The sequence below is a fragment of the Choloepus didactylus genome, chromosome 19 (assembly GCF_015220235.1).
Source record: "Choloepus didactylus isolate mChoDid1 chromosome 19, mChoDid1.pri, whole genome shotgun sequence".
In the NCBI taxonomy this organism is placed as follows: Eukaryota; Metazoa; Chordata; class Mammalia; order Pilosa; family Megalonychidae; genus Choloepus; species Choloepus didactylus.
Window position 1 is genome coordinate 61,135,662 of NC_051325.1, and position 142,529 is coordinate 61,278,190.

Sequence of the window (142,529 nt, forward strand, 5' to 3'; positions counted from 1 at the left end):
GAGAAAGAAATCATGCTACTAGCGACAGGGGATTTAAAAGGTTTGGGTGGTGGGATGTTCCCGTCGGGATCAGGAATGCTGTGCTGGGAATAAACGCCTCCAGGCCGTCCCTGCGGGGGGTCCCTTGTCGGGGGTGACCCGGCTCGCTCACTTTCCCCCGCCTAGTGTCCCTGACTGAGAACTCGGGTGACTCTCTCCTCCGCAGCCAAGGCCTGGCCTCTCAGGGGCCCAAGTGTGGGGTCTGATGTGAGCCCATGTTGCTTGGGCTGTAGAACGGCGTCCGGTCCCTCGCTTTTCCTTCTCACGGTCTTCTCGTCTCTCCTTCTTTGTCTGGGCCATCGCTTCCTCCTCTCCCGCGTCTTCTTCCTCTTCTTCATCTTTCTTTTAATCTTTCTCCTCCTTTGACCTTGTCTCTCTGCATCGGTGACTCCAAGGAACTCCAAGGAGAGAAGGGGAGTGAGCGTCCCGGGTCCTTGACTGAGGATTGGGCTCTTTCCGACATCCCCTCCTGGGTGGGGTGGGGGCTGTGGGAGACACACGGACGGCTGGAGGGCGGGGCGGGGCCCACCCAAGGGCGTGGACTCGCGCATTCCCGGAGTGACGATACCACACGTGTGGGTTGGGTGCCAACTCCCTGCCGGGTGCTACGTCCATGGGTGGAAGCCGGACACAGTCCCAGCAGGCCAGATGGAGGCCAGGAGGAGAGCTGAGGAGGGGAAATCAGAGCCATTTGGGGGAACCAAGATGGTGCTGGGGGCGGTGGCATTGGAGGAGGCCTGGACGAAAGAATGGGTAGGGTGCCCAGGGGGTGGCAGAGGTCTCTTGGGGGAGACAAGGGCATTTTAGTAGGAGACCAAAAAAAGTGCGGTGGGAGAGGGAAGACCTAGACCTGGGTTCATTCTTGGCTCCGTGGCTTACCCGCTGGGTGGCCTTGGGCCGGCTCCTCCCCTCTCCAATCCTCCTTCCTGACCAATATAAAGGGGGGCCCGAGGGGTGACCCCAGACGCCTGCCTGGCACATACTCAGCACGTGGCTCCCAACCTGTTTAAGGACCAGCCAGAGGAAGGAGTTGGGAGATGTTGATAACTGTGTAGAAAAGGCTAGAAAGTCACGTGGTGGGTTCAATTGTATCCCCCTAAAAGATATGCTGAAGTCCTAACTCCCAGTACTTCAGAATGTGACTTTTTGGAAACAGCCAAGGCCCTGGCTGGACCAAAAAAGCCCCACTGACATCTCAGGCCCTCCGCAGCCCCCCTTCCTGGTGCCTTCCGACTTCCAGGCCTCCGTCCTGCAGGGCAAGCAAATGCATTTCATGCCCTTCTCGAGCATCTGCCTGCTCCCTGACACGGGCCAGGGTGTTGGGATAAGGAAAACATGGCCCACACTTTGGAGAGTTTGGGCAGCACACCCGGGGGGATCCGGTCTAAGGATGAGAGGCCCCGGGAGGCAGGTGGGGGCCTTGCCCAGTGCTCCCCCCGCACCAGTGCCATGGCCGCCCCCACCGGCACCACCACCGGGTGCTTAGTGGGCATCGGTCAGTTCAATCCCACCACAAGCCCGTTTTCCCGGCGAGGAAGCTGAGACCCAGAGAGGCTGAGGAACTTTCCTGAAGCCGCAGGGCACAATCAAGACTTCACCCTGGTTCTGACCCCAGGGCCCGGTTTTAGCCCCCCATGGAACTGCTCCCACCATGACTCCACTGCGACCCCCTTTACATGCGTCCCTGCTGAAGCAGGGTGCTGGGGGGGCTCACTCACTCTGGTTACCTCACCTCCATGGCCAAGCGGGTTTTTGCAGGTGTCATTTTACTCGTGAGGGATTCAAGTCAGTTAGGGTTGGGGGTGGGGGGTGGGGGAGAGAGAGAGAGAGAGAGAGAGTTAGAGAAGTGGGGGGGCACTGCAGCTAACTCCGTGCCCACCACCCTCCTCTCTGGGCCTCTCCTGGCTCTGGAATTTCCGTCCCCTCACGCCACACCAGCCCTGCAATCCGTCATCCATCATCTACTTTGTCACTGCCACGGGCAGCCAGAGTGGGGCCCCTTGGGCTGGGGGCAGCCGCACCCTGACACAAAGCAGCCCCTGGCAGGGGGGCGGGTCTTCCCGGATTGTTTGCATTTTTGGAGAAGCTGGTCGTGTCACCCCGAGTCTGCAGATAGCAGCCTCTCACCCTCCAGGTCGGAGTTTCCAAACAGTCAGATAACCTCGCAGACAGAGAAATAGCCTGAACACATTTGCAGAGAGCAACACGATTTAATGAGATAAAGCCTTGGGCAATCTGTGAGCCAATTTATGGTCCTAGCTGTGATGAAATGGCTGCTTTCTTAATAGATGCCCCAACTGAACACAATCCAGATACCTGAGAGCTTCAAAGAAACTTCTCAGCTCAAGCCTTTTGAAATTTCGGGCAAAATCCAAACACTTGTCAGTCTTATCACTTCCCTGAAGGGGGTGTGTTTTCGTAAGCCTGCGTGGGACCCATTTGCCAAGGGAGAGAAGCCCCAGCTGCTTTCGGGGCTCAAAGCCAGCATCCTCACCCCTTTTCCAGCTCACACAAACACTGACTTCCAACACCATTTTTAAAGGGGTGATTTCAGGTGGGTGGCTTATCCTGGAGAAGTTTAAACGGTAGAAGGGGAATTTTGGAACCAGCTGGTTTCCGAAAGTCTCCAGCGTGAGTAGACTGGAGCAATGGGCAACTTGAAAAACTATCAGAACTGCTCCTTAAAAAAGAAAAATTAGACTGTCCCCTGATGCCCACTGTCGTGGGTCCCCCCAGACAGTAACCTCCTCAGACAGCAGCCCCCCAGGGCCCCCTTTTAAAGGACACGGTTGCCCCCATGGGGGCTGTCTGCTCTGCCCAGCCTGGAGAAATGACTCCCTCCTCTGAGTTCCTAAAACATTTATCATCTGATGAGTGGCTGGGCAATTAATCTCGGCTGCCCTGACTCTCTGTTCTATTGTTGTATCCAGCAGCTGTTTAACCCTTATCAGCGTTGACGTTTTCTGTATCTCGTTTTGCCCACAGCCTCACGGCGCAGCCCTGTCACCCTCTGGGAGGGCACCGACTCTCCCCCTTGAGCCTTGGCACAGAGCCGCCACCTGGTACATGCTCAGCAAAGGACAACTATGGTTATTGCCATTACTAGTAATAAGATTATTATTATTCTGTTTACTCAAGTATTTACTGAGCCCATCCTATATGCCTGGCAGTAAGCCAAGGGCCCCAGAAGCCTCTGGAAAGCAGTGTCCATGAATTTCCCAGAGGCCCTCTAGAATCTCGTTGGAAACCCCAGCCTCCAGTTCCTCCTGGGAAGACGCGTTTATCCCTTGGGTGAGGGGGCGTCTCTCTGCAAGGGCTCTCGGGCGGGTGCCAAGGGCCCTTCAGGTCTGCGGGAAGTTGCTTGTTTTGGTCTCAAGAGCTCTGTGTGACTTTTGAACAGTAGAGAGTTTGTAGGTGGGAGTCCTCGTCAGCTGCCCCCCCCCCAGGAAGAGCCCTGGGTCCTAGCCAGGAAATGGCCAGAAGGGAGGTCAGCTGGTCTGGGGGAGCCGAGAGAGGCACTGCCCACCGGGGCTGCTCCCTGGAAACTCTCCCTTGCTTCTTGGCAACTCGTCTCATTGGCCGAGGGACAGTGTGGAAAGCCCGGGAAGGGGACAGGGGCTGGGTAGATACAAGGCGCTGTACAGGTGCCATGTCACTGTCATTTCAAATGAAGTAAGTATCACTGGGTGCACTGGCCGCACTATTTATTCCAACTCTCTCACTTTGCTTTTCAAAGCTCCCTCTGGTCCCTGTGTGGGTGGGGGTGCAGGGAGGGCCCCGGGAGCCTGGTGGGGGCTGCTGCAGGCGTCCAGGGGAGGCGGGCAGAGGTCTAGACCAGGGAGGTGGGCGGTGGGAGGGGAGAATCAGGAGCATTCCGAGGCCTTCCTTCCAGGGCTCCCCAAGCCTGAGCTCCCTGCCCTTCCTGAGTGCTCCACACCTCCGCACATCGGCCTCACTGCCTGATCCCCTGTATCACGGACTTCCCGTTTGCCTGTCACCCCCGCCCCCCCGCCTCATGAGTGGGGGCTCCATGAGGGCAGAGTCCCCGGCTTCACTGTCTCTGCTGGCTGAGCCCCAGAAGGAAAGGAGCCCACGGGCCATCGTGCCCCTTTCTTGGCTCAGGTCAGAGGCTGGAGTTCTTCACAGGCGTTCCATCTGTGGCTTTAGTATAATAATCCGGAGCCTGGAGCAAGAGAAGACTCATCTCCCAGGCTGTCTGTTAGTCCATGCAAATCCCAGCATCTTAAACCATGTCTCATTCCTGCCTGGGGGTGACGACTCGCAGGGTCTGTTCTGCCTGTTTCCCAGCCACAGCCTGTTTCGGGGGCAGCTGAGAGCAGCCCCGGCTGGCAGCGGGGACCTGCCCCTTCCCAGGGGCTGCCGGCCCTTGGAAGATGGACCCTGGTTAGGATGTGCTAGAAATATTCAGACTCCTATCTGTCCCCATATTTCCGACACACAGGAACACTCCCTCACTGAAAAGGGCTGACATGCCTATAAGGGTACAAGGAAGCAGGACCATGAAGGCTTCTGGAAGCTTCCCTGCTGGTCCAGCTACCTTTCTGACCTTTCAGAGCATGCAACACTGGTGCCTGAAGTGTCACCTTCCTCCTGAACACACAGAGAGGCCTCCTGGGTGATAACGTGCCACATTGGCCACGAGGGACCACCTTGGACCCCGCACTTCAGGACAAAGTCTCTCATGAGTGAGGGTCTCTTGTGGGTCAGTGTTGGTGGGCTCCAGCCCCTGAGTCATCAAGAGCCTCTCTGGAGGACCACCAGGTGCAGGCAATTCCCAGCCCCCGGGATACCATCAGGGGCTTCTGGAAGTAGAGACCAAGGTTGGTTTGGTCCCCAGGGACATTGGCAATGTCTAGAGATGGTTTGGGTGGTCACAAGTTGGGGAAGGGGGGTTGCTACTGGCATCTAGTGAAGAGAGCCCTGGGATACAGCTAAACACCCCACAAGGCCCAGGACAGCTCCCCACAACAAAGAGTGACCCAACCTGGGACGTGGATAGGGCCGAGACTGGGAAACCCCAGGCTAGAGAGCATCCCCTCCTGCCCCCCTTCTTTAACCCCCCACAGCCACCACGGCTGTCATCTCGTTCCACTCTCGTGGCTCTCCTGGGAACAAAGCGCCAACACACACATCGGGGTGACGGCAAACCGAGGCACCTGGGTGGTTGAGAAACAGGCAAGGAAGCCCCCGATGGTTGGTGCTTGCCCACCCTTCTTTCCTTGCTCTTTCTTTTCTTTCCTGCTCCGTTCTTTGGCGAGCGGCCTGTTACACATTTCAAAATAAAAATGAGTGCGCGAGAGAATGCCAGAAACATTCTTGCAAACTTTTCCATCAGGGATAATAGAGTAAAGCCAATGGGGACCTGTCGTCATTGTTGAGAGGCAAAGAAATAACAATAAATTAAAAAGAGAGAGAGACAGAAAATTTTCTTGACAGTGGAAACTCTGGAGAAATGCTAGCTGGCCTCCGCACATGTCGTCTTTGGAAGTTTTGTAGAAATTTTAGGAAGGCCTTATGACAGCTCCTTCCAAGGAGGAGGGGGAGGGCAGGTGACACAGGGGTGTGGGCACAGGGCCACCCAGCTGGTGGGAACCCAGAGACCCGGCCTAAAAAGGAAAGGCCACACAGCTCTTCTCTTCGACTGTAGCTGGGAAACCTGAATGAATTCTTACAGCCTGGAGGAGCTTCTAGTTATACAAACCTCAGCCCTTAGGACGAGTTTGGCAAGAGCCCGATCAGACCACCATCAAATCCAAAAATTCCTTTCTGTGGCCCTGGAGGCTCTACGTTCTCCAGCCCCTGCCCCTGGCTCCAACCTCATTGACTCCTGCTCTCCTATGCTGTTCCTTGAATGCAGCTGGCTATTTCCTCTCCCTGGGACACTCTTCCCCAGAATGTTTCGTGGCTCACTCTCTGTTCCTTCCAGCCTCTGCTCAAACGCCACTTCCTCCGAGAAGCCTTCCCTGACCACACTTCACATGCGTCAACTGTCTGCTGCAAGGCAGGGGCCTGGTCTGTTTTGCTCATCACTGCGTCCCCAGCGGCCTGGAGTTGGGGCCTGGCACACGGGAGCTGTTCTGTCAACACCTGCTCACGAGTGAGCTCAGCCCCTGTTTCTGGGAGGACTTGGTCACAAGGTGTTCTTAGCTGAGGGGGCTCAACTAAAAGCAGGATGGCTGGCAGCAGATTTCCCCCAAATGACAGCCTGATTAAGGGGCTGGAATGTGGGCTCTGGAGCCAGCCAGACTTGATTTCCGTCTCCCTCTGCCTCTCCATGAACCCAGAGAAATCAGGTGAACTTTCCTTCACCTGTCAAGCGGGAGGGCCAAGCCCTCTCCCAGGACTGTTTGGAGAATTAAATGAGAGGATTCATTTTAGGATCTGAGCGCAGTCCAGTTCCAACAGACTTTGCCCACAAGGAGAAGACCGTAAGGCAGGGTTTCTGGAAGAACAGGGTGCTTCTCCAGCATGAGCTGAGAGCCTGGGGGTGTTTCTTTCCAAGTCAGTCCTTTGGGGGCCACCGAATTGTCCCATCCTCCATGGGCCTCTTATTCTGAAAGACCAGGGAGCTATGAAAAGGCCGTTCCCCGCACGTGGGAAACTTAGCCGTGGGATTTGCACCCAAAGCATCCCAGAGTACCCCAAAGCCTTGTTGAGCCTTTAAACATGCATGGCCCCCTCCCACTGCCTCTTTCCAAATGTTGAAGAGTAGACTGTTGGTGCCTCCTGAACTGAAAACAACAGAACTCTAAGTCCAGTTGCGATTAACACGTGCCCAAGCCCTGCTGGCAGGGCCTGGAGAGTCGGGCAAGATCAGAGCAGGAGATGCCCCGGGCCAGCTCCAAGGGAAGGGACACAGCCGTGCCATCCCCCCAGATGCTGTATGGGCCTCGGCAGCCCACCCACCCCCCGCTCAAGAGAAATGCCTGGAAATCTTCCATCGCTGGCTGCTGGTGACTCAGCCCCAAGGAGCGGAGGGTATCGTCATGCCCCGGGCTCCGTCCTATCACTCAGATCCACCTGTTTCTGATGAAGGTTCTCAGGGAACAGGACCAGCGGCCAAGCCTCGCCCGCTGGGGAAGAGCGGCCCTCACTTCATTTCACGCTGAGCTGCACCCTGAGCCCCACAGCCCTGCCCCAAGCATGCCGGTGCCCGCGACTGTTCCCCTTTCCCTTCAAGCCCAAGTGCCCTTGGCAGAGGTGCCCTCTTGCCCGCCACGACCGCGGCCACCCTCCAAACAGCCTGGTCTCCCGAGATTGTCTTGCAGGCCGGCCGCACCCAGGCACGGGAGCCTGCAGTCATTTCTTGCGACTCGCCTGGGGTCCTTGGTTTACTCCCACCGTGGGGACTACCTTTTGCTCTCAGATTCATTCATTCATCTGCTGTTCATGGATTCTTTCATTCGCTCAGCAAATCTTTACAAAGCACCGACTCTGCACGAGGAGGGAACCTAAATGAATTAGGTGCACTTGGCCCCACAAGGCATTCGTGGTTCTGAAAAGGAGATGAGAAAGTCCTCATTTGTGGTTTGTGGGGCTCACTGTTCTTTTTTGCCTCCCCAGCAACAATCTCTCCTTCTTCTGGTAAAGACATCCTGATCTCTCAAGGGAAAGCCTCCCTCCTCCAACCTCGGGAGGCTGGGGCTGCCCGGCCCAGCTCGGGCTCTCTCCTGTGCTCTTGAGCCAGGCAGAACCTCAGCTCCTGGTGACAGCAACCAATTAGTTCGGGGACGGCAGCACACAGCCCCATTCAGGCCAAACAGGCTGATCCACTGTGGGACGTTCTTGGAATGACCAATGAGTACAAAAACAGTGGAATTTGCCAACACAACTGGTGAAGGCCAAAGTATCCATTTGTTTTTCCATCATTCTAGGAAGTCTCCTGAAGGTGAAAATTCACATTTCTAAGTGATGGGAGAGAAGCACCCAGTCATCTGCCTATTGACCTTCCACCCATTAGTTGAAGACACACTAAGCACCAGGTGGTCTCTAGAAGAGCTGGGTGCCTTCTCATTGTCCCTGTGGCTTGGCTAAAGGCCAGGATTTAGTGGTCTCTGCATCTGCTCCCTCTGTCCGCACATCCCCAGCCCACCCCAGCTTGCAAACTAGGCCCTGAATGAGGTCGTCACTTCTCCTAAATGAGAGAGCAAACGACACCTGTTGTCCCCGCCATCCAACCACGAGAGGTTCTGGTCTTCGTTGGGAACTTCAGGAGGATGGTACCTCTTCTCTGGGGAGGCTGTGGCACTCTCAAGACCTGCTCTGGGAGGCAAAACAACTAGATTCAAGGTCAAGTTCTGCCATGGGGCAGCTGTGTGACCAGATGACTTCCCTTCTCTGGGCTACATGTTCTCCAGGCATCTGGTCAACACAGGTGCTGCGGCCAGGAAGCCTGGAATAGGGGCCCGAGAGCACGGTCTCACCGATGGCCCCTGGAAGGACTCCCCTGCCCGTCATGCTTTGAGAGGTTCTTCCCAAGCAGGGCCCCCGAGACCCCTCTCTGAAGTGGCGCCCACCACTCCCGGCCCAACTTCCCAACTCCAGTTCTCCCCTTTCATTTTTCTTCTGCTCCAGGCAGCACAGGGTAGGAAATTCTGTCGAATGAAGACAGAAATGCTTGATGTTGCTAATGGCATTCCAGGGAAATGAGGCATAAAACCCCATGAGTTATTCAGCTCCACACAAAGCTTTTATCAGGGGCTGGGGATAGAACTCTTTGGTAGGAGGACGTCTGATTTCCTGGGAAAGAGGGAATTCTGGTGACGGGGGTCCCAGCAGGGGGTTCTGAAGTCAACCCAAGCTAAAAGCAAGACATGAAATCTCCGTCTCTCATACACACACACAAACGCATTCACGCACATACACACAAGTTCACACACACACGATTTCACACATACACACAACAAGGCCACATTTTATCTCTGTTTTTCAAAGGAAAAACTTTCACATGGCTAACACTGAAAGGTGCCTTGAGTTTAGGAGGCGCTTGGAATAAAACCCAAACTCCCTTCCATGGCTTCCAAGGCCACCAGGCTGTGACCCAGCCTTGGATTCCGACCTTACCCAGCACACCCGCCCTCCTCTTCGACCCTCCAGCCTGCCTGGCTCCCGGTGTTCTTGAAGGATCTGGGCTCATCCCCGGATGAGCCTTTGGCCTTGCAGTTCCCGCTCCTGGCTGCCCCCTGCGTTCCTCTAGTGTGTGCACACATCGCTGGCTCTGAGAGCCTCCCTGAACCACCCCAAATCTAAAACAGGCTGCCCTTTTCAGTTTCTCCTGCACTTCTCACCCTTGGAGACTATGTCGTTTACTGTCTCTTTTCTGATTCCTCCTCCTTGTAAGTGAGCTCTGGGAAGGCAGGCATCACGCTGGCACCTGGTAGGTGTATCAGCCAGAACTCAACCAAACAAGCAGACATGAGTGATGTCTACATCTAAAGATATTCAGGGACATGCCGCAGGGAATTGGCTCGTAAGCATCTGTGGTTGCTGGATCAACCACCTCTGGTGGGCTGGCCTCCAGGTGCAATGCAGGTGCGTGGAGCCCGAGAGCAGGCAGTCGGGAGGGAAAGGCGGATGTCAAGTGGGGGGAGAACAGGAACAAGCCGCAACCCCACCAGCAAGGGCAGGAGCCCCAAGAGGGCACATGGACGCCTGTGACTGTTCCTGCTGCCTCTGACCTTGGTGAGGAGGGAGAAACTGAGCTTATCCATCCACAACTCTCCAGCACAATTTGTAGTACCTGACACCCAGCAGATGCTTAGTGAATGTTCGTGAATTGATTGAACATCAAGTTTAAACCCCTAGCTTTCAGGGGGCCCCAAATCTTGCTCCCCCCTAATTTTTTATCCCTCCTCACTTGCTTACTCAGTCGGGCTTTGTCCTTCACAGGCCTTATTCTGCATCCTGCTGCTTCAGCTTTGCTCAGGCTACCTGCCCCTTCTGAAACCCCTTCCCATCCTTTACGGCCTGGGTCCTTCTCTACGTCTGCCACGAAGGAAGCTTTCGCTGAAATATCAACCTCTCCCTTTTCCAAACTGCTGCTGCCCTTCTAATCACTTTGGCTTATTTTTCGTCAAGCTCCATTGCCCACTAATTGTTTCCCGTCTGTTGGTTTTGGGTCCCCAGCCAGGCTGTGAGTTCTTTGACAGCAGAATGTCTTCTATAACTCTTGCATCTCCCACAGTGCTGGGACTCCTGGCAGCTGTTCAATATTCCTATACTGGGAAATCGATCGGGCCATTCATTGATTGAGACAGATCCTGATAGTGATCGCTGGAAATTGTCCCCAGGGCACCACGGAGGTGTGCTAAAAGTCGTGGTCCTGATAATGGCTGCAGTGGGAAAGCATCCCTTAGAAAGAACCCTGGCGGCACCTGGCTCCTCTCTTGCCCTCTTGCCCCACCCTACGTAGATTAGCTCTCTGCAAAAACGACTCTCTGTTACATCAAGTCTTAAACTCTGACGTCCTCATCGGCCTGAAAAACATCTCTCCTTTGGAAGTCACTCAGCATGCGCCCTTCACCTCCTGCGCCTGAAACCAGCAGTCCCTCGGCGAAGCCAAGCACCCCGAGAGAAGTGAATGAGCTTCCCCCAGACCCTCTGTCCAGTCCTATTTCCAGAGATAATTTGACACAAGTCCAACTCAATCGGTTTTATCTCAATCAAAAAGACATGAAACACACTGTGGTTCTCACCAGGGTAGTTTCGTTAAGTCACGTCAAATAATGCCAAAGGAAACATGTAATTGGGTTTAGAACTGAACTTGGGAAGGGGGAGAAATAGAAAGAAGGAGCAAGAGACATGCGTGTATCACTGACAATCCAACCCTAAGGCCCAGATTGACTTCGACCGGCCGCTGAGGGTGAGTGGGCCTTTCAAAGGGAGGAGGAGATCTGCCAGTTAGAGGCTGCAAACTTGAGGAATTGAAAGCAGCCCTTGGCTTACAGAACCTTTTTCTTAGCCCAAATTAACTCCCTGGGGCAAATGGGCTTCTGGATGGCTCCGTTAGTGTCGAGGGAGTGGGCACGAAGGAAATCTCCCTGATTCTGCCAGGTCTGGCCACACCCAGGAGCCCCACCTGCCCAGCCTGGGCCTCGGTGTAAAGCAAGGACCCACCTTCCCGCCATGATGAAGTGCCCCCAGCCCTCGCAGCTCCCTCCCCATCCTCATTCATTTGCTCACTCACAAACATCAGCAAGCGCTTTCTCTGGGGCAGGCTCTGGACACCCCAGGCTAAGAGAGCCCAGTTCCTTCCCTCAAAGTGCGCCCATCTAGGGGAGGAGACAGACACACCTCTGCAGACAGGGGCATGGCCCAGAAGCACATTGGACACAGCACTGGTGACCTCTGAGCTTGATCTTGAAAGGTGAGTGGGAGTTTTCCAGAAGCCAGGTGGGAGTGGAGGAGAGAGGGGAGAGGATATAAAATGTAAAAAGGGACAGAAATGGCGAATGTGGAGTGTGCAGAGAATGTTCAGCAGGACAGGATTCGAGGTGGTGTGGCTGGAGAGGCAGTGGGGGCTTTAGGCTTTTTCAAACAAAGTTAAGGAATTCATTTTATTTCCTGTAGGCAGTAGGGAGGCAAAGCAGGTATCTAATCGGGAGAGGATCGTGAACAGATCAATCATTTCAGAAAGGGGATGCTTCTGGGAGAACCACCTGCCTGGGGAACTGGTATTGGAGGCATAGAGGCCAGTTGCAATTTTCCAGCAAAAGAGATGATCAGGGCAGTGGAGTGTTGGTATTTAGGAGGTAGAATCCTTACTGCCTGGTCATCAGTGGTGTACTGGCGGGCGACGGGGGCAGTGAGGAGCTAGGCTGGTGGATGACACCAGAGACTCTATCTCAGGGACTCGGGTGACTAGTGGTGCCGTTAAGAAAGACCAGAAACAGTGGAGAAGGAGGAGGAGCACGCTCAGATGGGAGGGCAATGGCTCACTGATGGACATGTAGACTCTGTGGCATCTGTGGGACCTCCAGGGAGCTGGAAATCCATGTGGCGGTCACAGAATGAAAGGCAAAGGCTGCTGATGGAAGTTGTGCAAATAGCTCATAGGGAGGTGGGAACTGAAACCACGGGAAGGTGAAGGGTAAGAGAAGAGAAACAAGGACAAAACATCGGGGAAAATCAACATTCGGAGGCAGAGCCATGGAGCGGTCGCAAAGTCAAGAGCCAGAGTTCCAGAAACCAGAGGAGTGCATTTCAAGGAGGGGCAGATGGCAACGAGTAAGGACACAGAGAACTGCCATAGAGTGAGGACTGAAAACAGGCCAGGGGCAGAAATCTGTTGCATTTGCACACCCAATATCCCTTTTCTTGGTCCCAGCACACTGATTTTCAAAAAGGTGAACATGTATCCCATGTTGTTCCAATGGATCTGCCCCTGCAGCGTTCACCATCCTGTGTCCACATTGGTCATGTGGTCCAGGCCCGGCCAATCAGCTGATCACTACTTTCTGGCCACACTGATTGGTTTAGGGATAAGGATGTGTTTCAAGACAGGCCAATGAGAGTCGATTCTGGGGTTTTTATGGAAATCATTGGGAAAGAGCAGTGTTCTTTCTATTGGGGTTGCTATGCCATGAGGTACCAGCCCACACTTCCAGATATCAGTTTGCCACCCCATGGGGAGAGCTGGCCTGGGAATGAAACCAACACAGAGGAAGGAAGAGCTGAGAGAGAATCCTGTTGATGTGGTTGACCCTCTGGACCCAGCCATGCCTAGACTTTTTAGTTATTTGGGGCAAACATTTGATTTTAAGCTTAAAGTCAACTTGAGTTGGGTTCTGTCAATTGCAGCCTAAACAGTCCTGACCCATAGAAGGCCATGCAGCTAATGAGAGGCTGCCGGCTGCAGGAGTCATGCCCGGAGAAGGCTGGAGTCCAGCTCTGCGCCTGCACAGAACACAAAATAGCAACAGGTCAGTGGTTATGGCCATGGGAAAAAACTAGAAACAGATGAGACACTGCTTCTCAATACCTGTGAGCATGAAAACACAATGATGTCCTTTATATTTTTCAAGGGACGAGTCAGGCAGGTCACCTCGGCCTGGCACGTCACCTTTATTGTTCCCGCCAAGGGAGATGGTTGAGATGGGAGGGTTGATTTATTTGAGTACACATGGGTCAACATCATCCTGAAAAAACAAACAAACAAAGGGAGTGCAGATATGCTTTGCTGGCATGTTACCAAAGAGGCATCTTACTTGGCCTCAGAGACCCAAAGCCGTCATCTTAGATATTGCTTGAGTCTTGATGTTGACCAAGGATGGGCACCTGGTGTGATGGGCCCAGGGTCTGAGTTTTCTCCCAATGCCATGGACAAGGAAGGGGAACGACTTTGCTACCACTGAGTGGACTGACTCCTGAGTCTCCAGGGGTCAGCAAAGAACAGAAAGCGCTCAGTTTGAGGAATTGAAGAAGGCTAGTGTGTCTGATGTATGGTGAGGGTGTAGAGAAGCCCCCCATGCTCTCTGTGCCATCCATCCCAGGTCTTGACTACTCTGTATCCCCTGCTGCTTAATATATTTAATCTCAACTTTGGTGCATCCGTTCATCCATTCATCCATTCCACAAATATTTATTGCAGCAGACACTAGGCGGCACTAAGTATGGAAGAAACAGTTCACCTGGCAGAAGTGGGGAGACTCGGGGTGGGGGGTGAGGGGAGCCTCTAGACAGAGGAAACCACATGTGCAGAGGCCTGGACCCAGAGCGGCTCCCCACTTGGGTGGGGTCTCTCAGGAAGGCCCTTGACTGCCAAGCCTTCATCCCAGTGGGCTCTCCACGTGTCGAGAGAGTGGAACACCGACATGAGAATACTGGGAAATACAGCTAAAAGAAAAAAAATTTTTTGTATCAGATATCATCTTCTACTATATTGTCATACAGACAACTGAAAGCAGTGACCACAGATTTAAGAGAAAGTGGGGGGAGAAACACTTAAAATGGAGGCTATTCCATCAATTAGTTTAATCTTTCCTGCCAGCCAAGAAGAGACCATCATTGGTTAACATGAGCAATGGCCTGGCTTGGTTCAGTGTGAGGATCCCCTGTTTCCTGCGAAGCGTGGTCTGAGAACTGCTGGTGTGGGCCAGAGGGAGCCGTTTCAGGGCCTCGGTCAGGTAGTGACGTGACCAGATTTGTGCTTTGGAAAGGCCACTGCAGCTCCGGGGTACAGGATGGGTGGAAGGGAATGGTGGCTGTCAGGAGGCTGTTGCCAAAACCCACATGATGAGAACCAGGACTTGTGCAGGGGTAGTGGAGACTGAATTCCTTGAAGGCGAGGGTTTTGCTCTGTTTCCTTGCTTTTACCAGTGCCCAGTCAGAGTGGGACACAGCTGCTACTAGACTTTTAGGAATGCCTACCGAATAGAATTGTCTGGAACAGAAAGATTATGGAGTCTGGAAAAAAACACAAAATGTTGCCTCTCTCCAGGGTCTTTCTGCTTGGGAGCAGCATCATGGCAGAAGACAGAGCTGGGGAGTTTCCTGAGCTTGGAAACACTCAAGATTTGGAAGAGCTGTTTGGGGAGACAGAATGCAAAGCTGCTGTTTCCTGACCCTGGCCAGAACTTGCCTGGCATGTCAGATCTGTGGAGATGAGACATTTTTTAGCCTTGGGAGCTTTTTCCACTCATCTTGATAAAAGAGTGACCCTTGGACCTTCTATAGGTCCTACAGGAGCTAGAAAGTCCAAAGTTGGAAGGCATCATTTGAGACTGTGAAGTCCTGGCTTCCACTCAGAGTATACTGTGGACTCCTCTGGATCTCTGAGCAACAGAACAAGAATCTTGACAGTGTCCTTGGATGGTGTCCAGTTCCCACCACCAAGCCCTCCACTTGGGAGTCTGATAAGGTATCTTCCAGAGAAAGCAGAGCCCGTGTGTGCTTTCTGTTGGCAAGTCCGCTGCTCAAATGAGGCACACGGCCCATTTATGGAGCCCTTACTACACGCTGGCCTGTAGAAGGCCTTCAGAAGCCCTGTCTTGGGAAAATTTCTTCACCAAAGAGTGGGAATCTCGCAATGCTGACCCATTTTGTCTAACCACTAACGTGCCAGCACTTGAAAGCCTTCTCCTGCCATTGTCTGGCTTCCGCCAGGAAAGTCCATGTTTATGGTTCCCTTCAGCACTGATTAAGATGACAAAAAGACAATGAAACGCTTGTCCCCAAAAGCAACTTCTTGGATCCATCGGCAAAATGTTAGAAAGTGGGTACAGAGCCCAGGAAATAGGACACTGAGGCTCTTTAAGCTCAGGGAGTATTACAGAATCCTATCCCAGGCCAAGAATGAGTCACAATGAAAGCTTTTAAAATCTAAAACCATCAACTCAGATTTCAATTCCAAGGAAACATATACTTGGCCAAGAGGGAATGCTTTAAAAAAAAAAAAGAAAAAAAAGTCAGGCTTAAGCCACTTGACAGGAAAATAAAACAGCCAAGGAACATTCAAATAAAATGATTTACATCCTTCCCTACCTCCCCTCCAGTGTGGGTTGGGGCACCCGTGGACACACTTGAGGCCAGCTGTACACACTCTCTGGGGCGCCCTTCTTTTCACTTAACACTATCTCATGTGTCAGTCCTGGCCTTGAACTGGGTTATAACTGCACAGTGCTGCCTTTGGGTTGCTAGGCCATTCTCATGGATTCTTCATGACTTCCCTGCTATTGGGTTCTTGGGTTGCTTGGAGCGGCTGTTTTGGGAATACAAGGATTTTTTCCTCCCATTATTTATGTGTGCAAGCACTGTTCATTCCTCTCAGAGAAACAGAAGCTTGATTGATTTTCTAAATGGAAGAATGAGATTGCCCCACAATAAATATTTAAGGCTGGCCAGGAAGAACCACCACCATCTGCTGAAACACAAGCCCAGGAATTACTCTGTTAAGCTTTCCAAGCGAGGGAATGAATGAATAACCGCCATCTACCATATTTGCTCAGCACCTGATAGTTTACAAAGCGATTTTCACTTATCTCTTTGATCTTCACAACAGCCCCAGAGAGGTAGGCAGAGCAGATTACAAGGATTATTAAAACCCCACATTTTTCCTTTTTCTTAACAGTTAAGGGCTCTACAGGCTCAAAGTCACTTGAGGAGGTCAGATAGTTGGGTACTAAATCTTGGGTGCCTCATCCATTCATGCACATATTTACCATTGATGCGGAGCCTGCTCCAAGCCCGATGATCTAGCAGTGGGTACAAAGATGAATAAAACACAGTCCCTGCGTTGGCAGAAGATTGGGTTCTAGCCTGGGGGAGAGAATCAGAAGTAAACAAGTCGCTGCTTTGTGGGATGATGAGTGCTCAGGAGAGAGGAGCAGCTTGTAGACCGTATTTCTCATCTCCTGTTCTTATTTACAAACACCGGTCCTCTGAGGCAGGGAAGTAGGGGACTTGCCACTGTAATAGAAATCAGATCTCACTGGGGGGATCCGATGCAATGTGGGAACAAAAGTCTCCCTCATTTTGCAAATAGTTCCTGGGGTGCTGGGCTAAGCCTAGAGGTCCACACACAAGCTCCCCGAATTTCCCTCCATGAGATAAAGTCAGGGTCTCTGCTTTTAGAGGGGCCCTTCCTTCTTCCTGCAGGTCCCCTGCAGTTACACGCAGCAGCAGTAACCTGGCTGCCAGGTTTGCAGAGCACCTTTCACCACCCAGGAAAAGTCTCCTCCGTAGCGCCCCCTTGTCTGCGTGTCCCTCCCCACTCCCCCAGCTCTGGAAGCCATTACCCCTTCCTGGAAATTAACTCTTCCGGCCAGCTCTCCGGCTCTCTCATTTCATTTTCTTTTCTTTTCCTTCCTTCTTTTTTTTTTTTTTTTAATGCATTTTGATATTTTCCCACAATATTTTTAAAAATTAATTTTTAGTGACATCACCAACGGACTGGAACATTCTCCCATAGAAAACGTTATTCTGTCATCAGCGATTTCGCCGAAGCCCCTCCGGGGACCTCCGCGCCGCACCGGGGTCTTTTGGCACTTCCCATCCGCGTGGAGCGAGCCGCTCTCGGTGTATCTGCCGCTCGCCCGCGCCAGCCCGGGAGCGGTTTGTGAGCCGCGGACATCGGCTATGTATTTCATTTTGCTTTGCTCCTCTTTGCAAGCCCAGCGCTTAGCATACGGGAAAGGCTTGGAAAACAGACATGTGTGTGTAAAGTTTAATTCTGAAACAAATGCATGAATAGGGACCTGATCCCAGATTCTTCTGTATTTTCCCTTTGTAAAATCTCCCTGCCGGACCCTGTCTCGCAGCCCTGCGGTGTTCCCGGCTCGGCCGGGCAAAAAACCATTCCCGCCCAGGTCCTCGACCCCGGAGAAGCGCGGCGGCCCCGCAACCCGACCCCGACCCCGACCCGGGCCGCTCTCGGCTCCGGCCCCGCAGCGACCGCCGGGTCGCTGGAAGCCGGCCGCTGGGGACGGACACGGGTCTCCTCCTCGCTCCTGCTCAGCGCGCTCGGGCCCGGGCGGCTGGGTCCCGAGGCGGCTCCGCGAAGCCCCCCCTTGAATCCCACTCGCCCTGCGCGACGGGCGGCGTCTCGGGGTGCCCCGGCCGCCCTGTGGTCGGGTCTGCAGGAAACTAGGGCCGGGGTCTCAACCTTAAGGGAGGGAAGACGCGTGCAGGGAGCCCAGCCATGCCGAAGCTAAGGTGGGCGCGGGAGCCAGGCGCAGCCCTGCAGCCGGCGCTAGGGCCCACTCGGGAGAGAAAAGTTTTGGGGTGTTTTGTGTTTTGGGGGTGTCAAAGTTTTCGGGGGAACTTTCCCACTTCAGATTCCACAACCCTGCAGTGCCCCCTACAGAAAGTGGCCGCTGGGGCGGGCGGGCGCCCCTGCCCCCCGACTGCTGCCGGCGGCGCGGGAGGCTGCGGCCCAAGTGGGCCTGGAGCTCGCGCTTCATTTTTTTTTTTTTTTTTTTTTTTCCCTTGTTGTTTTTCGGATAAATCTTTTTTTCAGAGCAGGGAAAAAAAAAAAAAAAGCCGCGCGAGCCCGCCGCCGCCTGCAGTGGAGCGTGCTCGGCCTCCAGAGGCAGTCGTCTCCAATTTTTCTCCTCCTCTCTCTCCCGGACGCCGCGTGCTCGGGAAACTTGGGCTCTACTGGAGCCCAAATTTGCCTGCCGTGCAACTTCCACTCTAATTGGAGGCGCCAAGGCCTCTGACCCGAGTTTGCGGCCTGGGGCCCACGCTTCCGAGGCTCGGGCCTCCCCACTCGCCCGCTTCTGGTCCCTGGGCCCACTTGGGGAAGGGCAAAATGGGGCGTCCCGGGAAAGGGCGGAGCGCTCCCGCGCCCAGGGGCAGAGGGGCAGGGAGCTCCCGCGTCCGGAACGTTGCGAGCAGGGCTCATGAGTGTCGCAGGGGGGCACTCGCGAGAGACGGACAGGAAGAGGGCCAGGGGGGACTCCAGAACCCGGGACCACAGTACGGAAACGGCCCGGGGCAGAGCTGCAGTCCGATCCCGGGATGGAGGGAGCCGGAGAAGAGGAGTGAGGAGGCGGCAGGCAGGCCCTGCTGCCCTCCCGGAGGCCGGCGGCCCGCTAGCAGTGGAGGAGCAGGCCGCCCAGGCCGGGGGAGGGGTCAGGGGGTCGAGCCCGGGCCGTCGCAGCCGCAGACACAGCCCAAGAAGGGGACACCAGGCGCCCCGGAGTTCAGGGCCCAGACCTGGCTTGGGTGGTCCAAGGGGGCCTAGGCCAGGCCCCTGGTGGGGAAACTGAGTCCAGGCCAGGCCTGGCCTGAGGGCACAGCCTAGACGCTCGAGAGCCACGTTAGGGTTAGGGGGCAGGGATCCTTCGGGGACTCAGGAACTAAGGGGAGTAGGGGGCTTCAGGGCCTCCCAGTCCAGAGCCGGATTGGCGAGTTAGACGCTTGTAGATCCAAGGCTGGATTGGGGTGGGGGCTCTGGGTCGTTGGCTCACAACGCAAGGATTGGGGGGATTTAAGTGCTTGGAGATCAAAGTCAGGTCTTGGGTAGGGGGAGTCAGACAATTGAAAAGCCGAGGTGGTTATTTGGGGAGGGGTCTTTGCGCTGCAAAGCACAAAGCTGCGCCTCTCTGGCTCCAGGCCTGAGAGGCCTTGTCAAGAGAGGCTTCCGTGCAGGCTAGGCCAGAGCAAGAGAAAGAAAGTGAATAAATCAGGATTATAAGTGGGCGGGGGGCCCCTGAGAAGGGGGTCACAAAGGGTGAGACATGGCCACCAGGCGTTTAACCGACGCTTTCTTGTTGTTGCGGAATAATTCCATCCAAAACCGGCAGCTGTTAGCCGAGCAAGTGAGTAGTCACACCACCTCCAGCCCTCTGCATTCACGTAGCATTGCTGCGGTGAGTCTCCCGGCGGCCTCTCCTACACACGCACCGTGTGCACTGCGGCTCTGTCTGTCTGTCTGTCTCTGTGTCTGTCTCTGTTTAAAGAAAGAAGATGAGAATGCTAGTAATGATATGGAAAGGCAGGGCCCCTGGGCTAGGGTCCGGGGGCATCTATAACCCTGGATGGGGGGAAGCCAGTATTGGGCCCCCGCTCCACCCCTGCCTTCCCTCTCGCCTCACTTCCGCAGCCCTCCCCGTCCCCCCTCCCGCCTCCCCGTCGTCACTGCACGACCGGCTGCCTGGGATTTACATATGTTGTAGCGCTGAGATTTGGAGGTGTGGGGCCTTTCTGAAGCCGCCTTTTTGTTTTGTTTTGTTTCCAGTCCTACCCCCACCCCCACCCCCACCCCTCCCTGGGTCTTAAGGGCTGGGTTGCAGGACCCGCAGACCCAAATCCTTGCAAATGAATGCCTCCCTCCCTCAAAGGAGGAAGGAGTTGTTTTTTCCGACCGTGTTCTTTTAATGGCCTCGCAGCCCTCTGTGTGGCCCTGTTCCCTATGAATAATTGCTTCACTGTTTTTCCTGGGGGCTCATGTTTGTGAATCAGTAAGGTGCTAGGCCCTTCAGTTTTCCATTTTCCAGACGGGAAATTCAGCTTTCCCCGCCATTCGAACTTTTTTTTTTTTTTTAATTTAAAAAGAAATCATGATGTGTATGTGAAAATTAATGCCCCAAGTAGCATGTTTTTTTATTTAATTAACCTGAGCCATTAGCCCAACAGGTAGTCTCCTAGGGAGGTCCTAGGCAGGATACTGATGACTTTGGTTTTGAGGGGGGCTTCTTTCCCTTTCTGAGGCCATTTCCTTCCCTGTTAAATGAGGGGTGGGTTTGAGTGATGTGTCCAAGGCAAGAATTCTTAGCTCTGTGATACCGTGAATTGAAGGGTGAAGTTGTAGAACTAGTAACAGTAAGGGGAAGACAATAGAAGCAGCATTGCAGAAAGAAGGAGTAAATTCGTCCCAAGGCCAGGTCCTTGGAGACGATACTTGATATGTACAGTTTTGGGATCTCACACTTATTTCACCTCTCAGGGACTGTATTGCCGTCATTTATTTTTCTTCATTATTTTATCAAAGTGCTTCAGAAAAAATTATGTCATGTGTCTTGATTATTGACAGAGGGTCTCTACAAAGACAGCCTTGCCTTTCATTTAGTCACATATGGAAAATGTCTTTGACCATATTACTCATATAGAAAAGCCGTTTTAAGCCACTGTGAGCTGTTTCAGGAATAAAATGAAGTAAACTCAGATCAAAAAACGGAGGAACAGAGTGTGTTTGGGTTTTTATTTAGTTAAGAATTTGAAGATTTTATGTATTTATAGACTAAAATTATATTATACCAAAAGAAGTATAAAGATATCTGTTAGCATGGAAACGGGCTAATTCCGCTGCCAATTTTGAGAATAGCCTGAAATAAGCCAGGAACTAGAGGGTAAAAAATTGAAGGAATAAAATTCCTCAATGGGACTTTAGTTTTGTTAAATAAGAACTATACGTTCCTTAAATGGCTTGATGTTTTTGGTACCTCCTGGGGGAAGAAAATAATTAAAACTCGCTTTAATGTTTCTGAGGACTATCAGTTTCAATTGCTTGAAATATATTGTTTGCTTTTAAATTTTTAATTACATAAGGTTCAACACTCTTTTTTTTTCTTTTTAAATCAACTCAGACCGTTCAAAAACCTGATGTCTGAGCCGGGCAGCTTTTTGAAAGTGCATTCCTAAGTCAGATCGCTTTTTACAATGGTTTTCTGTCAGACAACTTAAAATATATAAGCTAATTAAATAATTAAAAACGGATAGCTAAATCATACCATTTGGAAAAACTGATGTCAGAAAATTTACAAATACATTCAGCTAACAGTTTCTTGAAAACAGATTTCTAAATCAAACCATTCAAAAATAGATATGCTTAAGTCAGAACATTAAAAAATAGTTTCTATGTAAGACATACCATTTAAAATATTACAAGCTTATAGCAGTCTCACCATTTAAAATCTCACTTCATTAAAAGTAATCAGGTCATTTAAAATATCCTGGTAGTCAATTCAGACGATCTAAAAAGGATTTTGCCATCAAAGAAAAATAGTTTGCCTACATTAGAACTGAAAAAGTAAACATACATTTATATACCTTCATTGTATTCCTTAAAAAACACAAGATAAATCATAAAATTCGAAAACCACATCAGTGCTGAAGAATTTGGGGGTGAAGTATATCTTCAATTTATTTGCATGTGGCTCTCCAGAAATTCTCCAGGCACACACATGATCATATACCGCAGATGTTAATGTGGCTAAGTAGGGGGTATAATTTTTTCACCTTCCCTGAAGGTTGGGAAAGTTGTATAATAAACATTTTGGAAAGAAAGCCACGTCTAAGACGCAATTTTTAAAAACTGGAATATCTCTTGCAGTGTTTTTCATTACATATCTACCTCATAAAAATGTGCAGACTTCATCTTTGACTTGTAAATTTCAAAACCCATGTACAATATCAAACAAAATTGTATCTTCCAAATTTGAATATGGACTTAGTATTAGGTGATATTAAGAAACTATTAATTAAATTAACTGTAATATAATTAAAAGTGTTTATTTTGTTAGAGAGACCCACTGAAATGTTTAAGGATTAAATGTCATGATGTCTGTAATTTATTTTAAATACTTAGGCAACCACAACAAAAAATAGATGAAGCAAATAAGGCAGACCATTAGCAATTAAGTCTAGTGATGGATGTGTGAATAGACATACATTTTCTGTATGTTTGAAAAATTATAAATATGAATTTAGAAGTATATGTTATAATAAAAACATGAAATAATTAAAAAGATAATTTATAAATATATATATTTTTATATATGTATAATTCAGGTAACTGAAAAGGAAATAACTAAGCCTGAGATTTTAACACAATTAAACAAATCATAACCTGAAACTAATTAGAAGAAAAAGCTGTAGAACCTGACTTTGCTGTGAGTGTAAATTTCTTCTGTCTCTCCCAAATAAAAACAAATCACCCTAAAGTAATAGATTTTTAAAATTCCTACCTGAATTTTCACATCCTGATCTGAAGACAAGGCTTTGGAAGTTGATTACAGTGTGTATGTGGGGGTGGGGGGTGGGGTGTCATCTCACACACCTCAAAACAAGGCACGCCTAAAATCTCATCATTCAAAAATTTTAAACCTGCATTTTCTACATCTGATTTTGAAGAAAAAAACTAACGGTTAGGGGAGTGGGCTGTTGTGTGTGTCCATACGTTCGTGCTAAAATGGGTCTGCGGAGCAGTCAGGCAGAGATGTCACAACTAAGCAGGAGTTCAAGGGGGACGTGCAGTGCAAAGCACAGAAAACCTCTGGGGCTGGAGGCGCCTAAAGGTCATTTGGCTCAGCGTCCCCGTCTGTGAGAGCCCCTCCCTCTGTGGTCCTCATGCCTGCCTTGCCTGGCCACAGTTCTGGGCAGCAATAGAAAACTCCCCCCTTTCCTACCAAGAGCTCCTTGCCTGTATTAGTCCCCCTGTGCCCCCCAGATGTCTCTCTTTGCCGTCCTGTGGTCCTAGTCCTGCCTCAGGAAACCCGTTCCTTCTGCAGGATGACTTCACAGCTTTGTCCCCCAAGCCTTTTCTAGGTTCAGCAGCCCCCATTCAACAGTAGGGTTACGAGTTTTTTCCAATGAATGATGTCTAGCTTTTCTGTATCATTTTTAAATTTCATCACCCAGATCTGAGCACAATTCTACTTAATTGTTTCTGGTTGTGTTACTATTAGTAAAACTAATCGTGAAAAACAGACTGGGGGATGATTTTACAATGACATCCAGTTTCTTATTTCTCAGCAGTCTGGGTTTGCCTCCGTTTTGTTTGTCTACGACGGTGATGCCTCAAGGCTGTGTGAAATAAAGGAGGGAGTGCTGGACTCAGTCTGAGAATTTAAGTCTTAGTCCCACTCTGCTGCTGATTTAGACCAGCTTTTAATCTCTTCTGGTGTCTTTGCCTCATTTGTAAATTGAGGAGTTTGAATTATGTGCTTTCTAGTGGCTCTATCAATTCAACAATGTGTTCTCAAGTTCTGTTTTAATGCGTTGTTTCTCCTGACCATGGCTCATAGTTTGGAAAGAGTAACCCACAGACAACCACGTTGTTGTGGCTTTTGGCCCTGTGTTACTGTCTGAAATCCTTTAGACGTAGCCCAATTCTGGGCAAAAGTAACTTTTGACAGTGTATCAGCCAAGCACGGGTTTTAAGGCAGAAGTTCATCCAGGCAGTTGCATGCAGCTTGGGTTTTGAAAGCGGAACTGAATTTACAAATAGATAATCATTGGAACAAAATTTTCACCTCTTGAATGAATGAATGAAAAGTAGATGTCGAGTTGACATTAGAGTCTGATGAGTTGAGAGGTGACTTGTGTGATTCCCTTGGGTCTCCTGGGGTGGATTTAATGTAGGGATTGGAGCCACTTTGTTGGTGTTTACTGCCTGCTTTAAAATAATGCATCATCTATAAATGGAAGCTAGAGTTAATTGGTCTTGGATTAGTGTGGAACTAGCACATTATTTTTAATAAAACATGGTGTGTTTTAGGAAAAAAAGAAGCTAAGGAGTAACTGATTATAAGAAACCCAAGGTCCTTATTCAGTCCCGAGTATATTAGCTAAAGTTTATTGAGAGCTTACTGTGTGTTTGGCACTGGGCTAAGCCCTTTCCACATGTAACCTCATGCCGTTCTCACAGTGCTGTGTCACAGATGAGGAAACTGAGGCTTAGAGACATTGGTAAACTTGCCCAGCATCACCGTAGAGAGAAGTGTGTGGAGCTGGGAGTGGAACCCTGCCAGTCTGTCTCCAGAGCCCTGTGTGTTAACCTACCGGCCACACTGGTGCTGGCTGCATTTTCCAGGACTTATGCGGCAGGTTCTAGAAAATAGAAGGACCTATTGTTTAACATTTTTTTTTTCTGCAATAGGATAGCAGCGTTCTATATCTCACTTCACAACTGTACGATAGTCAGTTTTAACTTGCAGACTGGAAGTTCTAAGTTTTAGCACAGGCTGAGTCTGCTGGAAAATTAGTTCTCTCTCTTTAGAATCTAAGTATGAAATCATTGTATATTTCTCTTTAGATCTATTTGCTTTTCTGCTTCTAAAGATTCCATTTGAGTAGTGAGGCTTACTTGAGAATAAGGGTGCTTTGTTGGATAAAAGCGAAGCAAACTTTTATTTTGGCAGCTACGGAAATAAAGTAAACATCACTATAGCATAGACCTGTATTTCCAACTCATTTTGCTCAACTTTTCCAGACTTCCTGAGTAAACACAGATGGGTTTCCACTTATTTTTCAGTTTTATGTAGAAAGTTCTTTAGACTATAAATTCCACATGCTACTTGGAGTTTTCAGTATTTGCTTGATTGCATGCCATTGGCAGGTCAAAAACCTCCGTTTAGACGTTATAAAGATTTAGAAGGTGATGATGTGTGGTAACGTGTTTTCATTTGGCTGCGTGTTGGTCTTTACTGATGGTAATTCTAAATGTTTTAATTTGGGTCATGACTAAATTTTCTTGTAATCTGGTCGCAGGGGGAGTTTTGAAAGCCTTCTATTTTAAGTAGCAAAATGAGGGGTTCTTTGCAAAGATGACCTTCTGAGTTTAATTCCTGAAGGGGTGTGCTAGTAATGCCCATCACAAGTAATTCCCTGAAGTGTGAATAAGATGAGAGGTGGGAGGGCAAAGCGGGAGTCCCGGACACCTGGGTCTTCCCCAGCTCCCTTTAGTCCGCTCTGTGACTTCGGGCACGGCGTGTATTTACACATGCCGAAGCTGAGTTTCCTTGTTTGCGAAGAAGAGTTCTTTCTAGTTGTAGGATTTCACCTCTTAGCAATTAATACTCGTAGAAACCACAAGATGAGGATGCTTTGCTCAGTTAATAGTACAAGAGGACAGGCTCACGTGCAGCACAGATTTTAACCTCTGGTTTGCAGTAATACTTTCCTCTGAAATTAAATGCCAAGGAGCCACTGCAGAAAGGGGAGAAACTGCAGATTAAGATAGTGGGGTTAGGGTTTCTGCCTTGTGTCTGTTTTATGAGTAAAAGACTTGAGTACTCTCTTGCTAAAAGTGTTAAGCTCTTTAAAAATAAAGAAAAATTTCTTTTTAAAAATGAAAGATAATTAGACCAGATTTCCATTTGACACTGTCTTCCCCATTAATATTTTCTAGAACTATTATTATGGCAGTGGGTATCTATATAGTTCCCTTTTTCTCTAATAGCAAAGGGTAGAAAAAATGAAGAGGACTTCAGCTTTCTGTACTGTCATCTAATTTAATTTTTACATGGAGGAATGTTTGATTACATTTTTATTGCTGTCATTATTTAATAATATTTCAGCCTTGACAAACCAGTTTCATTTGCACTATTAATTTTTAAATAAGGAAGTTATGGGTTTTTTTTTTTTTAATTTTCTAAATTTGCTGCTAAGTGTAAAAAAAATCAACACGGTTGATTATTGAAATTCACCACTAATTATTTAACTGATCAATACCTTAAAAAAAAAAAAGGAGAAAGACATCGTTGTTGAGATCATCTGTCATTAGTAAATGTCTTCTCAGAAGATAGAGTTCCATGTTGTTCTAAAGAAGAATCTTTAGTTTTAAATTGAAACTTAACCCTCTGGTTGCCGGACTGCTGCTTCTCTATTCCCTTTTTAAAAAATCTCTTTCCCCTCGGTCTTGTTTTGTTTGCTTGCTTTTATAATAGCTTTATAAATAACTGTGTGCTTTCTAGGCTAATAATAATATATGCCAAGCAAATGGTAAGAGGTTTTTATTTTACCACCTGTGTCTCTCTCCCGGGAAGAGTGATTTTCAGCTATTACCAGGGATGAAGCCGTGTCTGCTGGATTTAATTTGCATAGATCTTGCATACATGGTCTCTTAAATATTACCTGAATACAGCCATAGAGGGTTTTTGTGAGTTGTCCCTTTTTTAATTTTGTTGGATTTGCAGGAGTGATTTACATGTTAAAATATACATTTCTTTCACACAAGAAAGTTACATTTCAGCTTTGCTCTCGTTTTATCTCCCTAAGGGAAATTTAGGAAATGGTTTTGTATGTGATATTTGATGTTTATGAAATAGATCAACAATATATTTTATTGAAACTCAAGCAAGTGTGTTTTATTTGTTCCTATTGTATTTTAATTTTTACAACTACTTATTGTTTGTCTCTTATCTCATTTGCTAAAACAACCACAGTAAATAAAAATGAAAAAAATTGTTGAAGTAGTTCTTTAAAAAAAAAAAGGAACCAGAAAGTGGGGAGGGGGGACATTTTTTTAAATGGCTTGGTTTATGGATCTTCATTTTTAGTCAACTTAAAGTTGTTTAAAATCCTATTGTTTTCTGAACTGACCATACCTTTCTGTCCATCTGTCCCCCTCCTTCCTTTTTGCTATCCCTAACTGGCTGGGACTGATGGGAGCAACATATCTCTTCAGGAGCTGGATGAGGTATTGTGTTTTGAATACTTTTGCATGTTAGGTAATTTTACTGTTTAAAATTATACCTGTCTTTAGTCATATATAAAATACTAACAGAGCTTATTCATATTTTAGCCTTTATTTTGATTATTTACTCTTGTAGTGTTTAATGCTTTGCTACATAGCATGTGTTTAATGATTTTTATACCATGTGAATTGATGATTTAGTTGGGTTTAGGAATATTTTTTCCAATTCTTGGGAGAGTGTCTCAACTTTGGAAGCAGAGAAGGGTAAATGTTTTCTCCCACTTGAAGTAAGCCAGATTGGTTTTAGGCTCGTGTCTGATGTCCCCGTCCCTGAGAAGCGAGCGGTGGGGTCCTGGGGTGGAGTGCAGAGGCCCTGGCACTTGGGGAGAGCCGAGGCTGGGGTGCTGTGCCTGGCCCTCGCGGTGCTGACAGTCGGCAGCACTGGTGGCCCCGTCCCGCCCCTGCTGGCTGGCCGCAGGCTCCTGGACTTGTCGTTGCTCAAGAGCATCTCGCCCAGAACGTGGGGGGAGGACACGTGCACAGCACTTTATTCCAGTCACTCTGCTACAAGGGCTAGGAGATGTTTGTGTGTTGTTTGTGTGTTTCTCTTACCTGTTTCAGAGATGAAGGGTTAAAAATACTTTTCGGAGGATAGACCGTTTAGAAAGAACAGTGTGTGCGTGTGTGTGCGCATGTGCGTATGTGTTATTTTGTTTGTTTTAATTCAGAAATATGAGCCTTGAGGTGGGATTAGGGTCAAACCAAGGGAGTTCCTAGCTAGTAGACTAAGAGCAACCTGTAACTTCTAAAAACCTTAATTAGTTGACAATAGTAATAGAGTGGACACAGCCTACATACTCTTCCTTAGGGCTGATTAAATAAACTCTGTAGCATCTCTGAAATGTTCCCGAGCTGCTGGGAAGAGTGAGTGTGTCTCGAGGGCTGTCTTAGAATGAGTTCCCAGAGGCATTTCTGTGTGGGAACCAAGCTGGATGCAAAAACTCGTGTGGATAATGTGATTCCCTCTTCCTTTATTATTTTTTTTCTTTCAGAAAAATAACTCACATAACTCACATTTAAGTTTGTGTCTGCTTAGAACATTTCTGAAAAGATATATAAGAAACTGGTAGTAGTGGATATCTCAAAAAAAAAAAAGGGATGGGGAGAAACTTATTGCAAAGCCTTTTCTTAGGTTGGATATATATATATATTTTAAACCATGTCTATGTATTACTTTTATTGTTTTTTTAAAAGTCATTTTTAAAAGTAAGCCCTTAGCTTGCAAAACCCTCACTGCCAGCACCCAGCCTGGGCACAGGTGCTCTGGAGAAGGAAAAAAATCACTGCAGGACACCACAGGGAAGTTAAGGGGCTCTCGGGGACAGTGGCCGCAGATGGATTTATTGACCAGTCTCCAAAGTGTTAAGACTTAGGGGCTTAAAGGGCAGGCACCTTTAGAATAGATACTTGCCTTACTGAACATTTTGAAAATATGGAACTCCAAATATGACTCCAAACAGGAAGTGTGTGGTGGGGGAAATACCCGACAATAGAACGACTTAGGTTGAAGAAGCATTTGAATACTTTTACGACAGTGGACACACAAGGGGTCAGAATTACTTGCTGCCATTCGAACCACTTTGCAGCCTTTTCTACTTCCTCTTCAGGCAGCCAGTTCCAGAAGCTGGCTGCCCACCGTGTGAACCAGCAGCCCCTTTGCTTTTCTCATACTTAACCTCAGTGTTTTTAAGAGGGGGTTTCGTATTCTGTTCTGTTATCAGAGACTGTGTAGATAGCCACGTTCCTTTCACATATGTCTCACAGGCTGTTAGAAATGTGAGTTTGAGCTCCCTGAATGCAAGGTCATAATTTTTTCATCTGGGCACTCATGGTTACCTTGTCCCCTGGAACATTTCTTGTACCCCTTTTTATCCGTTGTCCAGCACTATTCATTCTATTCTTCATGAAGTGCATCTTCCAGAATTGTACACGACATGTATTTTTTCCTTACCAGCTCCTCGGTCATTCATTCCACCCATTTATTGTTGACTTTGTCACTCAGCAAATAATAGTTTATTGATGACTACTGAGTGCTAGGTACTGAGCTGGGAGCTGGGGATGGAGTTGAGAGTGCACCCAGTGGGTTGCCACCCCAGGCTGTAGTAGGGCTTTGGTAGCAGGGTAAGTGTCTCCCAGCTCCCCACCCGGGCTGATGGCAAGGCTGCCCCCTTGGTAGTTGAGACCCAGACCATCTATCCTGACTGCCTCCCGTGGACCTCCCAGGGCAAAGTCATTGATGGCTTCCTGCCCACTCAGGGCTTCCTGCCATCTGTCTGTCATTCCCTACTCAGACCTGAGAGGTCCACTCTGCACCCTCTGAGGTACTGCTCTTCATTCTTCTCCAAAAATATTCTCTGAGGAGGAAGCCCACCTACCATTCATTCTCTCATCTCATTTATTTTCTGTCTAATTCACTTCCCCTCCTTTGACAAAGTGATCTCCCAAGTTGTTGGTTTTTTTTTAAATTCGAAATAGGAACTGTAAAAAATTATAAGATACAAACATCAAGAAATATATAAGCTACAAAACAATACAGAATGGGGAATGCAGGGTGACAGGGCAGGGTTTGGGGAGACCACAGGCCTGGGTTGGAATCCCAGCTCCACCACTTGTCCTAGTGACTTAGCTCCGAGAAAGCACCTCAGCCTGTCTGGGCTTCAGTGTCCGTGTTTGCAAAAAAGGAGGCTGTGCCCCTCCGAGGGGCTGCTGTTGGGATTAAAATAGATTGCCTCAGTATGTGTGCTTAGTGTTGTACTGATAGAAAACAGCCAGTTATTGCTCCTCCCCCCCCCCCTTTTTTTTTAAAGGGTTGTGTATATTAGTTGAAAAAAAAGGAAAATTGATAAAAGTAGCACCATTCATTTCTGGATGGTGTGATTCTCAGCTTTTTGATTTCTGTATTTCTTTACATTTCTATGTTTTAAAAATATATTTTGAACATTTCAAATCAAAGGGATTAAGCATTACTTTTAAGTGATCACAGGTTAAAGAAAATGTAGTACTGACATCCCTGCTTCTCTTTTACCCACAAGCTTATTTACTCCCTCAAAGAACTCTGAGCTTTCCCAAGCTGCTCGTCCATTAGAGAGGTTAGGCAGCATCCCAAGCCTAGGAAATTATGCTTGTTCTCTTACTCTGTGGCTCACTTGCCAGGCTGAAATTGTCAGTGTTCCGTCTGGACTTCTTAAATGTCCATTACCTCAGATAATCCAGAATTGTCAGTATTGTTTCTTATTAGGCACTATGGCCAAACTTACTTTATTTTTTTAGATATTGGGGGTTGGGGAGTGTATCTCAGTCTTCTGATCTCTACAGAGGCTTTGCTGTTTCCTTAATCTTAAAGTACACTAACTCAGCCTTCTCACAGCGGCAGGGTTTTATAATAGTAGGAAGGCCGTATACTTGAAACAGCAAGTTTTGTAGGTAAGAGAGAGAAAGAGAGTGTGTGAGAGCGAGAGAGCACAAATGTGAGCATATGTGTGGGTATGTGTGTGAGAGAGTACACAAGCATGTGTGCATGTGTGAGTGTGTGAGAGTGCATGAGTATGTGTGTGCTTATGAGTGAACGAGTATGTGTGCATGTGTGTGTGAGAGTGCATGAGTATGTGTATATGTGCATATGAGTGAACGAGCATGTGTGTATGTATGTATGTGAATGCATGAGCGTGTGTGAGTGCACGTGAGCATGCATGCATGTGTGTGAGAGCGTGAGCATATGAATGTGTGTGCGAGAGTACATGAGTATGTGTATGTGCGTATGAATGAACGAGCATGTGTGCATGTATATGTGTGAGAGTGCGTGTGAGCGTGCATGCATGTATGTGTGTGTGAGTGTATGTTCCTTCCATAGATGAAGAATTTGTCCATACTGCTTGGTATTCTTTAAAGAATACAAACGCCTAAATAATATCAATGTCTAAATTGGATCGGGATCAAAAAACTTTAGTGAGACCAGCAAGAAAGCTATTTGGTTGTGTAGCTTAAGCATTTGTTGAGATTTTCCTGCCTTTATTATGAGGTAGAGTTAGATGGCTGTGGGGTAGGACAGGCACACCCCTTAGTTGAGGGTGGGCAGAACTACAAATCAAAGAGAAGAATCCTTAAGATTTTTAATCCTCGTAACTACTGTTTTTGTAAGTTATTATCTTATTTACAAATCTGTAAAATTTTTTGATGTCAGAAGCACAAATTCATTTAAGAAAAGCTTTAATAGCCAACACCATTTATTTGGAGGGGGAGAGTTGAAATTCAGCAGGGATGAGTAATAAAAAATAAAGAGTTTTTGAAAGTCTGTACTGAATTGGGTGGCAATTTGAAAATTGATGCATACTGGATCTTAAAAAAAAATAAGAAAACATGTTTTCAAATGGCAAGTAAGTTTTCTGAATTTGAAAGTGTGATTATTTTGCACTTAAAATGTATTTTTATGTTCATATTTGTTCCGTTCCCATTTAAAGTAGTTGACATTTATCTTCCATTATGTTTTCCTTCCTAGAAGGGCCATCTTTGTTTTTTATAGTACACACTGTGATACATGTTACATATCCGCATCGTTAAAAGAAATGACACATTTGTTCTCAGTAGGGCCACATTCCTTTACCATAATGAGTTACTGCTTATTATCATGAAGGGGACAAATTATTCCCTATTTTAAGTTTTCAGTCCCAAAGGATCGGAGTTATTGGCAGAATCCTGATGCAGCCTGTGAGAAAACTGACACTAGATAGGTGGGCTGATACCTGCCTCTCATGTAGGATCTCCTACTGGCGAACTTCCTGTGTTTGCTTAAAAAGAGTGTGTTCTCCCCAATTTCAATTTGCCTGCAGTTTTTTTGGGAATACATATATTGTATGAAAACAAATACTCCTTAAAATAGTTGAATCCACTTCAGCTGACTTTCTAAGTGGTTTGTAATTTCACATTTGTTTCAGATAAATTGGTACTAATCACAATACAGATAAATTTAGATAGTCACAGAAAGATATCATCTCTGTATTTTGTTTTAGTTTAATTTGTATTTATAAACGTACAAAATAACTAGAAAGTAAGATGATGAGTATAAAAACTATAAAGTCACTACAGATAATACAAATGATTCCTCTATTAAAACACTGTATAATAATAAAATATAGTGTGTTAGGTAAGCTGGCATTGTTGAAATTCTATGACCCATGAAAAGGTGCCTTAAAAATTTTAGTTTTTGCATTGTATGAACAGGCTGGATGGAGTTAGAAGTTCAAGTTTTTCTCTAGGCCGGCCACAAATCCACACGAAGCACCTGCAGTGAGCAGGATGTGTGGCGTGTGCCCCTCTGTGAATCCCCCACGGAGCTGTACCCCCTTGGTAATTCTGGAGCAGGATTTCTGAGGAATAAATAGCGATGCCTTTGACTGTCTGCCAGCGGGCCCCTTTCTGTGCCTGCTCCATGCCCTGTCGTACATCACAGGTGGTCAGCAAGAAGGCCCGCTTTTGGTTCTCAACTGGAGCTCATCCTGTAGTGCCCGGAGCAGTTTATGGGAAATGGATCTCAGGGATGTCTTTTGTCCTTGTTGTTTTAGTCTGATGGCCTGTTGTTCTTATTTGTTTTCTTAGTAAATTGCAATTTTATTTCATGAACCTGCCAGAGTGATTGGCAGCTTGCGGAGTAGACGGGGCTTCCCGAGTCACCTAATAGCTTTGTGACCTTGGGAAAGCTACTTCACTCTTCTGAGTTCCAGTGTCCTCATTTATGCATTGGAATCTGAGTTCCTGGCTCACCTAGTTGTTGTGAGGAGTGTGGTCAAATCCCCTTAATTAACTCTTACACACAAACAAGCCAAAGGTGGCCGTGCCTGAACATGAGCCCTTCACGGACTCATAGTCCAGACAGGGCAGTACTAGATGGCAAACCGTTTGTGGAAGAACCGGAACTGTGCCAGGGCTGTAGGGACCCTGAGTGGTTTGACGTCGCGGCTGCTGGGGAGCACACAGGGCTTGGGGAGTAGGAGCAGGACCCAGGCCCAGGCTAATGAGGGTGGGGATGCCAGGCACTGGTTTGCTTTTAGGAATTTTGCTGTGAACTCTGTTACTTAAAGAATTCTGTTCATTTAGGCTTTTCCTTTTTCCTTATATGATATTTTTTACCCTTTGTGTGTGGAGTTTTAACCTCTGCCTTGTTGTTCCTCTATTGCCAGAAAAGAAAATGAGTATTTGCTGAATGAATGAAAAATAAAATTAGATAAATGCAGGGAGGGAAAAAAAGCAATACAAATTCTTCACCCATTTCTACAGTGTGATTTAGAAAATGTACAAAGTCTTACCTGTAAAGGACTTTTATAGACTGTTTTCCATTATTTTTTAATCATCAGTTGGATCTTTTGAAAAGGGCATTTATAAATTCTTAGCTCCGGAGGGCACCTCAAGATCCTTGCAACCAGTTCTGCTTTCTGGCAAGAGAACAGCTTAACCAAACCCTACCCCCGATTTCCTTCCCATTCTAAAAAGCTTCCTAAGGCAGTGTGTTATAGAGTTGTAATAAACAATAACTATTAATATCATTTCAAAATAAGTGAAAATGTTGCCAGTGGACATTTAACTGAAGAAAATAAATGATAGTGTAAGACTGCATCAAGATTTTAGGGATTGCTTTTGCCAAGTGATGGATAATTTGCTAACTGTTTTAGGCTGTTCTTTCACATGTTGTAACACATGGTTAATGGTCTTATGACTAGGATAACTGGATTAGCCCAATTTTCAAAATAAGCTAAGCATATGTAAGCAAACTTTAGTACTATTGGAAGTTTTATTTTCATTCTCTTTATAGCCCAGGATTTTTTTTAATTTGTGTCCGATCACAGTAACTGTTGGTTCATGCCTTTCTGCTATCATAGTGCTAGTAGTAAGAGGTCTTTCTTTCAAGGATCTTTTGTTGACTTTCTCATTACATTTCCATAGCCAGAACAAGTCAAATTCATGTTCACAAGTATGTCCAAGGAAGTTAAGAGCTGGTGCATGAAAAGATAGGAAAACAATTCCAAATGCTAGCAGTCCCCAAAGCAAGTTTATACTACAGGCAAGTGCATTTACTCCTGCGTTTTTCTGTCTTTTTAGGGAACAACATTTAAAAGGGAATGAGCGTGCTTATCTAAATTGAACTTGAATAACTGTGTTTATTGTCGCTTTGTTTCCCTCTAGCTTGCTGATGACCGTATGGCCTTGGTGTCGGGTATTAGCTTAGACCCCGAAGCAGCAATTGGCGTGACAAAGCGGTTACCTCCTAAGTGGGTGGATGGAGTGGATGAAGTAAGTTGAATGTTAGTTTCATGTTTTGTTTTGTTTTGTTTTGTTTTAAGTAATGGTAACATTAACAATATTTTAAGATCTCTTTCCTAAAAATTAATTTGCCTAAACTTGAATGTGTGTCTCTGGAAATAATTTAGCTTTAGGTTTATTCAGTTTACACACCACAAGAAAAGGCTGTGTGGGGATGTACGTGTGCTAATGATTTTGGCTTTAATCATTGGTAGTGACTGCCTGAGTTATAGGAGGAAACTGAAAAACCATATAACTGAGAGAGTGGTATTTGAATTTCTGGTAACTTGAATTAAAAGCTGCCCGCCAGGCAGCAAGCCTACAAGCTTGCCAAAGAACGCGCTGTCTCGTGAGTGCAGCTGGGTGTCCTGAGGCAGACAGAGACCTGCCAGGCCTCAGCAGAGCTCCGGTGATTTCATTTGTTCAGATACAGTATGATATTGGCCGGATTAAACAGAAGATGAAAGAATTAGCCAGCCTTCACGACAAGCATTTAAACAGACCCACCCTAGATGACAGCAGCGAGGAAGAGCATGCCATTGAAATTACCACGCAAGAGATCACACAGGTAAGGAGGGACAAGGGCAGCACTGGTAGAAACGAGCATTTCCCAGCCTCCAGCCCTCTCAAGGTCATCTCAGAGGTAGTTGTAAAGCTGTAATAAGTTATAAGGTGTCCCTGCACGAAATCTGATTGGCAGTCAGTTTCCTGGAGTTTCAGTTCCCACCCTGAGCTCTCAAAGTGATTTCAAGAGGCCGCAGACTCCTCCACATATCAGCATATCTGCATGATGTCTTGGAGGTAAATGGGCCATTTTTCAGTTGTTGGTAGATACTACTGTGGATTGATGAAATAAAAATTAATTTCAAAGCCTTATTAAGTTCAATCATTTGAGTTTTCAATACATGGTTTCTGTCATGTACCAGTACTTGAAAAGATTTTTATGTGAAAACATGGCCCCCCTTATTGGAAAGGTGGGGAGCTTTTGCTCTAGCCTGAGTATATTATCATCCTAGAAAAACTTAGTATTCTTGAAAACAAAATCTTATAAAATGTTAAGTTTGTCTTTTTTTTTTTTTTAAGGATGACTAGTGTTTACATTTTTCGTTTGTTTAAAGCCCTCGGATGCTAATTAACCGAGGAAGCTGTGTGGTTCTGAGTCGTGACTCAGAACAATGTAACGTTGACCTGATTCTCCTTTAGTCCCTGGCCTCTTGCGTTCCCCTCTGTGAAATGGGAATAATGGGGACCCCTGCCGTAGAGGGCCCCAGTGGGGTCTAAAGGAGAAGAGTAGTAACCCAGGGCTGGGTGGCGGTGCGGCCTGACAGCAGTGTGCAGTCCCTGGCCCGGGGCAGGCCTCACACAGCTTGGTCCGGAGCCCAGCCTTTCCTGAACCACACCTGGATTTCCGTGTGCAAGTGAAGCCTCCGCTTACTGTTCTCTGTCTGAGTTCTCTCTGCCGCCTTGGGTGAACAGACCGTGTTACTTCCCACTTCAGACTTGGGGCTGTTGGGAGCGTGAGCAGAGGGCTTTCCTCGCCCGGCCAGGTGAGAGCCACGGGCTTCTTCTCCCAGCTCTTCCACAGGGGCCAGCGCGCGGTGCGGGCGCTGCCCAGCCGGGCCCGCGGGGCCTGCTCCGAGCAGGAGGAGCGGCTCCTGCGCAACGTGGTGACCTCCCTGGCGCAGGCTCTGCAGGAGCTGTCCACCAGCTTCCGGCACGCCCAGTCGGGCTACCTCAAGCGTGAGTGTCCCGGGCCCATCGCAGGGATTTGGAATAAACGCAAGTTCCCAGTGCTGGACAAAGGAACATTTTTTTCCTTCTTCCTTTTTTTGCTATTCTTTCTCCATTTAGTCCTGACCCTTCCATCTTTAGCTGTTGAGTACATTCACACCTTGTACAACAGAAGGAAGCCCTGCCCGCCCCCCAGGTCGGCCCCACGCAAATCCTGCATCCAGATGCCCTGGGCTTGGGGTACATGTGAAAATGAGAGGCTGAGGGGTAAAAGGCAGCCTCGGTGCAGGTTGAGGCTGCGGGAAGGGGCACCAAAATAGTTCTTCTCTAAAAAAACAAAATTTATTTTGTCAGTCTTGAAGAATTTGAAAAATCAGTTTAGCACATTTTAAAAACCTGTTGTTTTCTAGGTATGTGTGTGTGTGGGGGGTGTTGCTGTTTATAAACAGGTAAAAACAATAATCACATTAAAGCTACATATTTGCATAACAACGAAGTCTTTGAGAGTGCCTGGAAACCTTTCCTAGGGGTAGCTTGAACACTTTCTCTGCTACCACAACTGATTTGCTCTTACCTTTCTTCCCAAATAGTTCAAAGCCAAGTTGCGGCTACATCTTCATTCGAATTACCCAGAAACGGAGTTTGCTTTTTGCCATTGGAGTCAGTAATACTTCTACATACTCCCCCAAATCCCAGTTCTCCCTCCCTCTGACAACTAGCATATTTGTGTTTTAGTTTTATTACTTCTAAAATTTGATCAGGGCCATTTGGAATTCTTACTAGATGCTTCTCTAGAGAAATGTTGATTTTTTTTTTGATGTTTTGTAGTAGCAGTTGGGTTAAATAGTACTGTTTCATTTACAGATTCTCAGATGGTTGTAAGTGTAATTTTTGTCTTGGCATCAAACGAAGAGGACACATTTGCAATGTTGGCTTTGTCTTGAATAACCCAAAGTGCTCACAAGTTGTTGCCTGTCTAAAATCCTCAACTCTTCCCTCGCCCCCACTGGAGAGAGGTTTCTTTTAAAGCTGCTGAGAATATATCCCTTTTGACTGTTGAGTTTTACTCTAGGTTTCCCCCTTTTTAATGGTGGAAGGAGTAACCAGGCTGGTTTACGTACTCGAGTAAAGTGAATTCCTCTCTGTGATAGGCATGAAGAATCGAGAGGAAAGAGCCCAGCATTTTTTTGATACATCAGTCCCACTAATGGATGATGGAGATGATAATACTCTTTATGATCGGGTACGTGAAGGGGCTGCAAAACTTATGCCTGTACATTTGCACTTATTTCTGTTTCTTTCTTTTCAGAGGCCTTTAACTTCTGTGCAGTGCAAATATGTCAGCACTGTTTCCCTGCATGTCCATCGGGTAGCTTCTGCGGCAGGCTGAAGAACAGTCGTGGTCACGCTCTTTGTTTCTTTTTGAAGGCTGCAGGGGGCCTTTGCACTCTGTTCTCCAAAGTCTTGGGAAAGCAGTCTGCGCATGTCTTTCTTGGGAAGAACCCAGAGAAGCACATGGCTACCCTGGATGGTTTTGCATCTTGGCCATTGGGTAGCTGCAGATGTGGGGTTCTCTCTGGGTCCCCCTCTTTGGGCTGGCCCAGGCCAGCAATGCTTTAGAGCTTGCTTGGTTTGGGAATTTGAATCTTTCCTGTTAGGGAAAAATCAGTGCCTATTTAGGACAAAATGTTGTTTCTATACTTTATGGAAATATTTTCAGAACTGATTTTATTTAAAGTTAACTTCAAAATGGTACACCATAGTGTCCCTGAAGAAAAAAAGTCTATCCTGTCCATTCTGCCCTTCTGTTGCTAGGGTTTTACAGCTGACCAGTTAGTGCTGGTGGAGCAGAACACACTGATGGTGGAGGAGCGGGAGCGGGAGCTCCGCCAGATCGTCCAGTCCATCTCTGACCTGAACGAGATCTTTAGGGACCTGGGAGCCATGATTGTAGAACAGGTGAGGGGTTCTGCCATCCACTGCAGGGGGTTTGCCTTCTGTGATGCCTGCTCCTTCTCCAAACTTCTTCAATCCTCCACTCCTGTCAGGAAAAAAAAAAAAAATTAAACCCACACCCCTGCAGTGTATGTGTTTACAAATTATATATACGCAAACAACTGCCGTTCCATAGAATGAAGGTTTATCAGTAAACCTTTTTTTAGATTAAAAAAATTATCGATAGAAATTCTAATATTCTCTACCTGGATCCTGAGGGTCCTCATCCAAGCACCCCTCTTTGGAGAACTGGCTGATTCTGACTGAGCTCAGCAGTGATTCTGGCAGTTTATTTTTGGCAGGTTATTGTATAATGGCAACTGGAGCCACCAGCTTTCAAGTAGAATTAAACTGTTTGTTCACTGTTAAAATCTGATTAGGGTATTTTATTATCTTGCCAGCAGGGATTTGGGTCCTGAATCCAACCCCCCACCCCGACCCCCACCCCGGAAACCCAACTGCAGAATGGAGCAGTTAGGCTGCGGAAGATCTAGTTACGCTAATTACTCCGGCAGTTCCCTATGAGCTGCTATCTCTTCTAATGCCACATGTTTCCATTAAGAGCCCTGGTCTGCCATATAGCCCAGCAGTCCCTTCCTGTTTGAATCAAGAGGTTATGCAATTTAAAAAAAAAAATTCTCCTTGAGGCAATTTTTTTTTTTTTTTTTTAGATGGTGGATTTGGAGCTTAAAGTTCTTTGCTCTGACCCATGCAGACCTGTGGTCACGTTTATAGAAGTGACAGTTTGCGGATCTAATCATAACCGGGTTTAGCTGAACTGGCATGCTTTGATTACTTGAATCCAAGTATTTAAGTAGCAAAACGGGTGCAGAAGCTAGCCCTTCACCACTAAGAGCCTATTTCCACTGAACCATATGTTTTTTAAAGCCCCTGTAAGTCTGAATGTGGCATATCTTAGAGTGGCCAAATCCCAGGAAGAAACCTCAATTTGTCAGTATTTCTTTCTCGTAAGCGAGACTTTATTGAGACTAGCACAGCAAACTGCCAAGCAGTGCCCAGCATTGCTTGGGGATGGGTTCCAGAGTTCTCATTGTGTGCCTTTGCCACACAGTTAAGTAAAATGAATAATCCTGTGGATAATGATGTCTGCAATTTGCATATCTCATTTTGGAAGTTCCATTTTCCTAGTTGCAGTTGTTGATCGCCTGTAACTCATTTATTACTCAGGGTACAGTCCTTGATAGGATTGACTATAACGTTGAACAGTCCTGTGTCAAAACTGAAGATGGCCTGAAACAGCTTCACAAGGTAATAACATATCATTTCAATAGTTGAGAATTTTAGGAATTATTACATATCAAGAATTCCTAAGAGGATTCTCTTCCATCTTGTTTATTTTCAACTCACATTATGGAAGTGAAAGAAAAATGTATGATATTGTTGTTTTCAAAGCCAACAGTGTGGGTTGTTGCCATTTTGTTGCAGTTAATGATTTCAGGTGTACCTTACACGCTGATCTGAGGTTGCCGAGTACATTCTGTGACAGAAAATTCCAAAGGGATTGGGGTTTTCTTCCCTCTAGAAAGTATCTCATCCTTTCTGAGTCTTCCTGTTTTAGGAAATCAATCGAATGGGCATTTGCTAAAATATGTGTTGAAAAATCTGTCTGCTTGTTACTGGCTGACTCAGGCTGCGCTTGTTGTGACATGTTTCTAATGAATTGCTGGTAGGAGAATCACTCAGAAGATAAAAATCTAATTTTCCCTTTTAATTACCTTGAGAATATAGAAGTTTGTTGAAGAGAGAGCATTAGCTCTCTGATTCTTTCTTGATAAGACGGCTATTTCGGGGATATTTCTCACAATATTTTTTAATTTCTTTTAAAAAATAAATGGAAAGCATCTTAAAAATCTTGAAATCAGTTATGGGAAGCATATGCTTAACCTGCTGAGGGGGGCTCATATATAATCGAGTGCCTGTTTTCTTTAAAAGGAACATCATAATGCTTCACAAACACAGTCAATCCTGTCTTTCCAGTGGCATTTTCCCAATTTTCACTAATGCACTGCTCTATCATTTTTCTGAAACCAGTTGCTTCCTATAGCAGTGATAACCCTGTCTGACTGTATCAGGTTTACAAAAAGTCAGACCTTGCAGAGATTTCTTGCTGTCTCTTCAGGGTGGAAGTGAGGCTCGGGGACCTCAGTGGAGAGAGGAGGCTTGTGGGGCCAATGCAGAGAGCTTGGGAAGCGTTCAGGTGGATTTGGTTGTCAAGCCCTGTATATTAAAAGAGCAAAGACTAACTTTAGCTTCTCACTCTGTCATAACTGGGTTTTGATATGCTGCTGAATTATCTATTAGTTTTGAAGTTTCTTAAAACTAGTGAAACATGTTTTAGAATATAGAAGATAAAGGGAAAAGCGTTCTCTCCAGGAGTGGGCAAATCTAGAGAGAACTAAAAATTTTGTTTTACATTCTACTTTATAAATCATTTTGAGTGGTTTAAAGCTTATTATTGAGTATTGGCTTTTCCCTCATAGTCTGGGTTACTTATTAGAAAAGCGAGCAGGCTCCGTCTTCTCGCCAGTTACACTGCTGTTGGCAGCACGGGGCTGTTGCCATGGCCGTGGGTTTGCCACCCAAGTTCGAGGCCTGGGTTCCTGCTGCTCACAGACCAGGCTCTCGGGGGAGTCTCCTGTGGGCTGGCGGGTCCACTTGGGAAACAAAACCACCAGTCACGGGGTTGGCTGGGAACGTGGATGCAGAGCAAGAGAGTTGAGTGTTCTTAGTAGATATTTCCACCAAACTGCTCCTCCTCCTTCACCATGAAACGCCAGTGTCTCTGAAAGGATGGGCCTTCCTCTCCCTCGGATGTGGTTAAGACACTCTCCACCTTTCTTTTCTTCCAGTTCTCTTTTTTCATGTCTTTTTTTTCATGTCTCTTTTTTCATGTCCAGTTCTCTTTTTCATGTCTGGACCCGTCACCAGGATGCAGGCGTTAGCACCTTCCTGCCCGGTGGCCACGGTGTAATCCATGAGGCTGCCCGTCAGCTTCCAGGGTGATGTTTTGGGGTGAAGAGATGTTTAGGCTAGGGAGCTTTTGGAGATTCCTCCTGGGTGCCACCAGTAGCATACGAAGAACTTGGCACAGGTGGGTTCTTCCTGCGTATGGCATCCACAGGCTACACCTGTCAGTTTTTATTTCCAAAGATGATTTTTTTTTTCATTCCCAAATTCAAGGGAGGTAGAAAACAACCCTCTTTGGGGCCATCAGTTCCATATATAATGGTTCTGGTACTTCAGCCAATTATTTCATTTCATAGTAGAGGAACAGGACATTCATCCGAAAAATTGTGTCCTAAAACAAAAGGCTTTTACTGAAAGCATTGATTGGTACATTTGGTGGAAGGAAAACCTGGGAGAAGCAGGTCCATCTGGATCTGAAGGTATATTGAGCCTTCATCTCAAAGGGAGATTTCAAACAAGTGTCTTAGTAAATCCAGGTTAAATAAGTAGCTCCAGGATCATGGGACTTTTTGCTTCATTGACTGAATTAGCTTGAATTGATGGATGGATTATAACCGTGTCGCCTGTAGCAGAGATGTCCCTTACTCTGCGTACAGCCTAATACTAGAAATAGTATTTTGGATTTTGGGAACAATTACCACCTTCCCCCCCGCCTTCTTTTTATAGGCAGAACAGTATCAAAAGAAGAATCAGAAGATGCTTGTGATTTTAATATTATTTGTCATCATCATTGTCCTCATCGTGGTCCTTGTCGGTGTGAAGTCTCGCTAAGTGGTGTTCTCGTGGGTGCTGCACACGGACTTCCTGGTGCGAGTGCTTGGCCTGCACCCCCCTGGCTGCCTGCGGAGGCCCAGCCCCGAGGGACCCGCGTCTGGACAGGGAACAGCTCCGTGGACTCCCTGTCTCAAGTAGTCCTCAAGTGAGGGGACCGGGCTTTCGTGTTCCTTCACTGGGAAGAATGTAAGGACCTGGACACTGCTGCAGAAGAGAGACTGAGTTCTAGGATCTGTTGTAATATGCATATATATATGTGTGTGTGTATATATATATACATATATATATATATATTTTTTTTTTTTTAAAGAAAATGAGTTGCAAGTTTACAGGCTCATGCAGAAGCTGTTAAATATTATATGTGTATATGCTATTTTTTTAGTAATTGTGTCTGAGCAGCATGTGAAAATAATTTTTGGAAAAAATTTTTTTTAACTGTCTGGTTTTTAAGAAATTTGGTACCAAAAATTTATGAGTAGAGGCAAGAATGCCTCTTCATTCTTCTCTACATATTTTCCAGTTGAAAACAAACTGAGAAGTCCTTTAAGAATTTATAATCCATTTGCCATTAACTTAATTTAGCTTTTCCATCACGTTAATGATCAGAGTAACAAAGTGTGAAAAATAAGAAACCATCATTGATGTTAATTAACACATTTAGATGGGCCAGTTAAAACAGCTTCATAAGTTTAAATCAATTGTAAATGGTGTATTTCTCATTTAGAATTTTTGCACTGCATTTTCTACTGTAAACCAAAAGGGGTTTCTAAGGAAAACCACCTAAATTTTTAAAGTTGGTGATCTGAACTGAGCTCACATTAAAAGCAAACTTGACAGTGCCATGAAAGACACCAGACTTAGGCCGTGTGTCCCATGGCCATTGCCCAGTGGTCCTGGCACAACCCGTTATTTATTGACTAACTACATAAAGACCTGTTCAAATCAGATTCCATTTAATGAACTGTGAATTTACACAGAGGCCATTTTAAATGGGTCACCCCATTTAGGATTATTGGATCTCAAATTATTAACCAAACATCACTCCATTTCAAAGTAAAATATTCCACCAGTGATTTGATTTATTGGCTCTTCCGTGGCCACTCAGCAGGGCCCAAAGAGTAGGCATATTTCTGATGGTTGTGAAAGGCTTGACTAAGAAATCTCTCATATGTGTGAGCACGGATCAGATCATCAGGGCAGGGTTTTGTTGTTTACTTACCTGTTATCAATATGGTGCTCAGATATATTCCTGGAACTATAGAGTAATGTGCAACGTGATGATAAATTTGAAAAATGAAGAATGAAGTTGCTCATGTTTTAATTGGTCCTGAGACAGTGGTAAAGTTATAATGGTCTTTGTGTAATTATTGGTGGCCTTCTATTGTTTATGCCTTTCTTAAAAAGCTTAAGAAGAGCATAACCTTATTAAATGTTTTAATGTTTTCTTTTGACCAGTCACATGAAATGTCTCTCTAGAATTGAATTTAAAGTTGTTTCCAGAATTGTAAACTCAAGTCCAAAACGTAGAGATATCTGCATTGTCCAGACAGAGCAAGGACTTCACACCGAAACCCCCACCACGGCCTTCCCTTCCCAAGTTGTTCAAACTGCCAGGCAGCCACCGATTTTCTTATTATTGACTTGGCCTTAGGATTATCTACAGGTGTCTCTGGCATTTCCGGAAATAGCATGGTGTTACCTGATCAACAATTATTTATTAGCAAAGAAAGTCAGAGGATAAGAATGCAGCCCCTCGATTGCCCCTAGAAGGTGGAGTCTCTGCAGAGCTGCAGAGTATCAGCAGGTGCTCTTTAGTCCCAGACTCCTGACCCAGTCAGTGGTGGAGACATTCAGAGTTAGAAAGGCTGCCTGTGAGTGGGGCTGTTCAAATTAGGGGTTTCCCTCAAAGTTGATCTACAGTGGCAATACTGGATTGCTGTTCAAACTTCTCAAAATGCTGAGTTTTAGTAACTCTTGAAGGAAACAGATCCTTTAAGAAAGGAGTACCATTTATTTATATTTATTTTCAGAGTGATTAGGGTTGGTTTCTGTCCCATTTGGGTAACATAATGGATCTGATTAGAAATTGTTTTAAGGATCTCATGTGGGGATGGGGGAACCCTTGTCCATTCTGCCTGAAGCCAGTGTGGTGCCCACGAGAACCCCAGTTGTCTGCTGCCATAGTCCTCGTGTCCGAAGGCATGGCCTGGAGTGGACCCCAACTCGCCAGCGTCCTCCAAACACCGTCTTTTTCTGTTGAGCCTTTATTTGTGGACAGATCAGTTGTACTTGAGGAAGCAAAAGAAAATGAATAACCAAGTCCTGGTACCTCAGGGTAGTTCTCTACCTGCGGATAGCTGTTGTCCATGGGCCTGTCAGGCCGGCCGCCTCTCCAGGTGGGTCCCGCGCTGGCCCGGGACAGAAGCGAGGCAGGGGTTTCCTTTGGGTCTCTGGCGCCTGCTGATTTTTCCTGAGATTGTAACTGAAAACTGTCTCTTTTTATTAATTGGGGGTGGGGGGGGTGGCTGGCTGCGCGGGGTCTGGGTGAGGAAGCAGTGTATGTCTAATTTAACAGATTTACCACTTTCTCTGCTAATTGAGAGAGCTTTATTTATTTGTTTTGACACAGTGCTTTCAGTGTTTTATCCTAGCTAATGGCTTCTTAAAGGTAATAAAACCCTTCCAACCTAATTGGTCAGATAAGACTTTTTTTTTCTCATATGCTTAAATAAAGCAATTAGTGAAGAGCGTCTATCCAAAATGACTTTTTTTTTCTGTCCTTTTTTAAAACTAATTTACCGTTGCTGGAAACTTTGTACAATAAAGCAATCATGCAGATTAAAGAAACTCCTGCCATCCTAGTGTTAATTGTGACAACGGGGTCCATGTTTTCTTCACAAACTTGCTTGTGTTAGGAGAGGGCCTGGCCTGTTTTGTGGTGGCTGGGGCTGAGGACAATTTGTTTTGTGCCTGAGGCCTTTTGCCTCAGTGCCTCAAAGTCCATCTGTCTCTCTAATGGATGCTTTCAAACGGACCAATCCATTTGCTATCTAACATAGAACAAGGAAAACTGCCTAAAAGCCAGATAATTATTTTTCTTATGAAAATGTATGCTTTATATACATACCAAGAACCATTTGGGAATCTTCAAATAAAATTGTAGCCTGTGTGTTTCTTGCTGAGAAGGGCCTCACATGCAAGGCTCTGGGGAGCTTGGATTCCTGTGTGTCTGAAGTTTGCTATCTTGTTAACACTGGAAACTTCAGGGATGGCGATTGCCAGATGAACTCCAAGCCAAGCCTGTGTTTCCCTTGAACGTGTCCATCCCCTGGTTGTCAGAGGCTGAGATGGCTCCTTGTCAAGAAACGATAACTTCTGCGCATTTGTGCGCCAGGTGAGTGACATAGCCTTATCGTCACGAGGGGGTATGTATTTTTTTAATTAGACACCAGAGTCTGTCCATACAAATACGAGTTGCCTTTCCAGGTAGTCACCTTGGCAAGCTCTGTCCTTAGTCCTGAGATGCCACTGCTGCTTATGGCAGTTAATTATCTTCAGAGCCTAGTGATGGACCACACAAAGGAAGCAACCTCTGTTTATTATGCTCTCGAACCTCGGTCTTTGACTAGAAATTACATCCCTCAACCTGTTTATCAGCCATGTATGACTCTGTCCAGAAATCAAGTCCGCCCTCAGAGGATCGATGTTTTGCCACAGGCTTCAGGAATGTTCTGGCCGGCAGTAATAACATAAAGGAACCTCCATCCTGCAGTGAGGCACACACGTGTGTGTAGGCTCTGTGAGGTAGCGTTTTTGAGACTTGTGTGTTATGTTCCTGAGATGTCTTCGGTGGCCCACTCTTTAAATGGTACTTCAGGTGTGTGTAGACACAACCAGGACACAGCCTGTTCAGCGGAAAGCCAGGAGACCTGGCAGTGGGGGACCATGTCAGTTGTCCTCTTGCATGCTCACCTTGATTAGGAGAGCAGGTTGATTGTCTGCGGTAGTTGTGTAGCCATAGTAAAGTGACTACCAGGCCTAGCAAAAATTTTATCCAAATTTAATAGAATAGCACATTATCCTACACGCTGTCTCATTTCTGGTCCTCAGGATCCTGTATTCTAGTCAAAACATAAGGAAGCCACCTGGAGAGACCTGGCTGAACTATCTTTCACAAAAGGGTACTCACTCGTTAGCTGGGTGTAGGGAGAACAAGACAGCACAAAGAATTCCTGCTCCTTGGCAGTGCGAATCTATCCATGAGTTATCGTAAGCTTTGTTTCTTCTAAGTTCAGGTTGGAGGATGCTAGCTACATTTTAGAACTTAGCACTGCATGTTTGTATAAATGCTGCCTTGGATTATATGTATCTGTGGGTGGTGTTGTATATTCAAACCCTTAAAAACTCCTCTAATTTTCTCTCTTCAAAAATTCTCGACTACCCAGATACCACCCGGAAACTTCTTGCCTGACTTTTTGTTTAATTTTATTTTGAAATTGAGCAAAAGCAACCCCATTCAAAGCGATGGTATTTGAACAAACTCAGGAGGAGCAGGGTTGGTGGCAGGGAGCGGGGTGGGGGGGGCGGGGGTGGGGCTGTCCGCAGAAGAGACCTTCAGCAATGAGGGGAGCCTTTCAGATGAAAGACTCGCATGGGCTTAGGCGGTGGGCGTCAGGCAGCCAAGTGACATTTGGAACATGTCCCCCGACTGCATGCCACCCTTGAGGAAGTCATTCTATGGGTCTGCAGCGGGGTTTTCTTACAAAGGGACATTCCAAAGAGTCAACCGACACAGCTACGCATGCAATTATCTGGTCAATTGAGGCCAAAGCAAATAATTGTTTGTTCAATTGTCCACATTAGCTCTGTGGACTGTCCTGAATGCTCAGGATAATTGTGTGGCCTTCAGCTCCATCATGGGCTAAAATGGACCATTTAAATGAGACACCATTCAACACAATGTTCATTTAAATCGGGCTTATTTAGAAGAGACCACTGGGTTTAGCATTTTGTTTGTCTACTGTTATTCTGTAATTGCTTTTAGCTAATCATCTAAATTCCACCATTAGCTAATCACTATTCCTCTCATTTTGTTGATGTCGAAATGGAGGACAAGAGCTCTGATTTGCATCATTTGGTCTCAGAAGAAGTGCTGAGGGAATCAGATAGTTTTTTAACTTTATGTTCTGACTCCAGACACCATAATACACCTCCATTTTCATCAGCTACTGGGGAGAAAGCGAGCCACCCCCAAACCCCCAGTGCAAAGCACCCCCTTTTCCAAATGGGGGAACCAAGACTGCATAAGGGCCGGCCAAGGCTACCCAACTAATCTCCAGACCAGTACTGCTTCTACTTCTGCCATTTTAATTGTTCATTTCTTTCCATAAAATTAAATAACCTTCTTCAAGAAAGATTTAATGGTCAAGATGTGATTGGTAAAAGCTTCCTCAAGGATTTTTTTCTTATTACAAAAATTAGACCAGACTGAGGCTACAAGAGATTTGCAAACAGTGGTATGTCATTATCCCCAGTTCAGTTTTTCATGTAATTGGTGTGAAGAGATTGCTGCTGATGAATCTGCTTGCTGCTGAACAGAAAATGATTCTTTTGTAACATGACTTGGTGTACGTACATGTATATTTGTGGTTGTTTATAAAACGTATATATGTACATAAAATGCTTACCAAGATGGATGATATCATTTTAAAGTTGTAAATAATAAAAAGACAGTCTTGAACAAACCTGATTTTACATTTGCCTGAGAATGCAGCACTTCATTTGAATACTATGCAATGACCAAAAATTGATTTTTTTTTAAATCCAATTAAGCCTCAAGGTTGGTTATCCATTTAAAAGGTCGGATGAGTTAAACAATGACAGTACCTTCAGTTCATGCTAATGATTAAATTTACACAGAACTTTAGCCGCACATCCCTGCCTTGTGGAGTCATGCTGCTTGTGTTTTTGTACAACAGTGAGCTACCAAAAGTCACCAGCAGTGGGGCAGGTAGACCGGCAGATGTGAACCCTTCCTTGGTGAGTCCCCAAGCTGGCTGCCATCCCTGCCACCCCTCCCCTCAGATTTCTAACAGACAATTGCTCCAAACAGACAACTGGTTACTACTCCACCACCCTTCCTTTCCTGTGGCCCCAAGAGAATCGGGAAATGGAAAGTAGCCTCTCATTTAAAGGAAAAGGAATTGGGCGGGGGGGGGGGGATTGCTGTGTAGAGACTATTCTTCCTATGCTTCTGAATTTATAAGTAATGAAGTCATGTTTTAAAAAAGATATTTTATAGTGCATGTTTACTATGTGTTCCTAATGTGTTAAGAAAAAGACTTCAAAATGTCTTTTTGTGGTTCTCGTAGGTAATGTTTAAGTATTGATGATTTTATGAAGATGTTAGGAAAGACCACGGACCTGAGTGGAATGCTTTTTACACTGGGTTATAATGTCACTCAGGTTTTAGAAATCACTGGGAAGGAATAGGTGATCTTAAAATGCTCAAGTCTAGCATTTTAACCTGTGTTGGAATAAAAGTGAGGTTGGTTCATTTTAGCACTTTCCATCCACAACTATGAACCAGTCTGAAATATGGAACCTTCCACATTCAGTTAGGAAAAAATACTGAATTTTCATTGCTCTTAAAACTAACAATCTCTGGTTATTTTTTCCTTCCCCCACCCTTCCTTACATAGTTTGTGCCAAAATCCTCAGTCACAGATTTATGATTCTTTTTTATTTTTGAAAAAATCCACATTTAGGTACTACAGATAGAAGTGTTGCTTTACACAAGGGTGTTTCTGGGAAAAAAAAAAAAAAAAAGAGCTACTCATTTTAACTGCACTGGTGGACATACTGTTTAGAAGGATCCTATAAGTGAAGGTTTTCCCAAAGAAAAGATTTTGTGATCAAAGTAAACATTTACCCCCTAATTTTGCTTTTCTATAAGTCTCCGTTTTCATATGTTGAGTTTGCTTAAAGGAGTGTGGAACCACGTTTGGTCCACTTGTTATTTCTCTTCTCCTTCCTGCAGCCACCCTCCCCACCTCCGGGCTCCAGGTCTTCAATATGCCCTTGAAAACTTCTGCAACTATAAAAATAATTTTGCTGGTGTTCAAAAGTAAATAGGAATTTCATTCCCGAGACCTGAGGGTTATTACCATCTTACATTGTGCCCTTCCTTGCAGAATAATTTAGCTGCTGGAACGGGAGGAACCTCAGAGAGCAACGAGTTCAGTCCCCTCATCTTATCAAAAAGTCCTAAAAACTGGTTTCCGAAGGAACACTTTGGGTTGTGAATAAATGGTTCTGCTAGCATGTTTGTATTAATACGTCCTCTCATTCCACTGATATCAGAAAGTAAAAACAGTACTTTTCATGAGGTGACAAAATGTGCTTTTCAAGCAAAGTGCAAAAGATCACAAACAGTATGCTACCTTACATGTAAGATCCATGAATATATATAGTCCTATTTTTCTCAAAAAGAAACGGGGAAGATAAACTGAAACCTAATCCAGGTGGTTACCTCGGGGGTGAGTGGGAAAGGGGTGGGAGGGACGGGTAGGGGATGGGAGGCTCCTTGGAGCATTCCTCTTTACATGGTTTTGACTTCTGAATCAGAGAAATCTTTTACATAATCAAAAAATAAATGTAAAAAGAATGAAGGAACGAATCCTAATATCAAATACAAACAGAAACAAATGTATATCAGAATTGATGAACCACACCCAAAAAGTCAAGTAAAGTTTTAATATAGCCAGTGGGATACATTCTAAGAACAAACAGAAAAAAGAAGTCCTGAGCTTTGCGTAGGTTTGTTATCAGGGGTGGTGTTAGTGTTGTGATTTGGGGGGCTCTTTGGTGAGTGAGTGTTGTAGGAAAGAACAAAGGAGTGTTCATGTTAGGGTGACCTGGAGCCAGAGGTCTCACCGTGGGAGAAGGAGACACAAAAATGGGATAGGGGCAGGCAAGAAAGAAGCCCGTAATGGGGGCTTGAGATGGAAGGAACCAGTTCATGCTGAAAAAAGCCAAATCCTACTCTGTCCTATAAAAGGATCTAGAAGCAATGCTGCCCAAATAGCAATGAGGACACCTACCACCCAGATCTGGGTTTCTAAATCCAGAGATCTTGGTTTCTAAACAACAATTCCCCCCAGCCAAAAGGAACCAGACTTCCTTGGAGAAATGGTGGACTCCAGATTGGGAGCAGGGAAAGGACAAAGTCAACCTGGAGATCATCTTGCTTCAGATAGCAGAGAAGTCCTCAAAAACAGAGAGGGTCATGTCAAAAGGACACAGGAGCCAGTCTGACGGGGCCCCCGCTGGCCCTCCTGGGACCCTCAGAGCAGGGATTCTGAAAATCACATACATACTTACATAATGGGGGTGGGGGTACAAGGCTGGCTTCACAGGCATGCAATCGTCGGTCCCCAGTCCTGGGGAGGAGAGCTCTTTCCTGAAGAATTCCAGGTGATGAACGCAGAGGAATGCTGGAGCTAGAAAATCACCGTTTTCCAACCAGTATTGATTCAGGCAGGGATCATCACTGGCTGCTAAAGCCCTTGGGACGGAGGTTGTTGGCAACAACATTCTAGCAGTTTCAAAGGGTCACTTTACGGGGGAATTGACGGTGATTCTACGGATGACACAGGAGGACGTGTGCCAACACTGTGGAGCAGTCCGGTAGACCCCACTTACCCGAGATGCCCAACGTCGCCAATATTGGGAGATATGGAGGTTATACGCCTCCTGACAAGGTGCAATGGGAAACAGACGACATGCCTTTTTGCCAAAAACATTTAACCAGAATCGGATCACAAGGAAACAATCAGATGCATCCAGAATGTGGGACCTCTGTGAGACGCGTCAACATTGCAAAAGACAAAGAAAGGCTAGGATTGTTCTGGAGTAAAGGAGACCAAAGACTTGACAACCCAATGCAAAGCCCTGTCCTAACTTGGAGCCTCGATTTAAAGGAGAAGGAAAAAACCATATAGGAGATTTTTAGGACAATCAAGGAAAATTTCAATGTTGACTGTGTATGTGATAATGTTTCATTGTTCAACCACCATGGGTGTGATCACGATATCGATATTGTGGTGATGTGGGTTAGGCTTCTAGGAGATAGACATCAAACGTCTATAGGGCTAAGTGTCTGCAACTTACTTTCAAGGTGCAGAAATACAGATGTGTATTTGCGTCCAGGTGAAGGGCCTACAAGTGTTTGTTGCACTATTCTTTCAACTTTTCCATAGATTAATGAATTTTTCAAAATACGAGTTTTGAGAGAAATGTGCTTCTCATGGCAGTTAGTTCTTTTTCATTCCTTCAGGGAGCATTTAGTGCAAACCTTCTAGGTGATATGCCTGGTGCAATATTTACTCAACGAAAGCGAGGCTCTCCCTGACGTCCAGGTGCGTGTGATGTGATGGGGCAAGGCACAAACACACGCAATGCAGGGCAACACTCAGGGAGGGCCAGGTAAGCGCCTGCATCCGGGTGTCGATTGGGGCTCACCTCCAGGCCAGCTGCTCCAGCTGGGCCCGTGAAGCCAGGAAGGAGCCTACCTTCCATGGTAGTCTTTGCTTTCAGTTGCCCACGAGGTCAAGTCCAAACTTCATGGCTCCATGTCCAACTTGTGTCCAGCCACAATGAACTTTTGACAGTAAAGGAACAAACCATGCCCTTGAACACTGTATCTTCTTGTGAACAATCCCCTTGTCAGGGATCAGTGTACCGGGCACACTTCTACCCTACCCCTCCTCAAGACCCAACTCGCATGCCCCATCCTAGTCTGAAGGAGCTCCCTAACTCAGTCTCCTCCCACTGACCGGATTTTATTGCTGTAGTTGCCACCCCACCCCCAAAACACACACAAACACACACACACACACACACACACACAGCGTTGTGTCCCCAAAGCCTGACCATAACTGGGGCTCTCAAAAAATGGTATTCAATTAAAATTTGTTGTATGAGTGAATGAAAATACCAGAAAGCATGAAGCAAGTGCTCCAAGGAAACGAGAGTTTCTTTCTCATCTCAGATATAATGGAATCTGGAAACATTATGGGGACCAGGTGAGTCCCTGAGGCATTAGGAGATTTTACACGGGTGAACTCTCGCACACAATTAACATAGAGCTGTATATTTCATGTACTTGGCAACATCTGACATGATGTGATCTCAAAATGTGTCTTAGAATTTGAGCTGTACCAAAAAAACAAAAACAAAAATAAAAACACTTCCTAATAAGTTCTGGGAACTTTACTCCGATTTTTTTCCAGAAGTGTTTAATCTTTTCCTCAACTCCTATGTCTTGTCTGAAGACCCGTTTGAGTGTGGAATTAGTTTCAACTCATCAAAAGCCTAAGTTAGTTCTTGAGTTTCCCTGAATATCTGGCGAGTTGTTTTAAACTTTAGTTTTTTTAAAAAATTAAATAGAGGTGGATTTTTCATTGACAGTGAATTATATACTAAGCTGTGGATTAATACCTCCATAAAAATTTGTCCAAACAAAGTGCTGCTCGTCTTATTTATGTTGAAGTCTGTAAAGTCTGCAGTGAGAAGGGGAGAGTACTTTCCTGGAATATACTTGTATCTGTCAGAAGCTCCATCTTGAGGAAATTGGCAGGCATTTGAACTGGAATAATTCTTAGTGTTCTGTTTTGTTTGGAATTCTTCAGTTCAAGGGTGGCTTGAAACTAGAATCACAAATACTTGCTTCTAACAAGCCTCTCTTCTTTGTATCTAATAAATGTTCAATAAATGTTGGTTGAATTCAATCAGCTTGTTCCTCCTTTCTTGGAGGCTGTTGTGGTTATCCAATCAATTCTTAAATAAAGAATTCGAAAGAGAAAGGATCTCCCCTGACAGTTTCTCTCCCCACCCCCTCGGTTCACAGAGCCACGGAGTGAATCTGAGACCCCCCCAGTCCTCCGCCATCCCTCTGCCCTGTCCTCCCAGCACGCTCTGTTCCAACCACACTGGTTTCGGAGCTCCCTGGTCATGCTCTAACTGTCTTTCCTTCCCCACCTTCTCCCCACCTAGATGCCTTCCCCTGTCCTCTTTGCCAGGGGATGTCCTCTGCTGGCGTGCCACGTGCCAGCACCCACCGGTTTGCGCCATTTGCAATGTATTTGCAAACAGAAGAAAGCGATAGATCTTCATACCCACTTGCTCTTAGTACCCTTTACAAATGTGTGAAAACATTCAGCTGCTGTACAATCTTTTGAAGAAAGTAAGATCCAATTAGCGTTGACTTTTGTGTCAGGAAAGCTGAGGGTTTAGAAGGAATTCCTTTCACTGGCTCAACAAGTATTTTTGGAGCGCCTGCCCTGTGCCAGGCACCAGAGAAAAGAGCAGGATGCTGGCGAGGATGCTCTGGTCTAGTGCAATGTTTCTGAGAGCCTGCCCTGTGCCAGGGACCATGGCTGCAGGTGACAGGGAGGCAGGCAGGGATGAAGGATGGCCTGTGGGTGGGCAGTGGGCCAGGGAGGGGGAGACAGTGGCGGAGGCCCTGAATGCCAGGCCAGGGAGTTGGCTTTGCCATTATTATTATGTTTTAAGGTTGATAACAAAGAGAAAATTCAAAATGAGAGGAGTGGTGTATGGAACTAGCTGGAGGTAACAGAGAGGAGTGCCAACTAGAGGCCCTTGCCCAGGCAGGATGTGGGCAGTTTGGGTAGCAGGTTTTTATTTTTAAATGACTCCTGGGTAGAGCTGCCCCAACTGGGATCATCATTCCCCAAATCCCTGTATCTTGGCAGAAGCCAGGACCCTCACCAGCAGCACTCCCACCCCCCACCGGCACCTCCTCTACCCTCTCTCATGGCTCCTCCACCCCTCTCCATGCCCACCTCCCCCTGCCAGGTGTCCCCCCACTCTCCAGGCATCCGTCTCCAAAAGGCCTTCCATCCCCTCTGAGATGCGCCTTGTGAATCACCCCACAGCTCTCTCATCTCCTCCTAGGTGGCGTGCGGGGCTCTTGGGGCAGCTTGCTCAGACTGTTGGCCAGATGACCCTTCATAAATGGGTGGGCTGGGAAGGACCCCACACAACAAGGTACTGCTTGGATTTGCAACTGGCTGTCTCAGAAGCAGCAACCTGGCAGAAAGCCACATTGCTGTGGCCTCTCGAATCCAGGGGCCTGGTCAAGGTCAAGGAACCCACCAAGGAAGGAGGACATGACTGCTGACACAGCTCACCATACCAGGCAAGCTCCCGACCTTGGTGGGATTCAGGAGCTGGAACCAAGTCAAGAACCAGCCATGACTCCAAAGCCTAATTCACCCCCGCCAGGCATGGGTGTGGTGAGGGCAGTCCCACTCCGGAGGTGCGGTCGCTAGGGGTCTGCTGGCGGCAGGCTGGGTTGGAGGCCCAGGCCCGTTCTGGGCCAGGAAGCCCCTTGGGTCTGCCAAGGAGGACGCTGCCGGCCAGGAGCAGGCGTGGGGTCTGCTCGGACCTGGGGCTGCGGCCGGTTTGAGGCTCGGGTCTGGAGTGGGGCCTAGTCAGGCAGGACGGCTCAGGTCTGGCGTGGGGCCTGCTCGGCCGGGGCCTCTTCGAGGCCGGATCGCGCCGCTCGGCTCTGGCGTGAGGCCTGCTCCGGCCGCGCCCGCTCGGGGCCGGGGCCTGCCCGGGGCCCTCCGGCCCTCCCGGCCCCGGCGCCCCCTCGCGCCCCGGGCGGGCCCTGCACGTCTCGCGAGCGGCCCGGAGCGGCGGGGGAGGCGGGGCCCGCGGGCGGGCGGCCGGGCAGGGCCGGGGCGGCGCCGAGCCCGGGCCGGAGCGGGAGCCGGAGCGGCAGCGGCGGGGGCCGGGGCGGGGGGCGAAGATGGCGAACGTGGGGCTGCAGTTCCAGGCGAGCGCCGGGGACTCGGACCCGCAGAGCCGGCCGCTCCTGCTGCTCGGGCAGCTGCACCATCTGCACCGCGTGCCCTGGAGCCACGTCCGCGGGAAGCTGCAGCCCCGGGTCACCGAGGAGGTGAGCGGGCCGCCCCGCCGCCGCCATGCGCCTCCCCGCGCCGGCGGAAGAGGAGGCCCCGGCGGCCGAGGCCCGGGCGCGGCGGCGGGGAGGCCCGGGCGGCCCGCGCAGGCCCCGCCTGCGGCCCCCGGGGTTGGCCTGGCAGGGCAGCCGGTCTCCCCGCGCCGCACACCCCGAGGGGCGGCCCGGGCGAGGCTGCTCGGGGTCAGGCCCAGCGCGCCCGGCCCCACCGCCGCCTCCGGGCCGCCCCGGCCGCCGGGAGGAGCCCCGTCCCTCCCCCGGCGCGGCCTCCGCCCGCCCTGCGCCGCCCGGGTGAGCAGAGGCCGCCGGCGGGGCCCGCGCCGCCCTCCTTTATGAGCACCGGAAAGGCGGGCGCCCGGCCAAGCGCAGCGTGCAGAGCCCCGGGGCCGGGCCCGTGTTCGCTTTCACGTCACCCAGAGCCCGCGCCCCTCCTCGCCCCGGCCCCAGTCCCCCCACACCCCGAGGAGGCTCCAAGGACCCGCGTCCCCAGGCGCTGCCACCCTCACCCTGCCCTCCGGGGACTCCTGCGGGGTCTGCTACCTGCCTTTCCTTAGGGGACGCCGGGTCCCTCCGTCCTCGCGGAAACGCCAAGCCCCGTCAGAGTTCAGTGTCCAAGTGTTCCAAGCAAGGCGGCCCCAAAGTGGCCTTCTAGGCCCCAACTGCACAACCCCGCGGGGCGGAGGCGGCCAGCAGCGGCCCCCACTCGTAGCTCTAGCGAGCCGCAGCCCACCTCCCTCCTTACAGCTGCTCTTGCGGCCCTGTAAGCCAGCGCTCGCCCGCTGTCTCTTGTCTCTCCGCCTCTGACCCCAGCTCTGGCAGGCCGCGCTGAACACACTCAACCCCAACCCCACGGACAGCTGTCCCCTCTACCTGAACTGTGCCACCGTGGCGGCCCTGCCCTCCCGGGTGAGCCGGCACAACAGCCCCTCGGCCGCGCCCTTCGTCACCCGGCTCGTGCGGACCTGCCTGCCGCCCGGGACCCACCGGTGCATCCTGGTGAGTGCGTCTGCCCGGCCGTCCGCCAGCAGTGGGACCGGTGAGCCCGGCCCCCCAGCACCAAGCCCTCCGCACCCCACAGCACGCTTCTGCCTGAGTTATCTCAGGTGCCCGGCACTGCCCCGGCCGCAGCATCGTTATCCATCCCTGCTTCACGGTCGGGGAAACAGGTGCAGAGAGACGAACAACAGTTTGGGTGCCACTCAGAGATTTCCTGAGCCCACGTGCAGCATTTGTCCCTCTGTGTCCGTCTTCCCTGCCCGTGAGGCAGGAAACGGCATGTGCCGGGCCACGGTTTCTTGCTCGGCTGCTGAGACGATGTCTTGGGCCATTGCGGGGCCCTGGGAGGCTCCTGAGGGAGGGGCTGGCCGCTTTGGCCGGGCACCCGTGTCAGGTGTCCACCGTGGGGGGAACGTGGGGCCTCCGACCCAGCCATGGGGCTCTCCAGGACTTCCGGGTGGGTGTGCCCCGTCCCTGCGTCCTGTGCCCCTTCCTCCCAGCGCTGCTTCTCCCTCCCTGTGCTACAGATGGTCTGCGAGCGGTCGGACATCTTTGCCTCAGCCTGCGCCCTGGCCCGGGCCTTCCCACTCTTCACCCACCGCTCCGGGACGTGGCGGAGCACGGAGAAGAAGACTGTCACCGTGGAGTTTTTCCTCATGGGGCAGGACAACGGGCCGGTGGAAGTGTCCACCTTGCAAGTGGGTGTCTGGACATCGCAGCCGGGTCCCCGGGCCCCCCAGGAGTGTGCTCTGATTTCAGAATTCAACTCCGTTTGACCCGTGGCCGCTGAGCAGCCCACTGGGGCCAGACCTTTCGTGCTTTAACCCTGATACCCCCGGGCCCGGGCGTGTCACGTCACCCTCGCCCAAGCACTTTTACATGCGTTCCTTCGTTTGATCTTCATGATGATCCTTCAGAGGCGAGCGAGGCTGGAAGGGGTTTCCCGCGTTCGAGCCCTTGGGTGGGCCTGATCTCGGGCCCCTTCCCCAGGGCTGTGGTCCCACCGCTCCCTGCTCCAGCCCCCGCTTCAGCAGCCAGCACCCAGGTCCTCCCTTCCCTCCCCTCCCTCCAAGCACGGCTTCACTTCTGCCTCGGAGAAAACTGTCGCCTTGGGTCCCGGGTGAACGCCCGGACCCAGTGACTTCACCACGGGCCTTGCCCCTTGGCCTCCTGTATCTGTAACCACTCCCCCTCGGCCTGCATTTGTCCTCACAGGAAGAGAGACATTTCTGATTCCACTGCCCCTGGGTTGGGCCCAGTGGCCCTTTCTGCCTTCTCGCCCGTCATCTTGGCTCCTGAGCCAGGTCTGATCCCCCCGTGGCCTTTATAGCTCCTGCCTTTCCCCCTTAGTCACTTCTGGGGTCTCGGCCTCTGTCTTGGTGCCTGGGACCCGACAGGTGCTGGGACGAGTAACTGAGTGATCCCCCTTTTGTGACGGGCAAACAGGCATGACGAGGTGAAGCTGCTTCCTCACGTCCTGTCGCTCAGGTGGCAGGAGGGCACCTGGACCGCGTCCTCCGCCTTCCCCAGGGCACCTCTGCTCTTTACACCTTGCTGGGGTGAGAGTTGGACGCCCCCGAGGCCTGCGAAAGGCAGCGCCTTGGCCTCCATGTTGATGGCTCCGATAGTGTGAAGGTGCTTCCCAGGCAGAGGCCGTGCTGGCCCATGCCGGTGGGAGGCCGCACCCCCTGTGCGCCCACTCTCAGGCCTCTCGCCCCCAGAGGGCAGCCAGCTGACAGGTGACGGGGACGCCCCGTGGCAGACGGCACAGCTCATGTCCGAGCTGTCAAGCCCAGGGCTCTGCCTTTGAGGCCGTTGGATTTAATTACCTCGGGACAGGCAGAGGCTGGGTGGCAGGAGACGGGTTGGGAGGCGGTGGGCATCGGCCGGCACCTGCCCTCCTGACCAGCGGTAAACACGATGCTGTCTCACGCCCCCGCAAACCTGCACCGCTCTTCTCTTTTAATATCGCCTCTTGCCCGCAAGCTGGGAAAGGCAGCTGCGCCGGCTGCCCTGCTGGAGCCTCTGGGGCTTGGGGTGGGCAGCAGGAATGCGAGGTGGGGGCAAAGAGGGGCTCCATCGGGGCCAGCCGGGAGCTGGGCGTGGGGGGCAGAAGCGCAGCAGAGGCAGGTGTGTGGCAGAGAACCCCCAGGTCAGCGCTGAAGCCAGAGTCACACGGCGGGACATGGGCAGCATTTCTGGGACAAGGCGTGCCGTCCACACTCGTGCCTGTGCCCGTCTCTAAACGGGCCCCTCCCGAGCCCGGCACTGCTCAGCGTGGGCACCCCTACCCGGTTCCCGTTCCCTCTGGGTGCTGGTTAGATGGGGCCAACACAGATGCCCCGTGAGGCTGGCTCTTTCTCGGAGCTTTTCCCTTCTTGCCTAGAATGGTGCGGCATCCAGCGGCAGGAAGCAGGGTGGTCAGACCCCACTGAGGGGTCTCGGGGGTGACACCTCCCCAGGGACCGGAGGGAGACAGCTGGGGAGGCCTGTGAGCCCAGGCCTCAAAGGGCTTCTGCTCAGATGGGAGGATCCCGAGCAGCTTCTGGAGGTTCTGGCCCCTGAGATCCGCCTCCCAGGGTGGCTGGGACTTGGTGGGAGAGAAGGGAGGACAGTGTCCTACAGCGTGTTCCCAGAGGCAGGCTCCAGGGCCTGCTGCCCGCAAAGATGGCCGGGGTAAGGGGGGCAGAGGGCCCCCCTGTTTGAGGGGTGGTCCCCAACACTCTTTGCTGCTCCGTTTTTCCCTGCCCCCACCCGCCCTGTGAGCCACCTGCCCAGGTGGCGTAAGCCTGGATGCCCCTGGGTTCCTGGGGTGTGGACAGGAGGCAGCCCTCGCCCCCACCAGGCCCTGGACACCAGCAGCAGCTCTCGGCTCTTTTCCAGTGCTTGACCAACGCTGCAGAGGGCGTGCGGCTGGCAGCCCGGATTGTGGACACACCTTGCAACGAGATGGACACAGATGCTTTCCTTGAGGTCTGTGGCCCCATTGTGGGGGCGAGCCGGGGAGGGTGGCACTGGCCCCAAGGAGAGCAGCCAAGCCAGGCCGTGCTCACACTGCCTCTGCCCGGGGGCCTGGGGTTGCCGTTGATGAACTCCTGCTGTCCTCCCGGAGGCCTCAGCAGAGCGTGTGGGGAGGGCAGGCCCCTCTCCCAGCTCCTCACTGTCCTAGTGGGAGCGTGGGTCTTCTCTCCTGGGCCTGATTATGCTCAGAGCTGCGAGTCGAAGCCACCACCTTCCACGGCCAGTTCTCCCATCTGCATCGCCATCGGTGCATCCCTCGCCCGGAGCCTTGGCCTCTCTGGGAAGGTGGTGCCTTGGTTTAAGCCGCCTTCACATGTCTTTGTGCTATTGTGTTTTCCATGAAAACATCCAGGAGATTAAGAAAGTTGGAAAAGACGTGGGGATCACCCCAACCATCATCCGGGATGAGGAGCTGAAGACCCGAGGATTTGGAGGTGGGTTGGGGGGTTGTTTCCCTGCAGGCCTGGGCCACCGGGAGTGATCGAGGTGCCCTGGGGGGTGGGGTGGGCCTCAAGGCTGCCTCATGCCAAACTGGTCCTGCTTTGGATTGAAAAGAAACCAGCCTGTCCAACCCGAGGGCGAGACCCTGCGAAGTTAGGCCATCTCAGGGAGAAGCGAGGCAGTGGTTCAGATTCTGGAAGCCTTCTGGAACCCAGTGCTTCTCCCACTTGCCGCCCTTCCAGCCCCAGCGCATGCCGAGCCCTCACTCCCTGGCCTGGCTCAGCAGGCCTTTCTGTCCATCTCAGGTTCAGGTCTGCCAGGGGGCCTTTGCACGCCTGGGTTCTTCTCTCTGGAGTCCTTGAGTGATTTCGTGGTGATCACCACCTACTGCTGCAGGGCTTGGCTCAATGGTACCCCTCAGGGAGGCTCTCCCTGGATGCCCGGCTCTGCCTTCCCCCACCCCCGCCTGGGCACTGGAGGGCCAGCGGCCACTGTGCGTCAGCTTCCTTGAGACGCTTTCAGACTCACCAGGGGAGGGCCACTGTGTTAGGTATCTACGGCTACAAAACAGATCATTCCAGAACACAGTGGCTGGGAACAGCCTCCATGGACCGTCTCACGCTGTCTGTGGGCCAGGATCGGGCGCAGCTGAGCCGGATCCTTGGGCTCGGCGTCTCTCACAAGGCGGTGGTCCGGGGGTAGCTGGAGCTGTGATCATCTCAGGAACCGGCCCCCAGGAGGCTCACTCGCAGGGTGGCTGCAGGCCCCAGGCCCTCGCTGGCTGTTGCTGGAGATGTCAGTTTCTTGCCATGCAAGCCGCTCCATGCGCTCTCCACCTGGCACCTGGCTGCCCTCGGAGGGAGGCAACCAAGAGAAGCCACAGTCGGTTTTGTAGCCTAATCTAAGTGACATCCCATCACATTTTCTGTATTCTCTTGGTTAAAGTGAGTCATTAGGCCCAGCCCATACTCAAGGGGAGGTGACCACACGAGGACGTGAATATGCAGGGGTAGGAGTCTCTGGGGGCCATTTTAGAGGCTGCCCACCCCAGACACATAAACCAGCTATAGGTGGAGGAAGCAGCTATGTCTGTCAGGGACGGCTTTGCAGAGGAAGGGACATTTGCAGTGGGTCTTGCAGGATAAGTAGGAGTTTGTCAGGCTGCATTACTGGCTCTTGTTATGGTTGCCATTATCTTTCAGCTCAATTATTGGGGGTCCTTGAGGCATGGACCTTGCCCACAAACAAAGTCATAGTTTTCTTGAGAAGATGGGGCATATACACCAAACAGTGAGGTAGTGTAGATACAAATGTGGGAGTGAGCTTGAAAAAGGGAAGAACAGTTTCTGAGTTTGAAGAGTAGAGGGAAAGAGAGATCAGTGTGGGCCAGGGTGGCCGTGAAGTATCATCTAAAATCATTTCATTCTGCAATTCTGTTCTTCCTGGAAACGATACACTAATTTTTTTTTTCTCAGAGGGTTGTCTTGCCTAGTGGTGCTTTGCATAGAATTCGTTTTTGGTCTCAGAGCACTGGAACAAATTTGCGTGGAGGGGCAGAGGGCTCCAGGTGTGGCCAGCCCTGCTGTCCGGGAGAAATATGGGGGAGCCGGTGCGGAACAGCTGGTGTGTCCTGGGCATGCCTGGGTGCTCCCTGCTCGGTTCCATCCCCGCCTAACCAGCCCCTGTTGCTGCTCTTCCCTTAGGAATCTACGGTGTTGGCAAAGCCGCGCTGCACCCCCCAGCCCTGGCTGTGCTCAGCCACACCCCGGAGGGAGCCACGCAGACCATCGCCTGGGTTGGCAAAGGCATCGTCTACGACACGGGGGGCCTCAGCATCAAAGGGAAGGTGAGGCTGGGCCGGGCCCCCGGATCTCCCAGGGGTGTTGTCGCAAGGCCACGGGGTTCCTGGGAGCTGTGATCGGGGGCGCACCTCTAGGGAGTCAGGCTCAGGAACAGGCCAGGGGGCGGGTTCCATTCCGAGAAGTAGATGAATGCTTGCAGGTCGTTGGTTCTCGTTTCACACCTCAAGCAGGAGGCTGGAAACAAAAACCCAGGTGCCCACGGACGCAGGGTTTGAGGCAGGAGGTGGTTTTGTCTGGGAGACTGGACGAGGTTGGCGCAGACGGTCGCCAAGCCTGGGTGAGGTTTCTGTAAAGAGCCAGCTTAGCGGCTGTCCACCCGGGGACCACACAGAGGAAGCAGCCTAGACTTCGGGTGAGTGCCTGGGAGTGCTGCCTAGATAAGGTCCCACAAGTCTCTCCTATGGTGGCCCTTTGAGTCCGGCCTTCCCAGGAGGGCGGGAACCTCCAGAACGTCACTCGTGACCCTGTGCATCCATCCATCCACCCCAAAGCCGCCTGCTCTCCATAATCAGCATAGTCTGGGGCCTACTGGGGCCGAGAGCTGGGCTGACCCCAGGGGCAGGAGCAGTGGCCCCAGGCCCAGAGCAGGGACCCTTCCATGGTCCACAGCCCACCCTACAGAGCAGCTCCCGTGCAGCAGGCCGTGGTCCGGACTCCAGGGGGCAAAGGCTGGGAAGGATCAAAAGTGTGAAACATGTGTCCCAGGGCATGTGGAAGTCACCCAGCCCAGAGGGAAGCCCCTAGAAGGGAGGGGAGGGACGGAGGACATTCAGAGCAGATGCCAAACACTGGCAGCCCCCGTGGCTCACAGATGTGCCCTGTTGGCCCAACTGGTGCTTTTGAAAATTTTTGAATCAGTTACCAGCATTTGAAAACAGGAAGAAATCTCAGAGAAGACTGGGTTTCTGGCCTTCTGTAAACTCAGAAGATCCTGTAACATTGTCCTGTGATCTTGCCGGGCGGCATTTAGCTGCCTCTGAGTGGAGGCTGCCCCAGGGCAGGGCTGTCTTTGCCACAGGCCCCGCCACGCCCTGCTGCCTCTCTAACCTTGAGCATGGGTGTCAGCTGTTATCTACACTGGGGATTGTGCTGCTGGTTTTTTCAGTGTATCTAGGATATTTTCTCTCTGGAGTCAGTGATCATTGATTTTAGCATCCTGTCTCCTCTAAACAACAACATTTTTTTCAGGGTTAATCAGGAAATAAAACTAATAATAACAGTGGTTAAAACAAACACACACACTCTCACACAGATGGTAAATTCCCTTTTATTGAATTCCTTACATATTATCATGCCAGTAAAAAAATCAAAAAGAAACTAATTACAGTAAAAGAAAGAAAACATTAATGGATGAACACTTCTAAGTGACATTAGTGTATTTTTTTTTAATGGAAAAAAATATATGTTTCCATATTGGTACTGGATGTGGTACCAGATGGTAACATGTTTCTGTTTCTAAGCCTTCTGCAAATTTGTTAATGATTTCATCAAAATCGATCTCTTCATATTTGTTTTCAAGAGACAGACAGAGGAGCCAGGTTTGTCAATCTGCCTTCACTCAGAGTTGGTCCAAGAAAGCTATCAATTAATATTACTTTTGAAGTTTCTTTCACAGGAAGCAACAGATACAAAAATAGGATCATTCGGCAGATATTCATAAAAATCCCATTTCACAATCGATTCCAGAAGTTGCAGCACTGACCATGTCTAGAGTTCTTTGGGATTGATTCTAGCGGCTTTCAAATGTCTCTGGAGTCAGAAAGCTTGAACACAACTCCAAGAGGACCCAGAGAATGGCAGAGTCAGAGGAGCTCAAGTTCAGTGTCTTGATTTTTGCGGTCACTGTGCTCTCATTGTTTGAATCCACTGGTTAAACGCAGGTCTATGTAGTGTCACAGGCATTGGAAGTGCCAGTTGCTTCTAGGGCAATCCAAAGATTCCAAACTGTTAGGAACTAATTCTCAAACGAGTCCGCATCTGTGTGGGCCAGTAGTGCAAGTGGTGGTTATTTGCAATCACACAGAACAATGTTTCTTAAAGGATAAGTACTAAGAATAGATGACTTTTAAACTTATATATATATATGATTAAAACTTGCAGTAGCCACAGCAATTGTTGAAACTTCAACAGTAGATTTGTTTTGGGAGTTATGTTTTGTCACTGACATTGTTTAGAGATGCCAGCACATGGTGTTCTTAGAAAGCAGACTTGACTTTTAGTCAGTCTATTACCGTTTTTAAGTTCTCTGCAGACAGGGCCCCCAATCTGTACCTGTATCTGTCCCCCCCTGTACCTGGTGCTGGCAGCTTCCCCGTCCCATCCTGCTTCCCACCACTGACGCCATTGAGTTTTGACTGACAGGGTTGTGGACTCTTTTCTCATTGGATCAGATGCTTGTTTTCCACAGTGCTTGTTGGATGGCTAGAGCGAGAAGCAGGGATTCCTGGGAATTAGTCATTTTTGCTGGTGGCATAGCTCCAGTCACCTGGGGGAAACACAGGTGAGCTTGTTCTCACCTCGCTGGGCTGCGGCTGCAATCCTGGCCCAGAAATGTCAGACCACGCTGGCCTTCCCTAGAAACCCAGCGGCACAGCCTCCAGGGGAGCAGTGGCCCTCCAGGGCCAGGCTGGAGCCAGAAGAGCTACCTAACTGTAGGGCATTTTCTGGGGCTCCAGGTCGCCTTCTGAAAGTGAGACAGTGGCCTCTGACCCACAGACCCTGTGGTATACAGGAATCCCCAGGGCCTTGGCAGCAGCAGAACACAGTTTCTGTTTTACACCAGCCCACCTGCCCCCACACTTGGAGCTGCTCTACATCAGTGTGGGGTGAGCCAGCCAGCTTTTACTGGGCCCTTCCTGGGAACTGAGCACAGGGCTGGTGCTGTCTGGGCACAGGGGCTCCAGCGATGGACAGAAAGATCCAGGTCCTGACTTAAGGTGCTCACAGCCTCCCCCAGGGGCCCGTCCGAGCATGAAACATAACATGCATCCACAGAGCAGGCTTTCTCCCAAGCGGCCACATCAGAAGCACACAGGGCAGAAATGGTCACTCCATAAAAAGTGCTGCTTGGTGCTAAAAAGCTCCCACATTTGCAAGACCAGTCGCAGCTCCATTTCCAAAGATCTTGAAAGCAAATCAGGACCAGAGTGGACTAGCAAACATTTTAGTCTTGGGACTCCTTTACACTTAAGAAGTACTGATCCCAAAGAGGTTTTATTTATACAGATTATCTCTATTAATAATTAACTGCATTAGAAATTAAAACTGAGAAATTTAAAAGATATTTATTAATCATTTACAAATAATAGAAATCTATTGCATGTTAACATAAATAACAAAGCTTTAATGAAAAAAATGAATGTATTTTTCAAAAACATTTTAGTGAGAAGAGTAGCGTGGTCTTAACATTTTTGTAAATCTCTTTGGTGTCTGTCTTAATAGAGGACAGCTGGGTTCTCATATAATGTTTCTGCATTCAGTCTCTTGTGATATGTTGTTTTAGTTAAAATATATCAAGAAAATCTGGCTTAATGCATATATGTAGTTGGAAAAGGGAGAAGTATTTTCATAGACTTTTCAGATAACTGTGGGTGTTATTCTTTGATATTACACCAAAACTCAACAAGTGGTAGTTTTTTAAAGGCTAGTAACAATGTGGAATCTGAAACCAGATCAGTGAACATTTATATATCCTCCGTTATAGTAAAATCCACTGGTCTCTCTTGCACTTTAAATGGATGATTTTGTAATATACTGCATGGGTCCTTTGGAAAAATATTTGTTCCCGGAGTAATGCAGAACTTCTGAGCTTTGACACATTTCATTACCTAATGTCAAAAACTCACACTCACTAATCTCGAGACCCATCTCATCGGAAAAGTCATTGAGTATCAGCAAGCCGCCATGGTGGTGGGTATGAGTGTTCCAAAGTTCTGTTTTTTTTTTGAAATCTCAAATTTTGTCATCGGCCACAGAGAATGTCAGTGGTTTTCCTGGATAGTGATGGGCTCGTTTTGTCCATTTTTGAGAAAATGTCTGCCAAACACCAAAGTCTGAATGCCTACCGTTGTCTACCAGTTGTTCTTTCAAGTAAAAATAGCTTTCTGTGAAAAAAGTGACTTGTCTCACTCACAACCCAAACGATCCCACTGGTGCTTTCCCCTCCCCAAGCACCATGTTTCAGTGGGTAGCATTTCATCACACAGAGCATGGAAGAGGCCTCATGCTTCAAAATTAATAGTTTTAAAAACTAATAGTTTTGCTGCTCCAGGAAGGGAGTTCTTAAGGGAAGCTGGCATTGTTTTACTTTATGGGAGTGCACGGAAAGAAGAAAGCAGTGACGACCAGCACTGTTTGTTCCCGGCCGGGGCTCCAGCCTGTCAACACAGTGTCAACCCATCGAAAAAGGCACGTAATCACTTAGTTTTACCATGAGCACAGTTTCTTTTATAAACTAGGGACAAAGTGACAAAGTACAGGGAGTTTGGAAAACCTTCCGCCTTTGCAGGGTTCACCGGGGCCGTGCCTGGGATGCAGTGCCTGGCCCTGACGAGTGGAACCATTTCGAGGCATTCTCTGTAAGGGCTGTTCTGCAAATGGTTTGATTCCAGATCTGAGGCCCTGGTTTTCCATTTAAACAATCTGGGCTCGCTCACAGATTAGGTCAGAAGAGATGGCTTATTTTCCATAGTGCTGGATGAATTTTCACTCTAGGTTTGATTGTAAAAGCAGCTCAGTTTAGGTCTGAAAATACTTCCCACTAAAATTAGAGGCTCACGTCATGTGGTAAGGGTTAAAGCATCACTGGATAAAACTTCAGTCCCGGGTCCTTACATCTGACACCCTGGGGTTAATTTAACATATGAACTTGTCGTCAGAGTTGGGTACCTACCAAATGTAAAAATGTATACCCACTGGCAGCCAGGTTCGGGAGACGGCGCTGAGCCCGTGTGGGGAGGCTGCTGCCACCCAGGCTCCTTCGCAGCCACCTTGTTGGACCTGCTGTAACCACAGGGCTGGGGAGTGGAGACGGCGCCGTGGCGGTGGGGTCTGGGTGGAGTCCAGTGAAAGATGGGGATGAGCAGGGAGCATATATCTGTATATGTATCATAGAATTTGTCCTTTTAACTGTCTTGAAGTGTAGTTGAGTGGCACTAATCGCACTCACGGCTGTTTTGAAAACCTTTTCATCATCTCAGAGACTGTCCCCTTTGGGCAAGGTTGATGGTGAAGGTGCCAGCCCCGGGGCCAGGAGGTCAGGCTTGATTCCTGGGCTGGGGCGGCCAGGGGCGGCCTGCAGTGGGGCGTGGGCGGCTGGCCGGACTCCCCCCCTGGCAGGGCTGCGGTGTGGGTGAGGGGGAGACTGCGGGGGGCTTCCAGAGGGAAGGCGGCAGGATGAGGCTGGAGAGGAAGGGAGGGCGAGCTCTGAGGAGGTGGCTTGGGGGTGTCATTGCTGGACGTTGGACACGGAGACCCCCGGGGCTCCTGGAGGTGTGCACATGGGGGTGCGAGCCAGGGGTTGTGTGGGAGGCAGCCTGGGGCAGAGTGAAGTGGGGGGAGAGTGTGTGAAGGGTGACAGGTGGGGGGACAGGAGACCCAGGGGAGATGGGGGGGCACTCTGGTTGGCAGGCCTGGGCTGGGGCACAGACCCCCACGGGCACCCGGGCTGGGGGCTTGAAGGAGGGCGGAGAGGCCGTGCCCACTGCCACTGTTGGGTCCAGGGCACTGCTGACCTTCGAGCCAGGGGTGGTCAGGGAGTGGGGTCTGAGGGCGGTGGCTGGCCAGGAGCTCAGCCCTGAGGGGCAGGGAGGAGAGGGGTGCCTTGGGGGGTGGCTCCAGGCCAAGGGCACGCCAAGCAGACCTGGATGAGGGGCGGGAGCCAGGGGGGAGGTGGGGTGGGTGCCCTGGGACAGACGGGGCCATCTGCAGAGGCAGCAGGGAGGGTTGTGAGTCCCAGGGGGCAGCTCGGGGGACGCGCCGAAGGCTGGAGGGTCGCGGGGGATGAGGAGGCCTGAGTGGGTGTGGCGGGGGCTGCAGGGCCGGGCGGGAGGGCAGGGGAGGGCGCGGGGTGCTGCTCTGGGGCTGCAGAGCTGGGTCAGGGGTGCTTGGCTCCCTGCGTGGCTTTCTCCAGCGGGAGCTGCCCCACGTGGACAGGTCCACGGAAATAGCCTCGTCCCTCTCGTGTCCTCCGTGGACCAGGGGGCCTGCACTGTCCCTGCCCCTGGCTCCCTGTGCTCTCGGGAATATCCCACCAACCAGCTCGAATTGCAGGAGTTCTGTGGGTGTCCAGGGGTCCTGGGATGGGCTCCACACAGGTCTGGGGGGAACGGTGGGCTCCAGGTTTGGAGGGATGGCTGCTGGCTGGTTTGGCATCCACGTGGCTCACCCCCTCTCCGGCCCCTCTGTGACCCCCTCCAGACCACCATGCCGGGGATGAAGCGGGACTGTGGCGGGGCCGCAGCCATCCTGGGAGCCTTCCAAGCCGCCATCAAACAGGTGAGCAGAGCCAGAGCGAGCCGCCGGGGCCGGGAGCACCTGCCCGTCTCCTGCAGCACCCCACCCTGGTCCTCCCTCCCCTGGGCTCCCTTGGGGACGCAGGGCCTCCTGCCTTCTGGGCTGTTTATGTAGAGGCCGCATCCCTACCTGAGTCTCAGCACCTCGAGGGCCCCCAAAATCCACTTCATGGCGCCCCCGGCTCAGGGCCGGCTGGGCCCGGGCACCCCAAGTGTCTCCTGACGGAGCAGCCCGACCGAGATCATGCGGCCAAAGCCCACTCGGGCCGGGCCCTGGACGGGGCTGTGAGCACCCAAGCCTCGGCTGGTTTTCTCTTTTCTGTTTCAAATGGTCTTGCAGCAGCTGGTCCTACCTGTGCCCCCCGCCGTCTGCTCGCACTCTCACCCATGGCCTCCTCCCCCCTTGCCCCAGCAGACGCCCCGGAGCCCCGTGAAATGGGGGTGGACTTGGTGGGTGTTGTGATGGCTGCACCCGGCACCTGGGGGGCAGGGCCCCTGTGCAAGAGGGACACACAGGGCGGAGGCTGGGCTCGGGGGACACCGAGTCCACCTGGCACTGGGACAGCAGTGGCAGGACCTGGCCGCAGGGCCTCGCTTCCTGGCCTCTGGCCTGGGCGCGACTGCTGTCACGATGATTTAGGAGGCTTGTCTGGTGCTGCTATTAAATCTTGAGCTTTGGTCAGCAGAGTTTCCCGTTATTTAACTTTACGTCAAACCTCGGCTCTTGCCACTGGCCGGAACTGCCTGTCTGTGTGCTGCGGAGACGCTGACGGGGGCTGCTGGGGACCTGGGTCCCACAGTCTTCATTCTCAGCAGGCTCTGCAGGCCCCGGACCTGTGCACCCCAGGGGCTGGAGGACGGTGGCTCCAGCCTGTCTCTGGGGCAGGGGTGGGGATGGTGGCAAACGGGCTCTGGGAAGGTGGTTGCCAGGCCCCTTCCCCACAAGGAGTCATCTTGTGCAGTTGTCAATTGCGACCTCATGCCATACAGGCCCGAGCACTTAGCTCCTGGGGCCCCCACTGAGTTCTCAAAGGCCCACCTGTCCCAACTGACATGGGAGAGGGGCCCTGGGGGCAGGCCTGCCCCAGCCCAGCTGCCATGCACACCCAGGGGTCTGGTGCTCAGCAGAGTGGTCTGGGGGTGGGGGGGGCTGGTGTCTGTGAGCCATGGTCAGGCCAAAGACCCCAGGGCTGGCTGTGCTGGGATAGCCCCGGGGACCGCCCTATACAGAGCATCCTGGGGGGTGCAGAGGCCCAAGCCCCTGTGCCCAGACATCAGAGACCACTGAGCCCCACTGACCAAGCTGGGAGCCCCTTCCAGAGATGAAGGAAAGACCTGCCCGGATCCCTGTCCCCACTGGCGGTCCCGGCAGGCCTCCTCACACTAGGAAAGAGCAGCCTCCTGAGGAGCCAGGGAGCCAGCAATTGACGCCCGATTCCTGAGCAAGGGGAGCCCCCAGTTAAGGGCTAAAAGCTGGTGACGGGGGTAGCCCCTGGCTAGGGAATAAGCAAGCAGCATCTTTGGGGGAGCCCCTGGCTAAGGGACCAGCAGGCAGTCACTGTTTCCTCCTGTGCATGCTCCTAGGAGGTGGCAGGTCTCTTGGGGCACCTGTCAGGGGCTCCTGTGTGCTGGGGGGTTGGCCGTGACATCACAGGGCCCCCACATGTTCTCAGCCATCGAGGCCCTCATCCCCAAGAACGGAGGACAGCCATGCTCTGGTGGAACCAGGGGCTTTGTGTCCCTGGGAGGAGGCTCCTCGGGGCAGCACCCTTTGGGCCAAAGGCTCTGCTAGTGGGAGGAGCAGGGAGTGGCTGGGACCAGGGCAGCTGAGACCACATTGCTGGTGAAAGCAGTGAGCAGGGCGTACCGACCACCGCCAGGGAAAGCTGCTTTTAAGAGGCTCAGCTATTTGTCTCACCAACCTCAAGAGGTTGTTCCCCCACCTGTGCTACCTGGAAGACTTGGTCCTTAGAGTACGTTACAATGCAAATTAAAATCAAAAGCATCTTGGCAGGTGGATTCTAATTCAGACTGGTCAGAAGTCCTGCCCGGCTCCCTCCCGCTAGAGGGGTGGACTGTTGTCACGGCAGGTGGAGCAGGAATCTGGGAGCAGCAGGGCACTCGGCTGCCTGGGCTTCGTATTGGCCCTGGAGGGGACGGAGCTGATGGCCGGCAAAGTACAGCCCCAAAGGGGCGCATGGGCCTCCCCTGGGCAGCCCTTCCCAGCCTCCTGCCCCCCTCACGGTGCCCCCTGGAGAGGGGCCGCCTTCACCCCAAAGGTAGGGCTGGGCATTGGCCCAAGACCACAGGCCTTCCCAGAGAAGCTGCCGCCCATGGGGAGGATGGAGAAGGGACCTGTGCCGCGTTCCTTCGCTGGTGGGGACTAACGAGGAGCCACCTGATGCAGCACGTAGGCCTGGCCTTGGGCAGCAGCTCCCCGACACCTGGCCCTCCGAACCCCACCCGGACCCGTGACCTCCCTGCTGGATGACCTGGTCGGGAAGCCGGCGAGGGACCACGGCCCGGCTGTCAGGCTCTCACTAGATGGATCTCTCTGAAGGCAACAGCTGCTGCTTGTTGGGGCACTGGGGGTGGGAGGGGGATTTCAGGAGTCAGGTGGCTGGTCCCTGGGGCTAGTCTTTGCCATCCCAGTCCCCACCATCGTCTCTGGCAGCTGTGCCCAGCTGGCTGGGAAATGCCCCAGCAGGTTGAGTCTTCTGGGCTTGAATCCCATTCACAGGAGGCCGCTTGGCAATGGTTCATCAGCTGGCAGCCAGTGAGTGGTCTCAGACTCCCTGGGATCCCTCCACCCCCAGGGGTGACACAGCCGCGCGATTGCAAGGGTGCCGAGCCCCTCTCCGCCTGTCACCCTCACTCTAGACAAAGATCTCCCCCTGACAAGAGCCTGGAGGCGTCACTCTAACTTCTTGCTTGGTCTTGATGTCTCCTTAAAAAGGAATGTGCCATGAGTTAAGCTACAAAGTACCCATTGAGAGCAGTGGGTTGAAGCCCACAGAGAAAGCCAGAACCCACCCTTCCAGGCTGTTGGGGTGCCACAGAATGAATAAGTAAATGGGGGGAGGGGAGAGAAAACGGTTTCTTACAGTGGAATTCCAGTTAATAGCCGTAGAAGGAAAGAAGGAAACAGAAAATCAGCATGCAGCAAACACTGTAGTAATAACTGTTTCGGGTAAGGGTGCTTGATAGATGCTGAAGTTAGAGGGTGACGGTGTGACGAGGAGCAGGCTACTGGAATGGTCCCCGAGGGGCTGCACCCCAGGCCCCGCAGTCCCTTTACAGTGGAGGAACCTGGCAGTGCCACCAGCCGGATCTCAGGGCAGACGGTGCATGGCGGGGTGGGCACGACCCTGCCCGGCCGCACAGCCTGCACATGGATGGCCGTGAGGAGCAAATGTCCGGCAGACCTGACGCAAAATCATCCAGGTCGCGAGAGACAGAGACCAAGGTGCAGCCTGAAGGAGCCTAAAAAGGTGGCAAGGAAATGCCTCACGTGCCCCATTCGGATCCTGCCCTCGAGAAGGGCCTTAGTGGAGCCCGTGGTGACATCTGAACAACACCCATGCCTGGTATCTGTGCCGGTTTGGATCTGTGATGTCCCCCGAAGGCCATGTTCTTGAATCCAGTCTCGTGGCTGCAGACCACTGGGGGTGGGCCTTTGATTAGGTTGTTTCCATGGAGATGTGACCCTGCCCACTCAAGGTGGGTCTTGATTGGTTCACTGGAGTCCTTCAGAGAGCTCAGAGCCAACAGACCCCGACACTGAGACAGAAACGCCCTGGGAGAGACAAGCAGAAGGACCCGGAGAAGCTGAGACAAGCCCAGAGACGTTTTGGAGAAAGCCACCTTGAAACCGGAGCCCAGGAGAGAAGGACCAGCAGACATCACGTGCCTTCCCGGGTGAAGAGGAAGCCCGGATGGCATCGGCCTTTCCTCTTGTGGATGCCTTAGCTTGGACATTTTTATGGCCTTAGGACTGTAGATTTGTAACCTAATTAACCCCCTTTATTAAAAGACAATTCATTTCTGGTATTTTCCATTTCGGTAGCTTTAGCAAACCAGGACAATAAGTATTGTTTTTGTGATCCTAATTCTGGTCACTATACTACAGTTATGCAAGATGCTAACATTTTGGGAATCTGGGTAAAGAATATCTGGAAACTAGTATGTTTTTCACATTTTTTTGTAGCTTTGAAATTGTCAAACTGAAACATGTAAACATTTTTAAAAGGAGGGACCGTGACATCCCGTGAGCCTGAGGAGGTCCCTTTCCCCTGTGAGAGCGACGGGGCGCAGGCACGCTGGAGAGTCACCTGGGAGTGTGGGGAGGGGGCGCTCCTGGCCCCACCCCTGGGATTCCAACTCCCCCTGCAATTCCAAGGCCTGGTTCTGAGAAGCGCCCCTCGGACTGGCTGCTTCTGTACCCCGTTATCCAGCAGCACAAACCCAGGAGCGCTTGCCCAGGGACCTGCCCTGGCCTCTGAGCCAGCCTTCCCCAGGCCCGGTCTCCAGTGCAGCAGTGTCCCCAGGGAGCTGTCAGAGCTGCAGATCCAGAGGGTCTCTGACTCGGTCAAGTTTGGGAACCACTGGCCCAAGCCCACCCAACGCTCCCCCCACCCCTGCCACCCATGCCCTCTTCTGCCTGTGGCATTGCTGTTTCCTCTTCTCTCTGGCAATTGCCCCTGCCCTTTCCGGGCCCCAGTTCAACACCCCATCTCTGGGGTACTTTTCGGGGCTCCCTCCTTTGTGGGAGAAGCTGATCTCTCTGGCCTCAGCGGCCTGGAGCCCCTGGGCCTCACCCTGTGTCCCAGGGGCCATGCGGTTGTTGATTCATTTATTCTCAGCCCCCCCATGCCATGTGGCCGGGAGCTGCTGGAGACCTCGGGCAGGGACGGCCCGGCATGAGCGTGCCGAGTGGCAGGGGCCTGGGTCCTTGGGAGAGGGGGAGACCGAGGTCCTGAAGGCTCTGCTTCCCTCGTCCCGTCACGGGCTGGGTTTCGGGCGGGAGCGGAGCCTCAGGGCCCTCGAGGAGCTGACAGGTGTCCCTTGAGACTGGCCCCCAGGAGGAGAGCGGGGTTCATCCTCCCACGCTGTGCGTCGAGGTTCACGGTCATCTGCGCGGCGTCTGTTCAGGGCCTGGTGCGGGACTCACAGTGGTTCCTGCCCCGGGTCCTGGGTGGGCACGGGGGCTCGCAGCTGCCCCCGGCCCGGCCCATGGCTCCAGCATGGACCGGCCTCCCCGGCTCCGTCGCTGAAGGTTCGCCTTTGTGGGGGCTCTGCACCCGTGGTGGAGGAATCCCCTGCTCCAGGAGGCGCGGAGGATGCTGGAGCCCATGAGGTGTTTACGAGAGCCCTTGAGGCCGAGGCGGCCGCCTGGAGCCAGGAGGAGCTGGGTCGTGCTTCAGGGCCCGTGGCCAGGACCAGCCTTCCGGAGGGTCAGGGGCAGGGCTGGCAGGCTGTGCCGGCTTGTCGCCGTGAGGGCGAGGCCTCCTGGGGTTGACGGGCCTGCTTCGAATCTGGGTGGGCAGGAGCCCTCAGCGCCTGGAGCACTCGTCTCCCTTTGGTGCTGGCATTGGAAAACTAGCTTCCCGGCGCCTGCATTCTCAGATGCTCGCACCTTCCTTTCATGCAGCGCCATAGCGCTCACGGGGTTTGTGCAGCGAGGAGGCCGAGAGGGTTGCGCCCAGAGCGGTATCCCCTTCCCAGCCCCTGCTGTCTGTGCCTCAGCTCTGTCCGTCTGTCTGTCTGTCTGGGGCCCTCTGTCGGGTCTGCGCGCTCCCAGCTCCGCCCACCCCTTGCCTCCAGCCTGGGACTGGCACCTCTGCCCTCTCTTGCCAGGGTTTCAAGGACAACCTCCACGCCGTGTTTTGCTTGGCGGAGAACGCGGTGGGGCCCAGCGCCACGAGGCCTGACGACATCCACCTGCTGTACTCAGGAAAGTAAGGCGGCCCTGCCCTCGCCCGTCCCCGCGCCCGTCCCCGCGGCGTCTGCCCGTTACCCGCGCCCGTGGCCTCTGCCTCCCAAGGCCAGGCTGGGTCATGGCCCCGGAGCCACACACACACACACACACACACACACACACACCACACACACACACACACACACACACACACACACACACCACACACACACACACACACACACACACACACCGGCAAGCCCACTGCTCTGGCCCCGGCCCCGGGGGAAGGCGTTTCCAGGACAGAGGCAGATCCTGGGGGGAGGAGGCCCCGGGACAAGAGTCCTGGGCAGCCGCCAGGCCCCCACCCCACCCCTGCCGGCAGGGGCTTGCTCCGGGCATGTCCAGGAGGGTCCCGTGGGAGCTTTGGTAGCGGAAGCCCCCACGTCGAGTGGCCCATGTCACCTGATGGGGTGCTGGGCTCCCGGGGGCCGCCGGGCTCCGGGACTCAGGGTCAGCCTGTGCTCAGCCCTTCCCCAGCTCTAGGCTAACGTTCTTGGGGCATCAGAAGCCCTGACTCAGGAGTCCGGCTTCTGAGACAGAAAGCAGACTAGAGGTTATGGGGGTGGGGAGGGAGTGTGTGTTTGTAAAAATTTAAAAAATAAAAATAAATAAATAAATAATAATACTAAAGTAATACATACAGAAAGAATTACTAAAATATTTATGTACAAGTTCCTTCTTCGAAATAGTTGACATCTTTCTTGATCAAGACAAAAAATAATACAAGGCAAATAAAGTCAGTATTATGTTCTATATTTATATAAATAAAGTCAATATTTTATGTTTTATTATATTACAAAAGTGGACCATTTAATTTTGTTTCTCACATTCTTTTTGAAAGAAAACATTTTGATCCATAGAATGTGAGATGTGTGAAGACTTCTAGAGTTTTTATCCATGCTGGAATACTGTGTAGAGAAGTCTAGGAACATGGGAAAATACTGACACAAAGTTTTTTGATTGTTTCAAGTTGTAAAATCTTAGTAACTTTCCTATGATGCTAATTTTTAATTGAACGAGTCGTTGAATACAGAAGTTAAACTTCTGTTAGGGGCCCCTTTAAAAATTGCATTAAACAGTCGTTTGTTGATCAAATTCTAATTAATTTTTGTTTACTGGGATACTTTTAAGGTACAGCATGCTATCATTTGATAGGTGCATACTCAAAATTGGCTATTTTTGAAATAATACTTTTAGAAACATAGCCTTCCACCAAAAAAAAAAAAAAAAAAAAAAGATCCCTTGCTAGGGACCCTTCCCAGCCCTGAGATTCAGTCTGGGGCCATTATCTTTTCCTTTTATTAACTTCTTATTTTGAAATAACTTCAAACTTACAGGAAAGTTGCAAAAATTACACAAAAAAATACATAGAACTCCAACACAACCCCCATCCAGCTACCCAAATTTACTGTTAGCATTTTGCCACATATGTTGTATCATCCTATGTATTTATCTGTCTGTCTGTCTGTCTTCTAAACATTAGAGAGCAGATGGCATGTGCTGTCCTATTCTAGCACAGCACTTCGTGCCCATTTCCTGAGAATGAGGACACTCAGCTTACGTGACCACCTTAAGTACAACTATCAGGTTCATGAAATTTAACATGATATAAAGTATATGGTCCGTTTTCCAGTTTCTTCAGCTGACCCAGTCACATCTCTTGGGCCTTTCATCCTCCACCGTTAGGTCCAGCCCAGGGTCACGTGTTGCATTTGGTGGTCATTGTCTCTGCAGTTTCTAACTCTTGTTAATCATGGGAACATATTAGCATATAGACTTTCCCAGCTCAGCCACTCCCAAGCCAGTGATTCAGTGGCATTAATCATGGTCACAAGGTTGAGCTACCATCACCAGCACCAGCACCTGAACTCCCCACCCATCTCCCCAAACTGACCCCTTGCACCCCCTGAGGCTTACTCCCCAGTCCCCTCTCCCCTGCCTGATAACCCATATTCTACTTTCTGTCTCTCTGAATTTGCATGTTCTTATTATCCCATATTAGTGAAATTATATAATACCTGCCCTTTTGTGTCTGGCTAATTTCACTCAACACAATGTCTTCAAGGTTCATCCATGTAGCAGCATGTAGCAGAACTTCATTCTTTTTTTACAGCTATATAATATTCCATTGTATGTATATATCACATTTTGTTAATCCATCTGTCTGTGAACACTTGGGTTGCTTACATCTTTTGGCAATTGTGAGTCGTGCTGCTGTGAACATATGTGTAAAGTATCTGTCCTAGTCTCTGCTTTCAGTTATTTGGGGTTGTATCTAGTGGTGGGATTGCTGGGTTATACGATAATTTTGTTGATTTTTTGAGGAATTCCCAAACTGTTTTGCATAGCTGCTGCACCCTTTACATCCCCACCAACAATGTATGAAAATTCTTATCTTGCACGTTCTTGCCAGCATATGTTATTTGCTGTTTTGTTTTTGTTTTAAATGATAGTTTTTCTAGTAGGTGTGAGCTGGTATCTCATTGTGGCTTTGATTTCCATTTCCCTCATGGCAGAGGACATTGAAGATCTTTTCATGTGCTTAGTGGCCATTTGTATATCTTCTCTGGAGAAATGTCTGTTCAAGTCCTTGGTCCATTTTTAAATCAGGTTGTTTGTCTTTTTGTGGTTGAACTGTAGGATTTCTTTATATGTTCTGCATTTTAAGCCCTTATCAGATATGTGGTTTCCAAATAATTTCTTCCATTCTGTGGGTTGTCTTTTCACTTTCTTCACAATATCCTTTGATGCACAAAAGTTTTTAATTTTGAAGAAGTCTGCTTTATTGATTTTTTTTCTTTTGTTGCTCATGCTTTTGGTGTAAAGTCTAAGAATCCATTGCCTAATACAAGGTCCTGAAGATATTCCCCTGTGTTTTCTTTTAGCAGTTCCATAGTTTTAGTTTTTATATTTAGATCTGTGATCCATTTTGAGTTAGTTTCTGCATATGCTGTGAGGTAGGGGTCCACTTTCATTCTTTTGCATGTGGATGTCCAGTTATCCCAGCACTGTTTGTTGACGCACCATCCTTCCCCATTGAGTGGATTTGGCACCCTTGGCCATAGATGTAAGGGCTTATTTCTGAACTCTCAATTCTATTCCATCGGTCTATCTTTCTGTCCTTTTGCCAGTACCATACTGTTTTTATGACTGTAGCTTTGTAATAAGTTTTTAAATCGGGAAGTGTGAGTCCTCCAACTTTGCTCTTATTTTTCAAGATGGTTTTGACTATTCAGGGCCCTTTGCCCCGATGATTGGGTTTGATGGTTGGGTGTTCAATTTCCATGAAAGAGGCTGTTGGATTTTTATTGAGATTGCATAGAATCTGTAAATCCCTTTAGGTAGTATCGACATCTTAATGATATTGCCTTCCAATCCATGAACATGGGATATGTTTCCATTTATTTAGATTTTTTATTTTTTTCCATAATGATTTGTATACAAGTCCTTTATGTCATTTGTTAAATTTCTTCCTATTTAGTCTTTTAGTTGTTGTTGTAAATGGGGTTTTCTTCATTTCCTTTTGGGATTGTTCATTTCTAGATATTTTATTCTTTTGTTGCTGTCGTAAATGGAATTGTTTTCTGGATTTCCTTTTCAGATTGCTCATTGCTGGCATGTAGAAACACCAATGATTTTTTTGTGTGTGTATTGATCTTGTACCCTGCCACTGTGCTGAATTCATTTATTAGTTCCTGTAGCTTTCTTGTAGATTCTTTGGAATTTTCTGTATGTAGGATCATGTCATCTGCAAATAAAGATAATTTTGTGTCTTCTTTTACAATTTGGATGCCTTTAATTTCTTTTTCTTGCTTAATTGCTCTGGCCAGAACTTCCAGACATCCTTGCCTTAGGGAAAAGCTTTCAGACCTTCGCCACTGAGTGTGATGTTAGCTGTGGAAGGGTGGCAGCCAAGAACAGAGAACAGCTGGCTCCCCAGAACTCAGAGTAGGAGACTCCACTTGCTGCCACCCCTTCCCTTCTGGGGGCCTGTGAGCTGGGTGACCCTGAGAAGGCCTCGCCCATCAGCTGCTTCCTCCTCTGGGCATTTGCCCCGTCCATCTCGTACCATTCCCACTGCACCCTATCTCCCCTTCTACCGATGGGGAGACTGAGACCTGGGGCAGTTCAGCAGCCTGCCCTGGCTCACAGCTCGCGGGGGCCTTTGCTTCTGTCCACAGGTCTGTGAGGTGCAGGGGGAGCTGGGCGTCCCTGCATCCTGGAGGTGGGGGGATTCGAGGATCACGCTCAATAGGGATCTTGTGAAAAATACTCAAGGGCTGCAGGGACTGGGGCTCTAAGTGGGATCTCCCCAGTTAGGGACTCACTCCCAGTGTCCCAAAGAGCCCCATCCCTGAGCCAGGGTCTCTGCTGCTGCACCAGGACTGTGGAAATCAACAACACCGATGCCGAGGGCAGGCTGGTGCTGGCGGACGGCGTGTCCTATGCCTGCAAGGACCTGGGCGCCGACATCATCCTGGACATGGCCACGCTGACCGGAGCTCAGGTGGGCGCCGCACTCGGGCCCTGGAGAACCCAAACCCCTCACTCCAGGATTTCTCCAGGTGGAGAGGCAGGCAGGGCTGTGGGGTGTAGTGGGGCTGCTGTCCCCGAACCTCCATGACCTGGGGCTGCTGTCCCCGAACCTCCATGACCTGGGGGTGCTGCCCTGAACCTCCATGACTTGGGGCTGCTGTCCCTGAACCTCCATGGCTTGGGCCGGCCCGAGAGGAGCCTGTGGCCTCCTGAGTGGCTCCAGCCCATGGGGTCCTGGAAGCCAGACAGGCCGCCATCGTCTGCCTCTTGTCTCCTTCCTTTCTCTCTCTGATTTGTTTCTCTGGGCCTCTCTCTCCTCCTCTCCCTCCAGGGCATCGCCACGGGGAAGTACCACGCAGCGGTGCTCACCAACAGCGCCGAGTGGGAGGTGGCCTGCGTGACGGCCGGACGCAAGTGCGGGGACCTGGTGCACCCGCTCGTCTACTGCCCCGAGCTGCACTTCAGCGAGCTCGCCTCGGCCGTGGCCGACATGAAGAACTCGGTGGCGGTGGGTCGGGAGTGGGGTCCTGCACGTGGCCCTCGGGGGCTGGGGGTGGGGGCAGGTGCCACCCTAAGGAAGCGACTGCACAGTGGGGAGATGGAGGCCCCGGAAAACAGCTGCAGTGCGAGGAGGGTCCCCAGCCGGCCCACCCCGAGGCAGGTGTCAGGACCTGCGCTCAGGAGGGGAGAGTTCAGGATGCAATCCTGTGCCGTGCCCGGCAGCGCCAGGTGTTTCTCTCACTCTCGGGTCGACTCGTTCTCCTCGAGCCCCCGCTGGCTCCTCCCTGGTCCTGGGAGTGGACTCAAGAGAGGTGGCCGCCAAGGGGGTGCAGCTGGTTCAGGCCCTGGCGGAAGCGACCCCCAGACATCTGGGGGGCAGCCCTGGGGGCACACTTTGTGGGTCACTGTCCTCTGCCGTCTGCCCCAGGACCGGGACAACAGCCCCAGCTCCTGCGCCGGCCTCTTCATCGCCTCCCACATTGGCTTCGACTGGCCCGGGGTCTGGGTGCACCTGGACATTGCCGCACCTGTGCACGCCGTGAGTGTCCGGGGCCGCGGTGGCTTCAGGCACCCCCCGTGGGCACCCAACCCCTCCTCCTTGCTGGGCCAGCGCCCAGTCCTACCGCCCCAACCCCCCACCCCCTCCTCAGCAGCCTGGCCCGGGTCCCACCCTCTCACCGGCTGTCTGTCTGGACCCCGTCTCTGGCTCCAGAGCCACAGGCTGAGCTCGTTGGAAACGTTCTGTGTGTAGGTTGCACTGCCTGGGGCCCAGCCTCTGGCCAGCTGTGGTCCTTCCTGACCCCTGGTGTCATCCTCCATGGGAACAGGGTGACTGCGGTGTGCAGTCCTTCCCCGGCCAGCCCATCCTCGGCAGGAGGCCAGGACCCCCCTGGCTCACCCTTCCCCACCCCAAGGAGGGCTGGGGCCGGGGGCATACAGGGCTATGCCCACGGCCCACCCCCTCACGTTGGCCCTTGGGGAGGCCCAGGACTCTGGCCTGCCCCTCCAGGACTCCCTTAGGAGAAGGGCGCCGGGCATGAGCAAGGCGGTGGGACACCCTTGCCTGGGGTCTGAGAGGCCTTGCCCACCCGGGGTCCCTACCCTGCCCCTCTGCCTGCAGGGTGAGCGGGCCACGGGCTTCGGCGTGGCCCTCCTGCTTGCACTGTTCGGCCAGGCCTCTGAGGACCCCCTGCTGAACCTGGTGTCTCCGCTGGGCTGCGAGGCCGGCACGCAAGAGGGGGACGTGGAGAGGGACTCCAAGAGGCGCAGGCTCGTGTGACCACCAGCCCCTGCTCGCCCCAGCACGCGGCCCCTTTTACCTCACTTTGCACTGATTTATTTTAAGCAATTGAAAGATTAGACCTTAAATGTGGGTTTGGTTTGTGTTTTGTTGTTAACTGTCGTGATGACGGAAGCAGCTTGTTCTCACGTCCTAGAAGACAGCTTGGGTTCGGCGGGGCCACGGGGCGGGCAGAGGCTTTGGAGGGTGCTGGGGTTTGTCTCTGAGTTACCCACAGGCCTCCCTGTCAGCTTCCTCAGGCTGCGTTCCCACCTGGGGACTGGGGAACGCCCTCGGAGGCTCAAACTGCATGGTGGCTCATCCCAGCCCAGGTGGAACCCTCAGCCCAGGCCCGTCCCTCTGCCCACGCGGCCCAGGGGCCCTCCCTCCACTCCCGGCCCGCCGTGGGGCCGTGGCCCTGCCCTGGGGCCTTGTCACAGCCTGGGCTGTGGCCCTCACCACCACCCCAGGGAGGGGGCGGAGGTGACAGAGAGTCCTGATCCAGGCCCCTCAGAACTCACTGGGGGTGGGATGAAATGCCGCTGCGTCTGCCCCCAGCACAGAAACGGGCTGCCCGGCCATCCCCGCCTTTCCCCAAACCATGTGTGAAGCCTTTCCCCAAACCGTGGTCTCAATCAAATATTTATTAATTGTCTGCTGTGTACACAAGACCTGGCATCAAGGTTCTCCCCATCTGGGAACACTCCCGTGTGACAAGTTGAACAACCATAACCGCAGCCACAAGGCCACGGCTGGAGGGGCCGGGGCCTTTGCGGTCACTAGGCTGCTGAGTGGCCGAGGAGAGGGGGCTCTCCAGGCTCTCCTGAAATGCCCGGAGGAGACGGGGGTCCCAGAGGCGGGCTGACTCCTCCCCGGGCAGCTAGCATGGGCCTCTCCCCCCGCCCAGGGCTGCCCACGTGGCTTCAGGAGAGGAACTGAGGCCCCACGTGTGGGCACAAAGGTGACCTCAGGGCAGGGCCCCAGCTTGGTGCAGCTGTTTGCAGGTATCGCGGCACTGCGGGGTGAGCAAGAGGCCTTGCTTTCACGGGGGCCAGAGGGCTTCAGGACACGACGGCTGTGTCGCTGGCAACAGAGTCACCGGGAGGCCGGTGTGGGGCAGTCAGGCCCGGGCGCGTCCACTGGGTCATGGTTTCCAGTGAGCAGTACAGAAAGACGAACTTGGCGAAGAGCTGCTGCTCCAGCTCCAGCTCGCCCAGCTCCCACACCAAGAAGATACCTTGGCGCAGCCTCAGCACACAGTCCACGCTGGGCAGCACATTGAACGCCAGGGAGCACACGATGTCGTGGATGTGCCCCCAGATGACACGTACAGCCCAACGATGCTGGGGGCGGGGTGGGCAGGCAGGGTCAGGACCCCCACCAGGCTGGAGCAGCCCGGGCAGAGCAGGAAAGCACCGCTGGGACCCAGGACTCCCGGGCAAGCGGCTGGGAGACTGGCACCCCCAGGATTACAGGCCATGTCAGAGCTGGCTGCTCACCAGGCCCAGAGCAGAGTAAGCGTACCCCAAGTTGGGGACAGGGCCAAGAGAAGGGGACTCAGGCTCGGCGTCCCCCCTGTGAGCAGCGGGCCCTCTCCTGGGCCGACCAGGGCCTGGCAGGCAGGTTGGGGAGGACGGGGTGCCACCAGCACCCTGCACAGCACCGGTAGCTGTTCCCAGGGAGCTCTGAGCAGCAGAGGCCAGGCTGGGGCCATAGTCTCCTCGGGGTCAGGGAGAGACTCACCTGTACCCCGCCAGGAGCCCCAGGTCCAGGGGGCTGACTCTGTCACTGGAGACCATGAGCTCTAGGTCCCGGCTGCAGCCCCAGCCCTGACGACGCCCCGGCCACCACTCCAGACCACCCACTGCTCGGCTGGCGGGCTGCCCAGGGGGCAGTCGGCAGGTACCAGCTGCTGCAGCTGCACGGTGGCGTTGCGGAAGACCAGCCACCCACGTCATGGGGTCTCTGGGAGTGGGCTGCGGGAGAAGGGGGGGGCATCAGCAGCAGCTTGGCCCTGAGAACCGGGGGAAGAGCCTCGACTCCGAAGGGCACATCTGCCTGTGTCTCCAAGGCAGAGAAGCCAAGAGAAATTCCAAGCATCAGACCCCAATGGACGCTTGCAAAAGATCTGCCTCTGCGCAAACCTGGATAGCCAGGCACTCAAGGTGACCAAGGCGGGGAGCTGCCTGACAGGCAGTGACAGACGGTTAGGGAAGTGATGGCTTGATCAATCAGATTGTCAACTGCCCCTCAGGAGTGCTGAAGAGGCCACTGAGCCCCAGTAAAGGAGGGGCCAAGTGCCTGACCCTGTGGGTCCAGCCCCTGGTGGGACACGTGGTGGAGGGTGGACTCTGGGCCCTGGGAGAGGGGCAGTGTGCCCCATGGCTGCTTGGACTCTGGGCTCACCCACCAACCCCTGCCCTGGGGAGGGGGGGAGTGGGATGTATCGCCATCTCCTGCTGCCCATCCAGCTGACCCCAGCAGGCCAGTCTCTGGCAGGACAGAAAGGCCAGTTGTGTGCGTCCTTGAGATGTTTAAATGCAGCTGTGCCTCAGCCAGCCTGTGGACGTCAAAGCTTGTGGCACGGGAGCCCGTGGGCTGCTGTGTGAAAGGCTGTGCCATCCACAGTGCCCACATGGAACGTGGAGCCCACGCCCCTTCCTGGTGGGAGAACATGGGGATGCAAGGCTGAGTGACCCCTCCGGGCCCACCCACCTTTCTGGCTGTGTTACTGCACCTTTCTGTGCCACCAAAGATACAGGGGAAAGAGCTTTATTTCAAAGAGGGGACTCAAATGGAATGAAAACGTGTTTCAATTCGGGGAATGCCCACAGGCCGTTCAGCGGTCTTAGAAAACCCTCCCCTCCCCAGCACCCTACTGCCAGATTCGTTCCCCTCCGTGCAGCTCCCACCAGGCACTGGCGCTGCCCTCCCAGCACAGCTGTGGCCCCCACTCCCACAGCTGCATGACTCTGCACCCCCAACACACCCCCCTCCCAGCCCCGCCTCAGCCAGCTGCTCCTGATGGTCCAGCGGGGGTGGGGGATATGCCCCCTAAAAGATCCTGGAGCCCTGCACGAGCTCGCCAGTCTGCCATCCCAACCCCCCCCCCCCCATAAACGTCCTTGCACGTGAGTTGGCTGCGGTGCCCCTCTGCCCAGAGCCTGGGTTCCAACCTGCTTCCTGGTGAGCTGATGCTCAGCATTTATTTGTTTGCTCCTTAACAAAAGGCTATTTGGGTTCAAGATTCAGCATCTGCCAGCGTCCCCCGCCCGCACAGTGAAGGCCTGCGCCCAGCTTCCTCGGCAAATAGTGTTTATTAAGCACCACCTGTATGCGACCCCCGAAAAGCAAATGTCTCTTGTGGGGATGACTTTCCAGCTTGCAGCACTCAGAACCCAGCTTCCTGCTGAGACGAGTCTGTGTGGCGTGAAGGCAGAAGGGGGCAGAGCCGCCCTGTGGGGGTCTCCGGCACAGGCCCCAGCACCCACCTGCGGGGAGCGAGGCGCGTGTGCTGTGAGGATCTGTCTGGCTCACCTCAAACCTCACTTCCTTGAACCTTCTGTCGGGGAAATTCACTGCAACAGCTAACATTTCACAAGCAAGTTGCCAGGGGCGAGGCAGCCCCCAGGGCAGGTGTTATTCTGTCCCATTTAGCAGATGCCACAGCTGGGGCTTGACAAGGTTGAGCTCCGCACGCGGGACCACAGAGCCGGTGGGTGGGGTAGGACCCGACGCTGGGAGTGCTGAGTGATCTCTGCCTCCCCTGCCGGCCCTCTGACCTCTGGAGCCCTTTCCTACAGCCCCGGCCCCGGCCCGGCCCCGTCAGCGGATCAGCAAGTGCAGGGATGTCTCCTGGTGGAGGAGGGAGGTGGGTCAACGACGGACGGGGCCGTGGAGGGCCACAGCCACGGTGCCACTCCGGGGCCGTTCACTAGCTCTGCATGGCCCCTGGTTCCGGGCCTCGGGTTCCCCATCTCAGGCCTCCTGTGACCCCAGAGCCGGGAAAGTCCAGTGTGCAGGGCACAGGCCTTGCAGGCGGCAGTACTGGGTTCAAATCCTGACTCTGCTGCCTTCACGGTTGCAAGACGTGGGGGCAGCGAGCCGGTTCCTCCCCTGCGTGGCGGGGTGGGGGTGGGGTGACACGTCTGTGAGGGCGCTGCCTACACCCCAGCTGCTCTCGGCTTAACCCTTTGCGCCGAGGCGCCACCGGGAGGGGCCACCTACGCGGGCTCCCTCCTGGCGCGCGTGAGCGTCTGCACCAGCTGGCCGCGCGCCTCCTCTGCGTGGCACACAGTGCTTGCCCGAGGCTTCCCCGTTCTTCACCAGAGACACGTTCGGGTGGCTGGGGTGGGGGGGTGGGGCGGGCAGAGCAGGACCCTGAGGACCAGCGGAGCCAGAGGCCCAACATCAGGAGCTCAGTCTGTGTAACTCACCATACCAACATGCTGAAGAAGGAAAAGCACACCATCATTTCAATAACTGCAGGAAAAGCACTTGGCAAATTCCAGCATCCATTTATGTTAAAACTCTAAGCAAACTATGAACAGAAGGGCACTTTCTTAACCTGGTAAAGGGTTAAGAACAAAAGAAAACAAAAGAAAACAAACAAACAAAAAAAACTAGCACTAACATCCCATTTGATGGTGAAGGTTTTCCCCCAAGATCAGAAACTAGACAAGGATGTCTGTCTACTCACCACTCTCATTCAGGATTATGCTGGAAGTCCTATCAAGTGCAATAAGGCAAGAAAAAGAAATGAAAAGCATTGGCAAGGAAGAAATAAAACTGACATGAAAGACTACACAGAAAATTCCAAAATCCATTGGAATCTACAAAAATGCTCCTAGAATAATAAGCAATTTTTAATAAAGTTACAAGATAAGGTCAATATACAAAAACCAATTGTATTTCTCTATATCAGCAACAAACATTTGAAACCTGATTTTTAAAGATCAGTACCATTCACAATACCACCAAAATAATGAAATACTTAACTATAAATCTAAGAAAATAGGTGCAGGACCTTGTACTGAAAACTACAAAATACTAATAAAAAATAAAAGAAGACATATATAAATGGAGAGAGACACTGTATTCTGGGATTGAAATTGTCAACATCGTTAGGAAGTCCATTCTCCCCAAACTGACCTATAGATTCCAAACAAGCCCAATAAAAATCCAAGCAGGATTATTTGTAGATAATTAGAAGCAGATTCTAAAATTTATATGAAAAGACAAGAAGCTCTCCAAAACAATTTTGGATAAGAAGAGCAATGCTAGAGAATTCACATGACCTGATTTCAAGATTTATTATAAGAAGACTGTAATCAAGACAGCATGGTGTTGGTGAAATGATAGACACGTAGCTCAGAGGATAAAAGTAGTGAATCCAGAAACAAAGACCCACACTTATATGGCCAGTTGATTTTTGATAGAGGTTCCAAGGTAGTTCAATGTGGAAAGAAAAATCTTTTCAACAAGTATTGGTGGAATAATTAGATAGCCAATATGTGAAATATCAAATCTTGACCATACCTCATACCATATACAAAAAATGAACTCAAAATAGATATCATATACCTATAAGAGCCAAAACTATAAAACTTCTAAGAAAAAAAGTAGGAGAAAGTCTTATTGACCTTGGTTTAGGAAAGCTTTCTTAAATAAGATACAAGCCTATGAAAGAACAAAAAAATCAATAAATTGGACTTCATCAAAATTAGAGATTTTGCTCTTCAAAAGGACTGATATAATAAAACAAAATACCAACTCAGACTGAGAGAAAATATTTGCAAAACACATCTGACAAGGGACATGAATATAGAATACAAAAGGAATTTTTACAACTCAATAATAATAAGACAAGTAACCCAACAAAAATTGGCACAAAATTTGAATGTACCCTTCATTGAAGATATGCAAATGAGCATATGAAAAGATGTTCAACATCATTTGTCAGTAGATAATTTCAAATTAAAACTACAATGAAATATTATTACCTACCAACTGGAATGATTAACATTAAAAATACTGACCCTCCAAAGTTGGCATGGATGTGGAGCAACTGGAACTTTCATACACGACCAGTGGGAATGTAAAATTACACAGTCACTTCAGAAAACAGTTTGGCAGTTTCTTACAAAGTTAAACATGCACGTACCATTCCAGCCATTTCACTCCTTGGTGTTTACCCAAGATAAAGGAAAGTATATGTCTACAGAAAGGCTTGTATATGATTGTTTATAACAGCTTTATTTATAATATTCAAAAACCAAAAACTACTCAAATGTCCATCAACAGATGAACTGATAGACAAATTGTTGCATATCCACACAATGGAATACTACTCAGCAATAAAAGGAACAAATTATTGATACATGCATTAACATGAATGAATCTTAAATAATTATGCTGCTTGAAAGAAGTCAGGCAAGAATGAGTATATTCTAATGGTTTATTCACACAAAAATTCTAGAAAATGAAAATAATCTATATTACTAGAAAATCTATAGTTGCCTAGGGCCAGGATTGGGTGAGGGAAGGACGGATTACAAAAGGGTACAAGAAAACTTTTTGGGATGATTGTGTTGATGATTTCAGGGGTGTTCATAAAGGTCAAAACTCATTTTTATAATCTCTGAACTTTGCAAGTATGGAGGAGACTCTAAGAAGCTGGAAAGCAAACACTGGAAGGCCGAAAGAACTGAGTAAAGCTTTCAGCTGGCACCCCTTCCCCAAGGAGACAGTTTGGCATTTGTGCCCCACCTAATTAAAGGGCTTTCCACATACCCATCCTAACCAAGAGCAAAACCAAACCTCCACAAATTCAAGATGATCAACCTACACTTTAGCACTCTACTATTAAAAAGTAAATGCTTTCAATGGAAAATAACAGAATCCAGAGTCTTTAAAATGTGTCACTACAGTGTCCAGTGTTCAATAAAAAATTACTAAACATGAAAACAATGAAGCAGGAAAATGGGACCCATTGTAAACAAAACAAAATGTTCCACAGAAATGGACCCCAAGATGATCCAGAGGACAAGAACTTCAAAGCAGCTCTTACAAATGTGATCAAGGTTTCAAAGGAATGAGTGACCATAATAAGTTTTCACATGGAGGAATCTCAGTAGAGAAAGAGGACCTATTGTTTAAAACAGAACCAAATAGAAATTCTAGAGCTGGAAAGTATAATATCTAAAATGAAAAATTCATTGAATGGACTTAAGAACATAATGGAAATGAGAAGAAAGGGTCAGTAGACTTGAAGACTGATAAATAGCAGAACAGTGAGAAAAGAAAATGGAAAGAAAATTAACCGAGTCTCAGTTCTTGCAAACCTTAAGCAAGACAAATATAAAAAAACCACACGTAAAAAATCACAGTCATGTTGCTGAAACCCAAGATCAAGATAATCTTGAAAGCAGCCAGAGATAAAATATATTGTGTTGGGGAGTGGGAGGTGTGGGATAGCAATACAGAATAACAGTGGAGACCAAAAGACAATGGAGCATCTCTAAAGGACAGTGGTGGAGGGGATAAGTGAAATTATATTTTTCTAAGATTCATATATTTTATATGAACACACAGTATTAACTCTAAAGAAACTGTGATGAGTTAAGAATACATATTGTAACCCCCAGAGCAAACACTAAAAAGAAGTGCTAAGAGAAATAGTTAAAAAGCTAATAAGAAATTAAAATGGAGTACTAAGAAATACCAAATATTTCTATTAGCCCAAGAGAAAAAAAGAAGAGCAAAAAAAGTGAAACAAATCAAAGTGATAAAACAGTAGGCTTAAACTCAACTATACTAATAACTATATTAAATATAAATGGACTAACTTCACCATATACTGATAAAGGAGTCAATTCAATAAGAAGAAATAACAATTGTAACTATCTATGCATTGCTCACAATTGCCAATAGATATAAGCAACCCAAGTGTCTATCAATAGATGAATTGATAAACAAAATGTGGCATGTGCATACGATGGAATATTACTCAGCCATGAAAAGGAATGGAATTCTGATACATGCAACAACACAGATGAACTTTAAAGGCATCCTGTTGAGTGAAATAAGCCAGACACAAAATGACAAATATTGTATGATCTCACTGATATGAAATAATTAGAATAAGCAAATTCTTAGAGTCAGAAAGTAGAATAAGGTTCCCAAGGGCTGGGATGGGAGTAGGGAATGAGAAGTTAAAGCTTAATTGTACAGAATTTCTGTTTGGGCTGATGGAAAAGTTTTGGTAATGGATGGTGGTGGTGGTAGCACAAGATGGTGAATGTAATTAGCAACACTGAGTTATATATTTGAATGTGGTTAAAAGAGGAAATTTTAGGCTGTATATATGTTATTAGAATCAAAATATTTAAAAAATTAAAATGAGGAGGATTCTACTTACGTGAAATTTCTAGAATAAGCAAAGTCATAGACAGAAAGTAGATTACAGGTTGGCAAGGGCTGGAGGGGGGCGGTATAGAATTTCTGTTTGGGATGGCGAAAAAGTTTTGGTAATGGACGGCGGTGATGGTAGCGCAAGATGTCTAAGTACTTGATGTCACTGAATTGCACACTTAAAATGGAAAATTTTATGTTATATATATTTTATTGTTACCACAATGAAGTAAAATTTAAAAACCCCACTGGTATGACTAACAGGAGAAAGGATAAACAAATTGTGGTACACAACTATTCAGTAAAAAGGAACAAATTACTGATCCACACCACAACATACATGGATCTCAGAAGCACTGTGCTGAAGGAGAGAAGACACAGGAAAAAGGCTATAGACTGCATGATTCCGTTTATGTAAAATTTCTGGAAATGGCAAAAACATATAGAAAGAAAGCAGATAAATCAGTATATGCCTGAGGCTGGGAGCAGGTTGGGGATGGACGAGAAACAGCCTGAGGGAACTTGTTGAGATGCTGGAAGAGTTTTAAAACTCGATGAGTTGATAGTTGCACAACTGTATAAGTTTACTTAAATCATCGAATGTATACTTAACATGGGTGAATTTTGTGGTATGTAAATTTTACCTCAGTAAAGAGACATGACCATTACAAATATATATAAATGAACTAAAACACTGAAATTAGAGGCAAATATTGTCAGACTAGATTTTTAAAATGAAATATCCTGCTAAATGTAATCTACAAGAAACCATTAAAACATAAAGCATAGGTTGAAAGTAAAAGAATAAAAAAGGTATACCCTGCAAACAGTAAGCATAATTAAGCTGGTATAGTTATATAAATATCAAAGTAGATTAGAAGAAAAGGAATATTACCAGAGATTAAAAAGGAAAATTTCATAATGATACACGGTTCAATTCATCAGGAAGACACAGCCATAAATGTAGATGTAGCTGATATCAAAGATTCAAAATACATGAAGTACAACTGACAAAACCAAAGGGATAGAAAATTCCACAATTAAATGCTTTCAATTGTTGAGAGAGAGAGGATTTTAACACCTCTCTTTCAGCAATTGATGTTAAAACTAGACCAAAAAAAAAATCAATAAAAATAGAAAAAGATTTAAAAATCATTATCAACCAACTTTTCTTATTGATATTTATAGAAAACTACACCTAGCAATTACCAAATGTGCATTCTTTCAAGCGCTCATGGAATATGCATTCATAGACCATCGACTAGGCCATAAATGTCTCAATAAATTTCAAAAGATTAAATATTTACAAAGCATTTCTTTCTCTGAACACAATGAAATTAAATTAGAAGGCAATAAAAAAATGTATCTAGGAAAACTCCCAAATATTTGGAAATTAAGCAACATGCTTCTAAATAACACATGGATCAAAGATGAACTCATAAAGAAAATATAAAAATATTTCAAACTGAATGACAGTGAAAATTCAATATATCAAAATTTTTGTGATGCAGTTAAAACATTGCTTAGAGGGATATTTATAGATTTAAATTTATATTGGAAAAGAGAGAAAGGTTTAGGAATTGAACATATAAGTTACCACCATCAAAAGCTAGAAACGTCGTAAAAATGAAGCCCAAATAAGACAAAAAAGGAAATAAAAATAAAAGCAGAACTCAAGGAAATAAAGAACAAACAACAGATGAAATTAACAAAGTGAAAAGTTGGTTCTTTGAAAAATTTAGGACAACCCTAGCAGTTATCTCAGCTTCTAGCCATGATGGAGTAACGAGGACCAGATTTATCCTCTGCTTTAAGCAACTAAAAAAATGAGCAAAATATATCAAATGATGGTTTTCAAACATTGGACAAGAAGCAGCACAAGACAGTGACTGCTGAGCGCTATCCCCTGTGCCCTGAGTTAGGAGCTCTTTGCACTGTCGTTTCCTCCTCACACACGAGCTGACTGATTCTCAGCTACAGACCCAAGCAGCGCACTCTGTGGATCTCTCAAGTTCTCTCTGTGTTCAGCTTTCTCTTCTTCAGTTCTCTGTCTCACAAATTCTCACCACCTTGGCCTCCCTAAACCCCAACTTCTGTCTGCTCACCCCATGGATACTGGCGAACTCTATTTGCACACGTCCTCCCTGCACTATGGCCTGGAAATTCTCTCCAGGCACAAAGAGAGGAAGAAGGAAATGAAAAACAATGGGACATATAAAAATTTGAAAGGAGATAACAGATTTAAACACAACCATTTCAATTATCACGTAAAATGTAAATAGTCTAAACACACCAACTAAAAGGAAGGGGTTGTCAGATTGGACATAAAAACAATACCCACTTCCTGCTTCCTGTCTGAAAAATTTAAACCTTTTCTTAGAAGTACATGGTAGAACTAAAGAAGAAAACAACCAAGGGTCATCTGAAATTGTGATCAGCTCTCTAATAATCCCTAACAAAGTTAGAGATCACGACGCAAGCATAAGTTCTCCCAAGACCGGTACAAACATGTTTGATATAAAGGCTTGGGCTGTGAAGGACCCATATGGGCTTCCTTAGGACAGTGATTTTGGCCCTGACTCCATGGTTCCCAGCAAGGGCTCTGCAGTTCTGGAAATTGACCAAGATGATTGAGGCCAGGGAAAAGGAGCAGAAGGAACAAAAATGTCAGAATATTGCAGAAGCCAAACAACTAAAAAAGGACTGAAAAAAAGAACAGGCTCTGAAACCAGAGGAAAATCATTTGGAAAACTATGCAGTTTTGGAAGGACTCACTACGGTTTCTTCTTTGGATTTCTTGACAGTATTATATAGTAAACGAAGTCTGACCACATGGGAGAAGCATGTTAGCTATGACCTCAGTACTGGAGTAACTTTTAGGCTCAGATATAGATGTCTGTTTGTATCTGTGATGGTTATTGGGTAAATTAGCATTTATTATGCTCCAAAACCTTTATAACTGACTTAGTAACTTGCTATTTTGCAGCTTACCTACTGAAATAAAAATATCCTATGGAGAAAAAAATGACGGTAGATTATGAACTCTATTCAAATAATACCTTAAATTGGGATCCTATTCTGGACAAAGAATGTAAAAGTCAGAATTACCCTCTCTGAGATGAAAAGTCTGTTTGGGCTTTAAAAAGATACAGTGTATTAATCACGTCTTTTGTCATTATTGCTTATTTCTTGGAATATAATCATTTCTGCTTTTCTCAAAGCAAAATAATATTAGTCATTTAATACTTTATCTTCTTTATAGTTTGCCTGGTTTTTAGCCCTTATACTGGTAATATAATTATCAGACATTCTGTATTTTTATAACCTAATTTTATAGAGTTCTCCTGTCTTGACTAGTAGAATACCGCCTGCTAGAAATAACAATTTTTGTATGTATAAGCATGGCCATTTTCTTAGAGATGACTTTTTGAACAGAATTATAATTTAAAGCTGGCAGTAGAAATACCAAACATTGTAGTACCTTGGAACCTTTTTATTTTTGCTTGTGCTAAGTAGAAATGTGAAATAGTTAAAATTCTTATCTGGTGATTTGCTTATTATATAGATACCACTTTTGGTGGTATCTCTATTTTTTGTTTAACTCATGATAGTTATGTCCTATACTTTTCGATCCAACAGTTTGAAGGTAAAAATTAAACTTTCAAGTTTCTTTTAAGGAACTCTTAGGATGAACAGTTAAGTCATACTTCATAAGTGGTAAGGAAAGCTTGGAAAAATTTTGTTGGGCGTAGTGGTACTTGGGGTGAAAACAGATAAATTATGTCAAAATGAGACTGTCACTTTTAAAAGTAAAGAGCTAAATAATATTTCTCAGTAAGTAGTATAACTGGAATTTTTATTATTAAACATGGTTTTTGTAAAAATAAATAAATAAATAAAAACAATACCCAACTCTATGCTGCCTACAATAAATCCACTTCAAGTTAGAAGTAAAAGTAAAAGGACGGAAAAAGATACATGCTACTAAAATCAAAAGAAAGGTGGAGCTGCTATATTAATATAAGATAAAGTAAATTCCAGAGCATGGAATATTATAAGGGATAAAAAGAATCATTTCATATTGATAAAAGGGGAAATTCATCAAGAGTACATAATAATCCTACATATTAACACACCAAATAATAGAGCTTCAAAATACACAAAGCAAGAACTGATAGATTTCAAAGAAGAAATAGACAAATCTACAATTAGCTGGAACTTTCAACACCCTTCTCTCATAACTGGTAAAACAGGTAGACAGAAAGTTAGTAGAGACATCAACAACACTGATGGCTGGGGTCAAGTGTCAAGTTGGCCAGGGGATGGTGCCCAATTGTCCTGTCCAGCAAGCACTGGCCTATCTGTGGCTCTGAGGACATTTTGTGGGCTTAAATCATCAGTACGTTGACTGCATCTGTGGCTAATCACATTTGCATAGGCCAAGGGGAGTGTCTTCCGCAGTGAGAGATGTTTAATCAAATCAGTTGAAGGGGGAGGTGATAGCTTCAGCAGTCAGAAGAGAGAACGTTCATCTCTACTTCAGCCAGCCATCCTTTCCTGGGGAATTCATTGAAGACCTTCATAAGAGTTGCCAGCTTATAGCCTGCCCTATGGAATTTGGACTCGTGCATCCCCACCAGTTGCATAAGACACTTTGATAAAATCTCATACTATTTACAGATATCTCCTGTTGGTTCTGTTTCCCTAGGGAACCGTGACTAATATAAATACTATCGCCAACAACAGCAGGAAACAGCAGGAAAGATACGAACTACAAAAGCTCACTCAAGAAGAAATAGATAACCTGAATAGCTCTATAACTATCAAAGTAATTGAATTTGTATCTTAAAACCTCTCACAACCTTGCTGGTGAATCTACCAGACATTTAAGGAAGAAATAGTACCCATTCCATTCTTTTCAGGGACACATGAAATATTCATCAAGATAGATCATATTCTGGGCCATAAAAGAGTTCTCAACAAATCTAAAAGGACTGAAATCACATGGCTAATATTCTCTGGCCACAATGGAATTAAAGTAGAAATCAATAGCAAAAGGATATCTGAAAAAATCCCTAAATATTTGTAAACTAAAGAACCTAATTTTAAATAATCCATAGCCTAAGGAAGAAATCACAAGAGAAAGAAGAACATATTTGACTTGAATAAAAATAAAAACATGACACAACAAAATGTGTGGGATGCAGCTAAAGCTTAGGGGAAAATTTCAAGCATTAAACTTTTGTATTAGAAAATTATAAAGAACTAAAAATCAACGACCCAAGCTTGTACCTTCAGAAACTAGAAAAAGAAGGGTAAATTAAACCCATAGTAAATGAGAAAACAGAAAAACAACATAGAAAAATCAATAAAAGCAAGAGCATTTTCTTTGATAATATTAATAAAAATTGACAAACCTTTAGCCAGACTGGAGGTGGGGGTGGGGGGCTAAGAACAGACAAATTACCAATATCAGAAATTAGAGAGGGAACATCACTATAAATCTTATAAACATCAAAAGAATAATATAGGAATATTATGAACTTTTTGTCAATAAATTACTTATAAAATGGACAAATTCCTTAAAAGACACAAACTACAAAAGTTCACTCAAGAAGAAATAGATAACCTGAATAGCTCTATAACTATCAAAATAATTGCATTTGTATCTTAAAACCTCTCACAGCCTTGCTGGTGAATTCTACCAGACATTTAAGGAAGAAATAGTACCCATTCCATACAAACTCTTCGAGAAAATAGAAGAGGAGGACATATTCCTAAACTCAGTCTATGAGGCCAGCATTACCCTGAGATCAAAACCAGAAAAACACATTACAAAGAAAGAAAACTACAGAACAATACCCCTCATGAACAGAGGTGTGAAAATCCTCAAAAAAAAAAAAAAAAAAAGCTTAGAAATTGAATCCAATTTCATAAATATATATTTTTAAAAATTTTCTAAATGGTAATACCTCATGACCAAGTGGAGTTTTCCTGGGAATTCATGGCTGGTTTAATGTTAGAACAATCAATGAAGGAAATGCATCGTATCTACAGACTAGAAAAGAAAAACCACATGATACTCTCATCAGATGCAGAAAAGGCCTTTGACAAAACTCAACATCTGTTCAAAATAAAAACTCTCAGCAAACTAGGAATAGTAGGGACCTTCTTAACCTAATAATTAGCAACTACAAATCTTTAGCTAACATCATTAATGGTGAAAGACCAAATGCTTTTCCCTTAAGATTGAGATGAAGATGCTACTTTCACTGCTCTTATTCAACATAGTGCTGAAAGTTCTAGACACTGCAATAAGGCAAGAAAAACATAGAGAATGCATATAGTTTGGAAAGGAGGAAATAAAATTGTCTCTATTTGCAGATGACATGACCATCTAAATAGAAAATCCAGAAGAATCTTTAAAACATACAAACAAAAACCTCCTAAAAGTAATAAATGAGTTCAGCCAGGGCACAGGATGCAAAGCCAACACCCAAAAACAAATGATCACATTTCTAGATGCCAACAATGAACATAGGGAAACCAAAACTAAAAAAAAAAAAATACCATTTACAGTTGTTCCAAAGAAAATTAAACACTTAGAATAAACTTAACAAAACATGTCGAGATCTGTATGCTAAAAATTACTAAACGCCAAGGGAAGACACGAAAGACCTAATTAAATATGCATGGCTTGGATGATTCAATACTGTTAAGATGCCAGTTCTTCCCAAATTTAACTATAGGTTTCTATACTTTCAATACAATTCCAATCCAAATATGAACAGGATTTTCTGGTAGAAATTGACAAGTTGTTTCTAAAATTTAAATGAAAATGCAAAGGATCCAGCTTAGCCAGAGCAACCTTGAAAACAAACAATAGAGCTGGGGAGGGGCGGGGAGGGGGGGGAAGGAGGTGGAAGGAGGGGAAGGGAAAGGCCAGAAGGAAACACACAGTGCCAGGCACCTTCTTGTCCTCCTTAAAGGTTAGCCTTAGGATTATTTTTGAAACGTGGGTTCAGAACTTCCTAACGTGTACCCATGACTGCCGGCAGCTGGGGACTTAAGACAAGACGTGGGCCTGACCGATCCCAGGGTACCTCTGAACGGTCTAGGAGACGGTGATGCAGATGGAGGTGGGGTGGGCCAGCTCCTCGACCATGGCCCCCCAGCTGACAGGGCTGATGCCCACAGCAGAAGTGGCTTTTGATCCTGGAGAGGATGATATTCTCTGGTCTATAGTTCACCAGGAACTGCATGGCAGGCTGGGGGCAGACAGTGCGAGCAAAAGGGAAGCAGCACCAGGACACAAACTTCTTATCGTCAGTTGGGTCCATGGGTAGGGATCTAGGAAAAGGAGATGGGCAGGCAGGAGCCGGGTGCCCGGGCTTCTTAGGGCTTGGGGACGCTCACCGGATGGAGGGCATATTGCTGGTCAGCTGGTCGTAGGCTGTGTCCGAGAAGGAGAACAGGTTCTGCTGCTGAGAGCTCATGGAGGACAGGGACTGGGAGAAATGAGGACGGGGTGCACTTCAGAAAGCTGGGTGTGTGCTGGAGGTGGGAAGGCAGAGGTGCAGGAAATGGCTTCTTGCCCTCAAGAAGCATCCAGGCTCTCTGGGGTAAAACATCTTAGAAATAACCTGCAAGCTGGCATGAGAGGAGCTTCGAAACTGGCAGGGGGAGGAGGATGGAAGGGTGTGTCTAGGAGAAGGAAAAGCACACACAAAGGCTCAGAGGCCGGTCTGAGCTCTGACCCCACGTGGAGGTCAATAGCAAGAGGAGCCAAGGTTTCAGGCCAGAAAGCAGTCTCTGGCACCCCCACCCCACCAAACACAGTGCCAGGGACAGGCATGTCCCCTCCTCCTCCATTTCGGTCACCTCATAACCGTTGATGGTGACCTGGGCAGACCCGCCCAGCGGCTGGTTGGTCACTCCACCCACTGTCTTGAACAGGGATATGAAAACCAGGGGAAGCATATGAGGAAAACCAGAGCCAACGTGAGGACGCCCCCAACTCCGTATTTCACAGCCTTCTTCTTCTGCCCCGGCAACTGGGGGTGATTCTGCAGAAGAGGGGCAGGCAGCTCAGGGCCATGTCCTCGGGCTGGATAGACGTGGACTCATGGGAGGGGCTTCTGGGCTCGGCTGCCCGGGACCCTCAGGAACCCCCACAGCTGCCTGGACCTCAGGGGACCTTGGCAAATGACCATTAGGAACTGGGGGAAGGTGGTGAATTTGGGAGGTGCACTGGGGTTGGGGAGAGTTGGATGCAAGTCCCAACCCCACCAGTACTAGCCGTGCGACCCTGGGCACACAGCCACTCTGAACTTCTGTTTCCTTCTCTGTAACAGCACAGACTGGTGCCACTTGTTGAGGACAAGCACCCAGCCACGTGGGCAGGGCAAGAATCTCCCTGCTCTAGAAGGAGGAAGGGATCTGGGGCAAGGACAGCTGCCCCTCCAGGCCTCCTGAGCTGCTGGGGTTGGCCCACACCCACCTTCTCCGACTCCTGCCAGCATCTCATGATGAAGATGTTTGTGTACAGGTCTTCCAGGCAGATCCAGCTGGACAGGCTCAGGGCAGTGTCTGCCCACACCCAGTCCATGACAGCCCTCAGCTCCAGGAGGAAGGGCACGAAGCGGAACCTGGGGGCAGAGAAGACCACCAGGAGGCAAGAGGGCCCTAGTCCACCCAACGGTCCTTCCAGCCTGTCCACTCTATCCCAGCTCACCCACGCCTTTCCTGCCTCCCCAGCCCGTCCATCCCGTCTCCTCCACCATCTCACCATCCCTCTTCCCACCCCATCCACACCAACCACCCTAGTCACCCCAACACCCCATCTATTCCTCTCCTTCCAATAAATGACTCCCTGCCAGGCCCTAGGCTAAGCACATGTGGTAAACAAGACAGAACATTCTAGCTGGGGGACACTGACAGTAACTAGTGAACGTTTACAGCCTGCGCTGAGGGCTAACAGGGGACAGGCAGGGTGGCATGAGGGCCACTTCAGACGGGGTGGCGGGGGGGGGGGTGCTGTCTGCCCAGCCTGGGGGTCCAGGGCGTGAGCGTGGCCTGGACAGCAGACCCCAGGTAGAGCCCCGGAACGAGCTGGGTGTGTCCCAAGAGCTGACAGGAGTCGTGGCCCGAGGAGGGCAGAGACCATGGGGCTGTCATGCCGTGGGGTGCACCTGGCTTTACGCTGAGTAGGCTGTTTCGTTCCAGTCCCTCACCCACCCCGAGGCAAGGCTGAGCCCCTGCTGGGAGCCGGCTAATCCCTTCCAGAGGGGCCACTCCACTCCCAAACACGGGGGACACCTCTGTGGGGCAGAGAAAGAGGCCTGCAGCAAGGGGCGAGTTGTCCCGCACCGAGGGGAGAGCACAGGGGTGATGGAGGCCGGGCAGCCCTGGGTGGGGGCCCTGGGGCCCCACTCGATAGCAAGATCCTCCAGACATGGCCGTATCCAAAGTCTGCTCTTCTCTCACCCTTTGAATAAGACGAGGTTGAGAAGGTTAAAGTTTGGGGTCAGGAAATTGCTGTGGATCCGGCTCGGGTAGCAGCACTTGATCTGGTGGGCGGACAGGCCGAAGCAGACGTGTTCACCAGCTACCAGAGCTGAGCCACGCAGTTCAGATGAAACCGCCCGCAAATGCCCAGAAGGGTGGTCACTCCCGGCCCAGCTGGCTCTCGTCCCCACCCGGGCTGCGGGAGGGGGGCTTCTGTGCTGAGTCCCTCAGGAGCCCACGCAGCTCCCCAGACTCATCAAAGCCAAGAGGAAAACCGGGGTTACTTCAAGTATACTTGTCAGCTGGGGAAGGGGGAAGGGGATTAGAGGGAGGGAGGGAGGAAATGCGATTTCCCAAACGATCTGATTTGCAGGTGACCTCTGGGGCCCCTGGACCCTCTTTGATTTCCTGAAAAAGGCAAGTTTTTATTATTCCCTCATCTATTCTTGACCAAGGAGGCATAGCCACAGCTGCAGCTGTTAAAATCTCAACCCTTTCCCGGCTCCTGCTGCTCGGCTGCTGATTTATTGTTAAGATAATCCTTAAATCTTCTGCCTTGGGCCAGCGGAGAGCGTCTAAGCAGGGGGGGCTCAGGAAGCGCTTCATGGCAGAAGCGGAGAACCGAGCCCCCAGCAAGGCCGCTGCAATCTCTCCTCCCGAGAAGTTTGGGGTGAGACCTCCACAGGTGCAGGGGGCGGGATGTATGTCCCTGCTGCTCCACTGCAGGACCTGGAGCCCAGGGCAGGGAGGCAGGCCCGGGTCCCCTGTGTCCCCCCATCACTTCTCAGCTGGGACCTGGGTGCCCCAGAGCCTCCCCACAGGCCTGGCCGCTTGCCCGCTGTGACTGGGGAGAGCCGAGGTCCAGCTGGCCCGGTGAGGGTGGTCCCTGGGGCCCCTTGGCGGGAGGAAGTGTACGAGGCCTGGTAAATATTCCTCGGGCTTATTTACAAAGGTGTCCGGGGCTGCACAGAGGAGAAGCCCGCTGCTCTTCATTTCTTTGGAACTGGGAGACGTTCCCCTTGCGAGTGGACATTTGCTTGTTCTCTGTTGGGGATGGGAGGAGGACGGGGTGGTGGTGGGGTGACAGGGCGGCCAGGACACCTCTCGGTGGATGAAGAAGAGCCAGAAGTGGACGCCCAACACGAGCACAGCCTGGAACACGCATTTCCCCAGCAGGGCTCTGCACAGGCACAGGGCCCGGTCCACGGCCGTCAGGCCAAACTGGAGGCGCACCAGCGCCAGGAGGGCTCCGTCCACCCCCCACCCAACCCCAAACCCCTGAGGCCATCAGGAGGTGTCACCCTCCAGCCAGCTGCTGCCCATTAACCTCTCCGCACACGGGACCCCCCCCTGCACCTGCTCCCGCCTGGGATGTGAGCATCCTGGGCGCGTCCTTTCTCTCTCGCTCTTTCTCTTTGACATGACCTTCAAGGCCCCATCCTAGTGTCTCCCAGCTCCAGAACACCTTCCTGACCTTTCAGTCAGGGGGCTGTCATTTAGCTTCCCAGCACCCAGCTGGCCCCATGGCCCTGGGACACGGTGTCCTCCGGCTGGACACCGTTTGCTTTACCCAGTCGTGTGTCCATCTCGCCCTGGCATTCCCAGTCTCTTGAGGGCTGGGGCTGCCTCTGACACTTCTGGCCTCAAGACACAGAACAGGACATGCTCCCACTCCATGGCGAGATGCTCCCACTCCATGGCGAGACGCCCCCACTGTCACGGCTCCTCCTCCCCGCTGGTCACCCACACCAGAACCGGGGGCACCGCGGGAGGTGGGGTGACGGTCTGTCTCCTTCCAGCCCTGCCCTGGCTGGCCAGTGCTCCCAGTTCTTGATTAAAGGAGGCTGGAAGCCCGGGACAGAGAGGAGAAGGCAGCTTACAGGAGGCCCCGGAAGGAGCCCACCCCGCAAGCTTCCTGAAGGTCCTGTCCACTGAACTACAGCCACAGCTCGATTTGCATCCCAGCTTTCACCTTAATTAGTAGGAGCTTTTCACAGCAGCAATAAAACAACGACACAGCACACTTGGATGGGGCATGGAAGGCAATAGCCATTTCGGTAATGGAATCAGTGGAATTGCTATTCTAAAAAGAGAGAGAGAGAGACCACTCTCCACTATTAAGAAAGCCAAGGGTGATCCCATCCTGTCATCTGCCCAGTTATTAAGGATAACTGATGGCCACCCCGCCCCTACCCCCAACAATAGAGGGAAACTGCACGTCCACAAATCCAGTCCTGGGCAGTGAGTGGTTCCTGGGAAAGCGTAGGTGCTGAGCTCGGCAGTCTGAGGGGGCTGAGTGGGCTGAGGATGTGCTCACTTGCCCCAAAGGCCCAGTACCCAAAGAGGATGATGGCAAAGTTGAGCCTCTCCACCCAGAACGCGAGGGTGTACACATCACACACAGGGCGGGCCCCCGGGTGGGTGAGCTTGTAGAGGAACTGGTGGTTGGCGTGGTAGGTCTCGAGGGTCCTGCAGGGGAAAGGGTGATGCTGGGGGCCATCCCTCCCAAACGGAGCACACCTCAGCTCCAGCTGAAAAGTTCTGGAAGGCTACTGTAGCTTGCCCCTTGTTTGACAGACCAGGAAGTGAGGACAACACACATTCATTTTCCAAAAACCTGAACTGCAAAAAGCCCGGAGGGAAGCGACTCTGCTGTCCAGGAACCAGCCTTTGAGTGAGTGCCATCCTTCTCCCTCTTGACCCCTTAATTTCCACCTCCATGAGGACTGGCTGTTCATGGCCACACCTCGTAATCCAGCCCGACCATAAACTCTCAAGGGTCTCATGGAAGGTGAGCCAAGGAAAGACTGGAAAAGAGCTTGGTGTGGCCAAACAAGCACCAGGCTCCAGTCCTCACCGTTTGACACTAAGCAAGTCACTCTGTTTCCGGGCCTCAGGTTCCCCACTTGCCAAATGGGGTGGCTGTGGGATAGGGTGCTGGAGGAGATGTGCAGCAGCACTGGGGATGAGAATGTGCAATGGATATGTTGGATTCTCTGTGATAAACAGGAAATCCTATAGATGAGCAAGGGGACGGGCAGGTAGGGAGGTGGATGGGTGGAAGGATGGATAGATGGGAGGAGGGAGGGAGGAAGGATAATGGGAGGATGATGAGTGGGTAGATGGATGGAGGGTGGTTGGACTGAGAGATGGATGGATGGAAGGAAGGAAGAAAGGATGGAGAAGGGAATCATGGAAGGATGGAAAGATGGAAAGAAGATTGGTTGGGTAGAAGCGAAGGTAGATGGATGACTAATTGGACAGATGGAAAAAAGGAGAAGCCGAAGTCTGAATCGGCAAACGCCCGGACGGAGGTGAGGATGAACGCAGGGCCCTGTGGTCCTCTAGGCGTGTCAGTGCGGGGGGCAGGTGGGCGCAGTTACTCTTGTGGAATGCAGCCGAGTCTAGGATCCTGCCCAGGTGGGTGCTCCCCCCGCGGCTGGCTCCAACCCCCATGATAAATGGCCCCAGATCTTCCACCCCAAGGGCACTTGGCTCCTTAGGAACCACGGGCCCCTGCTCGTCCAGGCCAGCTCCACCTGCTGCCAGGAGTTTCTCCACGAGGGAGGCAGAGGCTCCCACCTCTTGGCTTTCCTCTCAGGCCCCCTCTCCCAGCTTCGGAATGAGGTTACTTAATTACCTTTTAACTAGCTTCCTGGCTTTCTCCAGCTGTTTCTTCAGCCTTCCTTTGCTGGGCTGCTTTTGGCTGGTTGGGAATTTCCTGAGTAGGCTCCATCTCTTCCTGGATCCTGGGTCTCGGGGACCCCCTGGCGAGACACAATGCCACAGGCCCTCCCCTTGACCTTTTCTTCCCAAAGCTATTTCAGCTGGGACCCTCCTCCCCCGGCTGGCTGCGCACCCCCACCCCCAGAGTCCAGGCTGGGAGGGAGGGAACCGGCGCCCCGCAGTTTCCGCCAGCGTCTGCGCCCAGGCTGGGGGCTTGCTGCGTGGCCTGCCCTGACCCCAAGGGACTGGGCCTGGACCCCAGGCTGGCGAAAGGAAGGCCTAGAGGGTGGGGGGCACAGGGCAGTCTGGGAACAGGGGCCAGGAGGAAATCGAGCTGGGCCTGGAACAATGGCCAAAGACCCACCCCAACCCACCCCAGGGATTTGGGGACCCCACACATTCCCGGACTCTGCGGCTTGTTTGGGGCTAATGGGAGGCTCATCCATGAGCCAGACTTTGGGGGACTCTGGGGTCCCGGGGCACAGGCCAGGTGGGATGCAGCTACCCCTGCCCCTGCTCCCCCGCAGGAGGCCCGGTGCGGAGCTGAGTGCCCGGTGGTGGCTGCTGGGGGTCGGGATCAGCTCACCCTGTCTTGTGAGGTGGCCGGTCCTCTTGGCTCCCTGCCCTCCTCCTTGCCCTTGCAGCAAGGCTGGTCCCACAGACCCAAGCCCTGGGGAGAGGCGGGTAGGGGTACAGTGGGGTGGGGGTGGGGGGCAGCGAGGAGTGTCCCGAGGGAGCAGCTACCCCCTTCCACCGCCCCCGCCCCCCACTCCAACCCCAAGGCCAGCAGAGGGCCAGGGCAGGGCCAGGAGAGAACGTGACCCGCGGCCCTGCCGAGGCAGCCGTGGCAAAGCAGACGGGCAGACATGGGCGGCCTCAGCTTGGGGGTGGCCCTGAGGCCAAGCCCACCTCCTCCTCTTGGGCCACCGAGAGCCAAACATGGGTCAGGCTCATGGCCAGCAAAGGCAAAGTGGTTTTCTTCAAACAGTGTTGGTCTGGGGCCACTTCAAAGCCAAACAGAGGGCAGCGTGGCTCTAGGAAGGGCCCAGAGAGAGAGCAGGCCCGTCCTCTTCTCGAGATTGCACCTTCAGGCCTGGGATCTGATGCCGGCACCTCAGGCCCCAGGGACAGAGGTTTGGGTGCACACACAGCTGTCCTCGCAGCACCCAGAATAGTACCTGCTCATAGGAAGCTGTCCCAGGGCAAGAGGAGACGCAAGAGCAAAGAAGAAAAGAAGAAGGAAGACCCAGGAGCCAGAAGACGCTTCTCGAGGCTGTTTCCAGCTAGCACCCAGCTAGCGCCCTTACCCCCAGCTTCCGTGGGGAGGAAGCAGAAGGAGAGAGGGGCAAGGAGTGAAGGGTCACCGGCAGGAAGGTGGGAAGACAGGCTTCCAGGAAGACAAGCCACAGTGACCTGGGAGAGGCTCCTGCAGCATGGGGCGAGATGGCAATGAGGATGGGAAGGAAACAAGGGGCTCCCGGAGGCTGGAGGGGGCTGCTGGGAGTCACAGCAAGATGAAAGGGCCCCCCGGGTGCTGGCCACTGTGGGGACCCCAATGAAGAGAGCTGGAGAAGCCAGTCTCTCCCAGACCCCAGGAGAGTTTACCAGGGACCAAAAAGTCCCAAAACAAACGGTTTGAAACCTCACTGAAAATTGAACCCACCCGGACTGGGACCCGAGCGACAGCGACTAGGGATGGACTCAGGACCCAGAGCATCAGTGCGGGCCTCTTCCCTCCCGGCACCCAAGGAGAGGTGGCGGCAACGCCAAGACTCAGTTTTCTCACCTGGAACATGGGACACCTCTCACTTCAATTAAAAAGGACAAGGCACTAGAAGAACACACCTCCTAGAGAATGAAACCAGATTTCCCAATCCACCTCTTGGAAGCTTTATGTCCCTTCATGGTGGAGTGAAGCAAGAACAGAACGAGCAGCTGAAGAAGGTCACAGGGGGCAAAGCCATCCTTCTTTTCAATCCCAATCATATTTGGCAGAGAAAATGGTTTTTCCCCATTGATGCCAGCATATTGCTTTGTGGTCCAGGGCAAGAATCCAGACCGTGAGAAATATTTGACCACAACAGTTGCCTAAAGAAGGGAAAGAGAAAGAAATTGGTAAAGTCACTGCAAACAGCCAGAAGGACACACACACACACACACACACAATCACAATATACCCACATACACACACATACATACACATCTAAAACAAGTGAAAGTCCAGGAAAGTGCTTTGTATATGCTAAGGGGCTCCACGAATGTAAGGGATTGTTTTGGTCATCAGCAGACACTGGAGATTACAAGGAAATAAAAGACTAGAAACTATCATGACTATGTAAGCCGGCCCCATCTGACACCGCTGAAGGCTGTTCAACCTTTTTTAATTTCTTTGAGCTATTACTCCCTTTCTAATTTCTCCTGACATTTGTTGCCTGCTAAATCAATTTGATGCATGGCAGGCAGATAAAGATGGCTCTCTCAGCCACCTCTCAGGGGCCAGTCAAGAGGGTAGTGATTTTAAGAGATTGCCTTTTTATGTTGAAAATGCTCAAAAGTGGCTTTGTTTCCTTTGGCAAGAGGAAAAGGTCACCCAAAGTTTCCATCCTTGAAATGCTGATAGATTACTGGGCAGCAGGGAGAGGAGTGATTAGCCCAAGTCAAGGAAGTGAATGACTCCATCGCGTTAGGCAGTTTCTTTAATGCTGTTTCGGGTGTTACACCAGCAGAGGAAGAACTGCTTCTGGCTCACAGACTTCTAAAGGTCCAGCCTCCTCAGACAGATAGGCAGCCTCGAGCCCGGGGGCCCCTCCAGGGTTGGCTGTTGATGCTGCTGTTTGGAGGAGGTGGTCCTTTATCAGGGAAATGTTGCTCGGGTGGGAGGAAGTGGAGAGGCGCCTCCAGCCCTGGGCTGGGGCAGCAGAATCCACCTCCCATCTGGCCATCTCCTAAATGTCAGGGATATCGGCAGCTCGTGACCCAGAACTGACTGATGGGGAGTCCCGCAGCTCAGGGGGAAGAGGAGAGCAGGTGTCGGTTCTCATCTTAAACTCAGCTATAAACCCGGTACCATCTCATTGTCCTTGTCTGCAAAATGAGAGCATTGGACTAGATGATCCGTAAGGCACTTTCCCACTAGACCCTCTGTGATTCTTTAAGCAGAAAAGCATACTTTCACTAGTCAGTCAGAAGAGGACAGAGAATCAGCCCTCTGGGTAAAAGTTTAGGAACGTAGAAGCTGTGACTGTCTCCATACAGATGGAAGCCCAGTATGATGTCATGACTCCAAACAGTTCGTTTGGCGGTGGCACGTTAGACACGGGCATCTGTGTTCCCTCTCTGTACAGCCCCATGCCCTCTAGCTGGCATGGCATTGGAAAACCATGCACTGCACATGATAGTGGGACCTGGAAAGAGGACAGGTAAATTTTCTCTCAAGCACTAGCTCGGATGCATGGGAGTTGAGAACAATGCGACCAGGCCCTATGGGAGAGAGGATCTGGGTGGGTTCATCATGTATGCCCTGGGTATGAGACTGGGAAGAGGCCACATTAAGGAGCGTTTTTCTTTCCTAGAATAGAGGAAACGTCAGTGAAGATGGAGGGAGGGTACATCGTGGGCTCTAGGCTAGGACCTCAGGTGTGTCATTCTAGGCCCAGTTTCTAGGCTCCCCAGAGCTATCCTGAGTCTCCAGTTGGAAGATGATGTAAAGTGAGATGGAACCATGTAGACCACCCAGGCCAAGGCTTCACAACATGAGCTGCTATTAACCAAAAGGCAAAATTATAGGAATACTTTCCAGGGAATCCAATTTTATTGGACTCAGATATAAGCAGTTACCAAAAATAAGGCCAGTTTCATTTATAAGTAGGGGGCTCTACTTGTATGCAGAAAAAAGTAGCATGGACTTCAGTTATTAAAATATTCATTAGAGTTGTGTTTATCAGTTTGTTTAACATGAACATGATCTTTCTTCATGGCTCATACAATAATAGGATCAGAACTTAAAAGGAGCCTGAATAGACAGTGCCAAGGTGGACTGCTTTTTCTCCAGAGGTATTGTCAATGATCCTGAAGGAGATGACCAAGTCCAGGAGGCGTAACTCGCTCCCTGGCCAGAACTCTTGGGAGCAGGGAGCTGTCAAGAGTTCATTCAGGAATATCAGCTTCTGGTTGACCAAGATGGTGGCATAAGGCACTCCAGGGTGCCACTCCCCCCAGAATTTTTGAATGACTAGCAAAAAATGAACTGGAAGAGTCATCTTCCTCAAAATTCCAGAAAACAGTTAGAAGGTTGCAGTAACTGGGCAAGTGTCAAATCAAGGGAACAAGTTTTTAAAATGGTAGGAGTAGCTTGTGGCACCCTTGCTGGCCTCTTGCCTGCCCTCTCTGGCACAGTGTGGAGCCAGCCAGCACTTCAACTGTGGGTGCCTGGCCCTGTTCTGGAGGGAACAGAGTAGCCTCTATGTGCATACTGGGGTGCCTGTATGTCAATGCCACTCTATCCCATAGCCTGAAAGACTAGACCAGGAAACACATCTTTGGCTCACCTTCCAAGAACTTGCCCTGCAGGCAAAAGCAGCTTATGGACAGCTAAAGCAGTGTAAGACACAGTCAAGTCAAAGTGGCCTGGGGCAAAGGATTACCTGCCTTGAGTCAAACAATAGCACACACAGGAGGAGGAGAAAGACTATTTCACAGGGACTTGAAGGGGCAGATGAATTCTGTTAATGGGGGAATTCGTAAGGTCAATTTCTGGCTATTAGCAAGAACAAGCTCAGGACATGACACAGGCTCAAAAAATAAGGAGAGGACCCTGCACTTCACATTCACTTCGGGCTGATCTTGATAGGATGGCTAAGCTCTGAAGGAGCATATCAGCCAATGCAGAGCCAATTTGGAAAAAAAAAAAGTGGTTTTTTTTTGCATTAGTTTCTTTGTTTTTTTGTTAGTTCCTGGCATGCAAGGAAATCTCTGTCATATCACTAGCCGGATATAAACTCAAGGAATGGACAGCTCAGGGACTAAATCCCAGAGTTAACACATTAAAATGTTAAAATGTACAGTGTGCAGCAAAATATTACAAGACAAAGAAATAGGAAATGATGGCCCCTTCAGAGGAACAAGATAAAAATCCAGAAACTATCAATGAAGAATACCAGACTTTGGGCATACCCTCAATATGCCCAAAGAGATAAAGGAAAACATACAGAAAGAGCTAAAGGATATCAGGAAAAGAGTGAATGGACAATATGAGAATCTTAATAAAGAGACAGAAATTCTGAACAGGAATCAAACAGAAATACTGGAGTTGAAGACCACAATAACTGAAATGAAAAATTCCCAGGAGGGCTTCAAGAGAAGATTGGAGCTGGCGGAAGAAAGAATCAGTGAATCAAAGACAAGAAAATTGAAATGATTCATGCTGAGGAGAAGAAAGAAAAAAGAATAGAAAAAAAAAGAACACAGCCTAAGAGACCTGTGGAACACCATTAAGCACACCAAAGTACGCATTGTGAGACTCCCAGAAGGAGAAGAAAGAGAGCAAGGGGCAGAAGGAATATTCAAAGAAATTGAGGCAGAAAACTTCTGAAATTTAATGAAAGACATGAATATGTACATCCAAGAATCCCAACAAACTCCAAGCAGGATGAACTCAAAGAGAACCACACCCAGACACATAGTAATCAAACTGTCAAATGCCAAGGACAAGGAGACAGTTTGGAAAGCTGCAAGAGAAAAGCAACATATCATGTACAAGGAAGTCCTGATAAAATTAAGTGCTGACTTTACATCAGAAATCCTGGAGGCAAGAGGGCAATGCTATGATTTGTTTAAAGTGCTGAAAGAAAACAATTGCCTCCCAAGAAATTTATATCTGGTGAGACTGTCTTTCAAAGAGGAAGGAGAGATTAAGACATTCCCAGATAAACAAAAGCTGAGGGAGTTCATCATGACTAGACCAGCCCTACAAGCAATTCTGAAGGTAGATCTTCAGACTAAAGGAAAGAACACTAAACAGTGGATCCAAGAGGCATGAAAAAATAAAGACCTCTGGTAAAGGTAGCCATATGGGTGGTTAGAAATGTAGTACTGTTGTAGTGCTATATTTTGGTATGTGACTCTACTTTTTACTTCTTACAGTTTCTAAAATGCAAATGCAAAGTAAGTAATGATAAATCTATAGTTTTGGACAATGTATAAAGCTATTAAGATATAATTTGTAACAAGTAAAACAAAAAGGTGGGGGGGCAGAGGGTTATAGGAACAGTGTATGTGTATGCTGTTGAAAGTAAGTTGGTATCAAATCAAATGTGATTGTGATAGATTTGGGATGTTAAATTTAAGCCCCCACACAAACAAAATCTGAAAAATATGTACAGAAGTAAATGAGAAGGGATTCAAAATGGTACACTACAAAAAATCAATATGAAAGTAGGCATTAATGGAAGAATTGAAGGACAAAAAATGTATAAGACTTACAAAGACCAAATAGCAAAATGACAGAAGAAAGTTCTGCTTTATCAGTAGTTATTTTAAATGCAATTGGTAAAATGGATAAAAAAGCATGACTTGACTCACTTTAAATTCAAAGACAAAAGTAGGTTGAAAGTGAAAGAACAGAAAAATACACCATGCAATAGTAACCAAAAGAGAGCTGGGGCAACTATACTGATAGATAAAATAGACTGAAGTCCAAAAACTTACAAGGGACAAGGAAGGTCACTATATATTGATTAAGGTGCCAATTAATCAAGAAGACTTAACAATTATAAATATATATGCATCTAATGGCAAAACCCCAAAATATACATAGTAAATACTGAGAGCTTTGCAGGGAGAAATTGATGATTAATAGTAGGCTACTCCAATACACTGCTTTCAATACTAGATACAACATCTAGACATCTAGATAGAAGATCAATAAGGAAATAGAAGACTTGAATGGCACTATAAATCAACTAGACCTAATGGATATATACAGAGCACTTCACCCAATAGCAGTAAAATTCATATTCTTCTCTAATGCACATGTGTCACTCTCCAGGATAGACCATATGTTAGGGCACAAAGCAAGTCTCTATAAATTCAAAAATACTGAAATCGTACAGTGTATCTTCTCCGACAACCAGGGTATGAAGACAGAAATCAATACCACAAATAACCATGGAAATGAAACAACATTCTCTTAAACAACTAATGGGTCAGAGAAGAAATCTCAAGGGAAACTGGGAAGTCTTTTGGGGCAAATGAAAACAAAACACAACATACCAAAACTTAAGAGATGCTGCAAAGGCAGTGCCAAGAGGGAAATTTATAGCTCTAAATGTTCACATTAGAAAAGAATAAAGATCTCAAATCAGAAACCTAACCTTACAACTGAAGGATCTAGAAAAAGAAGAGGAAACTAAACCCAAAACAAGCAGAAGGAAGAAAATAACAAAGACTAGAGCAGGGATAATATGACAAGAGAAAGAAATAACGATAGAGAGTCAATGAAACAAATTGATTCTTTGAAAACATCAATAAAATCGATAAACTTTTAGCTAGACTGACAAAGACAAAAAGAGAGAGGTCACAAATAACTAAAATCAGAAATGAAAGAGAGGACATTACTACCAACCCTACAAAAATAAAAGGAATTATAAGAGGATACTATGAATAACTGTATGTCAAAAAACTAGATAACCTGTATGAATTGGACAAATTCCTAGAAACACACAAACTACCTACACAGACTCAAGGAGAAACAGAAGATTGCAAAAGACCAATAAAATTAGAGGGTGAATCAGTCATCAAAAACCTCCAAAGAAAGAAAAGTCTGGGCTTCACTGGTGAATTTTACCAAACATCCCAAGAATCAACACAAACCTGCTCAAAGTCTTTTTTTAAATGGGAGTGGAGGTAACACTTCCTAACTCATTCTATTAGGCCAACGTCACCCTGATATCAAAGGCAGATAAAGATAGCACAAGAAAAGAAAATTACAGACAAAATCCCTGATGAAAGTAGATGCAAAAATCCTCAGCAAAATACTTGCAAACTAAATCCACAAGCACATTAAAGGGATTATACACCATCAAGGGGCTTTATCCCGAGTGTGCAAGAGTGGTTCAGCATATGAAAATCCATTAATGTAATAAACCACATTAATAGAATGAAGGGGAAAAAAACACACAATCATCTCAATTGGCTCAGAAAAGGCATTTGAAAAAATCCAGCACCTCTTCTTTATAAAAACACTTGGAAATCTAGGAATAGAAGGAAACTTCCTCAATGTGATAAAGGCCATAAGTGAAACACTGACCATTGATATCATACTCAATGGTGAAAGCCTGAAAGCTTTCCTTCTAAGATCAGGAACAGGACAAGAATGTCCTCTGTCACCACTGATATTCGATATTGTACTGGAAGTTATAGCCAGAGCAATTAGGAAAGGTAAACAAATAAAAGGCATTCAAACTGGAAAGGAAGAAGGAAAACTTACCCTAGTTGCAGATGATATGATCCCATATACAAAAAATCCTGAAAAATCCAGAACAATGCTACTAGAAATAATAAATGAATTCAGCAAAGTGGTAGGTATAAGATCAACACGCAAAAATCAGTAGTTTTTATACACTAGTAATGAACAATCTGAAGAGGAAATTAAGGGAAAAAATACATTTACAATAGCAACTGGAAGAAACAAATATCCAGGAATAAAGTTAACCAAGTCTTTTATATAGGACTTATACACAGAAAACTGCAAAACATTGCTGAAAGAAACCAAAGACCTAAATAGATGGAAGGACATTCCTTGCTCCTGGCTTGGAAGACTAACTATTGTTAAGATGTCAATTCTACCCAAAGTGCTTTACAGATTCAATGCAATCCCATTCAAAATTCCAACAACCTTCTTTGCAGAAATGGAAAAGCCAGTCATCGAATTTATATGGGAAGGTAAGGGGCCTTGAATAGCCAAAACCATCTTTAAAATGAAGAATGAAGTTGGAGAACTCACACTTCCCAATTTTAAAATTTATTACAAAATGACAGTAATCAAAACAATACAGTACTGGCACAAGGACAGACGTATAGACCAATGGAATCAAATTGAGAGTTCAGATTTAAATCCACACATCTTTAAACCCACTAACTGATTTCTGACAAGGGTGCCATGTCTACTCAGTGGGGAAAGAATAGTCTTTTCAACAAATGGTGCTGGGAAAACTAGATATCTTTATGCAAAAGAATGAAAGTGGACCCTTACCTCACACCGTACACAAAAATGAACTCAAAATGGATCAAAGACCTAAATTTAAGAACTCAAACAGTAAAACTCCTAGAAGAAAACATAAGGAGGCATCTTCGGGACTTTGTGATAGGCATTGGTTTCTTAGAACTTTATACCCAAAGCAGGAGCAACAAAAGAAAAAATAGATAAGGAGGACCTCAACCAACACTAAAGTTTTGCACATCAAAGGACTTCATCGCAAAAGTGAGAAGACAACTTACTTAATGGGAGAAAACATTTGGAAACCACATATCTGATTAGCACCCAATATGCAGAATATATAAAGAAATGCTACAACTCAATAACAAAAAGACAAGCAACCCAGTTTAAAAATGGGAAAAAGACTTGAACAGACATTTCTCCAAAGAAGATAAACAACAGCCAAAAAGCTCATGAAAAGATGTTCAACATCATTAGCCATTAGGGAAATGCATGTCAAAACCACAAAAAGAAACCATTTCATACCCACTAATGGCTACTATTTAAAAATAAACTAAAATAACAAATGGTGGAGAAGAGGTGGAGAAATAGGAATGCTTGTTCATTGTTGGCGGGAACGTAAAATGGTGCAGCCAATGTGTTTGGCAGGGCCTCAGAAAATTACGTATAGAATTACCACATGACCCAGCAATCCCACTTCTAGGTAAATCCAGAAGAATTGATAGCAGGGACTTGAACAGATATTTGCATACCGATGTTCAAAGGGGCACAACTCACAATAGCCAAAAGACTGATGCAACCCAGGTGTCCATCAAGGGATGAATGGATAAACAAAATGTGGTCTATACAGACAATGAAATATTACTCAGCCATAAAGGAATGGAGTTCTGATACATGCAATAACACAGATGAACCTTGAAGACATCATGTTGAGGGAAATAAGCCAGACACAAAAGGATAAATATTGTATGATCTTATCAGTAAGAAATAATTAGAATAAGCAAACTCATAGAATCAAAATCTAGAATATAGTTTACCAGAGACTGGGTGGGGGTAAGGAATGGGGAGGGGAGTTATTGCATAACTGGTATCGTTTCTGTTTGGGATAATGGAAAATTTTGGTAATGGATGGTGGTGATGGTAGCGCAATATTGTGAATGCAATTAACACCACTGAATAATATATCTGAATGTGGGTAAAAGGGGAAATTTTAGGTTGAAGATGTTACTAGAAAAAAAATTGAAAAAAACCCACATAGGACAGTACAAACAAATAGTGAGCCCTAATGTAAACTATGGACTGCGGTTAATAGTATAATTATAACAAAATTGTTCATTAAATGTAACATAGGTGCCACATGAATGCCGAGTTAAGAGCAGGAAAACTGTGATGTGAGGGGTGGGTATATGGGAATTCTGTACCATCTTCATGATTTTTCTGCAAACCTTTAACTTCTCTAATTTTTTTTTTAAAAAAAGAGTACATTCAGACAGGGTTATACAAATGATTTGAGGGGAGAAACAATCCAATGATCAATACTTAAATTTGCTATAACTAATTTCACATACAGGTTGTCTCTAAGTCTACAAATGTTGGGTCTGACTCAGAAAGAGCACTGGAGAGAATGGGCTAGCGCTGAATTACGTCCAAGATGAAATAAAAAATAGAAACATGCGTCACCAAAGTCCACTGGGCTAAATCCACAAATATTTACCGCTTATCTAGTATGTGCAGCACGCGGTCAGTTCTGGTCAGGAGACCCATTCATCACATCCTTTGACTCCCGGAAGCTGGTGCACTCTTGGGAGAGCTTCAGCGCTGGAAGGGAAATGCTCCTGGGTCCATTCGCTGGGCTCGGACCCCCGCTTCAGTACCTTGATGACGGCACTTAACACACGATCATAACATGCAGGGTGGTTGGGAAGGTGGCAGGAGTCGGGCCTGTGAGGGGCTCCCCCTTGGCACCCACCTCCATGTAGTAAATCGCTGCCATCCAAAGTCGTTTTGAGGGTCTGGGGACTGAAAGCATGGCCCACGAGAAGGACAGGACGGGGAGAACCATCGAGAGGACAGAAGCCGAGAGCATGTGGTTCAGAACCATCACATGGTAACACAGCATCTCAGACTCGGATGCAGCCAGCTGGTACACGGCGAGGGTCAGCTTCACCGGGCGTGGCAGGCTCCCATAGAACCCGTCTGACTGCTCCAGCTCATCATCCCAGGGCCTCCTGGAGGGAAGAAGGCACCCAGCTGTAAATCTGGGGACCACAGGGCCATGTTCCCAGATGGAGCCAGCAAAGCCCTGCCTTAAGAAATCCCAATAGGCAAAAAAATTTTTTTTTTTTATTTTTCCAAACTCTATACAGGGGAGCAATGTTTCACTTTCCTGGAGCACACACACAGCTACAAGCTCTTCTGTTTAACAGGCACTCCCCAGATGCATTAAAAAGACGTCAGTGATTTGCAGAAAGGCTCGATTGCTCACAATTCTCTACCGAGTATTTTCAAACAAGTAATCCAATTCAAAGAACCAATTGCTTCGCTTCCTACGGTGTCGAGCATAACACCTTTTAGCTTAACTTGCTAACCCAAGTACAGCAATTTGGGCTGCCAGACTGAACAATGGAAAAATGTGTGGGCTCTTGATTTAGGTTGCAGATAATTCTTGCCTTTTAAAGTACACAACACTAGCTGGCAAGATCTTGAAAGGTGCTTTTCTGCTGGGGTTGCTGGTCTTTTTGATTCTCTGAATGGATGGGAGACAGCAGGAAGGTCAGCATCTGTCCAGGGGCCACGGGGACTGGCCAGCCTGGTGCCCCCCGGCAGCTGCCCAGTCCGAGCGCCATCCCGGGGTGGGGTCGCCTCATCAGCTCCCGCTCCCGGCTGGTCTGCAGCAGCTGAGCATTACCGATCTCTGCAGCCTCCCTAGACCTCAAGGACATCATTTTTTTTAAACCTCTGATGACCAATCAATTACATTTCCATCAAAGGGCATTAAAAAAAAAAAAAAAACCTCATGAATTTTGACTCCAGACTCCTCTCATGTGGAATTTGCAATCACTTGGGATGTGCTGAGATTTATTCCCACATCATCAATGAAGAGTGAATTGATTAACGAATCTGTCAACGCACACTGAAAGCCTGCTGGGTGCAGACCCTGAACTAGATGAAGACACAACGAGGAGGTCGGCGGCCCCTGCCCTTAGGGCCAGAGGGGAGCAGCAGGCCCGGGTTGGGTGCTGGCGGAGGGGTGAAGGCTGCAGAAGGGGGGTTCCAGGCCCACGTTATGTCCCAGGCAAGGGCATGAAGCATTTGGATACCAGGCGCTTGGGGAACAGAGAGCCCATCAGATTGCAAAGGGCTTCATAAATCGGGCTGGGGTACGGATTTCATTCTGCAGGAGACAGGAAAGTCATCAAGGAGTTGAAAAAGGGGGGTGGGGGTGGCAACAGCAATTTGGGGACAAATTGGAGCCAATGCAAAGAGTGCACTGGACCGGGGAGAGCCTGGCAGCAGGAGGGTTTACTAACAGACCAGGTGAGAAATAATGAGGGTCTGGCCCAAAGCAGCGGGCACAGGGTTGGAAAGGAGAGGATGGAATGTAGAGACTTTTCCAAACTAGAGTCAACGGGATCCAGCGCTCACCTGGATGTGACAGGCAAGGAAAAGAAAGATGCTAAGGACAACCCCCAGGATTCTCCGCCGGGAAGCGGATGGGCAGCAACAATTTCCTGCCAGACTGGGAATGAGGACCTTCTCCAGCAAAGACAGGGCTGGGAATACAGAAGGAGCCAGCTCCTGAGGAGAGGGTTTTCCTGAGCAGGTAGAAACACTGGCCTGAAGCTCAGGACAAAACCTGAGGAAGAAGCAAGAGCAAGTGGCGCCTAGGAACCTGCTGGAAAGCTCACAGAGAAGCCGAATGGAATCGAGTCTGAAGGGGGGTCTCATGCTTGGCCATTGCACACCAGAGCGGCCCCACTCAAAGTCTGGGGGATCCAATCAGGAGGGGCTGCTGTGTAAACAAGGCCTGGGGCTTAGGCGGCCCTTCCACCTTCCAGGAAGTTGGGTGGCGAAGGGAAGAGGGGAGGGGCCGTGACTTTCTGAGACTGGGGGAGACTCCAGACCGCTGGGACACTGGAAGGAATGGAGGAGGTGGGGGCGACTAGGAAGCAGAAACCACACAGAACGAGACGGGGAGGGAAGGAGCGAGATCTGGGACCAGGAGAGGAGAGTTATGCCTCAAGGTGGGAAACCACCAACCCTTGGAGATGGAGGGAAGGGGTCAAGATGGCAGATTTGAGGAAGGAAAGATGGGGTGTTTGCCATCCTCTGTGCTCCTCTGCTCCTTCTAGTTTGGAAGAGGTGAGGCCCCTGGCTGGGGCGGTGGGGGTGTGGGGAGGGTGTGAGAGCAGGGGACTCAAGTTTGGCTCAGCAGCCTCAGGAATGGCCCAGAAGGAGTGGCTCAGGACCAGGCAAAGAAAACCGCTGAGACTTAAACTCTGCAGTAGAGCCAACTCTCAGGCAGATGAGAGTTTTTCTGGTGGCCAGATGGTGGGCTGATCTGGGGTGGAGGATGAGCTGGGGATTGGGTCTGTGGCATCTACTCCTGCAGCGATACAAAGGCGAGGGGACATGGCGGCATCTGTCTGGGTTAGCTCAGTACTTCCTGGCCGTGTAGCCTTGGGCAAGCCATGTACACTCTGTAGCTTCCTCTTCTGTAAAGCAGGGATAAGAGAATTACCTTCCTCCCTCAGCGACTGAGAAGAATAAAGCAGTCAACGCACCTAAAACCACTCACAACCACGCCCAGCAGGGAGTAAGCGCTCAACAAATGCCACCAAATGGGAAGGACATGCTCATGGCACCATCTGCCCTGATGCCAGGTGCTTTTGGAGGACAGGATCCTTCTCTTTACCCCTCAGTGCCCAGGACAGGACCTGGCAATGCCCGAGAACACAGCAGCCACGTGGGAAGTGATGGATGACTCCAGGCCCGGCTCTCCTAGAGCCCCTCACCCAGAACCCCTTCCACGCTCACTCCCATTACATGCTTGAGTGGCACCTGCTTCCTGTATCCCTCCCGGGTGACTTCTTCAGAGGGACACATTTACAGAGTTGCAGCTTCTGCTTGGATCTCTTAAATTACACAGAAAAGGGGGCCCCATCAACACCAGCCAAGGCTGCTTCCAACTCCGCTAAAAGCCATATTTTGCATTCAAAGAAAATTACTTCTGTACCTGCCGTGGGCCACTGTGATTCAACTTGGAGTATAATTTCATGGCATTAGCAAAAATGGTCCCTTTTACAACTCGATAAACGTCCTGGGCCCATGGAGCTGGCCTTAAGATAGACTGAGGTTTCGTGGGTGCCCTTTCCCCCTGAGATTGGCTGGGGGCAGAGGGGCTTCTTGGGGCCAAGAGCAACCTGCTCCCACGGTCGGGGGGTCTTCCACCTCCCCCTTGGGGGAGTCCAGACTGGAGCTGTGTGTGTGTTTCCACGCTGATGTTCTACAGCCCTTTCCTTTCCCATTTCATCCAGCGGTGGGGCGTCTTCCGGGGACGACTGTGGAGACGCAGGTAACCCTTTGCTACCTGGAGGCTGCTCTCGCCTCTCTCTTCTCCGGGCCGAGGGTGCTCCGGGGGTGTCACACGGCAGGGAACGGCCGTATCTCAGGGTGCTCTCGGTGCCAGCCTTTGTCCCCTATAGCGAATGTTCAGATCTCCATTACATTAAGAGAAGAAGGGGGGAGGACAATGAGGAGCAGGAGGGGAAGAAGGGAAACAGCCAGTGGGATCCATACTTCGAGGACCGGAAAGTGACTGAACACAATTCTTTGCCATCTGCATCTCACAACACAAGGGAGGGCCACCAAGGGGTCTCCTGTAGCCATCCCACACGTGCCTCTGGGAGCTGGGATGCAGGGGGCAGGGCCGGCAGCTCCCTGCAGCTCCGGTCTACACTCTGGCTGGGACGTGCAGCAGGTGGGGTCAGGGTGGTGGGGGCGGCAGAGGCCTCCACCAGCCATCGCCAGGAGCTAACGCGGCACATAAATCATCCGCCAGCTTACGGAGTGGCTTTCAAAGTTGTCAGGACGGAATAATTAACAAAACTGATATCATAAAAGAAAGCCATCGTGGCCGCGGGTGAGACTCGCCTTCCTGACCAGTGCTGCCGCCACCGCCGCAGCCTCGCGGCCAAGTGCGCCCAGGGCCTCGGCGACGGCGGCCGGCAGCCCCGCTCCCAGGACCCCGGAGAGCTGGATCGCACCCTTCAGCCTCTGGGTTGTGCTTTCTGCAGGGAGAGAGCAAGGCCGCGCGGAGGGACTGGGGGCACCCGACTCGCCCTCTCATATCTTGCCACCACTGGAGCCTCAACCCAGGCAATAGATGAGCAAGAACTGATAAAATCCTGCTAAAACCACCACCTGGGGGCAAAAAGAGATCCACCCAACCCATCAAACCGAATGGCTACCTGTTCTCAACCCTGAGTGGCTTGTCAGAATATCTGCACTGTTTGAATAAAATTTTCTTTTTTACAGTTTTTTTTTTTTTTCCTGTTTCAGATATGGTGGAAGCACCATACATACTGGGTTCCTCTAAAATCCCTGCTTCAGCCTCAACTCCAGCCTCACGAGTCACCAGCTTCTCACCACCTGAATCACACCAAAGAAAAATAAAACAGACATCCGTTGGAAGGCCCTGTCTGTTTTCCATTCACATTTTTATAAATGCTCATTCTGTCGCCATAGGGGTGTCTGTGTGTCCAACGCAGCGTGCTGATGGGCCGAGGAACTCAGGGCCTGCTTTAAACACACAGAAGCTGGCGGGCACTATTTTGGGGTCCCTGGGGTACTAATGTTGAATCACGTGATCTTCTTTCCAGGCACTAGAAAAAGCAGGTCCGTCTAAATAGTAAAGCCTTTCAAATCTGTGTTGGCTCCCGTTTACCATTTGTCAGGGCCCAGGGCTGACCTCCAGTGAACGCCTCGCTCGGGAAAGCCTGGATATTCGACAGAACACATGTCTATCTCTCTGCATCTGCTCGGTGCGTTCCAAAGCTAGAACTCTATGGAGAGCAGGCTTGGAAAAATGTGTATTCTTCCTTTCACCCCACCCCCACCCCCAATATCTCAGCTAACAAGTTGCCCCTTCAGCAAATACCCCATTGTGCAAGCCACGTGCATCACCTCCATAACACGGCCCTTCATCGGGGCTTATAAAGGAGCCCCTGTGAGTCCTATGTGTGCCCATGGCCTCATCTTCCCTGCACAGTCCACTGGTCATTAATGGACCAAGTCAAAAGCCGGAACTGCTTGATGCCAGGGCACCTTCCTTGACCATCTGTTGATCAAAGTTACCACATAAATAGCACTTTGGCGTTGTTGATTCCTCCGCTGCGGTGCTGGGGCTCCCCAGCCTCCTCCCGCTCGCCTCTGCCCTCCGTGCCTTCATCCTGCTCCTCATCCTGAGAGTGGACTTGTAGCTACTCATCCAAGCGTCATACGTGAGCTGTAGGGAGAGAGCCATAAATCCCTGCTCGGTTCTTCGGCAGTTTCAGAGCTCGCCGGGCCCAGGCCAGCCTTCTCTTTCTTGAAGGTCACAAAATCTAATTAGAACCATCTCTAACTGTATATCCTTGTTGTCGGTAGGCCTTAAATAATAAAAATCAGACCAAATGAGACTAATCAAGGGGGATGGAAAATCGATGTCATATTTGTTCAAAGTGATGTCCTTTTAGAGGAGAAAGGCTCTTAGGAGCAGTTTGTGAGTTGCATCTAGACATCACAACATCAAAGTCAACCCCAAGTGGAATTTCATTGGAAGATCTCGCTTCTTATTCCCGGAAAAGTCAGTGCTGTTTGGTATAAAAGCCAAAATGGGGCAACAGCCTTTCTTGTCTTGGCTTTAAATAGTTCTGGCTTTGCCAAAAATGGAAAAAAAAAAAAAAAAGGAAAAAAGGATCCCCAAAGATGGGAGCAGAGCGTAAGTCGCAAATGGGTTTCTTTTTCCTTCCTTGGATATTTTCCTGAGTAATTACTTTCAACTAAAACGCACACTTAAGAAAAAACCCTAAATAATAAGAATGTAATACACACACACACACACACACACACACACACACACACATAGTGGAGAAAGGGATTAAAATGCTTCTTCAAATAATTTATGCCTGAAAAATTCATTTGCCTGAAATACCCAAAAGAGATTGGTTGACATCTAGATAAGTACCCCCCATTTCCCACTTTGCTTGCACATGTCTGCAATAGAAGTAATTTATGCCAAGAAGGCTAGTTCACCTGCGTTGATACAAAATTAGGCGTCCTCATGATCTCACCACTTTTCCTAAATACTTAGAAGGGAGGCTCTTCGGCGGGGAAGCGTCTCAATGTCGCAGTCTGATGACCGAGAAACAACCACCAAGCGCCCGCCATCACGGGTCTTGTAAACAACAGTTTGTTCTTTTTATATTTGGAAATTCCTCCAGAAGAATCCAGATAAACCTGGGCTAAAGCCTTTTGTGCCACAAAACCTGACTTACGGTCTGTGGACCCCTCGTGTCTTTAGCATGAACCAGTGTTGCCCGCGCCCTTCCGCGAGTGTGAGGAGCTCCCAAGGCAAATCCGTATCCCCACACAAAGCGCTGGGGGGATCTCCTGCACGTAGGTTAGTGCTTGAGTCATATTCAACGCAAACTTACCCGGAGAGCTGTTTCGGGCTTCGGCACATCTCCTTTCATTTCTTCCTCACTTCCTTCTTTTAGATCTTCATCCTCGCTGTCAGTCTCGAAGAGGCTGTAGCTGCCCTCTGCAAACACTTGAAAACACGTCCACAAAATGAGACCAGGATGACACCTCGTGCCCCTCTGCCTACAGACCTCCTGACCAGCCAAGCCTCGCCTGAGGCCTGTTTCATGTCTTGGTGGACTGGGGGGGTGTCCTCATGTGCGTGAGCTTTCCTTCCATCTGGCACATTCTCCAACAGGAGTGAGCTATGTCAAAACTGTTGCCTTTTTTCCTTAGTTAGAATTAAGTTACCCGTTCATATTGATAATTCACATGGGTGCCCATTCTTCTGTTTTACTATCAATCCCCCTTGCCAGCCACAGCATCTCCAGCCCTTGGTCTTTCTTGTGCAGGGGCTCCGAGTCATGTGCTTGGATCTCCATGGTGATGACAGCAGGCTGCCCCTGGGTAGACAGTCAGAGGCGACCCTCCTACCCCACCATCACAAAGGGCAGCACTCGGCTTTTCATTTCCAAGAGATGGGATGGACTTGCCCGGAGAGTGTGAGCCATCTGGCTGCCTCCTGGCCACATCCTTGCCATGTACAATGGTGGGCACTTCCCAGCTAAGGGGCTAACTTCAGGGAACCCCGGGACTGAGGAAGGGGCCACCTGGCCCGCTGACCCTCAGTGCTCAGACTTCAGAGGAATCGTGCTCCAGGCAACTGGGCTAACCCTCTCCCAACAACCCACTCACTGGAAGGACACTTCACCCAAGGCTGCCACCACTTTCTGTCTTCTTCGTTTACCGTCATACCAAGGTCATCTGAACACAGAGGAAACCCGAACCCCATCAGCCCTCACCGCCCTAGAGCAGGTAGTGATGCTTCGGAAAAGGGGGCTGGATAAAGTTTACAGTGACCTCATCTGCTGGAGAAACTGGATTCAACTCACAGGACATTTATTAATGCCTCATCCCCACCACCTTGCACAACAATTAGTTTGGGCAAATTAATTAGTGCAAATATAATTTGAAAAGGAAATGTATTAAAGGCTTAAAATAATATGCTGTTTTCAAGTGTGTTCAAGTGCGTGTGAACCTCAGTGCCCAAGCTGGCGAGAGGTTCCCCGGGGAGAGTTCTGGAGCGGTACTTCAGGAGGCCGGCTCCAGTGGTTTCCCGAACTTGAAGGTACTAAAATGGAATATCTTTTCTTAAAAGAACCATAATTCAGTCTTGTCACTAATTCAGATGGTCTGTCCCCCAATTAGGAAGGTTAAACCATATATCACACCCTGCATGTAAATTGCCAGATAAGAAGACATCATCTTAAGTGGTTGATATCCAAGGGATGACATTATTTTCTTTAACTTATTCAACTCAAGGGAAGAGAAAATCCAGTAAAAAATGAAACCCCTTTCTCCTTTAGCTACCTGGCTCTCTGGAGAAGTCACGTTTTACGGAAAGGCAGAAAATACCATTTAGGCAAGCAACAAATTTCCGGAGAACCAGGGCCAAGCAGAAAGGCTGCTTCTTGACCAGGGTGTTTCCATTTTGCAAATGGGGGAGGGTCCGTTCTGAGACTTCAGTTTGGGTTCAGAATTTCAACTCAAAGCACACTTCCAAATCTGAACTCCTCAGACACATGAGGCAAAAAGGCACTTCCATTATTCCATTTTTTGTTGGCTCCCTGGGTGGTGTGGAGGTGGGGGGCTGGTGGCCCAGGGGTCACTCTAACGCCCCTGTTGGAAGCCCACTGGGTGCAGGTCACCCCTGGCACCAGCGTCACGGCGTCTCACCGATTACATGGCCATTCTCACAGCTTTCCTCCTGGGTCTGCCCTCGGGACCCCTGCCGGCATGCTGCAGCGTGGCAAGTTTCTTTTTCTTCGCTTTGATTTTCTCCATCCTAGCAATTGAAGACAAACAGAGAAAGCCATTTTCTCCTCCACCAGCAAAACGCCTCTGCCATTTTGTTGGTTTCAGTGCTTGCCTGTTTCCCTAAAGATGCCCCAGCGTCCGCTCCTAAGTTTTCGTGACCTTCAAAGGGCTCCATCGACACCAGCTCCCAGCAGGCCACAAGCTGTGCACCAGCGTGGGCTGGGTCCCATTCCAGGTGCTGTAAGATTCAGGGTGAGAGGACTAAAAGCAGGGTCCTGCTCTCGGCGAGCCCGCCAGCTGCTGGAGAAGGCCCGTGCGTGTGACCACCGCGGCTCGCTGGCGCAGGCGGCAAGTGTGGGTGAGGGTCCCGGTGGCAGGATCTCGGTGGGCTCAGGCAGCTGAGGAATTCAGACTTGAGCAGGCAACGAAACAGCATTTCCCTGACTTCAGTTATCCACACACCACAATTTCTCCAATGCTGTTTGATTCTCAAAGTTGACTTTAAGTCAACTCACTTTTTAAACTTAGCCTCATCGTACACAGTGATGTCCTTGAGATCACTCATGTTCTAGATATTTTTCCTCCTAAGTTGCATTTAAAAAATAATGTAACTATTAAACTAAGAAACATTCACCTGTGTACCACCTACAACCTTCCTGGGTGTCACGGGTGTGTGTGTGCACGTGTGTGTGTGCGCGTGTGCACGTGTGTGTGTATACTATACTGCAGTGAATGGGGTTCTGAAGGATGGACCATGGTCTTGGCTGAATGGAGTTGCAGGTAGCCCCTCTAAGGAAGGGGCAGCTTGAACTGAATCTCAGACCCAGGAAAGTATGTGGCCTGTTTGGGGGACCGCGGACTTGGTCAATGCCGAGACTCTGAGCTGTTACTACCTTAAAACACAACCTCTTCATCTAAGACTTCCATGAGGTGTGATTCACGCCAGGGGAAACCCATGTCCCATCACACTCAAGAGCTCGGCCTTGGCTCGCCCCATTAGAACAATCAGCCTGCAATTTCTGCCACTTCCGTCCACTGATTGACCCACATTTATAACTCATTAGCGCCCACACTCTGAAGGATGGTACATTTCCAGTCTTACTGCGGGCTCTTCCTCTTGGTGAAATTCAAAAATAAGAGAAAGAAAGGAAATGAGCAGGAGTCTTATCAAAGAAAGAGAGAAGGTGGTAGATCCTTTAGAAGGGATATACTTCCAGAATGAAAAAAGGAAAAAAAGAAAGAAAAGCCACCTTACTGTTTCATGATGACCAATCTGGACTTTTTCTCCTCTTCTCCATGGTACACCAATGTCTTGCTCAGCTCCAGCTCTAACAACTCCACACCCCTCTTTATGCAAAAAAGAGGCTTAAAAAGTCATTTTAGCCGAGGTAATAAGAAGTCACTACCAGTTTTTGTGCCAAAATTCAGAGAGAAATTGTATCAATCATTCATATGATAGCACAGGTCTATCTGGCTGCCCAGAAGGAAACCTCTCCCTTTTTTCTCTCCAAAGAGCGTGAACCTCCTGAGTACAAAGACCGAGTTTAACCCAAGAGATGAAGGCCAGACAGTCTACAAACCATGGAAGCCTTTCATAGTAATGGATATGCCTCTCAGCATGTGTGAAAACTGATGGTGCTCAAGCCCCAGGGTTTTTGGGTGAGAAGCTGTTGAGTTTGGGGGACACTTTGATCACTGAAGACTGGGCTGTTGGTCTGGGCTACTGAAAAGAATGGCCTGATTGCCATGAAATCGTGTCCGTCCCGTCCTCTGGCACAGTGTCACAATGCAGCGTGAGGTCCGACTCCAAGCACTTGCTCATCAATTAAGGAGAACACACCCAGGGCCATTAGATGGTCAGTTTAGTGTCAGAGCAGGGATTTTTCACTAGAAGTGGCCGTCAGGCAAGCCGGTCAAGCAAACATTTAATAAAGGTCAGAAGCCTGAGGCTCAAGGGCTGTCCAGAAGGTCCCCAAATCCCTGGGTCATGGGACAGGATTGGGTTGACCTGCGGACACCACCTGCCTCCCTTCTGACGCTGAGCTGTACTTGGCCCTCATTGCCATTGGGTTGACACCACAAAGCCTAAGGTCGGCAAAACGAGAAGCTGGTCCTTTCCCTTTGCCCTTCCTCTGTGTTTACAAGTCGGTGTCTCTCAGAGTTTCACAGCCCTACATAGTTAGGGGCCCTAAGAAGATGAACAGAGCAAGACCCCACTTGGGAGGAGGAGGCAGGGTGTGGTGGAAAGAGCACTGGGAGGAGAGGCTGGAGGACTCAGCCCTGCTCGCTCCTGGCCAGCGGAGCAACCCCAGGCAGGTGGCCCACTCTGGGCTGCAGCTCCTCCTCCATCAGGAAAGGGTAAGATGAGGTGGCCTGGGAGTCTGTGATTTCTCAAGTCTTGTAATCCTTTGACTAAAGGTTCTTTGTGTCCAATTGAACTCCTGAAATGTGATGTCCTTATCCCTAGTACCTGGATGCCAAGGCTTTGGTGGCCTTCAGGTTGGCTCCCACTTACACGTGGTAATAGCTCGGGAAGACGCGCCACTGGATTAGCAAAAAGGTGAAGCACACGGCATCCCAAAGGATCCCTGATTCATGTTCAAGGGGTTCACAGGGCACATCCTCAGGGAGGGCTGCACCACAGGAGACAGGAAACAGGAGTCTTGAAGCCAGTCACCCCGCACGTGGGAGGGCCTCCCACTTGGAATGGGAGGACTGAGGCCTAGTTTGGGCCAACCCTGCTCCGCGCCCCTTTGGACCGCTCTAGTCTTTCTTCCTGTCCCCTCTCCCCATCCACCAAAGTGGCTGATTTTCTAGGGGAACGGGTGAGGCTGGGCTAGGGAAATGTACCTGTTTCTCTCCACTCCCCCACTGTGCTGCCCCTTCCTGGAGTCCCGACCCACCCCTCCCAGCTCCTCAAGGTGACTCATGCAGAAAGCCACCATGGCCTTCCCTTTGGGACAAACAGCACAGGCCTAATTGACAGGGGTGGATCAGGTAATCCTTCCGTCTGTGCACCCCGCTGTGATGTACAGAAACCTATTCCCCGGGCCCACAGCACTAAGCCCCGACCTCCAGACTCGTCTGTGAAACAGGAGAGGTTTCTCCTCACATATTTTCTTGACAAACTGAGAGAGAGAGAGAATGAGGGCCGTTCTACTTTGCTAATGCTGCCAGAATGCAAAACACCAGAAATGCACTGGCTTTTATAAAGGGGGTTTATTTGGTTACACAGTTATAGTCTTAAGGCCATAAAGTGCCCAAGGTAACACATCAGCAATCGGGTACCTTCACTGGAGGATGGCCAATGGCGTCCGGAAAACCTCTGTTGGCTGGGAAGGCACGTGGCTGGCGTCTGCTCCAAAGTTCTGGTTTCACAATGGCTTTCCCCCAGGACGTTCCTCTCTAGGCTGCAGTTCCTCAAAAATCTCACTCTTAGTTGCACTTGGGATATTTGTCCTCTCTCAGCTTCTCTGGAGCAAGAGTCTGCTTTCAATGGCCGTCTTCAAACTGTCTCTCATCTGCAGCTCCTGTGCTTTCTTCAAAGTGTCCCTCTTGGCTGTAGCTCCTCTTCAAAACATCACTCACAGCTGCACTGCATTCCTTCTGCCCGTCAGCTCATTTATATGGCTCCACTGATTACGGCCCACCCTGAATGGGCGGGGCCACACCTCCGTGGAAATTATCCAATCAGAGTCATCACCCACAGTTGGGTGGGGCACATCTCCATGGAAACACTCAAAGAATTACAATCTAATTAACACTGATAGGTCTGCCCACACAAGATTACATCAAAGATAATGGTGTTTGGGGGACATAATACATTCAAACTGGCACAAGGGCCTAACCCAAGATGTCACTCAGAGGCCAGAGTTAAATAAATACCTGTCCCCTTTGTCTTCCTCCATACAAGAGAGGCAGCTACAGCTTCAGTCGGCAGAACCTAGGGTGCCTCCCTCTCCAAATAGGCCAGAGTCCTGGGGAATCAGTGGCTGGAGGTCTGCACATTTCACGGAGGCACACTGGCATAGAGCGGGAATGTCCCCCAAGCCCAGAGGCCGCCGGCTGGAGGGCCCAGCTGCCACCCACACGGCACCCACCTGAAGGCAGAGCCCTGGCTGTCACACCCCCACTCTCCTTTTCGTTTTCCCCTGAGAGAATGGCTGTCATTTCGACCTTTCTCACTGTCCTTTTAGAGACTGGTCTGGCAAAAGAAGCAAACACAACCCACGAACACTGGATCCTGCTTCCAGAAAACTTCAGCAATTTGGGGACACCTGGGGCCACTGGAATGTCGACTGGATATCAGGTGACATTAGGGACTTGGTGTCCATGTTCTTGGGGTATGCTGATAATACTGGAGTCATGTGGGAGAACATCTTGATGTCTTCACCTTTCCTTCCAATGATTTTGCAAAAATACTTGCACCCATGCCCACACACACACACACACACACAGATAAAGCCAACTGGGCAGAATAAACAACTGTTATATGCAGGTGACCCTTATACTATTCTCTTGCCATCTTGGGGTGTTTGTGCCCCTGGAGCCACACCCGTGGTGTGCTGGTGAACAGGTGGGTACTTACCTAACTGACACCCTTACACTGTGCAGTACCTGCCAAAGCTGGGGAGCAGCCAGCAGTGGGTCTCCAGCAACCTGTCCAGGTACACACACGCACCAACCTAGGACGGGGAGAAGCAGGGAAAAGACTCGCCATTCTCTGCGACAACAGTCCCTCCTGCTCGGCCTCCCCGCAGCCATCTCTCATCTGTGTCTTTAGCTGGACCCTCAAGCGGGCTCACCACCCAGAAGGGCAGCATCTGGGTATTCAGCCGAAGAGTCTAATTATGAGCCTGTTGCAAGTATAAGGGGGACTGGAGCAAGAGGCCATGGGAAAACTCCGCTATGTTGACAAGGACCAAGCATAAAGAATCGAGTGACAGTGAGCAATCCTGTGGCCGAGAGTGGCTCACTGCCCTTCTCTCGGTCTCGATATTCTCATCTGCAAGGCAACTGCATCATCTCTAAGGGCTCCTTCCCGCTCTCCTCACGATCTGTGTTTTTTATAAAGAAAGACCTATTGGCCATTAGCAGGGTGAAGTGCTAAGATGTATTGCACTAAGGGACGCTGTGGTATCTCGGTCCACAGAGATGCAATAAGATAAATTAGTAATACAAATGTCACCATTACAGTAAAAGCTAGTTTATCTGACAGGCAATCACTCAGCAGTTTCAGGCCAACGAGGACCAATATTCTGGATGATGACCTGAGGCTTTGGAACCTCCAAAGAGCGACTCCATTATGCCGAGTGGGGGTTTAATGCATGGCTGAGTTGGAAGTTCATGTGCGGGGCCAAGCAGCCCAGACAGAAACCCAGCGCTGGGAGTCTGGAGACGGAGGCCTGGTGTTCTCTAGATGGGATCCGTGCCTCTGCCTTCATCTGTAACAGGGGCAGTGGGTGAACCACATGTTCTGTTGAGGCCCCCTCCACTTCTCAGATCCAAGAATCCTCTAACCATCAAACTCCTGGATTGATCCAATTTGCTCCATATTATTCAGCTGTGACTACACTTTGAAGTACGCCAGCTAATCAAGTGTGTTTATTGCAAGGAGCAAACACCAGATGCACCGGGGCAGAGTCCCTGTTATTAGCCAGTTCATAAAGCATTCTTTCTACTGCACTTCCTCCTCTTTTCCTCTTGATTTCCTTTAAATTCAGAGCTCTTCAAAATCAAAAGCTACTCCAAAAAAGCAGGCTGCCTCGTGCATGACAGATTGAGGCTCATTTTACATTTTTTTCACCTTTAGTAAACACACCTTTGAAAAAGGCCTTTTAGGATCCCTGTTGATTTTGGCAGAACCTTTTTGAGTGTATTAGGACAGCCAGGCTAGAAAAACAAAGAGCAGCCTTGGAAGGGCTCTCCCTACTGACAGGACCGTCTTCACGGCAACCACCGACACCGAGAGAGTGATCAGGTGGTCCGAAGGCCGGAGAATGAACTTCACAGGCCTCGGGAGGAGGTGGATCCCGTGCAGCATGAAGTACCCGGAGGCCCCCAGGTACCCAGCACCAAAGACACTGAGCCGCACCGTCCCCGCAAGAAACACCAGGCAGAGCACAAACCAGAAGTGATACTGAAAAACAGCGACTTGCGCCATGTCCAAGTAGGACCTGGAAGGTTGAAGAGGAAAGTAAAAAGAAGGAAGTAAAAATTGTTGTGAAACAATTATATTAGAGAGAACTCTCAGTTATCCTTTAAAAAAAAAAAAAAGAAACATATGAAACAGAGGTGGGGAGAGAAAAACCTTGAGCAGAAGACTCTTATAATACACCTGCTAGGTGGAAAGCTCCACGAAGGCAGGTTTCTTTGTTAAAGTCAGATTTATTGAGGTATAATTTACCTACAATAATTCTCCCTTTGGGGGTGTGTAGATCTATGAGTTTTGTTAAATGCGTGGCCCTGTAACCACTACCACAGGTAAGATACTGTTTAGCATCCCCAAAGTTCCCGGGCCCCATGGTAGCCAATCCTCTCTCCCTCTTCTGAGGCAGCCACTGATCTGATTTCTGTCCCTTTGGTTGGTTTTGCCTTTTCCAAAGTATCATATCATATAAATGGCATCCAGGTAAGTCACCTTTTGCATCTGGCTTCTTTCACACAGCACGAGGCTTTGAGATTCATCCATGTTGTTCTCGCATCAGGAGTTCACTCCTTTTTCTTGCTGAGTAGTATTCCAGCATATTTCAGCACAGATGCACCAAGATTTATCCACTCACCAGTTCACAGAGATTTGGGTGGTTTTGGTTTTCGGTGATCATGAATAAAGCAGCCATGAACATTCATGTACAGGTTTTTAAGTTTCCACTTCAGTTAGGAAAATATCTAGGAGAATTTCAGGCTCTTATGGTAAGTGTACACTGAACTTTAGAAGAAACTGCCAAACTGTTTTCCAAAGCGACTTGACCATTTTGCATTCCCGCCAGCAATGCATGAGGACTCTTGTTGCTCTGCAGTTTTTCCAGAACTTGATATTGTGAGGGCTTTTATTGTTATTGTTAATTTTAGCCACTCTAAATAGGTATGTGGTTGTATTTCATTTCAATTTTTAATTTGCATTTCCCTAACGACTAATGATGTTGAACATCCTTTTGAAAGGTGCTTGCTTATTTGCCATCTGTATCCTTTTTTGATCAAGTGACTGTTCAAATCTTTTTCCTGTTTTAAAAATCGGGCTGTTCTCTTCTTATTGAGCTGTGAAAGGTCTTTATATATTCTGCATGTAAGTCATTTTGTGGCTCATGTTTCTTACATTTTATCTAAGAAATCTTTCTCCAATCTATGGTCACAAAGAGAGCTTTTTATAGAAGATTTCAGCTTTACATTTAGGTCTACAACCCATATCAAGTTAACTTTTGTATATGGTGTGAGGCACGGAACAAGGTTTCTTGGGGTTTGGGGTTGTTTTGTTTTGATGTGGACATGGAAGGGCTCTGGCACCATTTACTGAAAAGAGTCTCCTTTCTGAGCCATCTGTTCCATTGATCTAGGTATCTCGCCTTTCACCAATACCACACCGTCTTGATTGCTTTATAGTAAGTCTTGAAATCAGGTGATATGAGTTCTCCAACTTTGTTCTTTTCCAGAATTGTTTTGGATATTCTAGGTCCTTTGCTTTTCCAGATAAATTTGTCAATTTCTGCCAAAAAAATAAAATTAACTTCAAAAGCTTGCTGAAGTAAGGGGAAGAATCCTTGTCTTTTTTTTTTTTTTCCTGTGGAATTTCTAGTGCCTTGAACACTGGCTGGCACTTAGCAGATGCTCCATAAATATTTTTGAGTGTACGAGTGGGCACTTGCACGTGGCAGGGCCCAACCAACATATGCTCTGTGGCTAGGAAGGGAGGAGCTGAGGGGGTCACAGGAGATGGTACAACTGCTTTGGAAAACTATTTGGCAGTTTCTTAAAACACAAGACATACATTTGCCCTATGACCCAGCAGTTCTCCTAGGAAATGAAAACATGTCCACAGAAACCCTGTGCAAAAGCATCATGGCAACTTCACATCAGCTCTAAACTGGAACCAAGCCAGATGTTCATCAACTCATGAGACGGATGATCAAAATGTGGGACATCCGTACGATGGAATACAACACAGGCAATTAAAAGGAACGATTTACTGATACACACAACAAAAGGGATGAATTTCAAAAGTGCAAGAAGCCAGACACAAAAAAAGAACATACTGTATGAATCCAATTGATGAAATTCTAAAATAGGTAAAACTAACCTATGATGATAGAAATTGGACCCGAGGTTGCCTGGGAAAGAACTGACTGGGAAGAGGAATGAGGGAAATTTCTGGAATGACGAAAACGTTCTGTGTCCTGATATGCATCCATCGAAGCTGGTCAGATGTTACAGTTAAGATCTGAACATTTCACTGCATGCAAATTATACCTCAATTTATAACTATGTTAAAATGGTGGAAAAAAAAAAAAAAAGACAGCCTTAGCAATGTCTTCTCTGAAAGAAACAATTCTTGAGCCCACAATACTGCCAGGGAATGAAGGCTGCCTGCCCAGGAGGGTGCCTCGGATCAGGATCTCTGTTCTTACCAGCAGAAAATGAAGTTGGGGACAGGGCTGCGCTGGGCAAGGTCTTCCGGCCGTAACTCTGCTGATCTCCACGTTATCCCCTGCCAGCATTCTCACCGATGAGAATCCACAAACACCTGCCACTGCAGGGAGGCCACAAGGAGAAGCAGGTAGTTATCTGCAAGGACGAGGAAAGGGCCGTGGTTCTTGGCAGTGGCTCCCGGTCCCATGGTGTTGGGCACCCAGACTTCAACCTCATGCAGCGTCTACACCACGGGGAAGCTCCAGGTGTGGGCAGCTCCCGTGGACCAGTGAGCTCAGGTGTTCTGGCTCATCTCTCACATCCCTTGCTGCCCTCGCCTCAGTGGGGGAAACTTAGTACAGAGACACTGCTGGGAGCTACTACAAATTACTAAGGACCTGAGAAGGTCCCAAGGGGCGCCTTCTGTCCCCCACACCCCACCCAAAGTGTGAATCTAGAGCCACAGGCAGAGAGTTAGTTGGTTCATATGGATCCTGAATGGACCTCGGGGTTCTAAGGTGAATGTCCTCTTCTCCCTTCCAACCACTGGGTAGCTTGGCTGGGTGAAATGTAGACTCTGCCAAGGCGGGACTTTGTCTGTCTTCTCACTGCTACGTCTCCATGCTTGGGGCAGGGCTTGGACACACAGTGTGGATTCACCCGCATTTGCTGAATGGATGAACGAATGAATGACTAAACGAGACTCTGCATGCAAAAGAATTCAGGGAAAAAGTCAGAAGTGGGTGAAAAATTTGACTATTTCCCCGGTTCACAGTGACATTGTCTTAGATGTGAATCAACCTGTTTTCAAGAAAATGTACATTTTCTGCAGACTGACCTAGAAGGGTAAACCCTTAAAAGTACAGGGAGAGAGGGCTCATTTTGGATGGGGAAATGTTCACTTTGAAAATCCAAGTTTTGGAAAGCCTTTATTTGAGGCGACATTTGGAAATCTCATTTGTAAATTGGCCATCCACTTTTTATTTGGCATCTAACTAAATCTCTGCATTTTAAATCATCCATTGAAAGTCCTCCCCCTCACTCTCAATCAGAATAATGCTTATGAATTAGAATTCTCTCCAACACAGGCATTTTTTAATTAGATGGAGACCTTGGAACCTGGTAACTATATTTCTTCGCTGAGTACCGTCTGGGTGATTGCAAGAAGATGAAATGGAGAAATATCAAAAAGAAGATTGGCAAAGAAGAAAGACTAAAATGCCACTTGGCATGTCCTAAGTTCTCAATTGCTGGCCCAATCTGAAGTTCCAGAAGTGAAGAGGCCCTCAGACAGCCTCGGTACTCACAGAATAACAAATTGGCATCCGGCTCCTTGGCAAAATCTGGGAGATACAACCACTTAATGAGATATGAATGTATTTCTGTACTCATGGTTCTCCATGGGTAATCTGTAAAGGAAGGAGCAATTTTCTTTTTGTCCTCATTATTTTTCTAAAGATCATTGAGTCTATGTTCCATTACTGCTTCTTTCAAATTATATGGAATGACTAAGATGTCGGATATGATTTCAGGGGCAAGAGAAGGAGTTTTTTTTTTAAAAGTTGAGAGGATGCAGGGAACTGCTTCAAAAATCCTGGCAACCGGCTTGCCTGGGAACCATCGTCGTGGCTGGCTCCTGGGGTTTGGCGAATCACGGTGAGACCTGCCCAGGCTGGGGCCGAGTAAGGGGTCTGCTGGTCCTTGTGATCTGAAAGAGCAGGTGCAGGTGGCGCTTGCTCTGGGCGTTGGGAGTCAGGGGCTGGGAAAGGCTGTGGGGATGACAGACACAGCGTGAGAGGGGAATAAAGCCTTCAGGATCAACCCGGGGAGGAGAAGAGGAGGAAAGGAGAAGAGGGGGGAGAGGGAGATTGTACACTAAGAGGAGAAGGCAAAAGAGAAGGAGGGGGAGACCAGAGGGGATGAGAGAAAGAAAGTAACTGGGGCGGCGAGGAGAGAAACAGAGAGAAACAAACAAGGAAGAGAGAAGGAAAAGAAGAAAAAAGAAGAGGTCTCAAAGAGTAAAGAAGGGAGGGAAATAGAAAGAGGGAGGAGTAAAAAGAGGAGAGAAGAAGAAGAAAAAGAGAAAAGGAACTCAGTGGAGAAAGCTTGATGAAGAAGGTAGAGACGGGCTTAGGAAAACCCAGTAACAGAAAAATGGCGTGTGCTGGCAGACAGGACCTAAGAATAGAATAAAGGTTTTAAATTCGACTCAGGATGAGATTTTTCAATCTTTTCTGTGTTGAGAACACGATCCCAGGTCAAAATCTGGACACCGAGACCTCCTTTTGGCTGCGCCTCGGGCAGCCTCCTGACCTTAGTCACGTGCCGACACGGCGCCCGGCAGCACGCCAAGCACAGAGCCACTGTCCCCGGCCCCGGCAGCCTCAGCTTCCTCATCTGTAAAATGGGGTGACAGCCACAAGGAGGAGAAATGGGAAATGCCTGGGAAGCCAAGAGGGTACATGAGAGGCACATGAAGGGAAGGCGGCATTTCTCTCCCTAGTCCCTGCTCCTTTCCTCTCTGTTTACATTTTAGGGCAGAGTTGGACCAACTCTTTCCCCTCAAGGCAAGCCCAGGTGGGCTTGGTGGGGGCTCGACTCTGAGCCTGAACGGTGACTTCAGTGGTCGATTATTCCCACAACAATGTGACCCAGGTGTTGGACCAAATCCTTCCTGAAGTCCTATGATTGCTTAACGTGGGAACGGCCCCCCATAAAGAAGCCGAGACACAGGCACCCTGGTTCCCTCGCCAAAGGGCACCCCACAGGTCATCAGCAAAGCCAGCTTTCGCCATAACTCGGCATTTCTCTCGCAGAGTCAGGTGTGCGGGCAGGATGCTCGGCTTACCTTTGCAAAAAGCAGGAGGGAGCCTGAGACACAGAACATACTGGAAGATCATAAGATTGATGAGAAAACCACAGTTTCTGGGCCAGACCTTAGAAATTGCTTTTCTCCGCTGAAGACTCAGCAAATACATCAGCCAAATGACATGAACGAGGGAGTAGAAATCCATGCGCTGCCCTATGGCATTGAGAGTGGCCATGAGGCAGAGCTGAAATGCAGGATGAAAGATGCAGACAAATATCCCTGAACTTCAACAGGGGAGCACCGATGGCATCCTGGTCCCTGGGGCGAGAAGGTTGTTGGGATTTTGGGGGGTGGGAATTGGGTTTTTTCATTTGCTTTTGTTGTATCCCTTTTTCATAGCTCTCCACGGTCTAGAAATTCATTACAGCCATTGGATGTATTAGCAAATTGGATAAATAGCAAACCCAATTTATTAACCACTGTCCAGAGAGAAAACTAAGCAGCATCTGATAACCATGAGGAAGTAACTGGGCAGCCTGGTGCTCTGAGGGGAGGGCTGCGGCTCACGGGGCTCTCAGTGGGGCTGTGATTTAAAAATAAAGGAAGACCCAGGCGAGACCCATTAAAAAGACCCTGGGCAGTCTCCCCTCTATGTGGGACACGACTCCCAGGGGTGTAAATCTCCCTGGCAACGTGTGACATGATTAGTGGGGATGAGCTTGGCCCTGGCATTGTGGGATTGAGAAAGCCTTCTGGACCAAAAGGGGGAAAAGAAAGGAAACAAAATAAAGTTTCAGTGGCTGAGAGATTTCAAATAGAGTTGAGAGGCCATTCTGAAGGCTATTCTTATGCATTTTGTAGATACTCCTTTTTAGTTTTTGGTGTACTAGAATAACTAGAAGGAAATACCTGAAACTGTTGAACTGCAACCCAGTGTCCTTGATTCTTGAAGACAATTGTGTAATTATATAGCTTATATGGTGTGACTGTGTGATTGTGAAAACCTTGAGGCTTTATCCAATATATGGTCAAATGAGTAGAAAAAAGGGGGACAAATAATAAATGAATAATGGGGGAGAGTATGAGATGTTTTGGGTTTCTTTTTCACTTTTATTTTTATTTTTATTCTTAGTCTTATTTTTGGAGTAATGAAAATGTTCAAAAAAATTGATTGTGGTGATGAATGCACAACTATGTGATGCTACTGTGAACAATTGATTGGACACCGTGGTGACTGTATGGTATGTGAATATGTCTCAAGAAAATTGAATTAAAAAAAGAAAAAAAGCCCCCGGGCAGCGAAGGGAAGGGACTCCCACTGGCCAAAGAGGGACAGTTGGAACATCAGTAGGATACGAACTGCAGGAGATTGAAACCTTGCAGACTCAAAGCCCACCCTGGGAGGATGCTAGGAACAAACTCAAGATTTGAATACTCTTAAATAAAGGGAGGAAAAATCAAGCATTTCCCTTGTATTCTTTATATATAAGAACTCTGTGTCTGTGGGTAATTGAACAGTTGATAAGGGGAAGTTTCCATTTATAAAAGTCTTTCAGTTAATAAAGAAGAAGTGATAGAACCAGAACATCACCATTTTAAATGACACGATGGGGATGCAATCAGCAAAATATAGACTAGGCAAAATTCGTCGGCATTGATCAGAGTCCTTCAACAAATAAATTGCAGGCAGAGGGAGAGAATCTATAGATTAAGAGACTTCAGAGCTATATCAACCAATTAACCAGTTGTGATGTGGGGACTCATTTGGATCATTTTTTAAGTTATTAGCCAATCAGGAAAATCTGGACACTGATGGAATATTTGATATTAATGAACTGATCAATTTTTAGGTGTGATGGTATTGTCTCTGTGTTTTCAAAGTGTCTGTGTCTTTTAGAGATACATACAGACATATTTATGATCTCTGGCATGTCCTTCAGAATAATCCATTGGCAGGAGAGAGGGTGGGGATGTAGGTGAAATAAGAATGGCCACAAGTTCATGGTTTTTTAAAATGGATGAGGGATATATAGGGGTTTATTATACTCTTCTCTCTACTTTTACATGCACTTGACATTTCCGTCTTGAAAACAACGGCAACGAAAACGGGAAGCGGAGAGAAGTGTGGGGATATCACCTCAAGCCCAAACTTGTAGAATCCATAGTTAATGAAATACTGCAAGGCGCTCAGCAGCCCGTCGTCAAGACGCTCTCGAGTGATGATGTCCCCGACTCTACTCCTGGGGAACTCTGGCAGCCTGTTCTGGAGCCGGTAGAGCCTCTGGTGCTGGCTCACGGTCACCTCCAGAGTCATGAGGGCCAAGATGGCGAGCTGGCTCTGCCAAGCCCAGCAAACCTTGAGTCAACACCACATGGGACAGGGCCATGCAAGAGGCCAACGAGGGAAGTATTCACCCATGCTCTCCCTCTGCAATTACTCAATAAAATCATGGTTTGGATGATCCAAACCATTTGCCATCCTGGCCAGCCTGCCCACTCCCAAGAGTAAGCGCCTGTCTCAGAGCCACCTCTTAGGAAGGACACCGACTGCTCCCAAGCCCCAGCTGCCAAAAGAGCCAACTGATGTCCTGAACGCTTCCCAAACGTTTCTGCTCATTCCTTCCCATAGACGCGTTCCACAGATACTGAGGTATTGATTTTCTGATCGATCTGGGTGGAGAACGTTTCACATGGTTATGACTCTTGACAGGCTGGGAATAAAAAGCCAATCAAAATGAGTTCATTTACTCTGCTTGATTACATTACTTTATAACACAATCTGTGTATCAGCACACCCTTCCAAGGGTGCACGACCGCCTCAGATCTGCCAGCTCTTAATATCACTGCCAGTTAAGGCTGAAATCCATTTTGCTACATGATGTGTGCATTTAAAAACCATCCTTAGGTTTGGGGTGTGGGGTGTGCCACAGTCTCAAAGCACGCAGGCTGTAGGGTCCTTCCTGCACCCGAGAAGTCTGGGCTGATGGATTGTGAATGACTCAGATTTCGGGATGGGGTTGATAGAAGGTGTTTGCTGATGAGCGATGGGGGGAAATGCAGTGAAAGCCTAATTGTTGGTTATAAATATGCTCTATTTTCCCTATTGATTATATGACACTGAAATGAAAAGGATTACCTTATTAGATCATATTTAGCCATAGAATGCTCTGTGTGCTTTGACTAATTACTTGGGATGAAGGGTGAGTTCTGTTCCTCGCCCCAGACGATCCATGTGCCACCCTTTCCCCATGCCTCGCCCTCCCCAGGCCTTTCCTGACCCTATAGAGACGGTCGTTCTGTCTGGCCCCCCATGGCTGGGGGAGTCGCCCCTGCGTCTTCTCAGCACATTAGGACATGGAGGCTCAATGGGCCTCTGTTGGAGGGCTTGGATGGTCAGCGTGTCCTCTTCCATGAGCTTTCCGGTGCAAGTTCTGAAGTTGACTGGCGACCAGTAGGGCCCAACACACCTTTAAATAAAATGTCTTACGGGAGAGCCCCAGCCCCCAGAACTCCACGGACACACATCGTGGAGGGCAGCCTGGGGTGACTCAGGAGCAAGCAGAGGATTTGTCCCCCCAGAGTGCCACAAAACCTGATTGCCAATCTTCTTGGGTAACTCATTGGAAAATGGATTCTGCTTTTCCCCGCCTTCTCAGCCACATGCGCTGAGCGGGTTCCCTCTCGCCTCGCCTTCCAGGGCCCGGTGCAGTCACGGAGCCAAAGGCCCCACTGTCTGTGTGGTTCTCGTTCTGAGGATGCACCGTGGCGCTGGGCCGGCATCGCCCGCTGCGTGCTGCCTCTTTCCGTGTGGCTGTGGATGCGGGATCCGAGCCCCGCAGACCCCAGGCCTCTCGGAGGGCTGGAGCGGGGCTTCAGCGAGCGGGCACGAGGGGTTGAAACGCTGGGAACACACCAGCAGCCTTGGGACGAGCCGGGAGCAGATGCCAGCTGCCTGGATTTCCAACAGCTCAGCCCCTTGCGTCAGAGACTTCCTGCTGGTCGTTTCTGCCCCTCACATGCTTAGCCAGGGGCTCCCAGAACCTCCTTTGATTTGCTCTTCGGTTCTTCTTTGCTTCTACACCCGAGGCCCGGCACGCTTGACTAACCAGAGTTAGGCCTATGCCGTCACTACCTTCTCTCCCGGCTGCCGGGGCCGGGGCCTTCGCTACCTGCCTCCTGCTTCTCAGGTGTGACCTGGGGAGGCGAGACATCCCACGCACCAGGTGGTGACCCTGAGATGGCCGTCTCGTGCCAGCCCGGCCATTCCTTCTCTGTGAGACCTTGTCCGAGCAATTGCACCTCTCTCTGTGCCTCGCTGAAGGTGAACCCCTCTAGAAAACAGGACCAACACCCCCTAGGCCACAGGGTCAGCTCCAAAGAGAGGTCCTGCAAGCCCCCGGCACGCAAACAGGGCTCTGGAAGGGAGCCGCCCATCACCCCGTCGGTGCAATTCAGGCACCACCGGCCTGCAATTTTGGCTGACTTGTTTAATTTTCACTTCCGCTAACAGCCTGCCTTTAATGTCACCTCTCTCCTCATTCATTTCTGGCTTTCCAAGCTGCCACAGAAACCTCTCTAGGCAAAACAGTTAAAGTGAATGATAAGTTCAAGCCAGGTTCATTCTCGGTAATATATAACTTGGCCACTAAAGCAATTACTTAATGTAATGTTCCCCAGGGAGGGACGGGGATGCCGAGCTTACTGAGGGGGTTGCCTACCGGGTGCCAGCCCCAAGCCCGGCAATTCCTCTCAGTTAATCCTTCCTGGCGCCCGGATCCCCGAGGCTTGCATTTCTCAGACACCCCCATTTGTCTGTGCTCACTAATCACGGGCCGTTATTTCATCCCTACCTTCAGACAGGGCAACACTCTGCCGTCACATTTCCTGAATCCTCCGAGCCACGGGCCAGGGGTAGAGAATCGATTCTTGTGTGACCCCAGCGGAGGGACGGGTTCTGTTTCCTGGCCTCACCCAGAAGGGGGCAGGAAGGACATGGGGTATGTGGTGGTGCCTCGGCCCCATCTGCCGACTGGGCCCCCAAGCATGCCTGAAGCTGCAGGACTGTCCAGGCAGGTCCCCGTGCCCTGCCCAGCCTCAGTTTCCCCATCTGCAAAAGAACAGGTTGGCTCAGAAGTTTCCTCTAGTTCCATGACTCTTCTTTGCTAGTCTTGTTTTCATTCCTTGGCTGAAACTGGCACCTCTACTGTAGGGGTGCTCCCTCTTACAAATACGGCTCTCTCCCCACTTTCTTATAGTCCCGGGGCTCCCATGGGGCTCCCTGGGCCTTGGCCTACCTCAGGCAGGTTGAGCTGCATAGGAGGGGCTCAGAGGCTCGTGCTCTGTTCCTGGAATCCTGCCCCTTTGCGGCCCTGGTCCCCATAAGTCCCCCCCACACACACACACCACGTCCATGCCTGGCCTGAGCCGAGGCCTTCCAAAGTCCCCCATCCGATCCCAAGAGGCTAGGCAGAGGCTCCGTCCCCACCTGACCCCTTGCGTGTACCGTTAGGAGGCCGGCTGAAGGCCCCGAGGAACAGGCACCCCGACATCCCCCCCCTCCTCAGCCGCAGCCCTCTTCACAGCATCCCACCCTCAATTGCTGGTGTCTGGTTGCTTGCATGTGTCTGTCTGTCCCTCCAGAACATCAGCTCCAGGAGGACAGAATGAATCTCATCTGCGGGCTCCCATCTGCTCTGCAGGCACTCGGTAAACAATTCTTCAGTGAACCACAAGCGAACAATTCATCACTCAGTGAAAATCCTAGACCAGTCCTCTGCACCCCTTTCACTCAGAGCCTTGATTTTCTCATCTTTCAAATGGCAAGAACCACACCAGATGGTGTTTTTTGTCACCCGTGTGTTTTAATGTTTCATTCAACAACTCCTCTTTGAACAGTGTGCCAGTTTGAATGTATTATGTCCCCCCAAACACCATTATCTTTGATGTAATCTTGTGTGGGCAGATGTTATCAGTGTTGATTAGATTGTAATTCTTTGAGTGTTTCCATGGAGATGCACCCCACCCACCTGTGGGTGATGACTTTGATTGGATAATTTCCATGGAGGTGTGGCCCTGCCCATTCAGGGTGGGTGTGAATTAAATTACTGGAGCCCTATAAAGCTCAGACAGAAGGAGCAAGCTTCTACAGCCAAGAGGGACACTTTGAAGAATGTACTGGAACTGAGAGAGGAGCTTCAGCTTACAGAGACACTTTGGAGATGGCCTTGGAAAGCAGACTTTTGCTCCGGAGAAGCTAAGAGAGGACAAACGCCCCAAGAGCAACTGAGAGTGACATTTCTGAGGAACTCAGTGCAGCTGTGAGTGATGTTTTGAAGAGGAGCTACAGCCAAGAGGGACACTTTGAGGAAAGCACAGGAGCTGCAGATGAGAGACAGTTTGAAGACGGCCGTTGAAAGCAGACTCTTGCTCCGGAGAAGCTAAGAGAGGACAAATACCCCAAGTGCAACTTAGATGACATTTTTGAGGAACTGCAGCCTAGAGAGGAACGTCCTGGGGGAAAGCCATTTTGAAACCAGAACTTTGGAGCAGATGGCAGCCACGTGCCTTCCCAGATAACAGAGGTTTTCTGGACACCACTGGCCATCCTCCAGTGAAGGTACCCGATTGCTGATGTGTTACCTTGGACACTTTATGGCCTTAAGACTGTAACTGTGTAACCAGATAAACCCCCTTTATAAAAGCCAGTCCTTTTCTGGTGTTTTGCATTCTGGCAGCATTAGCAGACTAGAACAAATAGCCTCCATTGAGGCAGGTGCTGGGGAGCAGGGCTCAGCCCCCGCCTTTCCCCAGGAGCAAGCCGGGCCGCGGGGCAGAAGCGTCCCCTGGAACAGTCACCCCTGTGCAGTTTGGAGAGCAGGCAGAGGGCACGACGCATCGCCGTTGGTACATCATTTTGCAGATCACCATCACGCAGGCCCACACGGCGAAAAGGTGGGAGGCGCATGGACGGACATAACTTCGAGCAGGGCAGGGAGACCACCCAGGAGATGTGAAACAGGGAACCCATCAAGGAGACCTAAAGGAAAGTGCTGGGGTTTGTGGGTGGCATCGCTCAGCCGACTGCGATGGGGGCATTTGGAATTCAGAGAACACACTGGGCCTTCCAAAGAGGCCAGCACGATGCCCAAAGACAGAGGAGAAGTTCTCCGGCCTGACGCTAAGTCTCCAAAATGAGATGGCTTGTGGCCCGCTGGAAAAGCCACTGACCCTTAGCGTGAGCCAGATGACCACGGCAGTCTCAAGTTTAACGATGTGTATTTCCAGAACGTGCCACAGAAACACTTGAGTTCCATTAACCATTTCCAGAAGCTTCCGAAAACCAGCGGTCAGCTTGTCGATTGCCATGTCCCGATTGCTCATTTCCTCCTCTGAGGGGGAGAGAAAGATTTCACCTTGCACCGGGCAATCCTGTGGGGCCTCGTTTCTTGCTTGAAATGACATGAATCTCTGAATTTAAGAGGAAGTCAGGACAAAACAGAGAAAAGTAGGAAGTGGCTCATTTTTTTTTAAAGAGCGCTGTTTTCCAATAATACTCGGTGCCCAGGGCAAATCCCTCCAACCCCACACTGCCACCCTCACTCCCAAAGTTGTCCGCTTCACCCTCTGTCATCACATAGCTCTTCTCACCATATGCCAAAATCCGTTAATATTTCTGATTCCCTCTAGACCAGGGGCCAGCAAACTATTTCTGTAAAGGGCTAGAAAGTAAATACTTTAGACTTTGTAGACCATATGATCTCTGTCCCAGCTATTCAAGGCTACCATTGTGATACAACACAACATTTAAATGGACAAAAGCAGCACTGGATCTGGCCCTGGGGCCACAGTTTGCGGCCCCTGCTGTAGCTCATGAGCTCCTTAAATGGAGAGAAACAAATTATTTCTCTTTATCTCCTCAGTGCTTAGCACAGCGTATGGCACTTAACAGACACTCACCAAATGCTGTACCACAGATGCACAAGTGAATAAAAAAGCAATCCAGCCACCCAAGAGAAGTTTAAGTTTAACCATCACCCAAGGAAAGTCTTTCCACTTTTGCTGTTCTTCATCATTGATAAAGAACATATTTGGTATAATGAAAGAAATTATCAGGAATTAAGGACCCAGAATCCATTAGGCCACATAAAGGTGAACGATAGGCACAGGTGCCCCCAGATCACTGGTAGGCGGTCGGTTCCACAAGCAAGTAAAACGGACTCCGGAAATCTCTGTCACTCTTAATTTGCAAACTGTGTTTTAATTGAAAGTGCAGTGGCAACTGTCAACCCGGCCACAATCAGAACTGTTGCGGAACTCTGAATTCACGGGTCCAACTAACGCAAACTGGCTCCCCATCTGGCATCGGAATAAAAGCAGGCTGCTTGGGGGAGAGGAGCTTGGAGAAGGGCAGCCTGTCCACTCCACAGCAGGAGCAGGTGACCGTTCCTTCTTTGCATGCCTTTCTGGAATAAAAAGTAAGGAGAGCGTGCCGAGATTGTGTCAAATCAGCTCAACAACCTCAATTGGTTTTTGTGTTTTTTTTTAATGAAACAACTGTTTGCCAAAACACCTAGGATTTTGGTGACTCTAGACAGCATGCCTAGATGACACCCCACGTGTACGTCTTCCTGGGGAAAGCAGCATCTCTGACCTGCCAGCGCCTTCCACCCCAACTTTCTGTCCTCCTGCTTCCATGGCTCCTCTTCTGCAACACTGCTTGCTTTGTCTGCAAAGTCCTGAGCTGCCTCCTCTCCACTGCTGGGTCCTAGACTAAAATTCAAAGGCACAGTCCTCTTAGGCAGTTGAACAGAGGGAGGTGAGTATCAACTTGCTGGCCTGTTTTTATCAAAGTCTGGAAGTGACATGGTCCCAGCCATTAGTAAACATGGATAGGGACAGGCAGAGTCGTTGACTGGGTCATTAAAAAAACAAAACAAAAAACCAATTTGACCTGGTTGATCTGCAGTGTTGGGGATTGTGCTTAAGTTATCTCCCATTCTCAGCCACAATTGATTGCAGAAACCCAAGTGGAAAAATGCATTTTTCTTCACTAGTTAGCTCTTACCTCTTCCAAAGTTTCCAAATTTTAACCTTAAGCCTGAGAGAGAGAGAGAGACAGCCTCCTCTGTTGGTAAAGGATTCATTTTCCATTAGATTTACTTACAAAGCAAACTCCTTAATAGATTTTTAAATGTTTTATTCATCTATTATATTGACCAGGCAATGCATGCACAGAGTTAAAAAATAATTCCAAAGGTACAGAAGGGTATGCGGTGACAAGCAACTGTCCCTGCCTCTCACCTGTCTCCCTCCCTCAAGGCAAGCACCAATACAGATTTCTTCCATATCCATCCAAAGATATGCTTGGTATGTATAAGCATATATAGACATATATGCTCTGTACCTTTATTTTTTCACTTGGCAAGACAGCTTGATGCTTACTCATACTAGTATGCATACAGCTGCCTCATTCTTTTTAACGGCTGCATAGCATAATGCTGCTGAGCCATGCCATAATTTGTTTAGCCTGTCCCCTGGTGATGGGCACTCAGGCAGCTTGTAAAAGAATGCGGTTAGCACTCAAATGCTTAGGAACACGGTGACTGAGCAAGGTGAGGCAAAGCTGGCACTCTGGATGCAGGGTAAGGGACTTGGCGGCAAAATCTCCCTGCAGAGGGCACCTTAAAGAAAGGGGCAGACTCCTGTATCCGACAGAAGGTTCTCCTCATTTTCTACTCTCATGCCGCTGGGG

General features: G+C 48.9%; 2 protein-coding genes across 9 annotated transcripts; both read left to right on the forward strand.

Moving 5' to 3' along the window:
- Positions 1-18,453: 18,453 nt before the first annotated feature.
- STX16 (syntaxin 16) lies at positions 18,454-44,446 on the forward strand. 8 transcript variants are annotated; one of them, XM_037812463.1, is made up of 10 exons: positions 18,456-19,319; positions 26,909-26,920; positions 33,911-34,028; positions 34,151-34,258; positions 34,695-34,835; positions 35,842-36,007; positions 37,150-37,241; positions 37,814-37,957; positions 39,182-39,262; positions 41,648-44,446. In XM_037812463.1, exons 4-10 carry the CDS (start codon positions 34,166-34,168, stop codon positions 41,750-41,752), a joined length of 822 nt encoding a protein of 273 aa, XP_037668391.1. In that variant the 5' UTR covers positions 18,456-19,319; positions 26,909-26,920; positions 33,911-34,028; positions 34,151-34,165; the 3' UTR covers positions 41,753-44,446. The 8 variants fall into 8 exon arrangements, 7 of the variants coding, with proteins under 7 accessions (XP_037668386.1, XP_037668388.1, XP_037668387.1 ...); XM_037812464.1 differs by having other exon boundaries at positions 19,241-19,370; XM_037812458.1 differs by lacking the exon at positions 33,911-34,028 and having other exon boundaries at positions 18,455-19,370.
- A 10,076-nt stretch (positions 44,447-54,522) lies between these two features.
- Positions 54,523-79,983, forward strand: NPEPL1 (aminopeptidase like 1). Its single transcript, XM_037812457.1, has 12 exons — positions 54,523-54,740; positions 55,572-55,757; positions 56,285-56,455; positions 58,641-58,730; positions 59,131-59,212; positions 60,923-61,065; positions 67,499-67,576; positions 73,450-73,550; positions 77,957-78,080; positions 78,441-78,617; positions 79,038-79,148; positions 79,731-79,983. The coding sequence occupies exons 1-12, from the start codon at positions 54,591-54,593 to the stop codon at positions 79,887-79,889; spliced, it is 1,572 nt and encodes a 523-aa protein (XP_037668385.1). The 5' UTR covers positions 54,523-54,590; the 3' UTR covers positions 79,890-79,983.
- Positions 79,984-142,529: the final 62,546 nt, after the last annotated feature.

What these genes read in the sequence shown, in the direction of transcription:
- NPEPL1 (XM_037812457.1), top strand. Translation starts at nt 54,591, where the DNA reads ATGGCGAACGTGGGGCTGCAGTTCCAGGCGAGCGCCGGGGACTCGGAC. An exon ending in GGACCCACCGGTGCATCCTG is followed by an intron (nt 55,758 to 56,284) that starts GTGAGTGCGTCT and finishes CCTGTGCTACAG; the next exon opens with ATGGTCTGCGAGCGGTCGGA. An exon ending in TGGAAGTGTCCACCTTGCAA is followed by an intron (nt 56,456 to 58,640) that starts GTGGGTGTCTGG and finishes GCTCTTTTCCAG; the next exon opens with TGCTTGACCAACGCTGCAGA.
- STX16 (XM_037812458.1), top strand. Translation starts at nt 19,239, where the DNA reads ATGGCCACCAGGCGTTTAACCGACGCTTTCTTGTTGTTGCGGAATAAT. An exon ending in CCACGCAAGAGATCACACAG is followed by an intron (nt 34,836 to 35,841) that starts GTAAGGAGGGAC and finishes TTCTTCTCCCAG; the next exon opens with CTCTTCCACAGGGGCCAGCG. An exon ending in GCCTGAAACAGCTTCACAAG is followed by an intron (nt 39,263 to 41,647) that starts GTAATAACATAT and finishes TTCTTTTTATAG; the next exon opens with GCAGAACAGTATCAAAAGAA.